Raw genomic sequence first — 133,496 nt, forward strand, 5'->3', positions numbered from 1 at the left:
TACTCACGGTATATGTATCTCTAGTTATTATTTAAAAAATAAGAAATCTTTCAGTTTTTTAAGGACTTCAAGAAAGAAGTAGAGAAATAAACTGGTGAAGTTATTAAGATTATTAGGTCTGATAGAGGGTGGCGAATATTATGACCGTTTCACTAAGATGAGATAAAAGGAAATGTCATTAGCATAGTTTCTAAAAGAGAAAGGCATTGTACCTCAGTATAACATGCTTGGTAGTGCTTACCAGAATGATGTAGCTGAAAGAAGAAACCGTACGCTTAAAAAAATGGTTCAAGTGATGTTGAATCACTCAAACCTTTCCTTGATCGTGTGGGGTGAAGCTCTTAGGACAATAATGTATATTTTGAATAAGTTTGCTACGAAGGATGTTTAAAAGACTTCTTACGAGTTATGAACTGGTAGGAAACATTCTTTATCATATATACACATATAAAAGCCTTTGATGATTGGACAATTAGTGATTTTTTCATTGGTTATCCAAAAAGATCAAAAGTCTTTGGGTTTTATTGTCCATCTCATACACCATAGATAGTGGAAACAAATAAAGCAAGATTTCTTGAAAATAATTTTATTTGGATAAATGCATCTCAAAATATTAATTTTGAGGAAATGTAGGATTCAGGTTTAATACCTGTGAAGGATAAAGACTTAGTTTTTTCTGTCATTGTCTCTTTGTATAATGTCAGGGAAAGTTCGGTCAATGAACATCAATCTCAAATAGAGCAAGTTGTTGATAAGGATGTACAACAACAGGATACAAAAGTTCATTTTGAATTATCTACAACACTTGTATGAAGGTCTACTAGGACCAGAAAAGCCACTATCCATCTAGACTATCTGGTGTATTTGCAAGAGTCTAATAATTTTATAGATATACATGATAATCCTTTCACCTTTGCAGAAGCTATTGAAAGTGAAAGATCAACTCATTGAATCAATGCAATAAAGAAGAGCTTGACTCTATGACAAAAAACCAAGTATGAGATCTTGTACCTTGACCTGTTTGTTGTAAATGGGTCTTTAAGATCAAGACAAACTTTAAAGGTCAAGTGGAGAGGTATAAGGTTAGGCTTGTTGCAAAAGGTTTCACACAGATAGAGGGCATTGATTATAATGAGATTGTTTCTCATGTCTCAACTAAGAAATCGTTGATGATAATCATGACCCTCATAGCTCATTTTGATTTATAACTACATCAAATAGATGTGAAAACTGCTTTCCTGAATGGGGATCTGGAAGATGAGGTATACATGCAACAACCTCCTGGTTTCAGTGTAAATGACTCAAATAATTTGAATAAGTCAATTAATGGACTTAAACAAGCCTCCCACCAATGGTATAAAAAGTTCAATCAAGTAATTATGAACTTTGAATTCACTAAAAATATTGTTGATCAATGCATTTACATTAAGACTAGTGGGAGTAAGTTCATAATTTTGGTTTTATATGTTAATGATATTCTTCTCACAACTAATGAATTGAGTCTACTACATAAGACAAAATATTTTTTTTCCGCTTATTTCGATATAAAGGACATGGGTGAGGTCACATATGTCCTTGGAATCGAGATTTGTCGTGACAGAACTAAGAGTGTCCTTGGCCTTTTTCAGAAATCCTATATCCTTAATGTTCTTAAAAGATATAAAACGGAAAATTATTTTCATAGTTCGGCACCCATAGTGAAATGGGATAAATTGAGCCTAAATGATTGTCCTTAGGATGATAATGAAAAGGTTCATATGACAATTGTCTCATATGCTTCAGTGGAGTTTGCAATATGTGCATACCTGCATACGACCTGATATAACATTTGTTGTGGGAATGCTTGGTAGATATCAATCAAATCTAGGTATTGCGTACTAGAAGGCAGCGAAGAAGGTCATGTGTCATTTACAAGAAATGAAGGACTACATGTTGACCTATAGAAAAGTTGACCACCTAGAAGTCATTGGATACTCTGATGCGGACTTAGGAGGATGTCTCAACAATAGAAAGTCTATAACTGGATACATCTTCTTACTAGCAGGTAATGCCGTCTCATGGAGAAGTGAAAAGCAGTCTACAACTGTTGCTCATACCATGGAGGCAGAATTTATTGCTCTATATGAGACTTCATCTCAGACCATTTGGATAAGAAACTTCATTATGAGTCTTGGGATTGCAGATTTTAGTGAGAGACCAGTAAAGATCTTTTGTGACAATGAAGTAGTTGTGTCCTCAAATAACAATAAGAGCTCAACCTTGTGTTGACACATGGAGTTAAAATATTTTGTTAAAGAAATGACTGAGAATCATCTGGTATGTATTGATACAATTGGTACGAAGAAAATGACTGTGAATCCCCTTACTAAAGAGCTAACACCAGAATTGTATTCGCAACATGTAAATGAGATGTTTTTTTTTATTCATTCTGATGTATGACAATACATTATATAATCACATTTGTGAAAATAAATTGATTATCTATAACTTTGTGTATTATTGATTTTGCATAAAGGATTTCTCATTTGGTTAGGAAGAATAACATAATAACAATATTAAATGACCAATAGAATGAGTTAGAAACCAACTTATTCATAAAGATAATCTTAACATGCTAAAACACTGAAAATGAATTGTATTGTAATATATGAAAATATAAAATTTCATAAAGAAGTGTTCATCTGACTCATATGATTCATTCTTGTGATACAAGATAGCACGTGAACCCACATGAACAATTAAGTCAAAATAATGATATAAACCTTGATTTAAAAACCTTTTAGTGTCAATGGATAAAGTGGGAGAATGTGAACATTATAGTTTTAAGTTCAACCCATAGTGTGATCCGATTTGACACTATGGAGAGGGTTAGTGGGTAGAGGTTACATGAATAAAGAGAGAGCACATTTAGTAACCACCCCCTGTCTACCATTATAAAAGAAGGGCTAGTCTGTGTGACTAGAGCAGCCAGAAACTTAGCCTATTGCCATAGAGTTAAAGGTCCTGCTCACCATCGACTTGAAAGCTTGGGCTCATCGTGAGCATCGATAGGCTGAGGAAAATGCCAAACACCTGCACGTCACATCATGGCGTCTACCGGTACATATTTACATTCTGATTTTGATTTTGCGAATACACCAACATTAGATACTTGACTGCTTAATATTGATTTTTACTATCGTAATGTGCCTAAGGATTAATTCACCCCTTATAATAAATCTTCTGATAGCAGCTTATTCTTGACAATAAATAACTTGCCTGTAAGACTACTGGATTTGGAGAAATTAGATATAAAAAGAGGCCAAAGCACATGGAGAGAATACATGCATTCCAAAACTTTTTTATGATTTGGCTACACAATCCGTGGTCCTTAAACATCATCAGATTATATGCCAGCTAAATGCATAATTCAGTGCACAACATTTGAAACTGCAATACTGAATTCTGTACGTACAGAAAGCCAACACCTCAAAAACATGAACTCGCAGCTTACATATGTAAGAATCCAGATGGGCTTGGATTGCATCACCAACATAATCCATAAGCAGGCAGTGACAAGACTTCTCTTGCCAAGAAATGGAAAATGGACGGTCAAGTGAGGGGAAGGCATGAAGATATATACCCAAAGATCCAGAAATAGTTCCCCACCTTCAAAAGAGTTTCAATCAATCCCCAGGCTGGAAAAGGGTTCAAAGGCACCCTGACAATCAAGGAAATCCAACAAGAAGCTTAGTCAGCTCAACTGAATTCTGAAATATTTGCTAAATGCAATAGAGGAATTACCAACACCACAATTTCAATAGAGGGGCAACTCCATAATGTGCATTTGGTAGAGAAAAGCCACGTGAAAAGAGTGGAGATGATGCTCACAAGAAAGGAGCCCCTCTGGAGTTATCTAATGATTCATGATTCAATCCTATCACTGGAAAATGCTACTCACAGAGTAGTCATCATGAACACGCCAAATAGTCTCGCCAAGAAGGTTTGCAACTGAAAGAATAGTCAGCTGGGGGAAATATTTTTTCTCCATCACCGGGATAGTGTTCTCAATGATAACTTCTTGAAATAATCTGCTTGATAATCTCTCAATTGCAGGACTGTCATTGCCATAAAAAAAACAGTGAGAACCATACAAATATAAAATAATAGTTGAATGGAAGAATCAGTGTAAGAATATTTCCTCCATTTACTTGGAAAATGGAAGGCCAAGACCGGTAGTGATCAACAAACATTAGATCAAGTAAAAAAGAACAGAAAATTAATTACCGGAAAATGGTTTAGAAAAGGAATTATTAACATCAGTTGACTGACAAAAATTTTAAGTTTTCCAAGCAAAAGAATCTACTGAATGGTTCAACATTTAGGGTACATTTATGCATCTTGAAAGAATCAAAGAATTATGTCTTGACCCTAGAATTGTGGTATAAGATTCCAGATATAATATTCTTCCTATTTACAGAAAAAAATGGAACCACAGTTTCTGCTTTTCTTTATTCTTAGCATCTATGTAAAATGGGAGCATTTTTAAAAGGCCAAAGTACCCATTCAGACACAGTTATGCGTATCGATGGGCCATGGGCATGAGTAAGTAGGGCCAATCAAGTGTTGGTTGTGATTCAACGAAGACCAACATTGAACCGACAAAATTTATTCATTTTCTGGATTCAGTAAAGGCTGACAATGGCCAAATTTGTCCAAGTTCTTTGAGTCTTTTAGGTTCAATATTTAGTGGGTTTGGCCAACAAGCACATGACCAAATTCATTTGAGTTTTTAACCTACATTCAGTTTTTGAATTCAGTCAATGTTGACATACCAACCTTAGCTCCCATTTTTCCAAAAATCCAAGTGTAGTATCCATCATATCCATGCCCCTGCCTGCACCCATGCCTATGTGACATGGATTGCATGTGGAATCACAAATGAACCAGTTCCCCCTTACAAATGAACAAATTTGTGTTTTTACTCAAGAAGATTAGGATTACTGTAGCAACTCCATTTTTTCCAGAGTTTTGAACAGTTTTGATGCTATAGAGTATAGACTGATAATTTCTGGTAACAATATGAAAAAGTTCTCTATCACCTAAGAATGAGCATGTCATTTTGAAAGCATCGAGTAACTTCATAATAAGATGAACCACTTTAGTTTGTGCACATCATATTGTGTATCATTCACCAAACAAAACAAGCCCAAATGAAGAGATGACTACCTAAAAATAGCATGAGTGCTGCATGCATAAACTTCCCTCGCACCCTCTTGATGTAAAAGCTCTGCACCTTTTGCTATAGTCCCCGAGGGCCTGAACCAGCAAACCAAGCACAGAAATAAACCCTAGGTAATGACAAATGAATAGTACACTGAGGAAAACTAAAATAAATTACAGCAACTTGCAACATATACATAAGGAATACTGTATCCTGCGTTTCTAGCAATATGGCACAGGCTAAAAACAAAAGCTAGCCATTATATATACCTCTAATCTTATTGTTTGGGAAAAGTTCCCAGCTGAGGGTGAGGGATGATACAACCAACTCTCACAACTCACAAGTAACCAGTAAAAAGCCAACCAAGTAGAGCAAGCACAAAGACGAATCAGGCTGTCCAAGACAGTTCCAAATGCTGGAGTCAATGACTGTTGACCTTTAGCATATCACTCACCTGCAGTATCAATCATATCTTCCACCACAACAGCTACCTTTCCCCTAACATCTCCTATCAAATTCATGACCTGCAGAATGTCGTCATATATCGTATAAGCAGTTCTCTCTTTTTTTTTCATTAGTTTGTGAAACATAAATGAGCAAGCAGTTCATAGCATCCAAGAAGGCCCATTTGCAAATGCAAATCAATGATACATAAGCACTATGTCACCTGGGTACGGGTACGGGTGCGGGTACGGGTGCGGGTGCGGGTGCAGGTGAGGGTGCGGGTGCAGGTGCAGGTGCAGGTGCAGGTGCGGGTGGAGGTGCGAGTACGGATATGGAGGGTACGACATGGCAATTCCAAAAAATACGGGTACAGGGACACAGCTAAATATATACTGAAAATATATATTATATATCTAAAATATACTGAAAATATATATTATATATCTAAAATATATAGTATATATTGAAAATATAATATATAAACAAATATAATATAGGACGCAGCAAATGCTGTGTCCAGGTAGGAGTACCCGTGTCGACACGGGTGCGGCACCCAAGGTGCACAGTTAAGACACATGTATAGATCTTGTCAACAAGTTGGTCTTCCATCCTCTCTTCCCCAATCAAAGAAAAGATCGGGCACATGGGCATGAAGATCAGTATACACTACATATGGGAAATTCGTCCAACTAGACTAATTCATAAAACACATTTGAAGCTCATCAACTGACCTATATTCCCACCTAAAAAGCTTGCATCCTATAGGCACGTGCACTTTTCTATGTGTTCCTAAGGTGGTTGCAGGCTGTATTTTGTGAATATCTGAGGCAGAAAGAAGTAGATGTGCAGAGAAGGAAGAAGGGAAATATAGATGTAAATGGATCGCATTTGGGTCGGTTTCCGACTTATCGTATATGTCCTAATTGTTGTCAGTTTTGGATTTGAAAAAAAAAACTCAAACTGAACCCAAGCCCGACTGTAAAAATAGAAACCCAATTTGATCGGAAATCCGGTGTTAAATAGGCCATTTGGGTTAGATCCATTTCTAGTTTATCAGAAAAATAATTCTGTACATTTATCAAAAGCATACAACTGCACGGGTGGCTACTCTGCCTGTTTCAAAGGGAACTCCAGCCTTATGTCTCAAGTCCAATCCTTATTGGTACTTTTTTGAACGCGTAAAAAACCTGATTGGCTTGTGTTAAGAACCCGAATCCAACTCCAAATCTGATCAAGCAAGGCGCTTAATCAGATTCAGATGTTTTTACCAAGCCCCCGACTAAATGGGTTCACGCAGCTAGATATCTGACCCAAAACCGTACAGTTGACATCCCTACACATGGCAGGTATACTAAGGAACACAAAGAATGAGATTCCACTACCTTCAACATTATTACATACATGTTCATTTGGTGATCTATAATAAATGGCAAATACATCCCCCCAATAATTGATCAAAACCCTATATCTGTACACAACATATAGAAAAAATTATGAAATTTATGTAACATGAGCACTTCAAATGCATAACAGACACATGTCAATGCTCAGACTTTTGGGTACTGGTATACAAGGTGCTGCTACATATAGGCGTATTATGTAAGGACATACTGTATATTAAAATGCATATTTTATATTGTGAATAAATTATTTTTTCCATAGTTAGCAATAGGGTTCTAAGTTGCATGGAAGCATGTTTTTTTACATGCATGTGTGTGTACAATGTACACAACCCCGCCACACCCTTGCACCCTTATTTTGAAAAGCAACCAATCTTACCAACCGTACCCATGTCATACCACATACCACAACCATACCTATGCGACAGATATGAATATACACATAAAATGGGGGGAAAAAACCCCAAAGACTCTAACACATTCCCACAAGCTGGAGAAAAGAAGTCAATCATCCCCAACTAGATGGCAATATCCAACAGCCCTTGTGAGAATATAAGCAAGTTGAAGTTGTTTTGTACATCAATAGCTTATTAGTCATGTGTCTTTTAATTTGGTAACTAGTATAAGGATAATTATGTAATTTTACTTTTGGTACTGTACTATCCTATTTAATGTCATCTTTTGATGGCATGTTTGTAATTTTAGATATTTAGATCAGAGTTATCAGAAGCTTCTTAGGTAGGTGGGAAGCACGCTTCCCAGAAACTCACTTCAAAAGTGCGATACTCCCTGTTTCCGAAACTTCATGGGAGTCTTGATTCTCCCATGCTTCTCAAACACACTGTCTATGCTTCATATATATTTTTCTCGCATTTCTTTTCGTGTTTTCCATGTATTTTCTCTCACGCTTCCACTCCCTTCCCATATGTTTTCTCTAAATTGGTAACCATAATTGTTAGATTTTAACAAAAATTTAATTCTTACACTAAAGAGTCATGAAATATAAGAATAGGCATTTTTTTAATCTTATTCCTGTATTACTTCATTTTTTATTCCTGCTTCGCTTTCAAATTGATACCTCGCTTCCAATAAATTTTAAAATGCCTCACTTCTCGCTTTTGCTTCCCGTAGCGTTTCCCGCTTCCGCTTCTTAGGCTGACAACCTTGATTTAGATTGTCTTGGGTTTCATATCACTCGGTGGCATTTCTGTAATTTGAAAAATATCTTATGATTGATCACAATTAGAGTTCATGACTTGCCCGTCACACGTCTTCTCTCACCCAAAGATGCATTGCTTCTTCATATTTCTCAATTGCAAGCAGATTATTATGTTAAAGCAGATAAATGCCTCAAAGGAACCATTGACCTGACCCATCAACCAAGAAGCTTAGAAGCCACTTGTCTTCTTATTTACAAATAAAAACTAAATTTATTATTTAAGAACTATATAAAACTTATAAATTATAATAAACCTACAACAAACCATTCATTCCCATGAATCACACTAAGCTACAATAACTTTATGCTTGAAGATATGTAAAAGAGAGCTTTGTTAGCATTTAGAAATCAGTATACAAGTCATCGACAAAGAAGATGCCCAAAACATATGTAGGCCGACAACTATGAGACAAAAATAACACAAAAAGGGTAACAATATGCAGACTTCAACCTATCATGCAATCAGAACTTATCTTCTTGTTGAATGATGAAAACTGTCAACAGCACAACTACAGTTATCTTCCATGTTCCAAAACAAACAAATCACATTTGACACTACACAATTTATAAACCTTGAAAATTCTAGAGGAACCATATCAATTTTTCCAGAATGGAGAACAACAGCCAATTTGAATGAATCTACGAGGTGAAACAGGGAATCACAATCACAATCCAAAGACATATATTCTTACCTCAGCAACATTGTGCCCATGGCACCTTTTATCAACAATTGCTAATGGTGCATCAGATAGTTTCTTTGCAAAGGCATGTGCCCGAGCAACACCTCCAACATCAGATGAGACAACAACCAAATCATTTGAAGATACAGCCTTACTAGCCAGGTAATCAAGAATCATGGGCTATGGAAATCCATAAATTTGCAAAACCAATAAGTCAACACTATCTCATTATAATTTATAGAAGAAACATGAATTTAATATTATATTATTGCTAAGATAAAATACAAGAAAAAACATATACAGAGAACTTGCTTGATTCCCAAAGATTAGCCATTCACCTGCCCATAAACATGATCCACTGGGATATCAAAGTACCCAATTGACTGATCAGAATGAAGATCACAAGCAAGAACACAATTTGCACCAGCCTCCGTGATCAAGTTGGAAGCAAGCTAAGCTGCAATTGACTCACGCCCCTGGGTCTGAAAAGTCATCACCAAAATATGAAGAAATCAAGCAAAGCATCTTGGATGAAACAATATTTTAATTTAAATTTATTTAAAATATACTCAAATGAATGGTTTCTGTTACATGTTTTTATATGTACATATGATAATTAACTACTTGTTTATGAGAAACTGTGAAGCTGTATGTTTTAAATATATAGCTTGTGTACAGATGGATGACTTTATACTAAATGCATTGATATAATGATTTGCAAATCAAATGGTGGGGATACTAAATTTGCCATCGTAACTGATACAAGATAACCAGGTCAATTTCCATCAATATAGAAGCCTCGTATAATTAGAAACATGAATAGCCCATGTCAACTTGGCAATTTAGACCACAATGCAGCTGTATTTTCTGGCTAGTTTGCATCTGCAACGGTAGACAATTGACCAGGATGAATGCACTATGAAACATGAATACACTAGTAATATTAAAAATAAACTCAGAATTTGCTAATCAATCTATGTGAATGATCTAAGACTTGACCTAGATAACTGACCAGGATGAATGCACTATGAAACATGAATACACATTAGTAATATTAAAAATAAACTCAAAATTTGTTAATCAACCTATGTGAATGATCTAAGCTCCTTCCCAAGTAAACTAGTTTTTGACATCTCGGTAGAGGTTAGCTGTGATCAGGAAGAATTTTATGCATATCAGACATGATGGAGGAATAGTTAAAAGTGAAACCGGAAGTTATAGATCCTACCCATGGTCATCATAATCACATTTTTCCCTTGGGATGTTCAAAACGAATAGAGCTTTTTAGAGATTTGAAAGGCTGTTTTTTCTCAGGAAAATTTCATCACTGCTTAAAAATAAAATCATGAAATTTACTGAAAATAAATTTCTTACAAAAACATACAAAATTTTAAGAAATCTGTCTGATGAGAACTGAATTTAGCAGAATAGTTGTATCACATTCTCTTCTATGAAATTATTTGTGAAGTCTTATGATATCCATCTTCTTTGAAATCTGCCAAACCAAAAAGTAACTTGATCTGCATTAATGGACATTATGGAGCATGTTAGGTGCGACATAAAAGAATGATTGAGCCTAACACATGAACTGCAATGAAGTCTATGATTCACCATTCCATTATCCTTCACTATGGTGGAGTAGTCGTGCACACAGTCGTGCACACAGGCAAGTATAGTTGGATATCAAATCCCAATCTAACATGTATTCCCGGATTTGGACCCTTAAGGTAAGATCCAAATGTGCAACCAGATTGGATGGGATTTGCTTAATCAGATTTTTTGGATTCAGATCAGTATTTTAGGTCAAATTTAATTCAGATTGGAAAAAAAATCCCATCCAACTGCTTTTTATCTTTACATGTAAGGAGTTCATTTTCAATCTTTTTTTACTGGATCCTCTATTACCACATATATTTGGATTTGTACTCTTGATGGGTTAGCTCAGAGTTACAAGTCGAGGAAGCGGGAGCGGGAAGCGATATGGGAAGCGAGGCACTTTCAAAAATTTAGGAAGCGGGGAAGCGGGGGACCACTTAGAAGAAAATTCTGAACCGTCTCGGAAGTGACCTAGGAAGGGAACCAGAAGCGAGGGGGAAGCAAAAAAAATGGAAAAAATGGGGAAGCGAGGGGGAAGCGCGCTTCCCAAAAAAGGGGGATGCTTCCCCTCACGCTTCGGAAGCACGACGTTTCGCGCTTCGGAAGCACGACGTTTCGCGCTTCCGAAGCGTACTTTGGGGAAGCGCTTCCCCTTTTACCTAGGCGCTTCCGGTAACTCTGGGTTAGCTCCTCTTAGTTTCAGAAGCATTTTCTTAACTCTAATCACTTGAGATGCACGCCTGTCATGCAAAATTATTGTTTCAATCTCAATCTAGATAAGAACATAATTGAATTGGTCGAAATTCAAGACAAGTCTTCAATGTTAAAAAGTGTAACTATATATAATATAATATTCTATACTTATTTATTATATTAATTTATTTATTTTATTTTTCCTTTTTGTATTTTTATTTTTGTCTAGTTCAAATTGAACTAGACCTTTAACTAGTCAAGATCCAACTAGATCTTGACTAGTCAAAGTAGTCATTGGAGCTAGTCCAACGACTACAACTAGAGCCGTTGGACTAGCTCCAACGACTCTATGGAGCTCCTCTTTCTCCTTTCATTTTGTGTATAAATAAGGGGTGATTGATCCCCCTCTCAATTGTGAGCATGTTTTCATGCATTTCATATGAATGAAATAAAGTTTATTATTTTTATCTTTTGTGTTCTTCCATTTATACCCTTTTGTGGGTTATGATTGTAGTGTCTTTCAATAAGACACCTAGTACAAGCTATGTCACATGGGTGCGGGTGCGGGTGCGGGGATTCGGCAGAGGCAAAAATGTATATATATATATATATATATATATATATATAGAGAGAGAGAGAGAGAGAGAGAGAGAGAAGGGGGTCAGGGGTGAAGACTTGTTACCCACGTTCTGCTTGTTGTGTACTTTAGCTCAACGGGACAAAATTGATGAACCGAAAGGATTGGCAATCTGATCGACCCAGCCTGCTACGTTCTGCTGACTGTCATGATTCAATCATGTATGAAACTCCCTGGTCTTCATGAAAAAAAATATAAGCGAAAGGTTTGACGTGGTTTGTTGGAGAGAGAGTCTATACAAGGCCTACGACGCCACTGCCTAGGGTTCTTCAAATTTCATTTTATATACAGTTGCACACAGATGACAGCTAAAAGAAATTTATTGGATTTGACATGTGGAAAAGAGAGGTCTACACAAGGCTACGGCTAGAGCACCTCGTCAGGAGAAAAGTAAATACTAATAGCCAGCAAGGCTCTACTCTACCACCATCATTATCATTTATTATGGAGAGAGAAAATCCTTGACGAAAAAAGATTTGGTTGGTTGAAGCATAAAGACTTCAAAAGGCTCTTGAATTTTGGTTTTAATTTTTGAGGAAGATGGATCATCATTTCCAAGTTAATAGTATGTTTTCCAACGCTGTGAATTAATTGTTTGGAGGCATGAATAGCATGGGATGCCAACAAAGCTCGTCAGATGTTGTGGACACAAGTGCCCCTTTATAAAACAAGAGCAGCAGCAGCAAGCAGCTATCCAGAATTTTTTTTTTTAAATTCTGCAACCCATTTCGTAGGGCATTTTTTTTTTAAAAAAAAATCCAAACAAAAATGGACCGAAATGATCCTGGGTGCGGTCAACGCACCCAGGATCGGGTTGACAGCACCCTCACCCGCGTCGAGTCGCGTTGACGCGGGTGCGACACCCTGCTAGCTGAATCCCTGTGACACAGAGTACAAGCATTTGTGCTTTCATGGAAGATCCTCATTTAATTACATTCTATTATAAGTTTAGGGCTTTTCAAAATAAATGTCACACAGAAATGAACATGTGGGCATCTATGTCCCATGGGTATGGGTATGGGTGCAGCTACGTAGGGTATGACATGGTGATTTAAAAAATTGCGGGTATGAGGACATGGCTATATATATATATATAAATTTTTTTTTGGCCTTTGGATCGGGTTGGACCCAATCCATCTTGTATATATATTATATATATTTTGAGGAGATTAGGGGTGTGGATGATATTTTGGGGAGATTGGGGTGTGGATGGTTTTTTTTAAAGAAATGAGGGGGCAGTTTGATATTTTTTTTTTATAAAATAAAAGGTGTGTTCTTTTTCTTTCTCTCTCTCCAGCACACTGACAAAAGAAAGAAGAAGAGGAAGGAGAAGAAGCCAAGTACACCTCTCTCTCTCTCTCTCTCTCTCTCTCTCTCTCTCTCTCTCTCTCTCTCTCTCTCTCTCTCTCTTCCTGAGAGGGGGGAGAACCAGAGAGAAGGAAATAAAGAGAAGGGAGGGGGAAAGAGAGAGAGAGGGTGGGGGGTATCGTGGTGAGGGCAGAACCATAAAAACCCTAAAAAAAACAGATTGGGTCGGGTCTGGGTTGGACCTGACTCGGATCAGTGCGGGACCAGACCTAGGGCTTACCCGCACTGAGTCCGGTACTAGTACCCATGTCTTGCTGTGTCGACACGGGTACAGCACCCCAAATGGCATGTCTATCTTACATAGTGGGGCGCCTGGACCACTAACCTAATAAACATACTTTGTCTCATAATTCAGACTGATCCTGCCAGTAGGCGTCTATGGAAAATCCTGATATCAAGTTCTACGCTTTCTGGAGGCTTACAATTTATTTATATTTTACCTTCTACTAAACTACAATTGACTCATCAAACTTCAAAAGAAATCAGCTGTTTCAATGTAGCAAACATTCTGAAAGGGCTCATGTGTAAACCCAATTTATTATTTCAAAAAGGACCACAAAGACTTTCCACAAGGTCACTCCTATCATTAACATGCTACTGAAAATAATGAACAAGAGCCATCCCCTAACAAGAAAAGAAAAGGAGAGGGAAAATATATATCTTGAACCAATAGAAATTGAAGCATGATCTTTTTGTAGTTTTTCTCTTTAAATCATATTTTGGCATAAAATCTTTGAACATCAATATTTTGGCATAAAATCTGGTTGTAAGGCATCACTTACCTTTCTATCTGCTCTAGCATATCCGAAATATGGAATGACAGCAGTGATATTTTTTGCAGATGCCCTTCGACATGCATCTATCATAATCAAAAGCTCCACAAGGTTCTCATTTGCTGGAGGGCAGGTTGGTTGGACAAGGAATACATCACACCCTTTTACACTCTCTTGCAATTGAATGTTAATCTCTCCATCAGCAAACCGCTTTATCTTTATTTTTCCAAGTTCTAGGCCCGTGTAGCATGCAATTTCCTATAGATATGATAAGATATTAATATCACGAGCAATTCCAGTCTCAAGAATGATTAGGGGAGGGAGAGAGAGAGAGAGAGTCTATTTGAAGTTAATTGAATTCATCTCATTCAATAATCAAAAATATACATATGGAGGTCCTCTACTAGGGTTACAATGAGAATAATAAGATAAAAGGTGAAAATACCCACTTTTGACATATTACAACTATGTATACAACAAATGGAAAAATTACAACTATGCTCCTGATACACATTTTCAGACCCCTTCAGACCTGGGGCATGTTTGTGTGCCATGGAAATCTCTGGTTATATGCAGAAGCGCACACAACTCCATGTTTTTCTGCGGGGCCCACCATGACAACGCAAACATGAGATGCTCTTTCCATGTGGAAAGAGGACCTCATTTTCAACAGGTCACCCCCTTTCCGCTGGTGAACAGATCAAACATAAGGTAATGAGATGATACCATCAAGGTATTCCTGACTTGCATAATGACAATCAATCTCTGTGCTTCTTGTGTTCATGAAACTCAAAGGTTCTTAAATATGCATCACACTCTGATTATCACAATGTCGAGTAGTGGGAGGGGAAGATCCACTCTCATGCAGCAGTTGAGTCATTTTTTTCCATTAAAATAAATAAGGATATCGTCCATGGTTCCAAAAGGCACCTCAGCGAGCAAGGGATTTGCTGTGCCAGAGAAAATGCGGAGCCTTGTATCGTTCTTGGGAACCAATTATTCAGGATTTTTAGAAACAAATAGGCTAGGCATGGTTTGATCATTAAGAACCGGGACTCTTGGTGTTCCATTATTAAATTGTAGCTAGTTTGCACCTCTGCATCAAGGGGGGAAAAAGGAAAGAAAGGTTAACAATTCAATCACACATAACCACAAAATCGAGCAGCTGTGATTTAGTTATGCAATTTAAGACATCAACATCAAGCTCAAAGCAACACCAAGAGGCACAGCATGGCCACAACACGAAATTACATAGTCATCAAACTTGCCCAAACTGAAAAAGCAAATTGCGGACCTCTCTCTCTCTCTCTCTCTCTCTCTCTCTCTCTCTCTCTCTCTCTCTCTCTCTCTCTCTCTCTCTCTCTCTCTTGTCAATATCAAAAAACGTCCTTGCAACTCCAGGGGATATAAAATCGATCCGCAATCGCGAAGAGTAAATCAACATGTGAAACGAGAAATGCAAAATCAACACATTGCTTCCATAAATCGTTCAACGGATTCCACATGTTACTAAAAATGACTCAACCCTTGTTCATAACACCAAAACATGAAACACCCTAGCTTCCGAGCATCTACAAGTTTTAATGTATGAATGAATTCAGTATCACTGATACAATTAACTCCGATGCAACCAAAACTCCTCGTAATCAAAGTGGGAAAAGAACCAGCTTCACCAATCAAGCGAAACCACTAGCTTCCAACAGAAGCAGAAAAAATCAACGGCTACAACAAATAAAAAACTCAAAGAAAGAAACCAAAAACAAAAAAACCCACAAAGAAAGACTTATGTGCAACAACCGACATGCGAACCCAAACATTTGCAATCCACTTTTAAAGTCCAGAATTCAACAAAAAACATATAAACATACGAGCACAAAAAGAAGCCAAAGGAACGAATCACCTCACCAATCTGCAACACGAAATGGGTTTTCCGAAATCGATATCGGATGCCCCAACGAAGCCGAAGATGCAGAAGCGAGGAGCCGACGGGATGCCGCTTCGACTACGGGGGAGGCTTTACAGGAGTGCGAACGAGAGACGAGAATGGAGTTCGAGAGTGGGAGAGAGGTCATACTCAGGAAAACATTAAAATATATCTCACTCTCCTACTCTCAGAAGAGCGCAAACGAAGAGTCGACGAATCAACCCTCTGAGTGCTCCGAGCTAGGGTTTACGTCTGGTTCAGGAGACGCAGCCGGCCAGGAGAATTCACGATAATAGCAGAAAATGAAGAACGTGATATCTTGAACTTCCAAGTGAGAGAACGGAAAGGAACAAAGCTCCGACGAAATCATGAAAATTATCGCGGTATCGAGTTCTTCGACTGTAGAAGGATGAAATGGCGGGACGTTCTGGAAATCGATTGTTTTTTTTTTTTTGAGAAAGGATTTTGCCAAAATTGGCAAACGCAAGAAATAATAAGGAATCCGCAACGAACGCCACGTTTAGTCGAGGCAACGATGTGGTTCGATCTGCCGTCTTAGCCTTTCTTCCCTGGTTTTCTTGGGCCCCACTAATGGATCGGATTTTCTCCGATATCTGACCAAATTTAATCACTTGGATATGGTTTTCACATTTTTGCTCCCAAATATTTGATGAATATCCAAATCTATTTACATGTAAAAAACCAGATTTGGTATCCATTCCGAGTTCTAAATCTTTTATCCTACATGCAATTCGCAAAATGACAAAAATATGACCATTTTTCGAAATACTCTTCCAATTATTCTTTTCATCTATAAAATCACACATACCCAACTTCACAGAGAATTTTTTAATCCTCACATGTGCAGAACTGGTGAAGTTCATATATGGCTCTACTCTTCGGTTAACACAAATTCTCACTTAAAAAGAGTTTTGCACATTTTTTAAAATTTATGTGTGAACTTTATGTTAATCTCCAACTTTAAAATATCACACATTTGTCACAAAGTTTGTGCATAATTTTATGTGAACCTAGTTTTACTCTCAAAGGTTGAAATATCACACATATGTTTCGAAGTTCGCATAAAATTATGTGCAAACTTCGTGTGTAAAAACCAGAACACTGCATCCCAGAATCTGTGAGAATTTCGTGAGCATAAATTTTTATGATTATTTGTGGTCTCTAACCAGTGGCCACTTTTTTGGCAACTATTCCAGCTTATCCGATCCAAACCATTTATATCTATACCAAAGTGAGATGCCCAAGAGATAAGCTGAGTACATCTGTTGATCAGTAATGAACAATATAAAGTGTGAGGAGGTAAGAGGGCAGCTCTCGGTAAACCAAGTTTTCCAAAAGTGAAAAACAAATATTAAAACCTGATTCATGAAAAGTTGCATCACCCAAACAAATGTCAAACCCAGCTTATGTTAAAAGCGAGGCTGGTACGTTACTTTAAATTTTTACTTAGAGAAACCGCCCCAGCTGCAGTGGCTCAGCCTGCTGTACTTACGGTCTCTGTTCATGTAGGCGTAAAATTCTGAGGGCTTGCCTCTCAACCCCAGGGAGTCACCAAGCTTAGGCTTACGCAGAGGGGTGACCGATTTGAACCTACGCTCGGTCTAGGCCCCATCCTACTAGTGCCATAGGCATTGTTTGAGAGTTGGCAATTGAGGAATTTGCGCATTTGAAAAACAGAATAATAATTCTTAGAATTGGCAGCTACCACCCTTAAGGCATGTTTGGATGACCAACAGCCTCAAGTGGACCAATAGGTGATGGTAATTTACCAATTACAGTTTCGGGTACACTCACCAGAACAAGGTGGGGATATTATCGTACCTCATTCCACAATGCAATATCCCAAATCTTAGGAAAAGTTGGTAGAACCCAAACAGAGCCTCAAATGTCTTTAACTGCAGGATCATGCCCCCTTGACCTCATTGAACAAGTTGGCTTTTCAATACGATGGCGTTTTTAGGCTTGCAAATCAAAGGGAGGTCTCATGTATAAGAAAAAATATAGGCCATTTTTTAACGATATCGTAATTTTATCACCAGATTTTCATAAGCTTATTTAACCCCCCCAAAATGCAATAACTTCAAAATGTCACTTATTTTGAAAATGCCGTGTTTTTATTGAAATATTATGTCGTTATTACTGCAATATTTATATTTTTTATGTTTTGTATGTATTTATATATTTTTTAAAGTTATATATATCAATATTTCCTCACACCGGAAAAGTTATATTATCTCGTTATTACTGGAAAAGTGCAACTGGAGTCTTGTGCAATCGTAGAATGCCATTGCAGTTGAAGGGAAAGTTTTATAGGACAACTATTAGGCCCACTTTACTATATGGTACGGAATGTTGGGCGGCCAAGAGAAATCATATTCAAAAAATGAGTGTAGCTGAGATGCGTATGCTTAGATGGATGTGTAGAAATACAATAAAAGATAAGATTCAGAACGAGGAGATACGTAAGAAGGTAGGCGTTGCACCCATTAAAAATAAGATGAGAGAGAATCGTTTACGGTGGTTTGGACATATTCGGCGAAAGACTAATGATGCTCCAACTAGAAGGATGGAGAAATGAGAAAATATATTAGTTAAAAGAAGTCGGGGTAGGCCTAGGAAGACTTGGATGGAGATGATAGGAAAGGATATGAATGCTTTGAACCTCACCAAGAACATGACATTGGATAGAAATGATTGGAGGAGAAGAATTCATGTGGAAGACCCAGAATGATTTTCTTTTTTGGTTCATATCGCCGACCCCAATTGTTTTGGGACGAAGGAGTAGTTGTTGTTGTTGTATATATATCAATATTTCCCAAGGAAAAACAAATTTTCTTTTTTAAATTTATCACAAGATTTCCTTGGACAAGAAAATCCCGATCATGAAATTTGTGACTACGGTCTCATGCATGAAGGATGTTGGAGATGCTGAACATGGGCATCTCGAAAACTAGGCCCCTGGATCTGTACAATTTTAAAACTAGGGCATGAAGTCCAAGCTTTATCCCACGAAGACTTTAGCTCTTCATAGACTACCAACTGAAATAGCAATTCAAAGTCTTCACTAATAAGTATTCTGACTTGATGATGATAGACCTCACCAAGTTCCACAAAAAAGTACAGCAGTTTCTTAACATGAAATAAGATGGTAAAAGTAACATTTTGTGGAGCTCGAGAAAGAGCTTAACAATATATGATATAACAAAAGACATTATACAGGGTCACCTCCAACACCCACAACCTCTGACGTTTGCTAAACAAACTTCAACCACCACCATGTTTGATTGGAGTATAGTGGCTAAGATCAGCCTCTCTTGCGTCCAGTCGATGGCTGAAACACAGAAAATATCACCCTAGCACTGCCATCTAGATCAGTGGTGCTTTGCCATGCTCTCAACTGAATAAGATACTGTCTTGAATCTTCAAATTAAACCCCTCCTATCCTCCATATCTGATTAGTGGAGTCACCACAAGTCAAACAGTTTGTAAAGGCCTGGCAGAGTAACCAAAGAAATTCTTCCAAAATTGAGGAAAATGAAGGGATCACCGCATTACAGATTCTTTGACAAATGATCTCCCACCTGAACTGCAACACCACAGTGTTCGTCCAACAGTCAGGAAGAAAACAGCATGAAAAATAATTTCTGTGATAAATTCAACTCACGCATATTCCAGATGAATATTTAAGAAGCGAGGGTTTTCCTTGCTCTGTGATAATGTAACAGATCCTTCAATTATCTGATCTTGCTTCACCTCTATCGGCTCATAAAAGTACAACAATGTCTGTGAAAGAATATATCATTTTAGTAGACAAGTCTTTCCCACACACAGGCGTGCACTCAATCTTCACAAGTTCAAATTTCTGTTGGAAATATATATTTTTCTCAAGGAACTACGAGAAGCAACAATGAAATTTTTTATTCAAATATGAGCAAAAAACCAAAAAAGAGACGAAGTAATAATCAATAAAACTTACTGCAGAAAAAAAGCCACGATGATAACCCAGTACTGATTTCCATTTAGTGAGACAAAAATCCAGACATGTGCATCAATTAGTGAAAGACAACTTCCAAACAGATAGAAGCACGAATATGAAACTATGCTTGAAATGGTTAGAATAACCATGTAGCACCACAGAAAGTCCAAGATGAGTAAGATAAGGATACACCATGTGGGGCCACATCCACCTCCAACAATAACATACATACACGTAACAAGATTGGGTTCAAATTAGACAAAGAGATGTTGGTCAAGGTCACAAGCTATAGGCTTTTGCCTAGAAACGTTAGGAATCTCTTAGGAACTGCAAAGCATGACTGTGACAAAGAATCAACTTTTTTTTTCCGTTAGGCCAAGGGAAAACCCCTCCATCACTGACCACGCATTGGCAGGTCTCCGGTGGGTAAAGCCCTTGCATTCCAAGACAACTTCTAAACAGATAGAAGCACGAATATGAAACTATGCTTGAAATGGTTAGAATAACCATGTAGCACCACAGAAAGTCCAAGATGAGTAAGATAAGGATACACCATGTGGGGCCACATCCACCTCCAACAATAACATACATACACGTAACAAGATTGGGTTCAAATTAGACAAAGAGATGTTGGTCAAGGTCACAAACTATAGGCTTTTGCCTAGAAACGTTAGGAATCTCTTAGGAACTGCAAAGCATGACTGTGACAAAGAATCAACTTTTTTTTCCGTTTGCCTAGGCCAAGGGAAAACCCCTCCATCACTGACCACGCATTGGCAGGCCTCCGGTGGGTAAAGCCCTTGCAGTCCCTCCCCACCACCCACCACCCCCAGCCCCAGCCCCCCACTCCCCACCAGGGAGTACACCCAGATTTGACCTTGCAGCAGGGAATGTCCCCTGTGGGTTTCGAACTTGTGACGTCCCATCAACTTCGTGACTACCATAAGTCATCCTTACCAGATGAGTGGAGCCCTTGTGGGCAAGTATCAGCTGGTTTCAACCTAGAGAAAATGCAAAATCCAATCACAAGGAATTGTTCAGCAATTTCTTGACTAGGCCCAAAGTTTGACATTCATATTGGCCAATAAGAATTTTAACTTTCAATTCATACAATTGGGTGAAAAAAAAAATCCTACAGGAGATAATATGGAACAACAACCTCTGTCACAAACATACAAGGTTTGGAAAAAGAACAAAAAAGGTGCCTCGAAGATTTCTGCTTATTGATCAGAATCTGTTTAATATCAACAGTAAGGTCAGACATCCATGACCGATAGTTCACTTCTTTACAAGATGGTCATATGATATTGTTATCATTAATCAACATCAATAATACAAGTTAAATGACTACAGTATCTAGTTCACCACTCTAACCAATGTCACCACACTTTGTAATAACCATGAATTTTATCAGATAAATAAACTTGAAATTTATGTTCTTAAGCGGGTACAAGGATATTTTTAGTCTTATTTGTTTATTCGTATTTGGATCTCGGATATCCTATTTGGATCTTCAATGTTGGATCCCTAATATCCAATTTAGATCTTCGATATTCTATTCGGATCTTAGATATCGGATCACGAACATTAAATTGGATATCTAATAATAGATTTCGATCAAATGGATCGGATATCGAGTTTTGGATCCTCAATATCATGGTCAAATTTGATATTGGATCCAGGACGAAATGAGTGAGTCAGTGAAGTTTAAATCGAATTTTTAATGGAAAATTTTTATATTAGGCCTACAATACTGTAGTGGGATTGGTATAGCCTATGCGATGTTCGGATCCATCCTAGACATCGAAGATTTAAATATGGCGATGAACCAATTAAATTTTTTATGTTTGGATCCATAATAGTGATCTAGATCCATGTATGTTAATTCGGATCCATAGTGTGAAGAAAAACTTCGGATCCTTAGATCCGTATTTCTTAAAGGGGTTTTGTGAGCACGATGGATCTTGGACCCATAATAAGTTGTTAAGATCCATAATAATGTACTTGGGTCCAAAGAAATCTAGTTTGAGTTTATATTCGAAAATTTAAATATTAATACTTTAAAAAATTTAAAAGAAGATCTAGATCCGTGGATTGATCCGAATAAGCCCGAAACTTTGGAACTCAAAAAGATAGATGGGTCGCGGGTCACGATCGATCCAAATTCGCACGTACTGGTGCGTTAAAAAAAAAACTTGGAGCTACCGCTTAGGACAAGTTAGTAGTCTAGGTCCCCTAACTCCGAGGACTGAGAACCATCGAGCCATTGCTACTCAAAGCAAGAAAACGCTTATCTTCGGAGTTGTGTACCATCTACCCTCTCCAAGGTAAGCCCAAGTCTGAGTGGGTTACTTATCTTAATAGTTACTTGACTTTTCAGGTTTTTTCCTTATCTAAACTCAATAGCTCATAGACACTGGGATTCACAAAAATTATGAATCATACCACAATAGTAATATTTTCTCAATCATTCATACCTTAAATAGGTATGTTACCAAATTTTATCCATTTAATTGTGCAATCTCACCTAGAGTGCTCCAGTACCTTTAAACTAGTCCGGCTTCACAATTTTCTTTATTTGTGCATGTGCTTTGACTTTGTTAGTTTAGGTGTACTTAGACACCTTGTTGGTGTAATTCAACACCAAGCTCAAACCTGGGCAACCCTGTATATCTTAAGATTTATCATACCAGTGCATGTCACAATCTACGAGAATATACCTAATATCGTAATGAGATGGAGGATGCAAACAGTCATTTAGTAAATGATGGTATTAAATATCAAATTTGCAGATGCTACACCACCACCATTGTCATACACACATATGCGTGTATAGGTATTAATATTAATAACACAACTTTTGTATACGATTAAGTATATTAAGATGTCAAATATTAAGATGAACTCGCATAAACAAAAATTGTCATTTTAAAGATATGTACAAAGGAGTAGTAACCAATGTCCGCACTTGTGGAGGGGTGACAACCAATTTTCCTATAACGATTGGGTTACATCAAGGATCTGCATTAAGCCCTTTCCTATTTGTTATAGTGATGATGAGCTTACGAGATCAATTAAAAAAAATGTGCCGTGGAGTATGTTGTTTGCTGATGATATTGTTTTGATTGATAAGTCTAGAGTTGAGGTTAATGCTAAGTTAGAATTATGAAGACAGACATTGGAAGCAAGAGGTTTTAAGTTGAGTAAGAGTGAGACAGAATATATGGAATATCGGTTTAGTAAGCAACGAAGTAGTGATGGGAGTGTAGTGAAGTTTGGTGAGCAAGAAATACCGATGGATGACCGTTTCAAATATTTGGGATCTATCATTCAAAAGTATGGAGAAATTGATGGAGATGTAAATCATAAGATAAAGGTTGGGTGGATGAAATGGAAAAGTGCAACTAGAGTGTTGTGCGATCGTAGAATGTCATTGCAGTTGAAGAGAAAGTTTTATAGGACGACAATTAGGCCCGCTTTACTATATGGTACGGAATGTTGGGCTGCCAAGAGACATCATATTCAAAAAATGAGTGTAGCTGAGATGCGGATGCTTAGATGGATGTGTGGAAATACAATAAAAGACAAGATTCGAAACGAGGAGATACGTAAGAAGGTAGGTGTTGCATCCATTGAAAATAAGATGAGAGAGAATCGTTTACAGTGGTTTGAACATATTCGGCGAAGGCCTAATGATGCTCGAGAAATGGGAAAATATATCAGTTAAAAGAGGTCGGGGTAGGCCTAAGAAGACTTGGATGGAGATGATAGGAAAGGATATGAATGCTTTGAACCTTACCGAGGACATGGCATTGGATAGAAATGATTGGAGGAGAAGGATTCATGTGGAAGACCCAAAATGATTTCCTTTTTTGGTTCATATCGCCGACCCCAATTGTTTTGGGATGAAGGCGTAGTTGTTGTTGTTGTTGTTGTTGTAAGTACCACAGACAATAAAATCTGTCCAAAATTAAAGACTTTGGTCCAACATAAACATTCTTTAATACTAAAAATGTGAACTAATACATTTCACTACAAGTCCAAGACAATGCTAGTAGTACCACAAAAATCAACTACTTATTCCTAAATATGCAACATAGACTAATGAAAGTACACAAATTGTTCTACCTAAATGCATCTCTTCTCTCAAATACGTACACTAAACAGACATCAGGAATTATATCTACTCAACAGAGCAATCGGCAGAGATTACAGGCATCTTTTAAAGTGTGCATGAGGTTATTTTTCACATATTCAACAGGTAAGAATAGAAGATACGAGAAAAGGCAGCATGTGGGTGAACAAGCACACATATGCACCAGCACATATATATGCAGATATGAAAGCCAAAGAATGGCGTTAGTAGCAGTATATGTTACTGGACATTAAGCTCTCTTTTCTTATCGATGGAAAGCATGCATGTGTAAGGTGAAAAAAAAAACATGAAATATGTCATTATGATGAGTAACGAATTACACAAATCTCTCAGTACACCTGGAAGAAATACAAACAACCTACATTGATGACAGATTATAAGTAACAAACAGACCAAAGGAAATGAATTTTGGAAACATTTGCAACTGTGTTCTGTGGGTTCATGGACCACCACCGGGAGGAAGGCTACATTAAAACAACTCAAGAATGCATATGGGCCATACTGTATCTAATATGTTCCAAACAGATCTGTTTTTTTTTCTCTTTAGGCATATATTGAAAATGCATAGCAGCCCCGAACATTAGAATAGAACACAGCATAAGAATCCTACTCTAACAATACACTTATACATACAGGTAAATCGTTATATATTCTTCAAAACAGTAAACAAGCGGGTCAGATAATTTTTTTTCAAACCAGATAGGTAGATAAAAAAACCCGCATATCAAGTTGTCTGCGTACACACTTCACGCAGGGCCAAAAGATTTTCGGGATTTGCACAAATTTGGTTCACGTGAATGAGTTATAGAACAAACATTGCATATTTTGGAACAAAATACACAGTAACCAAAGTGAGACTCCTACCTTTGAACTGAAAATCCCCATTTTTTTTTCGATATGAGTTTTACGGAAAAAACTTGCATGCCTGACACCAGCACATGCAAAAATCACAGTGAATCCTACTTGTGAATCGCAGATCCCCCACACTTTTATCGGTTGATTCCTTCCAGCTGTCGTGAAACCGAGCCCCTTTTTTTTCTCTGAATGTGAAGAAGGAAGATAGAAGAAGGGATAAAGGGGAGAGAGTAATGAGAGAAAGGAAGAGGAATAACAAGGTAACAAAAGAGAGGTTTTAAAGAGGTGAGGGAGAGAGAGGTGAAGGAGAAATGGGGAAAAAAATTGGGAAAACGGCGAGAGATCGTGGGGGAGAGGAGGTCGGTTACCCACCCTTCCTCATCCATTTCTGGCTGCATTAAAACATGCAGCCCCTCTCTTTCTTATCCCAAACGTGAACCCTTTTTAGGGTTTGCGTGTTCTCCTTTTAACTTTAACGTTTTTTTTACTTTCCATTTAACGCACCAGTACGTGCGAATTTGGATCGATCGTGACCCGCGACCCATCTATCTTTTTGCGTTCCAAAGTTTCGGGCTTATCCGGATCCATCCACGGATCCAGATCTTCTTTTAAAAATTTTAAAGTATTAATATTTAAATTTTCGAATATAAACCCAAACTAGATTTCTTTATACCAAAGTACATTATCATGGATCTCAACAACTGATTATGAGTCCAAGATCCATCATGCTCACAAAACCCCTTTAAGAAATACGGATCTAAGATTCGAAGTTTTTCTTCACACTATGGATCCAAATTAACATACATGGATCTAGACCACTATTATGGATCCAAACATAAAAAATTTAATTGGTTCATCGCCATATTTAAATATCCGATGTCTAGGATCCAAATGCAATATTGTGGATCCGAACATCGCATAGGCTATACCAATCTCACTAGAGTATTATAGGCCCAATATAATTTTTTTCCATTAAAAATTTGATTTAAGATTCGTGGACCCACTTAATTCATCCTGAATCCAATATCAAATCTGACCATGATATTGGGGATCCAAAACCTGAGATCCGATCAATTTGATTGAAATCTATTATTAGATATCCAATTTAATGTTCGTGATCCGATATCTAAGATCAGAATGGAATATCGAAGATCCGAACAGGATATTAGGGATCCAACATTGAAGATCCAAATAGGATATCCGAGGTCCAAATACGAATAAACAAATAAGACAATAAAAATATCCTTGTACCCGCTTAAGGACATAAATTTCAAGTTTATTTATCTGATAAAATTCACGGTTATTACATCCCTTCCCCCTTAAAAGAATTTCGTCCTCGAAATTCACATATAAGGACTACTCGAAAAGACTTTGGTACTTTTCTCGCATACTGGCCTCAGGTTTCCATGTGCTTTCGTCGATGTCATGATGTTGTCATCTAACCTTAACAAGAGGGATGGTCTTGGATCTTAGTACTCGTTCACTCCGTTCCAAAATCTTTACTGACTTTTCTTCCATCATCAGGTCTTCCCGTATATCCACGTCTTCATACTAAATGACATGGGACGGATCTTGAATATACTTCCTCAGCATAGACACGTGAAATACATTATGAATTTGGGTATACTGAGGAGGTAAAGATAACTGATAGGCTATTTCATTAACCCGTTCCAAAATCTCGAATGGTCCCACAAATCTGGGACTCGAGTTTCCTTTCTTGCCAAATTGAAAAATGCTTTTGGTTAGTGACACCTTCACGAAAACCTGATCTCCCACTTCAAAAGTGAGTTCCCTATGTCATTGGTCCGCATAACTCTTTTGTCGGCTCTGAGCTGTCAACAATCTATCTCTTATCATCTGGACCTGTTGGGTATAGTGTTGTAGTACAATTGGTGATTTTATAGCTCGTTCATCAACTTCGTCCCAATACATGGGTGATCTGTAGGGTCGTCCGTACATAGCCTCAAAAGGAGCCATGTCGATACTCGCATGATAACTGTTGTTGTAAGCGAATTCGGCGAAAACCACATGCTTATCCCATTCGCCCTTCCAATCCAGCATACATGATCGTAACATATCCTCCAGAGTCTGGATGGTCCTCTCGGATTGCCCGTCAGTTTAAGGATTGTGGACAGATCCAATACTGCACCTTGAAACCGAGGCAGAGAGAGAGAGAGATGCTGAGAGGGAGAAATCGTAGTCATCGTTTAGGGCTAATCACCTCTAGTTTAAATAGAGGTTAGCCTGAGAGAAAAATTACAAACAGGTCCCTCATTATTTGTAAAATGCTAAAGAACCATCTTTTAAGAATAAATAAATAAACTTTAAGAATAAAAGACTTAAAATAACAAATGGTCGACTAATCTTAACACTCTCCCTCAAACTGGAGCATAGATATCAATCATGCTCAGCTTGCCGCAACATTTTGAGAAACTGGGACTAGTAAAAGGCTTTGTAAACATATCTGCAACTTGATCCTCTAAGTTTAGATGCTTGGTAGAGATATGGCCAGCTTAAACCATATCTCTTACATAGTGGCAGTCAACTTCAATATATTTTGTCCTCTCATGAAACACAGGATTATTTGCTATATACGTAGTTGCCTTGTAATCACACATCATCACCATAGGAGATGAAACCTTCACTTGAAGATCATTTACCATGTGGACAGATCCAATACTGCACCTTAGAACCAAGGCAGAGAGAAAGAGAAGAGAGAGAGAGGCTGAGAGGGAGAAATCACAATCATCGTTTAGGGCTAATCACCTCTAGTTTAAATAGAGGTTAGCCTGAAAGAAAAATTACAAACGGGTCCCTCATTATTTGTAAAATGCTAAAGAACCATCTTTTAAGAATAAATAAATAAACTTTAAGAATAAAAGACTTGAAATAACAAATGGTCGACTAATCTTAACAGGGATGAAAAGTGGTAATCAGTTTTAGCTTTGTACCTAAAGCTTGTTGTAATTGTCCCCAAAACCGAGAGGTAAACCGTGGATCCTGATCGGATATAATCTCTCTGATGTACAAATCCGCTAAGCTCTCAAGAGATTGGTTGATCCGTATGGGTAAGAAGTGAGCTGATTTGGTCAACCTGTCTACTATCACCCATATGGTGTCGTGTTGTCTTCGAGTTTTAGGCAAACCCACTACGAAATCCATGGTGATTTATTCTAATTTCCACTGCGGAATCTCCATCTGCTGCAACATTCCTCCAGGTACCCCGCGCTTCATTCCATTCCACCAATACCCCTGTTGTAAGTCTTTAAACATATTTGTACTTCGCGGGTATATGATGTACTTGGACTTATATGCCTCGCCCAATAGTTCTTCCTTTAACTTAGGGTCGCTAGGGACCCAAAGTCGCTTTTGCATCCAAATATTGCCATCTTCCTTCAGTGTGAATGAGGAATCTTCTTGTTGAGTAAGCGACTTAAGCTTTTTATATTGGGGATCCTCCTTCTGACTCTCAATAATTCTTATGAGAATCTCAGGAGAGCAGATAAACTGGATAGCTTAATGATTCTCAGCTCGTCTCCGAACGGCTTTCAGTCAGTAAACTCTTCCACCAATTTCCATCCCTTTGCCACTAAACTGGACAAAGTGCAACCCACTTTGCGACTAAGAGAATCTGCTATAATATTTGTTTTTCCCGGATGATAGAAAATAGTAAAGTCATAGTCCTTTATGAACTTCAACCAATGTCGTTGTCGTATATTCAACTCTTTCTGGGAGCCCCTCCAACGGTTGTAAATATAATTGTTGGAGGGGGCTCCAACGTATATGTTGTGGGCCCCCTCATGGCCAAAATGAAAAGAAATAAAAAAAGAAAATAAAAGAAAACATAAAAAAATAAAAATAAATTACGAACATATTCTCAAAAGAAAATGTGTAAAAAGGCAGTTATACCCCTATCGTGTATTATATATATATATATATATATATATAGAAAGAGAGAGAGAGAGATATGCATATCTATATATGCATATGTATCTCTCTCTATATATATATAAATATATACAAAAGAGGCAATTACATATTACAATTTAACACCTCCCTTCAAACTTAGGGTGAAATAACCGAAAGTTTGTCAAGAAGGAAATTGAATCCAGGAGAACAGAGTGCCTTGGTGAAGAAGTCTGTCAGTTGATATTCTAATGTTACATAAGATCTATAACTTTTCTTAGATATTCTTCACGAACATAGTGACAATCCATCTCAATATGCTTCATGTGCTCATAAAATGTGTGATTTTTGGCAATGTAGATTGCGCTTTTATTATCACAACATAGCTTTATGGGCCCTTCAACTCGTATATTCATATCTTCCAGCAATCTTCGAATTCAAACAATTTTCATGATAGTACTTGCCATGGCTCTATATTCAGCTTCGGTGGATGAGAGAGATACTTTGTGTTGTTTCTTGCATCTCCAAGAAATTAAGGATTCCCCTAAAAAAATGCAAAAACCAGTGGTGGAGTGACGGTTATTTGGGTCACCTCCCCAATCAGAGTCAGTATAAGCAATTAAATTTAATTCAGAAGAAGAAGATAGAAATACCCCTTGTTTATGGTTCCCTTTATGTATCTGACAATTCGGAGAATGGCGCGTATATATATTGTACTTGGGGCATGTTGAAACTGACTAGCAACATGCACTGCATGAGAGATATCAGGTTTGATAATGCTAAGATATGTTAGTGATCCAACCAGTTGCATGTAAGGAGTGGGATCTTTCAGATGAATCCTATCATCAATCTTCATTTTTTATCCTACTATTTCAGGAGTTTCACATACCTTATCATCTGTAATTTCTGATCTGTCAATAATCTTACAAACAAGTTTAGTTTGAGATAAAAAATAACCTCTCTGAGAATAGGCAACCTCAGTACCCAAAAAATATGTCAAAAAACCTAAGTCTGACATTTCAAATTTTATAGTTAATGTAGATTTAATGCTCTTGATTCCTTTGACATCATCACGTGTCATTAACATGTCATCAACATATAATAATAATATTACAATTCCTGCATCAGATTTCTTAACAAACAAAGCAGTGTCAGTATAACACGCTGAAAATCTATTTTCTAACATTACATTGTTAAATCTATCGTACCAAGCCTTGGGAGCTTGTTTTAAACCATAAAGAGCGTTTCGTCACTGAAGAACCTTTCATTTAGGAATTTTCATACCTGGTGGAGCATCCATATAGACTTCTTCATTAAGATCTCCATTTGAAAAATATTTCATTTCTTAATTGAGGCGATAGCGATGAGACACCTATCAATGACCATGCGTGCTACTGGAGCAAATGTTTCATCGTAGTCAATTCCATATTTTTGACTATACCCTTTTTGCTACTAAGCGAACTTTATATCTTTCACGAGATCCATCACTCTTGGTTTTGACTTTAAAAAACCATCTACATCCTATAGTTTTCTTTTCGTTAAGAAGATTTTGGAATTCCCATGTGTTGACTTTCCTAAGAGCTCTAAGTTTGTTTTCCATAGCTTCTTTTCATTCAACATATTTTTGGCTTCCTCAAAGTTTCTAGGTTCGAAATATGAGCGAATGGCACTAAGACAATCTCTATATTTAGGAGAGAATGGGATACGAATCTAGAGAAAACTTTCCTAGTTCTTTTAGGATTTGTATCAAAAGAGGAGGTAAATTCCCTAGGTTCACTATATTGTTCAATTGCACTTCTAAAAGTGGCTTTATCTCTATGTGTATAAGTGATAGGATTATTAGATCTCCCTCTTTGTTGATGATGGTTGGTAGATGGATTGGAATCATTATTGTTTTCATCCATTTCATGATCACTAGTATCATTACATGATAATTCATCATCACTGATATCATCATTTCTAGATAATAGGTCAAATAAAAAAAGAATAGTCAACATTATTTTCATGTGATTTACATTTTTCGAAACCACTATCATTTTCCAAAAAGGTCACATTCCTTGAGACTGATAATGAGAATTTGGAGAAATATATGATAGCAAATAAGGAAGTTAAAAAAGTAGTTCGGAACGCGAGGGATAAGATATATAAGAAGGTTTATGACAAGTTGGATACCAAAGAGGGCGAGAAGGATATTTATAGACTTGCAAAGATGAGAGATAGGAAACCGAGGGATTTGTGTCTGGTTAGATGTATCAAAGAGACATCATATTCGAAAAATGAGTATAGCTGAGATGCGGATGCTTAGATGGATGTGTGGAAATACAATAAAAGATAAAATTCAGAACGAGAAGATACGTAAGAAGGTAGGCGTTGCACCCATTGAAAATAAGATGAGAGAGAATCGTTTACGATGGTTTGGACATATTCGACGAAGGCCTAATGATGCTCCAGTCAAAAGGATGGAGAAATGGGAAAATATATTAGTTAAAAGAGGTCGGGGTAGGCCTAGGAAGACTTGGATGGAGATGATAGGAAAGGATATGAATGCTTTGAACCTCACCGAGGACATGGCATTGGATAGAAATGATTGGAGGAAAAGGATTCATGTGGAAGACCCAAAATGATTTTCTTTTTTGGTTCATATCGCCGACCCCAATTGTTTTGGGACGAAGGCGTAGTTGTTGTTGTTGTTGTTGTTGTTGTCACATTCTTTGAGACATATAGTTTGTCATTTGAAACATCATAACATTGAAATCCTTTTTGTGTTTTGGAATATCCAAGAAATGCGCATGAAATGGCTTTTGGTGAGAGTTTATCATTTTTGTCCGTAAGTACAAAACATTTGCATTAAAAAATTCTTAACCTATTATAGTCAGGTTCTTTTTTATATAATTTTTCAAAAGAAAAAATTTTGTTTAGATTTTTGGATGGAACGTCTCGGCCCAAAAATCTTTTTGGAATGTTTTGAGATATGAGTAAGGTTCTAGTGGTTTCAATGATATGCCTATGCTTTCTTTATGCCAACCCATTTTGTTGAGGGGTCTTAAGACATGATTTTTGGTGAACAATATTGTATCTTTCAAAGTAACTCTTAAATTCATTGAAGAGATATTCACCTAAGGAGTTGGTCCTAAATATTTTTAGGTTCTCACTAAATTGATTCTTAATCATCATATGATATGATTTAAAACATGAAAATACTTCATTTTTGTGTTTAAGGAATTATATCCAACAATATCAAGAGTAATCATCCATAAAGATTACATAATATGCAAAACCGCCTTTTGATATAACGGGTGCCGGTCTCAAACATCCGAATGAACAATTTCAAAAGGTTTAGTGGTAAACATAGATCTTTGTTCAAAAGGCATACTTCTCATTTCTTCAAGAATACAATCATTACAAGAGAACAAACTTTTACAAAGATTTTTGACTAAATCTAAATAGGATAACTTGGTGATGTTTGGATGACTAAGTCTTTTGTGTCAAACATTTATATCTTTATGTTGTGTACAACAACAACAACAACTACGCCTTCAACCCAAAACAATTGGGGTCGGCGATATGAACCAACAAAGAAAATCATTATGGGTCTTCCACATGAATCCTTCTCCTCCATTCATTTTTATCCAATGCCATGTCCTCGGTGAGGTTCAAAGCATTCATATCCTTTCTTATCACCTCCATCCATGTCTTCCTAGGCCTACCCCGACCTCTTTTAACTAATATATTTTCCCATTTCTCCATCCTTCTAACTGGAGCATCATTAGGCCTTCGTCGAATATGTCCAAACCACTGTAAACGATTCTCTCTCATCTTATTTTCAATGGGTGCAACGCCTACCTTCTTACGTATCTCCTTGTTCCGAATCTTATCTTTTATTGTATTTCCACACATCCATCTCAGCATACGCATCTCAGCTACACTCATTTTTTGAATATGATGTCTCTTGGCAGCCCAACATTCCATATAATAGTAAAGCAGACCTAATAGTCGTCCTATAAAACTTTCCCTTCAACCGCAATGGCATTCTACGATCGCACAACACTCCAGTTGCATTCTTCCATTTCATCCACCCAACCTTTATCCTATGATTTACATCTCCATCAATTTCTCCATACTTTTGAATGATAGATCCTAAATATTTGAAAGAATCATCCACCGGTATTTCGTGCTCACCAAGCTTCACTACACTCCCATCACTACTTTGTTGCTTACTAAATCGACATTCCATGTATTTTGTCTTACTTTTACTCAACTTAAAACTAATTTGCTTCCAATGTCTGTCTCCATAATTCTAACTTAACATTAACCCCAGCTTTAGACTCATCAATCAAAACAATATCATCAGCAAACAACATACACCACGGCACATTTTCTTGAATTGATCTTGTAAGCTCATCTATCACTATAGCAAACAGGAAAGGGCTTAAAGTAGATCCTTGATGTAACCCAACCGTTATAGGAAAATTGGTTGTCACCCCTCCACAAGTGCGGACATTGGTTACTACTCCTTCATACATATATTTATGTTGTGTAACGTTACAAAATGTAGTTTTTGGTATTTGGAGAGAGTCCACATAATATAAATCTTCTTTCCTAGAGCCTTCCCCAAGCAACTTCCTGGACCGGCGATCCTGTATTAAGCATTTATCAGATGAGAATTTTATATCACATTCATGATCCGTGAGTTGAGAGACAGAAAGTAAATTAAATTCAATTTTGGTATAAATCTAATTTTAGAAATAAAGAAATTTTGTCTTTCAAAGTTTCTAATGCCTTTAATTTCAAGAGAAGTGCCATCCGCGGTTGAAACAAAAGAAGGTGATGTATTTTTTGAATATTCGGAAAGAGATAAAGCATTTGCAGACATGTGAAATAATGCACCTGAGTCTAAGAGCCAAAAGGTTTTCCCTGGAGGAGAAAACGTAGACACGATGGCTCCGAAAATGGCTCCCTTGAGAAGAGGTTGAAGTGCCTCCATAATTTGATTTAGAGAGAGAGCTCCATTTATGAAAGTACATGAACTTTCTTCTTTTTGCGGTTGGGATGTGGTGGCCATGGCCAACAATTTCTTCCATTTGGGACATATCGGTTTGATGTGCCCCGGTTCTATGAAAAAATGACATACAATTTTGCTATAGTCCTTTCTTCTGCCTTGTCCACTATTAGTTTCTTGATTTTGATTTTTAAAATGAGGTTTGTAGATTCTCAAATTATTTCCCGGCCTAAAAACGACATTCACTCCATTTTCTTTTTTATTTGAAGGCATTGCAAGAACACTTAAATTGTGCTTGCTTATGCCCATACGAGTTTCTTCCCCACTTAATTTTGTGATAACATCTTCAAGAGAGGGAGAAGTGAAGTTAGACAAGAGAGAAGATTTAATTTGCTCAAATTCAGGACTTAGCCCATTCAAAAAATTAAACAATCAATCTTCCTCTAATTTCTTATGACGAAGTTCTATGGCTTCGCTCTATTTTGGTTTGAACTGAAAAGACGTGTGTTTTGTTTATAATGGATCACGGGTCAAGAGATCCAGATCCGTAATCATGCCCTTTCATTAATGGCATATGTGTAATTATCTTTTATTGTAAAAGGGTATTTTTGTAAAGCCCGTGGAAAAAAAACCCGTGTCGGACACGTGTTAGACACATGCCCTGCACGTGTCAGACACGTGTCACGGTCGGTCCCCCCGTGTCGGGCCCGGATCCGAGTTGGACCCGGACCCGAGCCCGAGCTCGGACCCGGCTCCTCGAACGATCGAGAAGCCTGTGACTTTAAAAAGTCACATGGGTCTCGGGAGAGGGGCAGAACCCCTCGCCCCTTCTCTCTCATCTGCTCTGCCCCTCATCACGCCGCTGCCGCCAGCGATAGGAGGCGCCGGCGAGCGACTCCGTCCGACCGCCTCCCCTCTGAGTTCCGGCAGCCTTCCCGGCGACGCTAGCATCCCTCGCTGCCTCCCCGTCGCCGGTGATCGCAGCCATCGGCTTTTCCCCCTTTTTTGATGTCGACCTCCCCGTCGCCGGTGTCCTCAGCCGACGACGGCCTTTGAGCTCGGGCGACCATCTCCACTCCTCTCCCTCGTTTCACCGTCATCGGTGAGTGCTGCCGTCGGCGACTCGCCGCCGGCCTTGTCTGCTGTCAACCGCGCCTCCCCTCTCAGTCACCGACGACTCGCCGTCAGCCACGGACACCGTCCTGGGTGCTGCAGCCGCCGACGATCGTCGCCTCCCCCTTGGTGTCTCCTGTGTTGTCGACGCCGGCGAATCGCCGCCGGCCACCACCCTTTCTTCCTCCCTGTTGCTGCCAGCGATCCTCCCTGCGTCTTGAAGACCAACCGCCAGGAACCCCGAGCACGCCGTCAGCGCCCCTTCCACTCGGCTCCTCCCTCGTCACGGCGGTCTTCGGAGGTGAACCCTCTCCTCTTCGTTGCTTCTTTTTTTTCTTTCTTGTGTGTTGGGTGGATCCACAGGGGGGCTGAGCCCCTTGTCGTCACCGCTTGTTGGCAGGGGGCTAACCCCCCCTGCCGCCTTTTGTTGTTGGTCGACAGGGGGCTGAGCCCCCTGTCGTTGGCTCTTCTTGGCAGGGGGTTCCGCCCCCTGTCATTCCTCTCTTTTTGCTGTTGGACGACAGGGGGGCTGAGCCCCCTGTCGCCTCTTGTTTTGGCAGGGGGTTACCCCCCCCCCCCTCTGCCTTTTTCGCTCTTGGTCGACAGGGGGCTGAGCCCCCTGTCGCCTCTTGTCGGAAGGGGGTTACCCCCTGCCTTTTTGCAATAGGTCAGCAGGGGGACTGAGCCCCCCTGCTCTTTTGTTTGGTTCTCAGTAAGGAGAGGGGTCCCCCTACCTTGATGTTGCTTCTCGGCAGGGGGCTTCGCCCCCCTGTCTTCTGTTGTTTGTCGGCAGGGGGCTAGGCCCCCTGCCTTCGATTGTTTCCCCTGCAGGGGGCGGAGCCCCCCTGCACCATTCTGTTGCTCCTCGGCAGGGGGCTCTGTCCCCCTGCCTCTTGCATTGTGCAGGCAAGGGGCGAGGCCCCCCTGCTTTCTTGTTTTCAAGCAGGGGCTTGCCCCCTGCATCTCTGTTGTTCTCTGGCAAGGGGCTCTGCCCCCTTGCCTTGTTCTTGCTGCCGGCAGGGGGCTGCGCCCCTGTCTCGTGTTCTGACAGGGGGTGTTTCCCCCCTGCCTTGTTGTGGCAGGTGTGGCAGGGAGCTTCTGCTCCCTCCCCTGCCATTTTTTTTGTGCCGGGCAGACAGGGAGCTCCTGCTCCCTGTCTCTGCTGCTTTTGCCAAGCAGGGCTGAGGCCCCTGCCTCTGGCACACCTGTCTGCAGGATGCAGAGTTTCTGCATCTGCCTCCTGCAGGCAGGGAGACCTTGTTGCCTTGTTGCTTGTTTATCTTCGGCATATGCTAACGATCTAAGCTCTCCAGGTTGAACGGTGGATCCAGCTCGCCCTCTGTGGCTCGAGCTCTTGCTTGCCTACGCTGCATGCGTACGAGGACCCGCAACCCCTTAAGGTAGGGGATTCTTGCGTGAAAGGACAATGAACTGATAAATGCTAAAATAAGAAAGATAACTAAAAGATGACGATATATGTATACGTATAATATATATACGTATATCTTTACCTTCAAGGACGCGGTTTCGCGATCCTTGTCCTCTTTACTTTCCTGCACTTTCCTTTCTGTCACCGTCACGCTATATGTGCCTAGGCTTTTCTATTACTGTCTTTACATTCCATGTCTTTTAACTCAAGGACGCGGTTTCGCGATCCTTGTCCTCTTTACTTTTCCGCACTTTACTTTCCTGTTGTCCCGCGCTTTGCGCCTTGGCATTTACTTGCTCATGTCTGCTCTGTTCTCTAGGATGCAAGTCCTGGTCCTCCTTTACGTTCTTGCACTTTACTTCCTGTATTTACTTGTTGCCCCGCGCTTTATGCGCCATGGCTTTGCTTCTGCTTTACTCTTCGTATTTTACTTTCCTGTGATGACGTGCTTGCTCTTGCACTTACCTTTTGTATGTATTCGTCTTTTCCTTGTTGCTGCGCTTCGTGCATATGCCTTGTTCGTGCATGTATCCTATCTCTGTCGCATGCTCCTTTTCCTGCTTGCGCTTATTGATCTATCGAGGTGCAACCCTATGCCTCGTGAGTCGTCCTTTACACTTGCGTAGTCAGTATAGGATCTCTTACCTCACGAATCGCTTGCGTAGTTGCCTGCTTGTGCGTTACGATGATCGAGGTATGATCTCATACCTCATGTGGAGCTTTAGCGTTCTACCCTCGCGGTGCGGCTTCGCCCACCAAGTCTTGTCCCTTGTTTTGCCTTAGTATGTGCATGAGTTTGCCTCTTGTCAGCTTGCACTCCCTGAGTGCAACTTCGAGTGCATAGTGTATATCGTCTCACTTGGCTTACAAGCCACGACACACTTATGCACTTCAGTTCTCAAAAGACATCGTCATAGGTGCAAACTTATTTTCAAGATGTATAGCTTGTAAAGCAGAGGTAGCGGTCGGACCTCCCAAATTGATGTATTTGGGATAGATGTGTTACAACCATAGTTTGCCTATTCGATACGACTTAGATAACCTTATTTAGGATCCTGCGCACGAATAGGGGTGGGGATCCTAGCGAGGTACTTGCGCCATCTCTAGATCGACGTTACCTCACCTCTGATACGAGACCTAGTTTCTAGGTTTTCTGGTTCAACCATGTTTGCAGCGCCTTCCTTCCTTCGGGAAGGTATTGTTGGATCTACTACAATGTATCCATGTTCCTCCTCTTGTAGTTCTACACTTAGTCATGTACGATATGTTTTAGACTACGAAGAGCAGGACGAGAGGTCTATAAGAACCTCTAAACGTGTATTGACACATTGAGCCAATCATGTTATGTTGTTTTCGCCTAATAGGCAAATTGCTCGCGATTGTCTAAAGGACCCGAGCACGATCAGTTGGAACTGAAATGAGTTCACTGTGGGCTTCTATAAAGTAGAAGCATTGGGATTTCCTGCGAGAGATCCACAACCCTCTCATCGTGGTTGTACTTTTGAACAGGTACGTTGCGTACTACGATGAGTAGGATGAGAGGTCTATGTCTCCCTCGAACATGCAATGGCATGTGTTTGAGATCACAAGAGTGATGTTTCTACCCTCAGTGGGGATTGATCCCTTTCATCGTGATTATACATTTTGCATAGGTACGATGCGTACTGCGGTGAGTAAGATGTGAATTGTGTGCTTGCCTCGAATACGCAATGGCGCGTATAACTCACCTAAATAATAATCATGTGCCTTCACAGGCAAGATGCTCGATTGGGTTGAAAGACCAGAGCATGAGAATGGGACGGCGGTTAAGAAACCCTCCGTCGTGCCCATTCGGGGCAGTTCATCAAGAAAGAGGATGGATGGTACAAAACTCTGATGGACAGTCATTAATGACAATCTCGGGCAAAGATCCGACCTTCCCCAGTCATCGGAGGTTAGGGGAACCCTTCAGGCCACTTATGCAGAAGTTTGGATGCGCATCCATTGGGCCTTTGTTTGCCTTTGGGGATTTACTCTCTTGGTCACTGGCCGTCTCCTCAGGAAGCGGACTGAGTCAGTCATTCGAGGTATAATAAAATACATAGCATAACAGACCCCCGAATCGATCTCGGTTGTTTCTACGTTTTGCCTTGTGCGTACCCACAATGGCCTGCTCAGTAATGAGACAAGATATAACTTATACACATGATCATGAGATATGCATATTGTGACGTGCGTTTCTTGCTTGCTTGTTAGCTCGATTGTTAGGTATGCTACTCGTTGAGCTAGGTACGTCTGTCGAGGCGTTACCCTTGTTGGTTGAACTGCTTACGCAGTTCCTTGCTTGGTAATAACTAGCTTCTCATACTAGTTGATTATTTGTCCTGTGTAGCTTATGAATTGTTTGTGATACAATAGCTTGTGCCTCACGATGAATGTAATCACTTGTCGATGGATTGAGCCATCCTATGGTACTTGTATGTATTACGAGTGTTGTTATGAATACCTGTATTATGCAATTGCTTTGCTTGGCTGGTGAATAGAGTTAGTTACTCTTCACCTATTATATCTATGGGATTGCTATAGTTGTTTGTTTAGCACTCTGATCCTTCTTGCTCTTGTACGTAGCTATTTGCCTTACTAGAGCCTTGCTTACTTTACAGCACATTTGGTTAGATCTGCTAGTTTTGCTTGTTCTTGTTTTAGCTAGCGTTTATCTTACTTATTGCAACTTTTGCTCTTTCTTGTCCTTTGCACCCCTGCTAGTCTGTTGTGAGACTGACCCATTTTCATGGGCAGGTGGTGAACAGGTTGAGACAGCTTGCGATGGCATGATGACGCGATGCATTCAAGGCAATTCCCTTTCCTGACGTTGCGCTCCTGGGGATACTTTTGATGGATGTGGTATAAGGTTTCTTTGAAAGCATCTCTTTTGATTATAACTCTGTATTTCTAAAACTGTATTACCAAAATGTGGTTCTTCTTTTCATTTCAATAAAATATATATTTGAACTGCAAATCGGTTTGTAAGGGGAAATTTGTTTTTGGTTGTAATGCGCCCAAGGTCTAGGGACTTGTTGTTTTGAACCTGATCTTCCGCTGAACTTCTGTTTTAAACTCTGATAAATGATTGATTTCAAAGCTTTCAACATTTTTCATAAAAGATTTCAAGTCCACGATTTTGGGACGTTACAGCTTTTGGTATCAGAGCAACAAGGAAAGTGGTAATCCTTGATCATCTGCCATCTGCATCGCACTGTGAGTATTATTTTCTCTTAACTTATTTTGTATTTATTTTAATTAAAGAATGTGTTTTTGCTTAGATGTCGTTTCATAAACTGATCAAATCTATAGACGCATTAACCGGAGCAGTTGAGCAGCTCCAAGCGATGGTCTAGAACCTGGATCATAAGGTTGATAGGTTGGATTGCAAGAGCACCAATCTAGAGCGAGGTGTCAACCCTCATGTTTTGTCTGATCCTATGTGCCTTCGGAGCCCCGACGATTGTCATTTTTGCGGAAAGGTGGGTCATTCTGCTGAAGAATGCCACTGTAAGCAACGTCGCGACAGAAAGTCTGTCGAAGATAGTGCTGACAACAAGCGTCGACCTGCTAAAAGACAGAAACTAAGCGAAGGAAATAAGCCTCAGCGACCGTTAAACCCAAAGTGTCTGAGATGCGATCGTGTTCATCGTGGACAGGCATGTCCCCGAGCCTCGGGTGGCTGTTTTTATTGTGGCAGGATGGGCCACTTTATCCGTGATTGTCGCATAAAGAAGGTCGATGACCTCCGGCGAGTGGGCAGTACGCCCCAACCTTCTCAGCAATAGTAACAGAACACATAGAAAATCGTCGAATAGACACTTTTGTTAGTCTTAGTTTAAGGCTTTTTGTGTGTTTTGTTACGCATTTTTATCAAGTCAAAGCTTATCGATGGAATTTCGTGTGACTTTGGTGTCTTTGTGATCTTAATGATTGTGATGCTTATTAGGTGAATGATGTGTCACGCCTACAAATGATTAGTTTTTGATGATACATCACGCCTACGTAACTGTGTTGCAGGGATTCGCATTATGATTGGTTGTGTGATTTTCATCATCTTTGTATAGCATGATTGATGAGTATCATGAGTATTGGACTAAGATGTCTTGTAGATATGTGCGTATGTTTCACGCTGAATTGGTCGAATGCGATGTGCTTCGAGGTAAGAATTGTGGATGCATATGATGGTGCAAAGATTTGAATTGTCTTATTTGCACATGCAACTTGAATCCTGTGAATTTATTGAACTGCGTAGGAGTTACGTAAGATGAAGTTTAGTTGATTCATAATATATTACCTGCGAGTTTCTGTGTATAGAATTCATGCTTTGATTGCGCATACTTTGAGGTCCTATTTGAGGATACAATATTCTGGTGGCATTGATGAATTGCGTAGTTTAAATCTTCTATGTGATGTGATTGATATGCCACGTGATAAGAATTGTTGGAAGAATGTGTGATTTTGTGTTTTGTTCTGCCATGTGAAGTGATACGATGCATATCGCTGGTATATATGTTTATGCCCATATTGGTGGTTGTTGACCCCGAGTGCGGTCAATTGTTTTGATCGGTCGATTGTATTGATGCATGTATCACTGTGTATGGCGCCTGTTGAGGATCTGATCTCCAATGGATTATCTGCGAGGGGGTGTATGACTAAGATCAGGTGACCCACTAGAGTGGTAGAATTTTGTGAGGACGTGCATTGTCCAAGACCGGGTAGCCGCGAAGACGGCGAACTGTGAGGAAGTGTATGGTCCAAGACCAAGTATACCATCTAGGGCGGTAATTCCTTGTGAGGTCGTACATTGTCCCAGACCAGGTGATTCAGCGTGGATCTTGTTGATTATTTGTGGCTATCGACCCAGTGAGCGGTCATTTGTGTTGATGCATGTATCGCAGTGATTTTTCTTTGATTATGGCCTTTGTTGAGGTTTGGGTTCCCAAGGGTTTTCTGTGAGGGTTCGTATGACCAAGATCTGGTAATCCGGCTAGAGTGGTAGAATCTCTGTAAGGATATACACTGTCCAAAAGCGCGTAGCCGCGGAGACGGTGAACTGTGAGGAAGTGTACTGTCCAAGACCAGGTATACCATCTAGAGCGGTAATCCCTTATGAGGTTGTACGTTTCCCAGATCAGGAGGTCCGACGAGGAACTTGTGAGACTTTGATTGCCATGAAAGGTTATGGTGAGCTCTGTTGATGTTCTGATATTGATGAGTATTGCCCGTTGTGGATCTATAGATTTGGCTTTCTGTTTTTGCATAATTATTATGCCCAACTCAGATGTGTGAATCAGATCTTTATTGATTTTTAGATCTTGATCTTGTTTTCGACCTTCTATTGGAAGGGTGAGCTTTTATGAGTAAGTATGTCGCCTTAAGTGAGTCTTGATAGGTGACAGTTGGCCGCATAAGGCCTTGAGAGAGTATAGATTGTGGTTATTCATGACGCAGAGTTTGTTAGAAGTTGCGAGTGTGACACACGGCGTCTTGATGATGATTTAGAGACCCCGTTCAAGGAACGTAAGCTAGAGCAATGTCTCGTTTTGTCTCTTCATCCCTTATCGGGTCAAGTAGACGTTAATGATTAAACCTTTCCTATTGGTCTTCTACTAGACTCGTTTTCTTTGATGACTCGTCGTGTCTCTTCATCTTGAAGATAGCGAATAACCTTTCTTGTAGCCTTCTGCTAAACTCCCTTTCTATTCGTGGCTCTCTATGAACTCTTGTGAACTCTTGCGAAGACAAGTTTATAATGAATTCACACATACGTTGGTTCGATCAAGTTGTTGGCTTCGAACATTTCTCAGGGACGCATTATGTGTTGTCCTGATCTCTTCAGAAGCTTTTGTGTTTGGAGGCTTGCTTGCGCACGTGCGTCCTAATCTACCTAGTTTCCATAGGCTGCGGTCTAGGCAGATCACCTTCCTATGAAATTTCGAGGACAAAATTCTTTTAAAGGAGGAAGGATGTAAAGCCCGTGGAAAAAAAAATCCGTGTCGGACACGTGTCAGACACATGCCCTGCACGTGTTAGACACGTGTCACGGTCGGTCCCCCCGTGTCGGGCCCGGATCCGAGCTGGACCCGGACCCGAGCCCGAGCTCGGACCCGGCTCCTCGAACGATCGAGAAGCCTGTGACTTTAAAAAGTCACAGGCGTCTCGGGAGAGGGGCAGAACCCCTCGCCCCTTCTCTCTCATCTGCTCTGCCCCTCATCACGCCGCTGCCGCCAGCGATCGGAGGCGCCGGCGAGCGACTACGTCCGACCGCATCCCCTCTGAGTTTCGGCAGCCTTCCCGGCGACGCTAGCATCCCTCGCTGCCTCCCCGTCGCCGGTGATCGCAGCCATCGGCTTTTCCCCCTTTTTTGATGTCGACCTCCCCGTCGCCGGTGTCCTCAGCCGACGGCGGCCTTTCAGCTCGGGCGACCATCTCCACTCCTCTCCCTCGTTTCACCGTCATCGGTGAGTGCTGCCGCCGGCGACTCGCCGCCGGCCTTGTCTGCTGTCGACCGCGCCTCCCCTCTCAGTCACTGACGACTCGCCGTCAGCCACGGCCACCGTCCTGGGAGCTGCGTCTTGCCGACCAGCCGCCAGGGACCCCGAGCACGCCGTCAGCGCCCCTTCCACTCGGCTCCTCCCTCGTCACTGCGGTCTTCGGAGGTGAACCCTCTCCTCTTCGTTGCTTCTTCTTTTTTCTTTCCTGTCTGTTGGGTGGATCGACAGGGGGGCTGAGCCCCCTGTCGTCACCGCTTGTTGGCAAGGGGCTAACCCCCCCTGCCTCCTTTTGTTGTTGGTCGACAGGGGGCTGAGCCCCCTGTCGTTGGCTCCTCTTGGCAGGGGGTTCCGCCCCCTGTCATTCCTCTCTTTTTGCTGTTGGACGACAGGGGGGCCGAGCCCCCTGTCGCCTCTTGTTTTGGCAGGGGGTTAACCCCCCCCCCCCCCCCTGCCTTTTTCGCTCTTGGTCGACAGGGGACTGAGCCCCTTGTCGCCTCTTGTCGGAAGGGGGTTACCCCCCTGCCTTTTTGCAATAGGTCAACAGGGGGACTGAGCCCCCCTGCTCTTTTGTTTGGTTCTTAGTAGGGAGAGGGGTCCCCCTACCTTGATGTTGCTTCTCGGCATGGGCTTCGCCCCCCTGTCTTCTGTTGTTTGTCGGCAGGGGGCTAGGCCCCCCTGCCTTCGATTGTTTCCCCTGCAGGGGGCGGAGCCCCCCTGCACCATTCTGTTGCTCCGAGGCAGGGGGCTCTCTCCCCCTGCCTCTTGCATTGTGCAGGCAAGGGGCGAGGCGCCCCTGCCTCCTGCGTTGTGCCAGCAGGGGGCGAAGCACACCCCCTGATTTCTTGTTTTCGAGCAGGGGCTTGCCCCCTGCATCTCTGTTGTTCTCTGGCAAGGGGCTCTGCCCCCTTGCCTTGTTCTTGCTGCAGGCAGGGGGCTGCGCCCCTGTCTCGTGTTCTGACAGGGGGTGTTTCCCCCCTGCCTTGTTGTGGCAGGTGTGGCAGGGAGCTCCTGCTCCCTCCCCTGCCATTTTTTTTTTGTGCCTGGCAGACAGGGAGCTCCTGCTCCCTGTCTCTGCTGCTTTTGCCAAGCAGGGCTGAGGCCCCTGCCTCTGGCACCCCTGTCTGCAGGATGCAGAGTTTCTGCATCTGCCTCCTGCAGGCAGGGAGACCTTGTTGCATTGTTGCTTGTTTATCTTCGGCATATGCTAACGATCTAAGCTCTCCAGGTTGAACGGTGGATCCAGCTCGCCCTCTGTGGCTCAAGCTCTTGCTTGCCTACGCTGCATGCGTACGAGGACCCGCAACCCCTTAAGGTAGGGGATTCTTGCGTGAAAGGACAATGAACTGATAAATGCTAAAATAAGAAAGATAACTAAAAGATGACGATATATGTATACGTATAATATATATACGTATGTCTTTACCTTCAAGGACGCGGTTTCGCGATCCTTGTCCTCCTTACTTTCCTGCACTTTCCTTTCTGTCACTGTCGCGCTATATGCGCCTAGGCTTTTCTATTCCTGTCTTTACATTCCATGTCTTTTAACTCAAGGACGCGGTTTCGCGATCCTTGTCCTCTTTACTTTTCCGCACTTTACTTTCCTGTTGCCCCGCGCTTTGCGCCTTGGCATTTACTTGCTCATGTCTGCTCTGTTCTCTAGGATGCAAGTCCTGGTCCTCCTTTACGTTCTTGCACTTTACTTCCTGTATTTACTTGTTGCCCCGCGCTTTATGCGCCATGGCTTTGCTTCTGCTTTACTCTTCGTATTTTACTTTCCTGTGATGACGTGCTTGCTCTTGCACTTACCTTTTGTATGTATTCGTCTTTTCCTTGTTGCTGCGCTTCGTGCATATGCCTTGTTCGTGCATGTATCCTATCTCTGTCGCATGCTCCTTTTCCTGCTTGCGCTTATTGATCTATCGAGGTGCAACCCTATGCCTCGTGAGTCGTCCTTTACACTTGCGTAGTCAGTATAGGATCTCTTACCTCACGAATCGCTTGCGTAGTTGCCTGCTTGTGCGTTACGATGATCGAGGTATGATCTCATACCTCATGTGGAGCTTTAGCGTTCTACCCTCGCGGTGCGGCTTCGCCCACCAAGTCTTGTCCCTTGTTTTGCCTTAGTATGTGCATGAGTTTGCCTCTTGTCAGCTTGCACTCCCTGAGTGCAACTTCGAGTGCATAGTGTATATCGTCTCACTTGGCTTACAAGCCACGACACACTTATGCACTTCAGTTCTCAAAAGACATCGTCATAGGTGCAAACTTATTTTCAAGATGTATAGCTTGTAAAGCAGAGGTAGCGGTCGGACCTCCCAAATTGATGTATTTGGGATAGATGTGTTACAACCATAGTTTGCCTATTCGATACGACTTAGATAACCTTATTTAGGATCCTGCGCACGAATAGGGGTGGGGATCCTAGCGAGGTACTTGCGCCATCTCTAGATCGACGTTACCTCACCTCTGATACGAGACCTAGTTTCTAGGTTTTCTGGTTCAACCATGTTTGCAGCGCCTTCCTTCCTTCGGGAAGGTATTGTTGGATCTACTACAATGTATCCATGTTCCTCCTCTTGTAGTTCTACACTTAGTCATGTACGATATGTTTTAGACTACGAAGAGCAGGACGAGAGGTCTATAAGAACCTCTAAACGTGTATTGACACATTGAGCCAATCATGTTATGTTGTTTTCGCCTAATAGGCAAATTGCTCGCGATTGTCTAAAGGACCCGAGCACGATCAGTTGGAACTGAAATGAGTTCACTGTGGGCTTCTATAAAGTAGAAGCATTGGGATTTCCTGCGAGAGATCCACAACCCTCTCATCGTGGTTGTACTTTTGAACAGGTACGTTGCGTACTACGATGAGTAGGATGAGAGGTCTATGTCTCCCTCGAACATGCAATGGCATGTGTTTGAGATCACAAGAGTGATGTTTCTACCCTCAGTGGGGATTGATCCCTTTCATCGTGATTATACATTTTGCATAGGTACGATGCGTACTGCGGTGAGTAAGATGTGAATTGTGTGCTTGCCTCGAATACGCAATGGCGCGTATAACTCACCTAAATAATAATCATGTGCCTTCACAGGCAAGATGCTCGATTGGGTTGAAAGACCAGAGCATGAGAATGGGACGGCGGTTAAGAAACCCTCTGTCGTGCTCATTCGGGGCAGTTCATCAAGAGAGAGGATGGATGGTACAAAACTCCGATGGACAGTCATTAATGACAATCTCGGGCAAAGATCCGACCTTCCCCAGTCATCGGAGGTTAGGGGAACCCTTCAGGCCACTTATGCAGAAGTTTGGATGCGCATCCATTGGGCCTTTGTTTGCCTTTGGGGATTTACTCTCTTGGTCACTGGCCGTCTCCTCAGGAAGCGGACTGAGTTAGTCATTCGAGGTATAATAAAATACATAGCATAACAGACCCCCGAATCGATCTCGGTTGTTTCTACGTTTTGCCTTGTGCGTACCCACAATGGCCTGCTCAGTAATGAGACAAGATATAACTTATACACATGATCATGAGATATGCATGTTGTGACGTGCGTTTCTTGCTTGCTTGTTAGCTCGATTGTTAGGTATGCTACTCGTTGAGCTAGGTACGCCTGTCGAGGCGTTACCCTTGTTGGTTGAGCTGCTTACGCAGTTCCTTGCTTGGTAATAACTAGCTTCTCATACTAGTTGATTGTTTGTCCTGTGTAGCTTATGAATTGTTTGTGATACAATAGCTTGTGCCTCACGATGAATGTAATCACTTGTCGATGGATTGAGCCATCCTATGGTACTTGTATGTATTACGAGTGTTGTTATGAATACCTGTATTATGCAATTGCTTTGCTTGGCTGGTGAATAGAGTTAGTTACTCTTCACCTATTATATCTGTGGGATTGCTATAGTTGTTTGTTTAGCACTCTGATCCTTCTTGCTCTTGTACGTAGTTGTTTGCCTTACTAGAGCCTTGCTTACTTTACAGCACATTTGGTTAGATCTGCTAGTTTTGCTTGTTCCTGCTTTAGCTAGCGTTTATCTTACTTATTGCAGCTTTTGCTCTTTCTTGTCCTTTGTACCCCTGCTAGACTGTTGTGAGACTGACCCATTTTCATGGGAAGGTGGTGAACAGGTTGAGACAGCTTGCGATGGCATGATGACGCGATGCATTCAAGGCAATTCCCTTTCCTGACGTTGCGCTCCTGGGGATACTTTTGATGGATGTGGTATAAGGTTTCTTTGAAAGCATCTCTTTTGATTATAACTCTGTATTTCTAAAACTGTATTACCAAAATGTGGTTGTTCTTTTCATTTCAATAAAATATATATTTGAACTGCAAATCGGTTTGTAAGGGGAAATCTGCTTTTGGTTGTAATGCGCCCAAGGTCTAGGGACTTGTTGTTTTGAACCTGATCTTCCGCTGAACTTCTGTTTTAAACTCTGATAAATGATTGATTTCAAAGCTTTCAACATTTTTCATAAAAGGTTTCAAGTCCACGATTTTGGGACGTTACAATTTTAGTACCCTAAAGTTTGTATTAGTAATGTCATATAAATGAATAAGATTAGCAGCCGACTCCTGCAAGGTGGAATCGGGTTTTCTCTGCAGCTCCTCTCTCTTTGTTCCTCACCCTTCACGCATGGTAGAACTCTGGTTTACAAAATCTAACATGGTATCAGAGCCACGCTAGAGCTGGATCTGGGATTGCTTCCAAAGGTATATCTAACAAGATCTGAATTTGATCGTTCACGTCTCCCAAGTCAGAAAAAATTGATTCTCAATATTTTTCCTCCTCGATCTTGATCAGATCTGATTAAAATCAGATCTGGTCACGTTTTTCTGTCAACACCAATTCTGTCTCATCATCTTATTCCCAACATATTCCTTGGTATTTCGGCCTTGATCAGATCTGATTAAAATCAGGTCTGATCACGTTTTTCTGTCAAAACCGATTCTGTCTCATCATCTTTTTCCCAACCTATTTCTTGGTATCAACATCTTGATCAGACTTGATCAAAATCAGATCTGATCACGCTCCTCTGCTATTAATATTTTCTGCATTGTCTTCTTAGCTCTTAAGCTTGTTCTTACCTACCTTGTTGATCGGTTTTTTTTATCAGAATCTGATCTGATCAAGTAATCGGTTGTCTATTAATCTCGTTTTATCCTTCTTGATCAGATCTAATCAAATTCAGATCTGGCTTCTTTTCCCATTTGACATCTTCATTCCTTTCAATTGACAGCTTTAAATCAATATCGGATTTGAATTTTACTCATATATTTCTTTAAATTTTCGCATACAAAGATTAACTGTTTGTTTATCGCCTATTGTTCTTCACATAGCCTGATATAGTTTCCAGTTACTTTAGTCATCTGCATGACTGTCCTGTCAGCAAAAAAAAAAGAGTAAGAGGCTGCAGGAATTTCCTTGAAGTTGAAAGTTGTTTCGATATACTGATTTCTTTAACTATTATCGGGCTGTATGTTGCACACATTCTTATTATTGTGAAACATGGATTCTTTTCCTACTCAGTCTGGTCTTTCTTCAAGCTTCTTCAGTCAACTCGTCTCTGAAAAATTAAACAATTCCAATTTCCTGACATGAAAGAGGCAGATCATTCCTTTCGTTAGGAGTCAGGATCTTTCTGGACACCTGGATGGATCTGTCCCAGTCCCTCAAGAGTTTCTATTACGAGAAGAAAATGACAGTAAAGGAGCATCTACCACAATATATGTTAGAAATCCAGAATTTGTAGCTTGGATGAAAAGAGACCAGGTGCTAGTTGCTTATATTACCTCTATGTTGTCACAAGAGGTGCTTGTGGCAATTCCAGACGACTGTACTGCCATGCAACTTTGAGACAGACTAGTTGAGACATATTCACAGATTTCTCAGGCAAGGATTGTATTTCTTAAAAGGGAGTTTCAGATGTTAAGGAAGGATTCCATGACTGTCATAGAATACTTGAACAAAATGAAGATCATCACAAATCAACTAGCAGTTGTTGGGTGTGCAGTGACTGATAAAGATATGTACAACAAACTTTGAGTGGATTAGGGCCTGACTATCACATAATTGTTACTTCCTTACTATGTTTATCTGAGTTGCCCAGATTTGAAGACCTGTATGCAAAATTACTTCAATATGAGATGACCTTAAAAGGATTTTCTGAAGAATCATATATGCATACAGGGACGCAAGATGTTCTTGCCACAGGGGTAGCTTATGGACGATGACGAGGAAGTTATGATGTTAAAGGAAGGGGAGGACAAGAAGGTCGTGGACTATTACCTCCACCCAACGTATATCCCAACTTTGGCAGGATTAAATCTGAAACAGAATGAGCAAGGTATTTGGTATGTGGACTCCGGGGCAGCAACTCATGTTACTGGTAAGCTCCTAAACCTTGTTCCTTACATTGGTAGAAATAGTATACTTATTGGGGATGGATCCCACCGTTCTATCTCTCATTAAAAATTCCGTTATACCTATGTCAGAGTCCTCTCTCAGTCTTTCAAAGGTTCTTTATGTTCCTTACATCAAGAAAAACATTGTTTTTGTTTCTAAACTTGTTGATGATATCAATGTTTCAGTTGAATTTACTCCCTCTTCTGTTCTTGTCAAGGATCTCTGCACGAGAGAAACGTTCGCTAAAGGAAAACGACAATGCAATATATATGTTTTCCAAGAAGATCCTTCTGCTCGTGTTCGTCCTGTTGACCCAAACTTGAAGCTCTCCTCATCGTCGTCCTTTGTGGTTCCTAAATGTGTTTTTAGTGTCTCTGAATCCAATAAGCCAAATCTTTGGCATGGTCGTTTAGGTCATTGCAGTAGTAGTTTCATTGAGAAGCTTGTCTCAAATAACCTCATTCCCAGGTCTAGTTTAGGAATAAATGTCAATGACAACAAATGTTCTAGTTGTCTCTTATGTAAGAGTATGTTTTACTGTTTCATTCTATCAATAAAAGAGCTTCAAGACCTTTTGAAATTACCTGTTCTGATGTTTGGGGGCCTGCCCCAGTTGCTTCTATATCTGGAACTAGATATTATCTTATATTTGTTGACAGTTATTCTCGTTATACTTGATTTTTCTTCATGAAACACAAGTCTGAGACCTTCAAGTTGTTCCAAAATTTTCACTCTTTTGTCAAGAATCAATTTTCTGAAAACATTCTTTGTTTCCAATGTGACGGAGGAGGTGAATTCTCTTCAATCGACTTTACTAACTTTTTTCAAAGTAATGGAATAAGGAGAAGGGTGTCTTGCCCTCACACACTTCAGCATAATTTGATTGCTGAAAGGAAGCATCGCCATATTGTTGAGAGTGCAATGAGTATGATACATGATAGTAACCTTCTGATTACCTTCTGGACAGAAGTCTTTCATTCTGCAGTTCATGTGATAAATCGATTGCCCATGACTATTTTTTAGAACAAGTCTCCTTACTTTTCTCTATTTGAAGTTCATCCCAACTATCATGATTTGCGCGTGTTAAGTTTCAGGACAAGGCCTTGAAGTGCAGGTTTGTGGGCTATGCAAATAAGTATAAAAGATGCAGGTGCTATGATCCCATGAGCAAGTGCATCAAAATATCAAGAAATGTTATCTTCGATTAATTGAACTTTGATCCTCGATGCATTAGTTCTTCTGAATCAAATTTCAAAGTTGAGGTCTATCATCCTTGGTTAAATTTTGAACTTTTCTCTGGCACTAACGATATTTGTCCTTCAAATTGTGATAAAAAAGATAAAGAATCTATGCTTGCTGATAAGTTGATTACACAGGAAAGTATAGAGCAATCCTTGGACCCAAAAAGGTATAAAAGTCTTGTTTACACACGACGAGGAAGAGAGGCGCCCACTATTGTTAATCAGGAAATGGATACATCTTCTACATCCACTTCTACCCTTGATGTTAGAAGATCCACTCGCTCCCATCATCCGATAGAAAGATGGGTCAGTTATGAAAAAATTTCACTGGATTTTCAACTTTTTCTAAGAGCCTTGAACAAGGAAGATGAACCCACAACATTTTCTCAAGCATCAAATTCTAAAAGATGGATTGAAGCAATGAATGAAGAAATGGAGGCTCTACATGAATGTGGTACGTGGATGTTGTACCGAGACCACCTGACAGAAATGTAGTTGGGTCGAAATGGGTGTACAAAATAAAGTACAAACAGGATGGGACTATAGAACGGTACAAGGCGAGGCTTGTAGCCAAAGGATTTACACAGAAGCAAGGACAGGATTATGATGAGACCTTTAGTCCAATGGTGAAAACGGGGACAATCAGAGTCATACTCTCTTTAGCTATTGAACATCAATGGACAATTAGTCAACTTGATGTGAAAAATGTCTTTCTCCATGGAAATTTGGAGGAGGAAGTATACATGGAACAACCCACTGGCTATGCCGAAGGCGATCCTACAAAATACGTATGCAAATTGAAAAGGGCGATATACGGGTTGAAGCAGGCATCTCGTTCTTGGTTTGATAGTTTCTCTCTTGAAATACAAAAATATGGTTTTAGGCGATCTCTCATTGACCATTCCTTGTTTATATTCAAGAACCAAGACATAGTAACTCTGATGTTGATATATGTAGATCATATTATCATCACAGGTAACTCCAAAGTGCATATTAAGGAGGTTAAACATCTCTTGAATCAGAGATTCAAAATGAAGGATCTTGGTAAACTACGATACTTCCTTGGAATTGAAGTTGACAGTACTTCTGAAGAAATGACTCTCACTCAACATAAGTACACTATTGATGTCCTCAATAAGGCAGGTATAAAAGATTGCAAACCCTTGGGAACTCCTAGTGTTCTTCACCAGAAACTCAGTTATCAAGATGGAGATCTATATGAGAATCCTACAAAATATCGTAGCATAGTAGGCATGTTACAATACCTCACTTTCACTCGACCTGATATTGTTTACTCAGTAAATCAGGTATCTCAGTTTATGCATGAGCCATGTGAAGGGCATATGGAAGCAGTTAAACGGATACTTTGGTACTTGAAGGAAACTGTTGGAGATTGTCTTTTTATAAGAGAAAGACAAATAAGCAAAATGCATATGAAATTACTGTTTATACTGATGCAGATTGGGCGGGAGACCTAGATGAACGTAGATCGGTATCCGGCTATTGTGTGTTTGTTGGGATGAATTTGGTTTCCTGGAATAGTAAAAAACAAAAAGTTGTTGCTAGATCAAGTACAGAAGCCGAATATAGGTCAATGGCAGCCGCTACTGCTGAAGCTACATGGGTTAGGCACTTACTGACAAAAGTAAGAGAATCGATCTCTTCTTTTATGTGACAATCAAAGTGTCATCAATATGTGATTTAATCTCATTTATCACAGTCGCGCCAAACATATTGAAATAGATAACATTTTGTGAGACAAAAGGTAGAAGATAAGGAGATTGAGCCTGAATTTGTACGAACTACAGATCAAGTGGCTGATATATTCACAAAAGGATTGACAAAGGACAAATTTTTAATGTTAAAAGGCATGTTGTTCATGGTTCAGAACCATGCACAACTTGAGGGAGGGTGAAAAGACGTGTGTTTTGTTTATAATGGATCACGGGTGAAGGGATCCAGACCCGTAATCATGCTATTTCATTAATGGCATATGTGTAATTATCTCTTATTGTAAAAGGGTATTTTAGTACCCTAAAGTTTGTATTAGTAATGTCATATAAATGAATAAGATTAGCAGCCAACTCCTGCAAGGTGGAATCGGGTTTTCTCTGCAGCTCCTCTCTCTGTTCCTCACCCTTCACGCATGGTAGAACTCTGGTTTACAAAATCTAACACGAGCATGGCAAGCTCATCCCAAATAGAGAAGAGTTCGGCAAAATACTCTCTAATGGTCAATTCGCCTAGAAGAAGGGTCAAAGCCCTTTTTTGAAGGTAGTATTTATGGGACAAGTCCATTAAGGTATACATTTTCTCAAGGTATTCCCATGCTTTAGTTCAGAGCTTTAGTTCTCTCTTCTCCATCAAGAATCTTAATCTCTCCTTTTTCTACCAAGGAGATTTTTGGCTCCGGTTCCGGAATTGAGCCTTGCCCCAAAGCCCTTTTCCTTTGATATGGGCTTCCATATTGCTGGCCCAAACGTGATAGTTTGAGCCATTAAGTTTAAAGTCAAGAGAAAAGTGAAAATTTTTGTAACCCATTTGAGAAGAGAGAAAAGAGATAAAGATACGTACCACAATACGTTTTCAGAGCTTACTTGTTGTGGTATGCTTCTCACAAAATGGATTGCAAAGAGGTCTTCATGCCACTTACTAAGAGAAAATGAGTTGAAGACACATCTTTCGAGGCACCCGATATTGTGAAGAACCGCACGATCTTCTTTCTTTAGGCACCTAGCTCTGATACCATGAGAAAATCTGTGAAAATGTCTATAGAGAAAATATGTGCAAAAAGCACAATATTCTTGATATGAGAAGTGTGCACAAAGGCACAAGGAGAACACTCACAAGTGCACAAAGGCACGGATATACATGCACAAAGGCATAAAAAATACTTCTTTATTGAAACACCAAAGAAAGCTTTTCTAAAAGCTTGAACATCTAAAGGGGGATGACCCCTATATATACACAATGAAGGAGTCATGGGGGGCTCCAACATATACATACGGTTATAAATATAACCGTTGGAGGGGGCTCCAACGCATATGTTGTGGCCCCCCTCATGGCCAAAATGAAAAAAAAGAAAAAAGAAAATAAAAGAAAACAAAAAAAATAAAAATAAAAAAACAAATTACAAACATATTCTCAAAAGAGAATATGTATAAAAAGATAGTTATACCCCTATCGGGTATATATATATATATATATATATATATATATATATATATATATATATACATATATATATATACATATATATATACATATGTCTCTCTCTCTATCTATCTATCTATCTATCTATATATATATATATATATATATATACAAAAGAGGCAATTACACATTACAATTTAACATTTCTTTAGTTCCTCTAATTCCACTAGAGTCATACGATAAGGTGCCTTAGAGATTGGCGCCGTCTCGGGCGTCAATTCGATATGAAAGTCCACCTCATGTTGTGGAGGCAGTCCAGGCAATTCTTCCAAAAAATCACGAACTACCTCGAGTTCTTCTATAGGTGTGACCTTCGGTTCAATTAAGGATACATTCACTAGGAAAGCTTTGCATCCTTGTCTCATGTACTTCTGAGCCTTCAATACTGATATTACTCGGTTTTTCACCGCAGGTCTGAAGAGTTTGAACTTTATTTTCGGCAATTCAGGTTGGGATAACACCACTTTCCCTTGACGGCATAGAACATTGGCGTGATGTTCATATAACCAGTCCATTCCCAATAGAACATCATACTCAGTCATATCGAGTAGGATCAAGTCAGCAGGTAAATTTTGCTCGTCCAACATAATTTCTACATCCGATATATAGTTTACACATATCGAGTTATATCCAATGCATATCTAATATATGTTTTAATGGTTAAGTGTTTGCACCCAATTGTTTAGCAAAGTCTACGGATATAAACGAATGTGTGACACCGCAATAAAAAAGAACATGTATAGCGTGACCATCAACAAACATTGTACCTTGCACCAGGTTTCTTTTCTCTAGATTCTCAACAGTAGTTGCATACACACATCCCAGCACCCTCTTCAGGACGTTTTGTTGTTGTTGCTGAGGTGGTTGTTGTTGTGGCTATCCTCCTCCAGTGTTCGGCCTCTTTATGTCTGCGGTCTTCTTGTGGCATTGACAGGCATAATGACCCATCTTGTCACAGTAAAGACACGCATCAGTGTGTCTAAGGCAAGGCTGCCCATTGTGGAACCGATTGCATTTCTGGCATGCTTGGTTTTGATTCTGGTTTTGTTGAGGATGATCACCATCGTTCTGCTTCTGCTTCTTAGGAGGTGGTTGATGCTTCTTGCCACCCTGGTACTGCTGCCTGCTGGCTCAACTTTTACCAGCAGGTCTGGTTTGATCCTTCCTGGATCTTTCCCATTCTTCGCTTAGGGTAGTGGTCGCTTCTATGGCCTGGTGGAGGGTGGAGGGTAGATTGGTCATCACCCGGTATCGCAATTCGTCCTTGAGTCCACAAGCATACTTGGTCGCCCTGGCTTTGTCGTTGGCGAAGAAGTTGGGGCAATACCTTTTCAAGTTTCGAAACTTGGTGGTATAATCGACCAGGCTCATGCTTCCTTGAGTCAACTCCAGAAACTCCTGTTGTTTCCGGTCACGAGCATGCTGGGGAAAGTATGCCTCCATGAATGCCTCCTAGAAGACTCTTCACGAGATAGGATCCATCCAGACAAAATATATTGCTCGGGTGATATCCCACCATTTCCTTGCATCGCCCTTCAGGTGATAAGTGTTGAAGTTCGTTTGTTGATCATCTGTTACTGGCAGAACACAGAAAACTTGCTCTGTTTCTTCAATCCAACTCTCGGCCATCTCCGGATCAACTTTTCCAGAAAAAGTTGGCGGATCCAACTTGAGAAATTTCTCATAAGTGATTGCGCCCACAGTATGACTCGCGCTGGCGACCGCAGCTATCTCTGTCTAGTTGCGCATTTGAGTATTCATCGTCTGAGCCAAACTATTGAGGGCTTCCATCATGAAACTCCTCTGTTCCTATCAGTTATTGGCCGCGCTCGCACTGGTGTTTACTCGTCGATACATCTAGTAACAATTTCAATAAACACATATGTTTACAATCTACGAATTATAGTATTCCTATAATTATTACAAGTACATATACACATACACATACACATATATAAACTTTAAAGGAATATGCAAGTAACATAACCAATAAAATGAAATATACCCACAGAGTGCTTGTCGGGTTATTGCACAACCATGATTCAGTGTTCCCAGGCTCTGATACCATAACTATAACGCCCCAAAATTTAACCCAAATTTTGAAGATTATTTTTATAATAGCGAACATATTCAAATTAACGGGGTTAACCATTTCAGGCACTATCACAGAAATCATCAAAGCAACTAATATTCATTTCACTTCTAATAAAATTTTGAAACATAAGATCAGAGTTCGGAATAACTGAATGACATAATCAACCATAACTAAATTTAAATTTTAACATCCCGAGAACGCAATAGATCATATATCCCGATTCGCACACCATCCCGCAATCGCTCTTTATTTTTTACTCATATGAAAAATAGTAAAATAATTTGTGTCAGACTACAACCAGTCTGCGCAGAAGAATACTATGATTTTGCAGATGTACTATGTAACAAGTATGCAAGGTAATTGAATATTCATGAACAATAAAGTATGATATTAAACATGACATAATCAAACAAGTAACAAAAAAATTAATCTATTGCATATCACAAAACTAACTACCATAACATGAATAATCACATGATCAGATAAATAAACACAAGTTTAAATAATTCATCACATGCTTAACTAACTAATCATATATTGTAAATCACTAATAACAGGTTCAAATACAAAGCTTAAAACCTTTTGTCTGACTGATATACATAAGAAGTTCAATTTTATGTTTCTTTTGAATTATCTCGTGGGTACTCGCAGGTCAAGACAACCGTAACAGAAGATAACATTCGGGTGTTTATTATGCATTGGTATTTTATTAACTCGAATGTCTAACTAAAATTGAAATCCTAAGGAAGAGGGTTAAATAACCGAGAGAACCTCCCAAAGGCCAAAACAAACCGGATGCATCTCTAACTTCTGCAAAAGAAGTTAAGGATAATTCAGTTCGTTTTAGCCTTTGGGAGGTTCTCTCAGTTATTTAATTGCTTCTTTAAGATTTCGGTTTCAGTTAGACATTCGAGTTAATAAAATACCAATGCATAATAAACCTCTGAATGTTCTCTTCTATTACGGTTGTTTTGGCCTGTGAGTACCCACGAGATAATTCAAGAAAAATATTAAATTAAACTTCTTGTGTATATCAGTCAGACAAAAGGTTTTAAGCTTTGTATTTGAACCTGTTATTAGTGATTTACAACATATGATTAGTTAGTTACGCATGGGATGAATTATTTAAACCTGTGTTTATTTATCTGATCATGTGATTATTCATATTATGGTAGTTAATGAGTTAGCTTTGTGATATGCAATGGATTAATTTTCTTGTTACTTGATCGATTATGTCATGTTTAGTATCATACTTTATTGTTCATAAACTATTCAATTACCTTGCATATTTGTTACATAGTACATCTGCAAAATCATAGTATTCTCCTGCACAAAGTGGTTGTAGTCCGACACAAATTATTTTACTATTTTTTAAGAGAAAAGTAAAAGACAAAGAACGGTTGTGGGATGATGTGTGAATCAGTATATATGATCTATTGTGTTCCCGAGATGTTAAAATTTAAATTTAGTTATGGTTGATTATGTCATTCAGTTATTCCGAACTTTGATCTTGTTTTTCAAACTTTTATTAGAAGTGGAATGAATATTAGTTGTTTTGATGATTCCTCTGATGTGTCTGAAATGGTTAACCCGGTTAATTTGAATATGTCCGCTGTTATAAAAAAAAAATCCTCAAAATTTGGGTTAAATTTTGGGGCATTAAACACTTGGTTGCCAATCTTTGAAACATGGTTTAGGTTACGGCCGTATCATATGAAAAAAAGGTTAGATAAGCAAAGAATACAAGCCAAAGTAACTATATGCTTAGAAGCAGTGTATTATGTCAAAGACTCACCTGCTGCCAATGTGTTGGAGCATCCTCAGGTGCAGTTGATAGTACAAGTGTTTCGACAGATTTTGCACGTCTTTTCCTCTGATTTGAACCAGTTCCATAGATGTCAGAAGGTGACATCTCACTTCCCTGAGAAGCCTGCAAATGGTTGTTGATGAGGACTGTGGGACCAGCAAACTCCACATCAAACCAGAATGCAAATCCATGAAGTGGTGCTGCAAGCATGAAAGTAAAGCTAATTCAGATACCAAAGCACAGAAGATACTGATGGAACCAAGATGGAACATCACAAAGACAAATTAAGAACATATACATCAGTGAAATATATATGATGATCCAGAAAAAAAAAATAAGAGTATGATGCTGGGATGCTAGGCCGGTTCAAACTTGATAGGCTCATCCAACACTTTATTCCATTTAGTAAATCGGCCAAGTTCCCTTGAACTCCTAAATATCTATGCTTTAAACATCAGTATCCCCGTAAAGTGTTTGATGCAACAAACGCATGAGAAGAGATGAAGTCATAAAGCCTGTCTTAACCACCCATTATTTGAAACAACAAATTCCAGAGTTAATAGTACATCTTAAAATCTGGATGGACAGAACAGCATAGACTTAAAAGCATTCCAGGATATAAATCTGTCATGGGATACAAAATATTAGCCGATGAAGCAGTAAAAAATAGAAACACTTAATTACTAAGAAATTGTCCAATATACTAGAGCTGTTGATTTCTTCAGAATTTTAAAATGTAAAAGAACAAGAAATTGGCCTGATCAGATCAAATCCAATCAAGAAATACATAAGAAAAATATTTCGTATTTCCACTCAATATGCATACAGTTAGTCAAGAAATAAGCAGCTACAGAATCCGAGGATCTACCTTGCATCATAGAAGAAAACTTATATTTTGCTGTCACAGACTCAAGCTCCTGAATTGTGACTGTGTAGCAATCAATATGCTTTACCTGGATAACACAATTAAAAGCAAAAGTAATCATTCAGGTCATAAATAGAATAGCTATCAAGTCCTCAAATAATAAAACTAGATCACTAACAACATTACAAGGAAAACTGAAACAAAAAAAGTACAAGACACTTGTCCTTTAAAAAGGAAAACATAGAATCTATGTATTTTTAGAATTGAAGTATATTAGTATGCCTCAATTGGCATGTTCAAGTACAAAATTAAGCCATAAATGGGTTGGAAACTGGTAGTTGTGTACCTGAATTAAAGAACCAACAACTACATCCAGATTCTGAGCTCACTCAATCCCATATATCATTTATATACCCAAAGGTCAAACCCAAGTAGACACCTGAACACGATAAAAAGGGCTACAGTCCTGTATTACAATATGGACTGGGTACAATTGCTTTATAGTTTATATCTTTATCCAACCACATTATGGCTTTAATCAATTCCCATGCCACACAAATGGACTGTATACATCAACTGATAAGCCAAATATGAAAAATTTCCCTTTGACAAGTATATATATAAACTATCCAAACACTCCAATTCCACATACATAACAATGACCAAAGACCATTCATGCTAGATTGAAACAGTAGATAATCAAGTGCAACTACATCCAGATTCTGAGCTCACTCAATCCCATATATCATTTATATACCCAAAGGTCAAACCCAAGTAGACACCTGAACACGATAAATAGGGCTAGAGTCCTGTATTACAATATGGACTGGGTTCAATTGCTTTATAGTTTATATCTTTATCCAACCACATTATGGCTTTAATCAATTCCCATGCCACACAAATGGACCGTATACATCAACTGATAAGCCAAATATGAAAAATTTCCCTTTGACAAGTATATATATAAACTATCCAAACACTCCAATTCCACATACATAACAATGACCAAAGACCATTCATGCTAGATTGAAACAGTAGATAATCAAGTGCTACCAAGTGAGCCTATTAAAAACACAAAATCTAGTGCCACAAAGTGATTCATAGGCTTATTATACAGGCAAAAGAGTACACCTTCGTAATAATAAACATCTAAACCTATGTCACATGGATACGGATGTGGGAGAGGGACACGATGCGGATATGCTTAGTACAATACAATAATTTCTGGTGGAAGGATCCTTTACATTTCTCATCAAGCAATGTTGATCAAGATTGAATTTGCTAGGAACTTGATGCAACCATATGTAGATTACATGTTCAGCCTTTTAAGAAGTGGAATTTTAATGCTGCACAATACAACGGGCAGCCATTGTCCTTTCAAGGCTTTATGCATGGAAACAAGATAACATTTAAGCTGACAAAAGTAAATGATTTCATCCTATCTACAAAATAGATATCAGAAACAGTCTCCGATAGTGCCATGGACAATATATAGAGGCTACGAGTAGCCTATGATTAAAAAAATCATGAAAAAATTGCTATAAAGCCAAGACGAGATTGATAGTCTGAGACTCAAATATCATTATTCTGTCTTAGTGAGAATACTATGAGTTGACACTAAATCATAATAAACAGCAAAGAGTCCAACTAAGACAAGCTTTCAGTATCATTATCTAAGCATTTAACATGGTACATAATGGTCACGATGTATATATAGAGCTTGAAAACTGAACCTTAAGGTCATTGAAACTCATAGGGGTGAAGACATTATTTGGTCATCAACATATATGGGGATGACACTGTGTTGCCTCCAGCACTAAAAAAGCAAACCGATGGAACTTACCACAAATGGCCATGTCAAAACATTCTCCCCAGATATAATCTCCACAGATGGCTCCTCAAATGCACACTGTTTTGCCAGTGGCAACATTGCAGACACTATATCCACCAGTTAGAAAAGGCATCTCATGTTAAAAGGTCATCTAAAGTTAAGAAACTAAGACAATGCTGATCACTTAATTATGAACCAGTAATAAAGAAAACCAACTGCATTGAACATAAGCTTGCATAGATGCCATGATGATCATAGAATACACCAACCGGTGTTTGCAAAGGTCAAAAAAATAGGCAACTTAACAAAAAATAAGGACATCAATGTTGATTCATAAGCATGCGATTTTAGATTTTGTTTATGACGAGTGAAGATCCAATGAACTGAAGGACTGGACCAAATCCAATAAACAGAAGAATTTAGTTTTGAAGCCACCACATAGAAACTCCAAAACTTTGGATCAATGAACCTGTTTCTCTATTCCAATTCAATAAACATGAAACCAAAAGGCTCAAGAAGAAGAATAGATCATCAGTTCAATGTAAGTGATCAGTCAAGTACTCAACTTCATGCAGACCTTTCAAAGATGATTGTGTTGCTTGATATATAAAACTAAAAAATAATTCTAAATTCAGGCTTTCCTTGGTGATCTTTCTTGTCTTCAGCCTTCAGAGACTGGAAAAACGCCAAGAGTAAGTGCCTTTCTGGGTGCTTCAGTACTTGTGTGGTGCAAACCATAGAGGAATATGAATTGCCTTTCCATACAGTGTCTCTTTTTCTTTGGCATTTCATTTGGGCATTAACCAGTTGAGCTTGTGAGCTTGTGGAGAACTTGCTTTAGGTCAACCCAAGAAGGGCAAGCTTTTATCAAGGTTGTATCTCACTCACATTTTAAGTTACATAGGCTAGACCCAGCGAACAGACTACTCTTCTTAACAAACAAAACAACTAAAAACACCTTTTCAATCATAATGACAGATAATGACAAACATACCTCCAAGATTGGATACAATAACCAAAATAACCCCAAGACACTAAGAATCGCAACAATACCCTCTGATACCATGTAGAATGACTAAATTAGCTGCAAGGTCAGTGAAATGGCCAAAGCTTCCCCAAGTCTCACACCATGATATACATGATGGAAGAACAGATACGATGTCCTTATACAATCACAGTTCAGAGTGGCATGCAATACATGATGAAGCAGATGTCCAATTTAATGGAGCATCCAAGCATGTTAAACTTCAACTAGTTGAGGCCAGACTCATTTGACTTGCATAATTCACCTTCCTAGGCATGCCATCCACAATATGAAAGTTATGGATGTTGACAGCTGAAAGTGTATAGGCAAGGTTCAGCAAAAGCACACTTTTGTATGGTGTGATTCCCACATCAAACTTATGCACATGAATTTCAACCGATCAAGGAAAATAGTAACAGAAAATAAACAAATCATCCAAGATGACAAATGCTATTTTTCAAGTAACTTGAATTGGAAAGAACACGTAAAATAATTTAAACCGCTCCTAATGGCCCATCCTATTTCAATCTACATGATTCACTTCATGCAAGAAAATAAAATTATCATTCAAAATTTATTTACATGAAGAATTATAACTCACTGTCAATTCCATACACACTGCGCCAGAAATCTATGTTTTCACTATATCTTTCTGAATGTGTAATGGGTGCCATGTATAACTGCAACATACAACAATGTAAAGTTATCATCATATACATTCAGCCATGTGCAAATTGTGAAAACAACAAGAAACCTGAATTTATAATTTTAAGGTTATAAACTCAAGCTGCATAATAATAGCAAAATAATTTTAACGTCATAAACTTAAGATGCATGTACCACAACTACATCATTGTCGCCACTCAAATATGCAGGTATGGACATAAGGGAACGGCACCTATAAGGGTTGTTTAATAGTAGCACAGGAATTACAACATGAACATTAACAGTTTGATTTGCAGAGATGCGCTGATGGTTATAAATAATATGAATAATAAAGATCTACTTACAAGGTAATTCCAGGATACTCATTAATGCAATATAATAGTACAAATAGTTAATACTTACACACACACACAACAGAGACAAAGCTCTCCTCACTCCTTGCAAACACAGAATTCTAGCAAATATTATGAAGGACAATGGAGAACTTGAACCACTGCATATACTGTTTGTGACTGGAACTCTTCAAATTTGTACTTCCACTAGAATTAGTTTCAAACGAAAATCTAGAACTAAAGCTGCTTACTAATTAATGAATGGTACAATTACATATTGTGAGGCAGGTAAACACAGTCAATATCCAAAGAAACATTATAAAATGGTACCAATTGAAGAATTTTATGTAACAATACCGTTGCATGAGAAGGAAGTATAAGTCCCCCTGGCTTCAGCCACCGATCCCTTGCTGTAATTACACTTGACAACATGCTCTGCAACCACAATTTAGTTTGAAATGTTACTTTGGAATTACCTGAAGTACATTAGAATTAAGGAAGGGCCAGAGTATGTAAAAATAACTGTCAAAGAACAAAGTCACCTCATACAGAAGCATGTAGCCCATCCACTCTGAAATTATGACATCGATTTCCTCAACAATCTCAATATCCTGCATTTCCCAACTCTATCACAAAGTACACATTTGGAAATGATAAAATGCCTATAAATGGTCTTAAGGAACTCCAATACTTTCTATCCATCAACCATTAAATTTTTGAACTCATTCCAAGCATAGTATTCAATGGAAAGTCTAAGGAAACTAAATCCATAAATTGGTAGCTCATGTGAAAATTTTAGTTCTGGCCTGGTTAGGTTGTGCTTAGTGGCACATTCGGTATTGTTAATTTGACCATAGAACAATTCAGTCCTTTTCTAATCTTATGGCTATATAACCCTAATAAAGGGGTCGATGGGCTTGTATTGTGTCATGTTATACTGAATAACAGTACACTATATCCAACTTCTCCACACCTTTGTCTCTCTTCTCATCCTTCTTTGAAATCTATTTGAAAATGGTATTAGAGCCATTTGGAGTTTGAGAACTTATTTGAGTGCAAAGGCTGTCACTCAGCAACCGGAAACTGTTGGGGTGCCACCCTAAGGATGACATCATCATTTTTTAAACTCCCAAAATTTCATGGCTGGGTCGTGAGCTCAGGCTGTAATAACCGAAAAAAAAATAAGTTTGGATTCGGGTCGGATCCGGACCCGGACCCGACCCGAACCCGAATGGAGGCACTGCCTCCCGTGTTTTTAAGACAGGGAGGCAGAGGTTTCAAAGAGAACCCCCGCCCCCTTCTTCCTCTCTCGTTCTCTCTCTCTGATTCTCCCTCGTCTTCGGTGATTTGTCGAAGAGGACTGTTAGGCCGCCGCCGGCGACAGCACCACCGGAGCCCACCCTCGTCGGCGACAGCCTCCCCTCTGCGACCACGCCGACGCTGCCGCCACCTGCGACCTCCCACCGACGTCGTCGCTGTCGCTGCCGCCGTCGATGATTTCCAGGTACGCTCCTCTTTCGTTTTTCTTCTTCGTCTCCCCTATTTTCTCCCCCCAGCCTCTCTCTCTTTGGGTCGACTGACAGGGGGGCAGAAACCCCTGTCGTCGCCATTCGCCGGCAAGGGGCTCCGCCCCCTGTCACTTACTGTGTCGGCAGGGGGCTCCGCCCCCTGTCGCTTACTGTTTTGGCAGGGGGCTCTGCCCCCTGTCACTTGTTGATTCAGCAGGGGGCTTAGCCCCCTGTCACTTGCTATGTCGACAGGGGGCTCCGCTCCCCCTGTCCCTCTTGTTTCGCCGGCAGGGAGCGGAGCACCCTGTGTCGGCCCATCTTTTCGGCAGGGGCTTTTGCCCCCTGCCTTTTTGTGGATTTTTCAGCAGGGGCGAAGCCCCTGCCTCTTCGTGGTTCTTCCGGCAGAGGAGGGGCTCGCCCCCTCCTCTCTGTTCCCTCTGTTCGGCAGGGGAGGGGCACGACCCCTCCCTGCTTCTGTTACGGCAGGGGAGGGGTCGAGCCCCTCCTCCCTGCTCCCTACGCCTCATGACGGCAGGGGAGGTTCGAACCCTCCCTGCTACCTTTGACGGCAGGGGAGGGTTGAGCCCTCCCTGCTGCCTCTTTTGGTTAGGGGAGGGGTCGAGCCCCCTCCCTGCACCATTGTCCTCTTCTCTCCTTCTTTTCAGTCGGCAGGCTGGCAGGGACGACGCCTCCTGTCGCCTGTGTCCGACTGGTTGGCAGGGGGTGATGCCCCACCCCCCTGTCGCCTGTTGTTGATCGACTGGCAGGGGTTTGCAGCCCCTGCCCCTCACTCTCTCTCTGTTATCGTTGGCCGGTAGGGGCTGTGGCCCCTACCTAACGTCTTTTGACAGGACGACAGGGGCATTGACCCTGTCGCCTGACACTTTTGGATCGGCAGGGGCTAAAGCCCCTGCCTGTCGTTTCTGGGAGGTCGGCAGGGGCTGGAGCCCTGCCTGTCCTTCGTCGACAGGGGCGACGTCCCCTGTCGCCTGCATCTGTTCTTCGGCAGTAAGGGTCGTTGGGCCCTGCCTCGCATTTCTTCAAAGTTGGCGGGGACTGTTGCCCCCTGCACCTTTTTTGTTTTCCGGTAGGGGGTTTCGCCCCTCTGCCTTGATATTGTTGCCTTTGGTGCTCTTCTGCATTCTGCAGGAAGTTGAGCTCCCTGCCTAACCTCGTATCGGGGTCTGGTACTACTGCAGGTCTTACCGGACCCACTTCTCATTTGTATTTTAGCATGCTAACCTTTTTAGCATCACAGGTTGAACGGTGGATCTTGCTCGCTCTTCATGGCTTGAGCTCGTGCTTACCTACGCAGCTGACATACGAGGACCGTCACCTCTTAAGGTAGGGGAAGATAGCACAGAAGACTTGGACAATTGAATTGAGTTCAATTAACTAAAAAGGACAATTAAATAAATATATATGTATATATATCATATATATTTATACGAGTACGCATTTAACTCCAGGACGCGGTTTCACGATCCTTGTCCTTTACCTTGCCATCGCGCATCGCGCAAAGGTTCTGCGTTGCACCCCTGCTTACGGTCTTTACTTTGCCGTCGCGCTTTGCGCTAGGCTCTTGCTTTTGCATATGTGTTGTTACTGTCTTGCTATTGCAGATGACGCTCAGGTTCTCGCTCATTGCATACGCGTTTGAGGCATCCTCGTGGAGGATGCAAGAGACATCTATCACTCCCTCTTGCGACAAGAGTTCAGTTGGGAGCGAGCGACACATCCTCGTCTAAGGAAAGGGATACCTCGCAAGGATCCTGGCTCTTTGTGTGTGCAGTCCTGCAGAGTCGACTTGAGATTTCAGGGAGCTGCGCAAAAGCATCGAAGACTGCTCCAAATCAAAGCATTTGGAAGGATGTGACTGGCTAGTTCTGCTCGCCTTTTTAGCATATCTCGGGTGATCCCGAATTGGGCGTTCGAGCGAACTTCTTAGCGGGTGTTCTGTTGAGAAACTCGTATCCCGTCTATCGAGGCCGGTATCGAGTCATGCGAGACATGTAGATACCCCGATAGCGGATGTGATTCGAGATAATCACATGCATCATGTTGGCACAAGGTACTGTTGTTTCAAAAGATAGAGTAAAGTTGATAAACTTTACATCTTTGTGAAACACTCCTGTTGAGGCTTCTATTGACGAGTTATACCCCCTTCATCCTAGAGTACTTGTAGTCGTGCACGACACGTCTAGTACTGCGATGATCGGATGAGACGGTCGTGCGACCTCGAACAACGCTAAATGCAAACTGTTGTAATCACATAAACGGCCTCACATTCGCCATCACAGGCAAGATGCTCGAGTGGTTTAAATACCACAGCATAGAATGGGTCGTTAGTTAAGCAACCCCTAACGTACCTATTCGCTTCTTTGTGTCTGTCAAGGGAGAGGACAGAGCGGTACAAACTCCAATGGACAGGTTGTTAACAACCACCCTATGGGCAACGATCCGGCCTCCCCAGTCATTGGAGTTAGGGGAAATGGGCTACATTAGTTAGCTCAACACTTCTGCACAAGTTGGATGCGTCTGTGGCATAGCCTCCTTTGGGGAATCCTCTCTCGGCTAAAGCCGTCCCTTTGGAGCGAACTCAACTAGCTATTCGGGTTATTGAAAATACATAGAATAACAGACGCCCGAACTAGTCTCAGTTGGTTCTACGTTTTGTCTGCGCATACCCGCAGGTTCGTAATTATCGAAACATAAGGTCTGTTGAACTGTTCACACTGGTCGTTGAGTCGTGAGCTTCGTTTGCACTACTGCTTCACTTGCACTATGGATTCACTTGCACTACTGATTCGCTTGCACTACTGCTTCACTTGCACTACTGCTTCGCTTGCACTACTAATTTGCTTGCTTGCTCGATAGTTCAGTATGCTACTCGTTGAACTGTGCACGCCTGTCAAGGCGTTACTCTAGTTGGTTAAACTGCTTACGCAGTTCTTTGCGGAGTAATAAGGAGTTTCTCATACTAGTTAAATGCTTATAATAATAGCATTATACCAATTGCTACATATTAGCATGTGACTTGCTTTATCCCTTGGTCGAACTGTTTGGTGCTTATTGTAGCGTAGCACTTGTTGGCTTGCATCTCTTATGATTGATGTGATTGCATACAGCTCGTAATCTACGAACTGGTAGCAACTAGGATTGATGTGGCCGCTTGTCTTATAAGCTGCTTACATATTGTGATATAACTGTTGTCGTATGATTGCTTATGGATGGCTTGTGACGTAATGATTTATGCCTTACGATTAATTTAATTACTTGTTGATGGACTGAGCCATTTAATGGTAATTATATGTTTTACGAGCATTGTTATGAGTGCTTGTCTTATTCAGTTGTTTTGTTTGGCTGACGGGTAGAGTTAGTTACCCTTCGCCCATAGAATCAACTGAATTGCCATATTTGCGCGTTGTCATGTGTCGTTTACACATGCTTTGAGGGCCTATTTGAGGATTTCAATATTCCTTGTGACAATAACACGATGCGTAGGATTATATGCTTCTAGATGAAGTGATACGATGCATATTGCTAATATGCATGCTTGTGCCCATATTGTGGCTACCGACCCCGAGGCGGTCAATGGTTCAGAGCAGTCAATTATTGATGCATGTATCACTGAGTGGGGTGTCTGTCGAGCACTTGATCTCCAAAAGATTATCTGCGAGGGAGTGTATGATCAAGACCAGGTACTCTGCTAGAGTGATAGATTCACTGTGAGGATGTACACTGTCCACGAACAGGTAGCCGCAAAGGCGGTGAACTCCTGTGAGAAAGTGTATGGTCCAAGACCAGGTATACCATCTAGGGCAGAATTCCTTGTGAGATTATACATTTCCCAGACCAGGTAATCCGGCGTTGATCTTGTTGTTTGTATTAGTGGATATCGACCCCGAGAGCGGTCATTTGTGTTGATGCGTGTATCCCAATGATTTTCATTGGATATGGCATCTGTTGGGGACCGGTTTTCCAAAGGTTTCGCTGTGACGATCTTCTAAGATTGTTTGTGATAGCTAACTATGAATTCATAGTTTCGACTTTCTGTTTTAGCATGATTACATGCAGGACTTAGATGTGAGAATCAGATCGTTAGTGATTTGAGTTAGTGTTTATGTTTTGGACCTTCTACGGAAGGGTGGACTTTTCTAAGGAAGTATGACGCCCTAGTGCGTCATAACCGGTGACAGTTAGCCGCGTAAGACTCTGAGAGATGAGAATAGATTAAGGTTGTTCAGGACAAAGCGTTTGTTAGAAGTAGTGAGCGACAAACGATGTCCTGATGGTGATTAGATGCAGAGACCTCGTTCTAAGAACGAGAACAAGCTAGTTGCGTTGTAGTTCACAGCCTACGATCAATTGAATCGTATGCTGTGTTTGTCAGTTGCACTGCTTACTTGCTTTGAACTGCTTACTTGCTTTGCATTGTTGCCTCGTTTGCACTACTTATTCGCTTGTACTACTTACGCGTTTGCACTATTCACCTGCTTGCATTGCTTGCCTGTTTAACTGCATATCTGCTTTGAACTGCGTAACCTACTGAATTAAATGTACTTAATTCAGTTTCTTGTAGTCTCTCTTGTGCACCTACTAGTTTTTCGCGAAACTAACCCATTCTATGGGTACAAGTGATGATTAGGTACACTACGGGCGATGGCGCGATTGCAAGATGGCTTCAAGACTTCTTCCTGCTCTTAGCTCGCGTCCTGGATGCTTGGGTTTGTATCGGATTTCCCTTAGGATATCTGAATCTTGTGACTTTTGGTTCTTTTAGCTAACGTGCCCAAAGTTGTCAGCTTGCCTTATGATTTACCAAAGAAAAATCTTCCGCTGATTTCATAAACAAACTCTGAAGAAAAGAGATATATCTAGTCTATTGCCTGTTTTTCTGAAAAGGTTCGCAAGTTTGAAATTTGGGGCGTTACACAGGTATATTGTTGTTAAAGCACAGAGACAAGTTTCAGGTTATTTGGAAGTACATTTGAAGAGTTATGAGCGTAGTTGTCAAAAGCGCTAGTCGGAGCCTAGGCAGAAGACCCCTAAAATGACTAGTTGGCCTAGGTGGGGCCAAAAAAATAAAACATCAAGAAAAACAAAAATATTACAATAAATAATTAAATTTAGTAACAAACATATGATTGTAACTATGAATCAAGTGTGTAATTCAGTGTAACTGTAATAACCTCGATTTTTTACATTAATTGTTTAAATTTATCTGAAAATAATAGGTATTTTTCTAAAGTTGGGCATGGGATCCGCATTTCGGATCCAGGATCTATAAAGGATCCATATATATATATATATACATATAATAACTTATATATATATATATATTTAAGAAAAATAACTAAGGATAATACAAATAATATTAAACATAATATATACATATATATAACTTGTTAATACGCGGACCAGCAGGTGGATCCATTTGGATTCAACCTGCAGATCCACACTGCAAGACCTGCGGATCCAAACCGTGGGCAAACCGCGGATCCACGCTACATCTGGGACCCGTACCCGAAACCCATAGGGTTATGAAATGCGAATTCAGGGGTTAAAACCCTCGCATGTTTCAAACCCTTGTCGCCTCCCCTTACGCTGAGAAAGAAAACCCCTTCGAGGTTTCCTGAATCAGGCTCCCCCGAACCTTCAAGTAGTCACAAGAGGGGAGGAGGGGACCCTCACACCTGCGACTCCCTCCTTCTCACTCATCTCCCTCTTGATCTCTCTCTCTCTCCTCCTCCTTCCCTGCGTGCGATAAGGCCTCGACATCGGCTCTCTCTGGTACACCCTTCGTCTCCTCCTCTTTGACCTCTCCTCTGTGTGCGGCGGCGCTGACGACGTCGGCCTCCTCTCGCAGTGACGAAGGGAGCGCGACTGCATCCAAATCGCGACATCCACCTGCAGAACGCCGGACGAGGTAGGTGGTATTGTCTTTTTCGTTAGGGTGTAGCGTGAGTCGAGTGTGCAATGTGCATTCACGAAAAAAAAGGGGGAAAAAGGGTGTTAATTTGTTAGTTGTATGATTGCTCAACCCAATTACGTAGGTTTAATCGGTGTAAAGGTGGTTTGCACATGCATAGATTTCTGGTTCAACCAGTATTTGAAATTTGAAACCTCTGAGGTGTTAATTTGTTAGTTGTATGATCGCAAGTTAGTATTGGGAAGATATGGAGTTGCGTTGCTGCATGAATCGCTATCATCAGGACCTACATAATGCATTTAAGCTAGAGTTTCTTACTCGGACATTACTATCATTCTTTTGTTGAACTGTATTTCAGTTTAAATAGGTGAATCTTGCGATTCTTAATTATAGCTCAGCAAATTAAGAATATGTATCCAAGTGTGGTAACAGACAGGAGACTAGTTGTAGACATAACTAATCCCTTGTGCTGGATATAACTTTCATTACGAATGTTGCTCATATGAATCCTTGTTGCTGTTTGTTTTTATCTTTGAAAATTTCATAATCGGGGTTATGCACTGTATGAGTTTCTGAAAAATTCCATGACCAATGTGTCTTGAAAATAATGAGATTCAAACACATATTGTACATGATGCTCAAAGGACTATTTAGATGAATATTATCTTATATTCATGGGCGATAATATAATGACCGAATTAGTTTTATATGTTGAGAGAAACGAATCGGACATTGATCATCGAAACGCACAAGCAGGCAACAACGCATGCAACTCATGAGGTATGAGATCCTATACTGACTACGCAAGTGTGAAGAACGACTCACGAGGCATGGGGTTGCACCTCGATTAAACGATAAGCATAAGTAAATAAACATACGACGTAGATAAGAATGCATGCATGAGCAAAGCATATACACGAATAGCGACAGCAAAGTAAAGACACACACAGACAAAAGTAAGTGCGACAGCAATAGGAAAGTAAGGTACGAAGAATAAAGCAAGTAGCAAGGCCAGTAAATGCAAGAAAGCAAAGTGCATGAACGTAAAGGAGGACCAGGATTGCATCATGGAGAACAAGGCAGACATAACCAAGTAAATGCCAAGGCGCAAAGCGCGGGGCAACAGAAAAGTAAAGTGCGAGAAAGTAGAAAAGACAAGCATCACGAAACCGCGTCATTGAGTTAAAAGACATGAAATGTAAAGACAAGAATGAAAGCCTAGGCACATATAGCGCAGCGGCGACAGAAAGAAAAGTGCGAGAAAGTAAAAAGGACAAGGATCGCGAAACCGCGTCCTTGAAGGTAAAGACATACGTATATACATTATATGTATACATATATCATCCTCTTTTAGTTATCTTTTCTTATTTTAGCATTTATTAGTTCATTATCCTTTCACACAAGAATCCCCTACCTTAAGGGGTTGCGGGTACTCGTACGCATGCAGCGTAGGCAAACAAGAGCTCGATCCACAGAGGGCGAGCTGGATCCACCGTTCAACCTGAAAAGCTTAGAACGTTAATATATGCCATATTAGAAACGAGAAGCAAACGCACCAAGGTCTCCTGCCTGCAGGAGGCAGATGCAGGAACTCTGCATCCCGGAGACAAGGGTGCCAGAGGCAGGGGCCTCAGCCCTGCTTGGCAACAACAGCAGATGCAGGGAGCGAGAGCTCCCTGTCTGCCGGCACAAAGAAAGGCAGGGGAGGGAGCAGAGGCTCCCTACCACGCCTGTTGCAATAAGGTAGGGGGGGAACACCCCCTGTCAAAGCACGAGACATGGGCGCAGCCCCCTGCCGGCAGCAAGAAAAAGGCAAGGGGGCAAAGCCCCTTGCCAGAGAATCACTGAGATGCAGGGGGCAAGCCCCTGCTCGAAAACAGGAAAGCAGGGGAGCTTTGCCCCTGCTGGCACAAAGCAGGAGGCAGGGGGACAGAACCCGCTGCCGAGGAGTAACAGGAGAGCAGGGGGACTCTGCCCCCTGCCGGAGAAGCAACAAAGGGCAGGGGGAGCCTCTCCCCCTACCAGGAAGCGATAAGAGAGCAGCGGGGCTCGCCCCCTGCCGGGAAACAAAAAGAAGTCAGGGGTGCGAAGCCTCCTGCCGAAGATAATCACAAAGCCAGGGGGACCCCGCCCCCTACCGAGAAACAAGGGAAAGTGACAGGGGGTGGAACCCCCTGCCAAGAAGAGTCAATCGACAGGGGGCTCAGCCCCCCCCCCCCTGTCGATCCACCCTGCACAAAGGAGAAAGAGAGGGGAGGGTTTACCTCCGAAAATGGCAGCAACAGGGGAGTCGAAGGGGTTCTCGGGCTCGCCAGCGTCAGGAGGTCGGAGGCGAAAAATAGCAGGTTATCGACCAAGGGAACCGGGGGGGGAAGCCAGAGAATAGGTGGTCGATGGCGACGAACGGCGGCGGCTGCATCACCCTGGATGGAAGTAGAGGCTGACGGCGAGTCGTCGGCTGAGGATACCGGCTGCAAGTCGTCGGTGTCAGAGCTGGAAGGACGAGGGACATTGTCGGCTAAGGCCACCGGCGACGGGGAGGTCGGCAGCAGAAGAAGGAGATGGCCGACGATCAAAAGGTTGGGGTCAACAGCGATGACGCAGGTGCCGCCGACGAGACGAGGGCGTAAGGGGAAACGGAAGACGAACATGTGGCTGGCCTCCTGCAGCACACGGGACGAAGAGGAGGGGATCTCGCATCGTCAGGGCTGGAAGGTCGAGGGCCATCGTCGGCTGAGCTGCCTCGACAAGGGGCGGCAACGACGATGGCTAGCAAGGCTCGAAGGTTGCCGGCGCTCGGGGTCCTTGGCACAGCCAGACAGGGAGGGTTGAAGAGGTGGTCAGCCACAGGTGGTGTGCTCGCGTCGTCGGGAGGTCTGTCGGATCGTCGAAGGCCGCCGTCGATGCCTGAGCAGTCGAGACAAGGGTGGTGGCCGGCGGCGAGTCGCCGACGTCCTGCGACACAGGAGACAGCAAGGGGGTGCCGACAAGGAGGATCGCCGGAACTCAGAGGGGAGGCGGCCGGACGGAATCGCTCGTCGGCGTCTCTGATCGCTGACGGCAGCGCGAAGGGGGGCGGAGCTAAGTTGAGAGAAAGAGGTGCAAGGGTTTTGAACCCTCGCCCGAGACGCCTGCGTCTTTTTAAAAGACGCAGGTTCTCGAGGGTTCGAGAAACCGGGTCCGGGTCCAGCTCGGATCTGGTTCCGACAAAGCTGCCCAGACCCCCGACAGGTGTCTGACACGTGCAGGGCACGTGTCTGACACGAGTCGAACACGATTTTTTTTTTCACGGGTGTTACATCCTACCTCCCTTAAAAGAATTTCGTCCTCGAAATTTCATAGGAAGCTGATCAGCCTAGACCGCAGCCTAAGGGAACTAGGTATAGATCAGGATGCACGAGCGCACACGAACCCAGACACATAAGCTTCTGAAGGGATAAGGACAACACATAATGAATCCCAGAGAAAGGTTCGAAGCCAACAACTTGACCAAACAAATCGTATGTGTGAATTCATTAATAAACTTGTCTTCGCAAGAGTTCATATGGAGAGCCATAAAAGGAAAGGGAGTTTAACAGAAGGCTATAAGAATGCTTATTCGCTATTTTCAAGGATGAAAAAACACAACGAGTCATCAAGGAAAAGGGATCTAGTAGAAGACCATAGGAAAGGTTTAATCATTAACTTCTACTTGATCTGATAAGGGATAAAGAGACAAAATGAGACATTGCTCTAGTTTACGTTCCTTGAACGGGGTCTCTAAATCATTATCAAAACGTTGTGTCATAGCCGCAATTTCTAACAAAATCTGCATCATGAAAAAACATGATCTATTCTCGCTCAAGGCCTTATGCGGCCAACTGCCACCTATCATGACTCACTTAAGGCGTCATACTTTCTCATAAAAGCCCACCCTTCCACAGAAGGTCTAAAACATGATCAAGATCTAAAAATCAATAAAGATCTGATTCACATCTGAGCTGGGCATATAATCATGCTAAAACAAAAGGCCACATCTATAGATTCACAACTGGCTATACTCGTCAATCAATATCATAAGATCAATACTGCTCACCATAACTTTTCATGGAAATCAAAATCCACAAGTTCCCCGCTGGACCTCCTGATCTGGGAAGTGTACGACCTCACAAAGAATCACCGCCCTAGATGGTATATCTGGTCTTGGACAATACACTTCCTCACGGTTCACCGTTTTCGCGGCTATTCGCTCTTGGACAGTGTATATCCTCACAAAGATTCTACCACTCTAGCTGGGTTATCAGATCTTGGCCATACGTACCTTCACAAAAAATCCTTTGGGAACCCAATCCTCAACAAAGGCCATAATCAAAGAAAATCACTGCGATATACGCATCAGTACAAATGACCGCTCACAGGGTCGATAGCCACTAATAATCAACAAGATCCACGCCGGATCACCTGGTTTAGGAAATGTACGACCTCATAAGGAGTTACCGCCCTAGATGGTATACTTGGTCTTGGACCATACACTTCCTCACAGTTCACCGTCTTTACGGCTACCCGGGTCTTGGATAGTGCACATCCTCACAGAAATTTACCACTCTAGTCGGGTCACCTGGTCTTGGTCATACACCCCCTCGCAGATAATCCTTTAAAGATCAGATCATCAACCGATACCATACACAGTGATACATGCATCAATACAATCGACTGCTCAAAACAATTGACCGCACTCAGGGTCAGAAGTCACCAATATGGGCACAAACATATATGCCAGCAATATGCATCGTATCACTTCTCATAGCAAAACAAAACACAAAATCACACGTTCTTCCAACAAGGTTCCCAGAACCATAACCATACATCGAAAATAAACATTCACTGCATACTCTCAACAATTCTATCCAGGTGGCATGACAATCACATCATACTGAAGCTAACATTGCCACAGGGAACATTATATCATCAGATAGGTCCTCAAAGCATGCACAATCAAAGCATGAATTCTATACACAGAAACACGCAAATAATATATATATGAATCAACTATACATCAACATGCGTAACTCATACGTAATCCAATAAATTCACAGGATTCAAGTTATATGTGCAAATAAGACACTTCAAATCATTTCACCATCATATGCATTCACAATTATTACCTCGAAGCACATCGCATTCGACCACTTCAGCGTGAAACACACGCATATATCTACAAGAAAATTTTAGTGCAATATTCATGATATTCATTAATCATGTTATACAAAGATGATATGATCACATAATCAATCATAATGCGAAACCCTCTGCAACACAGTTATGTAGGTGTGATATATCATCAAAAACTAATCGTTTGTGGTCATGAGGTGTCATATATCTAAATGATCTAAACAAATGATTTGTAGGCGTAATAGGTCAACCACCTAAAAACTAATCAGTTGTAGGCGTGACATGTCATTCACCTAATAAGCATCATAATCATTAAGATCACAAAGACACCAAAGGCATACGTACTTTCATCGATAAGCTTTTACTTGACAAAAATATGTAACAAAACACACAAAAAGTCTTAAATTAAGACTATCAAAGGGGTCTATTTGATGTCTTCTATGTGTTCTGTCATAGGAGAGTAGACATGGGTTACTATCAGAGTAGTTCATGTTGCTATTGCTAAGGAGGTTGGGGTGTACTGCCTAGGGGTGGCAAAACCTGACACGACCCACCAACCCGCCTCTTAGGCGGGTTCGGGTTGGGCTTAAGCCAACCCGTTTAATAAACGGGTCGACCCGCGTAACCTGTTTATTAAACAGGTCGGGTTCGGGTTGGGGGTATGCCAACCCGCCAACCCGGCTGACCCGTTTAATAAACGGGTTAGGCGGGTGGGTCAACCCGCCAACCCGACCTGTCAACCCGCCAACCCGTCTGCCAACCCGCCAACCCGACCCGTCAACCTGCAAACCCGACCCGCCAACCCGTCAACCCGTAAACCTGACCCGCCAACCTGAGAACTCGTTTACCCGACCCAACCCATTTATTAAATGGGTTGGCGGGTCGTGTCAGGTTACCCGTTTATTAAACGGGTCGGGTTCGTGTTTGCCACAGCCGACCCGTTTAATAAACGGGTCGGGTTCGGGTTGAGGTATGTTGACCCGCCAACCCGACACGATTGTCACCCCTAATACTGCCCACTCGCTGGAAATCATCGACCTTCTTAATGTGACAATCACGAATAAAGTGGCCCACTTTGCCATAATAAAAGCAGCCACCAGAGTCTCGGGGACATGCATGTCCACGATAAACACGATTGCATCTCACACATTTTGGGTTTAACAGTCGTTGAGGCTCATTTTCTCCACCTAGTTTTTGTCTTTTAGTAGGTCGACGCTTGTTGTCAGCACTATCCTCTGCAGACTTTTTATCGCGATGTTGTTTAAAGTGGCATTCTTCAGCAAAATGACCCACCTTTCCGCAAAAATTACAACCATCGGAGTTCCGAAGGCACATAGGATCGGACAAAACATGAGGGCTGACACTCCGCCCTAGGTTGATGATCTCGCAACCCAACCCATCCACCTTATGATCCAGGTTCTGGACCATCGCTTGTAGCTGCTCAACTGCTCCGGTTAATGTGTCTATAGATTTGATCAATTCATTGAACAACATCTAAGCAAAAACACATTCTTTAATTAAAATAAATGCAAAATAATTTAAGAGAAATAGTACTCACAGTGCGATGTAGATGACGGATGATCAAGGATTACCACTTTCCCTGTTGCTCTGATACCAAAAGTTGTAACGCCCCAAAATCGTGGACTTGAAACCTTTTATGGAAAAGGTTGGAAGCTTTGAAATCAATCATTTATCAGAGTTTAAAACAGAAGTTCAACAGAAGATCAGGTTCAAAACAGCAAGTCCCTAGACCTTGGGCACATTACAACATAATTGCAGACTTCTCCTTACAAACCGATTTGCAATTCAAGTATTCAGTCTTTTTGAAATGAAAAGAAGAACCACGTCTTAATAATATGATTTTAGAAATTCAGAGTTTTAATCAAAAGAGATGCTTTCAAAAAACTTCATACCACATCTATCAAAAGTATTCTCAAGAACGCAACGTCAGGAAAGGGCCTTGCCTTGAACACATCGCGTCATCGTGCCATCACAAGCTGTATAACATGTTCACCACCTGTCCATGAAATGGGTCAGTCTACAACAGACTAGTAGGGGTGCAAAAGACAAGAAAGAACAAAGGCTACAATAAGCAAGATAATTATTATATCAAGCAGGAAAAGCATAACTAGCAGATCTAACAAAAGTAATGTGAAGTAAGCAAAGTTTTAATAAGGCCAACAACTACATACAAGAGCAATAAGGATCATAGTGCTAAACAAGCAACTATAGCAATCTCACAGATATAATAGGCGAAGAGTAACTAACTTTATTCACCAGTCAAGCAAAGCAATTGCATAAGACAAGTATTCATAGCAACACTTGTAATACATACAAGTACCATTATATGGTTCAGTCTATCGACAAATAGCTACATTAATTGTAAGGCACAAGCTATTGCATCACAAGCAATACATGAGCTACACAGGATAAGCAATCAACTAGTAAGCAGAACTGCGCAAGCAGTTTAACCAACAAGGGTAACGCCTCGACAAGCATACCTAGCTCAAAGAGTAGCATACCGAACTACCGAGTTAACAAGTAAGCAAGCAATGCTTGTCACAACACGCATATCTCATGATCATGTGTATAAGTTATATCTTGTCTCATTATTGAGCAGGCCGTTGTGGGTACGCACAAGGCAAAACGTAGAAACAGTCGAGATCGATTCGGGGGTCTGTTATGCTATGTATTTTATTATACCTCGAATGACTGACTCAGTCCGCTTCCTGAGGAGACGGCCAGTGACCAAGAGAGTAAATCCCCAAAGGCCCAATGGATGCGCATCCAAACTTCTGCATAAGTGGCCTGAAGGGTTCCCCTAACCTCCGATGACTGGGGAAGGTCGGATCTTTGCCCGAGATTGTCATTAATGACTGTCCATCGGAGTTTTGTACCATCCATCCTCTCTCTTGATGAACCGTCCCGAATGAGCACGACGGAGGGTTTCTTAACCGCCGTCCCATTCTACATGCTCTGGTCTTTCAACCCAATCGAGCATCTTGCCGGTGAAGGCGCATAATTATTATTTATGTGAATTATACGCATCATTGCGCGTTTGAGGCAACCACACACCTTTCATCTTACTTACTGCAGTACGCAACGTACCTATGCGAATATACAACCATGATGTGAGGGGCCAACCCGTAGTGAGGGTAAAAACATCACTCTTGTGATCTCAAACACATGTCATTGCATGTTCGAGGCAAACATAGACCTCTCATCCTGTTTATCGTAGTATGCAACGTACCTAGGGATGGCAGTGGGGCGGGGCGGGGCGGGGCGGGGGACAAGGTTTCCACCCTCGCCCCGCCTCAAGATTTTATCCTCCACCCCCGCCCCGCCTCCCTGGCGGGGATGGATTTTATCCTCATCCTCCACCCCCGCCTTCATCCCTGTTTCATGTCCTCCATCCCCGGTTCAAACAGGGATGAGGCAGGGCGGGGCGGGGATATTGCGGGGAAAAGTGGTCGGGGCGGGGATATGGCAGGGATGAGGCGGAGATCGTGGCGGGGACGGGGCTGGGTGGGGAAAAGTGCACGTCCATCCCCGCCTCCACCCCCGGACGGGGATGGATTTTAACCTTCGTCCCCGCCTCCATCCCCGTTTCATACCCTTCATCCTTGTTTCATACCCTTCATCCCCGGTCCAAACGGGGCGAAGCGGGGCCCCGCTTTCCCCCGGTCCACTGCCATCCCTAAACATACCTGTTCAAAAGTACAACCACGATGAGAGGGGCACGGATCTCTCGCAGGAAATCCCAATACTTCTGCTTTACAGAAACTCACAGAGAACGCATTCAAGTTCCAACTTATCGTGCTTGGGTCATTTAGACAATCGCAAGCATTCTGCCTATTAGGCGAAACATAACAGGATTAGCTTAATGTGTCAATACACGCTTAAAGGTTACTACAGACCTTTCGTCCTACACTTCGTAGTCCAAGAATATAGTACGTGACTAAAAGTACAACTACAAGAGGAACATGGATTCCTCGCAAGTAATCCGACAATACCTTCACGAAAGAAGGAAGGCGCTACTATCTAGGTCTTACCAGAAAGCCTAGAACTAGGAGATATACCTCGATCATCGAAACGCACAAGCAGGCAACAACGCATGCAACTCATGAGGTATGAGATCCTATACTGACTACGCAAGTGTGAAGGACGACTCACGAGGCATGGGGTTGCACCTCGATTAAACGATAAGCATAAGTAAAAAAACATACGACGTAGATAAGAATGCAAGCATGAGCAAAGCATATACACGAAGAGCGACAGCAAAGTAAAGACACACACAGACAAAAGTAAGTGCGACAGCAATAGGAAAGTAAGGTACGAAGAGTAAAGCAATTAGCAAGGCCATGGCGCATAAAGCGCGGGACAACAAGTAAATGCAAGAAAGCAAAGTGCATGAACGTAAAGAAGGACCAGGATTGCATAGCATTGCATCCTGGAGAACAAGGCAGACATAAGAAAGTAAATGCCAAGGCGCAAAGCGCGGGGCAGCAGAAAAGTAAAGTGCGAGAAAGTAGAAAGGACAAGGATCGCGAAACCACGTCCTTGAGTTAAAAGACATGAAATGTAAAGACAGGAATGAAAGCCTAGGCACATATAGCGCGGCGGCGACAGAAAGGAAAGTGCGAGAAAGTAAAGAGGACAAGGATCGCGAAACCGCGTCCTTGAAAGTAAAGACATACGTATACATATATCATCCTCTTTTAGTTATCTTTTCTTATTTTAGCATTTATTAGTTCATTGTACTTTCACGCAAGAATCCCCTACCTTAAGGGGTTGCAGGTCCTCGTACGCATGCAGCGTAGGCAAACAAGAGCTCGAACCACAGAGGGTGAGCTGGATCCACCGTTCAACCTGGAAAGCTTAGAACGTTAGTATATGCCATATTAGAAACGAGAAGCAAACGCAACAAGGTCTCATGCCTGCAGGAGGCAGATGTAGGAACTCTGCATCCCGGAGACAAGGGTGTCAGAGGCAGGGGCCTCAGCCCTGCTTGACAACAACAGCAGATGCAGGGAGCGAGAGCTCCCTGTCTGCTGGCACAAAGAAAGGCAGGGGAGGGAGCAGAGGCTCCCTACCACGCCTGCTGCAACAAGGTAGGCGGGGAACACCCCCTGTCAAAGCACGAGACAGGGGCGCAGCCCCCTGCCGGCAGCAAGAAAAAGGCAAGGGGGCAAAGCCCCTTGCCAGAGAATCACTAAGATGCAGGGGGCAAGCCCCTGCTCGAAAACAGGAAAGCAAGGGGGCTTCGCCCCCTGCTGGCACAATGCAGGAGGCAGGGGGACAGAACCCCCTGTCGAGGAGTAACAGGAGAGCAGGGGGACTCTACACCCTGCCGGAGAAGCAACAAAGGGCAGGGGGAGCCTCTCCCCCTACCAGGAAGCGATAAGAGAGCAGCGGGGCTCGCCCCCTGCCGGGAAACAAAAAGAAGGTAGGGGTGCGAAGCCTCCTGCCGAAGATAATCACAAAGGCAGGGGGACCCCGCCCCCTACCGAGAAACAAGGGAAAGTGACAGGGGGTGGAACCCCCTGCCAAGAAGAGTCAATCGACAGGGGGCTCAGCCCCCCCCCTGTCGATCCACCCTGCACAAAGGAGAAAGAGAGGGGAGGGTTTACCTCCGAAAATGGCAGCAACAGGGGAGTCGAAGGGGTTCTCGGGCTCGCCAGCGTCAGGAGATCGGAGGCGAAAAATAGCAGGTTATCGACCAGGGGAACCGGGGGGGGGGAAGCCAGAGAATAGGTGGTCGATGGCGACGAACGACGGCGGATGCAGCACCCTGGATGGAAGCAGAGGCCGACGGCGAGTCGTCGACTGAGGATATCGGCTGCGAGTCGCCGGTGTCAGAGCTGGAAGGACGAGGGCCACTGTCGGCTAAGGCCACCGACGACGGGGAGGTCGGCAGCAGAAGAAGGAGATGGCCGACGATCGAAAGGTTGAGGTCAACAGCGATGATGCAGGTGCCGCCGAGGAGACGAGGGCGTAAGGGAAAACGGAAGACGAACAGGTGGCTGGCCTCCTGCAGCACACGGGACGAAGAGGAGGGGATCTCGCATCGTTGGGGCTGGAAGGTCGAGGGCCACCGTCGGCTGAGCTGCCTCGACAAGGGGCGGCAACGACGATGGCCGGCAAGGCTCGAAGGTTGCCGGCGCTCAGGGTCCTTGGCACAGCCGACAACCAGACAGGGAGGGTTGAAGAGGTGGTCGGCCACAGATGGTGTGCTCGCGTCGTCGGGAGGTCTACCGGACCGTCGAAGGTCGTCGTCGATGCCTGCAGTAGCCGAGATAAGGGTGGTGGCCGGCGGTGAGTCGTCGGCGTCCTGCGACACAGGAGACAGCAAGGGGGGGGGGGGGGGCGGAACTCAGAGGGGAGGCGGCCGGACGGAATCGCTCGTCGGGGTCTCCGATCGCCGACGGTAGCGCGAAGGGGAGCGGAGCTGAGGAGAGAAAAAGAGGGGCGAGGGTTTTGAACCCTCGCCCGAGACGCCTGCGTCTTTTTAAAAGACGCAGGTTCTCGAGGGTTTGAGAACCCGGGTCCGGGTTTGGGCTCGGGTCCAGGTCCAGCTCGGATTCGGGTCCGACAAAGCTGCCCAGACCCCCGACACGTGTCCGGCACGTGTCCGACACGTGCAGGGCACGTGTCTGACACGAGTCAGACACGATTTTTTTTTCACGGGTGTTACACCCCATGTCCAAAATTTTTGAAATTATGCCGCACCCGTGTCACACCCGAACCCATGTGACATAGATTCACGGCAACATATGAGAGAAATTTTGTTGTACACAAACTGGTGAAGAATAGCCGCCCCAAATCATTGACCAGCAGTTATGTATGAAAATCAAATCACATATTCATGTATGTGAACTTTAGGGGGAGCCACTGACTTTCCCTACCTAACTTGTTCCAGACATAACAATCAGTGATTTCCTATGAAAATAAATTTCATATGATTTTTCTATAATATAAATACAAACCATTGAGAGATTCTTCTCTTTTGGCATATGAAACAAATGGTCACTAGAAGTTGATCGTAGAATGCCATTGCGATTGAAGGGAAAGTTTTATAGGACGACTATTAGACCTGCTTTACTATATGGTACAGAAGGTTGGGCTGCCAAGAGACATCATATTCAAAAAATGAGTGTAGTTGAGATGCGGATGCTTAGATGGATGTCTGGAAATACAATAAAAGATAAGATTCGGAACGAGGAGATACGTAAGAAGGTAGGTGTTGCACCCATTGAAAATAAGATGCGAGAGAATCGTTTACGGTGGTTTGGACATATTCGGCGAAGGCCTAATGATGCTCCAGTTAGAAGGTTGGAGAAATGGGAAAATATATTAGTTAAAAGAGGTCGGGGTAGGCCTAGGAAGACTTGGATGGAGATGATAGGAAAGGATATGAATGCTTTGAACCTCACCGAGGACATGGCATTGGATAGAAATGATTGGAGGAAAAGGATTCATGTGGAAGACCCAAAATGAATTTCTTTTTTGGTTCATATCGCTGACCCCAATTGTTTTGGGATGAAGGCGTAGTTGTTGTTTGTTGTATTTTCTAGCACTCATGAAAAGCCCATCTTTCGATCTATGATGCATCTGATCAATAAATGGCACATGAATTTTGACAAATTATAGGTATTTGCAAGAACGGGCCAAATTTTGAGGACAGTACCGTCATTTTCTGTTTTTTATTTTCTTGTATCATATTGCATTTTAACAATAGGATATTTTAGTCACTTTTCTATTCCCTAAAGAAGTGGTCGATGGGCTTGTATTATATCATATTATGCTGAATAATAGTGTAATCCATTGGGCCTCCACACCTTTGTCTCTCTTCCTGTCCTCCTTTTGAATTCATTTAAAGAGCTCAGAGAGAGATTACAGTTAGAACTTCTTAATGGAATCTTTCTACAATGAAACCCCATAAAGCAATCTAAAAGGCATAAGCAAAGATGCCTTTAGCTAGAGATCCCAATACAGCCACAAGAATAAAACCAGAGAAACTGACAATGCTAACCTTATACAGAGCAGCAGCGATTAGTCATAGAAAGCAAATTATTAGCCATACACTTGCAATGCAAGTCAAATTTCAGTAAGAGAAACAGTTATGGTCAAATAAAAAACAGTTGCATCGAAATGGCACCTCATGCATGAACTAGCAAGCGGTCAAAACCCCACTAGAACAGATAAGGATAAAAAATTGACAAGTGATAATCTAGACCTCTCTCTCTCTCTCTCTCTCTCTCTCTCTCTCTCTCTCTCTCTCTCTCTCTCTCTCTCTCTCTCTCTCTCTCTCTCACACACACACACACGCAGGCATGCACATACACATATATAATGTCACAGATAATGGTGATATTTTGAAAATATCATGTTAATATTGTGATATAATTGAAAAACAATTAAAAAGAGAGGAAATCACTCCCTGTGTTTTTTTAGTTTAAAAGTTTACCTCAACTCTTCCATGGAAAACGTCAATCTTCTCAGACAAATTGTTGGCTTTGACAACTTCACTTGCCTGATAATATGGAATACGGAAGTTATTCTTCTATCGAATAGAAGCTTGCTTCCAATGAAAAGAAACATCAAAATCACAACAAAGTGCACCTCTATCCACTGTTGAAGTACATAAGACTTCATTTAAAGGGCAACATTCTGCCATGAAACTGAGAGATAGAACTAGAAAGAACATACCATGAAACCAATAACAGTATTCAGGATGCAAAAATCAGTTGTATTGATGAAGAAATTCCATCATTGAGTGGCAAAAGCTTAGGTCATACTTCATTAGAAAACTATATGATATCAAAGACTGGTGCCTATCCTCAAACTGAGTAGTGCTGTTTCATCATTGTGCCAAAACAGGAAACAGAAAATTGCTGGCTGTGACTCTGAAGAAATAAATTCAGAGAAATTCTTTAGGAAATTAGTACAAAGGAAATACAAGCTGGGAAAGAGGAAGTATTTGATGTGGTTGTGGTAAAAACGTTCCAAGCTTACATCATGCTGGCAAGGTGAATGAGGCTAATAACACAATCTTTTGGTGGAAATAACAAATTGTATATGCAAAACATGCAGAAGAAGAAATTATAGAGAAACAGAAGGGTATGAAGTGCACTAGTGATGGTGCAAACAGAATGTTGTTCTACATTGATGAGAAACAAACATGCACAATAAAAAAATGCAGACAAGGGTTGTACTAATGCATCTACGGGGAAATCATTATGCTTTCACCAAGAAACTAAATTGAAAATATATGACCATATAACTAGAAACAGAGGTATGGTTTCATCGTTTATACTTTAAGCAAGATGGGCCTTCTCACCAGGTCATTCATTTTGAGGTCTTAAAGCTATGTCGCATGGGTATGGGTACGGAGGGTACGACATGGCAATTTCAAAAAATGCGGGTACAGGAACATGACTATGTATAAGAGAGAGAGAGAGAGAGAGAGAAAAGAGTTTGGGTCTGGATCAGGGTTACCGGAAGCGCCTAGCTAAAAGGGGAAGCGCGCTTCCCCGAAGCGCGCTTCGGAAGCGCGAAACGTCGCGCTTTCGAAGCGTGGGGGGAAGTGTCCCCCTTTTTTGGGAAGCGCGCTTCCCTTTAATGGGGGACGTGTTTCCCTTTAATGGGGGACGCGCTTCCCTTTAATGGGAAGCGCGCTTCCCATCACGCTTCCCCCTCGCTTCCCCTGTTTTTTCAATTTTTTTGTATTTTTTATTTTTATTTTTTTCGCTTCCCCCTCGCTTCCGAGACGCTTCCTAGGTCGCTTCCGAGACACTTCCCGAATCGGTCCTAAGTGGTCCCCCGCTTTCTAAAATTTTGAAAGTGCCTCGCTTCCCGCTCCCGCTTCCTCAACTGGCAACCATGGTCTGGATCCACATACGATCCAGACCCAAACTCTTTCCTCTCTAGATAAGCACTGAAATCCACATTCACTAAATGGGAAATTCTAGCTTGAGAATGTGAGGACTGCAACTAGCGCTCACTTTGTTAAATAAACGGGTGCATCTGTAGCTAGGAGGCACCATTTAGTGAATGTGGATTTCGGTGCTTATCTAGGATTGGGTCTGGATCCACATATGATCGAGACCCAAACTCTTTCCTCTCTCTATATATATAAAAGGGGAAAATAAAAGGAGAAGGTGCATTGCCTTTTTTTTGCTCTCTCTCTCTCTCTCTCTCTCTCTCTCTCTCTCTCTCTCTCTCTCTCTCTCTCTCTCTCTGGCAGATTGGAAGAAGGAGGTTGAAGAGAGTTTGCTGTTCCTCTTCCTCTTCCTCTTCCTCTTCCTCTTTCTTTTTCCTTTCCTTATCCTCTTCTTCTTCTTATTCTTCTTCTTCATTTCCTCTTCTTCTGCTTCCTCCTTTTTATTCTTCCTCCCTGCACCGACATAAAAAAAAAAAGAATTGGTTTGGCTAAGGGTTGGACCTGACCCGATCCGGACCAGCACGTACCCATGTCAAGCTATGTCGACACGGGTACGGCTGCCTGGTTGTCGTGTCTATGTGACAGTTTTAAAGTCACATTTTACTTCAAAGTTAAGTTTTGTTTTTTTCCTCTAACTTCAGTTAAAAATTAAAACAAAGCTCATGTTGAAATGACGGAAGATTTATCTCATTAATCACCAAGATTTACACACACACATGCACATACACATACACAAAGAGACCAACACTAGTACAGATCCTATGCAATGCACAAGGTGTGAGTGTGTGTGTGTGTGAGAGAGAGAGAGAGAAGTTTGTTGTAGATTAAGTCAGACTTTGGCTGAACCCATGGAGATCCAAGTCTGAAGCCATTGTATCAGACTTTGACTAGATCTAGGCCTCAATCCATCTGAATCTGACTGTAGATCTAATTTCTTGATTTTTATGTGAATCATGATAAAGTTAAATCTCATTATTAAAATATCTTGGTTCTTTATATACATTCTTTATCCAATTAGTCAGAAAATAATAAACCAAAGCAGAAATTGGAACTTACGGAAGGCATTAAGAACATTTTAATTGAACAAGTTAGTGAGGCATTCAAAATATGTAAATCATAAATATCAAAGCTTCACAAAAAATAGTAACAAACAAATCCCAATTAACCGATACCCTATGTTACCTAGACACTCCATTTTTCCCTCTGTGTCAACATGTGTCGACACTTGGACACACCATTTTACCCCCGTACATACAAGTTTGAATTCAATTTATAATTTATAATTATATTTTCAGTATATAAAATATATTTTAGATATAGTATATATATTTAGATTACATTCAGTTTATTTTGTATTTATGTGATATTTAATATATTTATATATTTATATATACATATATATATATAGTTGTGTCCCCGTACCCACTTTCTTTGGAATTGCCATGTCGTACCCTCTGTACCCATACCCGTACCCGCACCCGCATAAATACCGGTACCCAGGTGACAGCTGACATCCTATCAAAAGTCTGGCCGTCAAATTTGGCTCAGCTGTGTTCTAGGTTTAGATGTATTTTTCAAAAGGTTGGATTCAGTTCTGAATCAACCATGATACAGCTCGAGTCCTAACCTTCTAACCCACAAAGATGAGAGAGAGAGAGAGAGAATTCTATTAAATGTTGTTGAACTATGAATACAAAAGAAAAATATAAACATGATCAAAGGCATGGCACAACTAATGAGATTAGTTAAAAGAAAGTGCAGCATTATTTGAAAACAAATATCAACAAATTAATGCAAGCCGGGTATTACCTGTATTGCAATCTCACTAGCATCTACTGCATAAACCTGCAGCCCAAAAATGTAAAGTGAGATTTATTCCAAGTTTGAGAAAATCCAGCATTATCGGAAGAAGAAACGCAGCAAGGCAGAAGAATGTACATCAAAGGGACACAATGCTTAACCTTCGTATCACGTCATCACAACCAGATAAGCATACCAGGACACAACACCTTGTGACTGGTAACCAGTGCAGCCAATAGTGTCCAACATTGTGATTGTAGTTTAGACCAAGTCCATCCCATTTTACGTGGATGTCACACTTTAATCAATCTACTTTACTCATGCATTTTTAGGTATTGGTTAAGCTCATTATGCTAAAAAAAAAACTGCCCAAGGTATGATTTTTTCTTCATAATTCAATATTAGGAACTAACAGTTTGGTTAAAAGTTGCTTATTGCTTTTAGGTAAAAACATTATTTTTCCACAGCCAAACCCTGTTATAGAAAATCTTTTGGAAATTGGAACTGTTTGGATGACACAGCTCCCAAAATGGCATCTTCAAGATGCAATATATATATATATATATATATATATATAATCAGATGCCACTAAGGACATACAAATGCACCAAGGCAAAGAGAGTATGAGAGTGAGAGAGCACCAACATAAAAAATATAAATTTTATTAATAATAATGTTTACAAAAAGCACATACAACTATTGAAAGTTTATGCAATATAGTGTATCTTAAAGGTACGTAAAGTAACCTATTAGACTAATATGTACATACCCTATAAAGAAGGGGTATACTAGACTTTTTAGCTCTTTTCCTTTTGAGGTCTCAAGGGGGTCGATCCCTTTATTTGTAAGTGACTCACATTCACGACATGTATTCAATGGAATACAAGTTCTCTCCTTTTGTGTTGAGCCTCCTCTAACCCTAACCTTTATTCCTCCTATTTCTGTGCATTTCTAACATGGAATCAGAGCTAGAGGGTGCAGGGAGGAGTTTTTGCTAAATCTGAAAGGAAGAGGAGGAGCTTGAAGTTGGTACTCAGGGGACGTCAGCTGACATCATCCCTCTTGGAACGGTACTTTTTTCCAACTTTTTGTTAAAATGCATCCCCAAAAACCATTGTTGTAAGTATAAATATATATAGTTATGTCCATAGAGATACATATACATATATATATTATATGTATCTCTATTTATATAAGTATATATATTTATATATATATATATATATATATTTTTTTTACTTTTTACCCGAAAAGGGTATTCTTGTAATTTCCTATCTTGTGCATATTCCATTTGGAAGATGTATTGTTTTCCTTCTTTTTATTTTTGCATTTTCTTTTTATTTTTTATTTTATGTAAAGGTGCATTGGGGGTCCCCCAATAGAGACCGTTGGAGGCTCCCCAACGACTCCTTTGGGAGCCCCCCCCCCCCCTTTGCACCTTTTTGCTCTTGTATAAATAGGGGTGCTCCCCCTTGTTATTTGATAAGCTTGAGAGTCTCAAGCATTTGCTCTTTTCTATAAAATACATGCCTTAGTGCATGTTTGCTACTTTTACGCTTTTTGCGTATTTTGTTCAAGTGTTGTAAGTGTGCCTTCGTGCAAAGTATTTGTGCTTATATGCGTATTGTCTCTTTGTAGACATTTTCACATGGTATCAAAGCAAGGTTGGTGATAGATGATCGTGGGATTCTCCTCTTTTCGAGTGCCTCGAAAAACGTGCCTTTGGATTTTTGGAAGTTGAAGTAGTGGATCTTGCCTCTCAAATATTTTAGAAGAATCTTGTGCAAGCTAGAACTTGAAATATTGTGTTGGTACACCTTTTCTCTTTTCTTCTTTACTCCTTAATGCGCGAAAATGAGTCTCATTTTGCTCTTGGCTTCAAATTAAATGGGTCCAACTATCATGTTTGGGTCGGGAACATGGAGGCTCACATAAAAGGAAAAGGGCTATGGGGTTATGTGCAAGGCACAATTCCGGAACCGGAACCCAAAATAACCGTGGTAAACGGAAGTGAAATCAAGATTTTTGAGGGAGAAGAAAGGATCAAAGCTCTTGAAGAATATTCTAAAAAGCACGATGAATGGGAAATAAAGAATTTCAAGATTCTTTCTTGGTTTTTTTCATCCGTTGAAACTAAGATTAATGCCAACATTATCAAATTCAAAAAGGCATCGGAAGCTTGGCATTATCTTGAGAAAATGTATACATCAAGGGATCTATCTCATAAGTATTACCTTCAAAAGAAGGCCCTCTCTCTTACTCAAGGTGAAATGACTATTAGGGAATATTTTGCCGATCTTTCCTCCATTTGAGACGAGTTTTCCATGCTTGAACCAAAATGGAGTAGAGAGGCAATTGAACTCCGTCACAAGCAACTTGAAGAAGATCGGTTCTTCAACTTTTTGAATGGGTTAAGGCCCGAATTTGAGCAAATAAGGTCATCTCTTCTATCCTCGTTTACTCCTCCCTCTCTTGAAGATGTTCTCACCAAATTAAGTGGTGAGGAGACTCGTATGAGTTTATGTAAACAAGGATCAAATGTTCTTGCGGTTCCTTGTAATTATGAAGAAAACAATGAGGTCAATGCCGTATCAGGACCCGGAAACAATGTAAAAACCTATCGTCCTCCTCACTTTAAACCACAAAATCAAGGTGAAAATGGTGGACAAAGAGGAAAAAGGGACTATAGCAAGATTATTTGTCATTTCTGTAAAGAGCCGGGGCATATCAAACCCATATGTCATAAATGGAAGAAGCTTCTCGCAATGGCTACCACCGGTGTACCACAAAAGGAGGAGGCATCTTCAAGTGGGTCACTCTCTATAAATCAAATAGTGGAAGCCCTTCAACCTCTCCTCAAGGGAGCTACCTCCGGTGCTGCTGTATCCACTTCTTCATCTCCAGGTAAAGTCTCTTGGCTTTTGGACTCCGGTGCATCTTTTCATATGTCCCCAAACATTTTTTCGCTTTCCGATTACTCAAAAAATGTTTCTCCATCTTTTGTTTCCACTGCGGATGAAACCTCTCTTGAAATTAAAGGAATAGGTAATTTTGAAACTCAAGATTTTTTTATCCCAAAAATTAGATTTATACATAAACTAAACTTAAACCTTCTCTCTGTTTCTCAACTCTCGGACCATAGTTGCGATATTAAATTTTCGTGTGATAAATGTTTAATACAGGATCGTCGGTCCGGGAAATTGATTGGGGAAGGCTTTAGAAAGGGAGACTTATACTATATGGAATCTCTTCAAGTTCCAAAATTTTTTTGTAATGCTGCCCGACACAAAGACATAAATGTGTGGCACAAAAGACTTGGTCATCCTAATATCACCAAGTTATCTTATTTACACTTTGCAAAAGACCTATGTAAAAGCTCATTTTCTTGTAATGACTGTATTCTCGGAAAAATGCAAAGTTTACCTTTTGAGCAAAGAACTATGTTCTTTTCTAAAACTTTCGAAATTGTTCATTTAGATGTTTGGAGACCTGCACTTGTTGCTTCAAAAGGAGGTTTTTCTTATTATGTAATTTTTGTGGATGATTTTTCCAGATATTCATGGATATATTTTCTTAAGTTCAAACATGAAGTTTTTTCGTGTTTCAAAACTTTTCATTCAATGATCAAGAATCAATTCAACAGTAACATAAAGATATTTAGAAGTGATTCTGGAGGAGAATATCTCTCCAATCAATTTAAGGTGTACCTTGAGGATCACGGAATTGTTCACCAAAGGTATTGTCTTAAAACTCCTCAACAGAATGGGTTGGCAAAAAGAAAACATAGGCACATCATTGAGACCACTAGAACCCTTCTTATATCCCAAAACATTCCTAAAAACTTTTGGGCTGAAGCAGTTCTTACTTCTGTGTATCTAATAAATCGCTTACCATCTAAGATATTAGGGAAAATATCTCCTTTTGAGGTATTACATAAGCTTGAACCTGATTATAATAGGTTACGGGTCTTTGGGTGTAAGTGTTTTATACTTGCAGATAAGAATGACAAGCTCTCTCTCAAGGCTATTCCTTGTGCCTTTCTTGGATATTCCGAAACTCAAAAAGAGTTTCGTTGTTATGACCTTCGAGATGATAAGCTATATGTCTCTAGAAATGTAACATTTCTAGAAAATGAAAGTGGCTTTGAAAAAAATGTTTCTCAACAAGAAAATTTTGATTACTCCTTCCTATTTGACGTATTGTCTAGTAATGATGATATATCCAATGATGATGATACCTCATCAAACCATGATGAGGAAAATGATGGTGATGTTGGTGAACATAACCCTCTCAATGAACAAGTAGAATTTCAAGTGATCCAATAACCTACTCTCGTAGAAACCAAAACACATTTAGAAGTGCTATTGACCAATATAGTGAGTTGGTTCCTACTCTCGATCATAGAAGATCTGAAAGGAATAGGAGACCTCCAACTCATTTTGTCTCTTTTGATTCTTTTTCACCCCGATATAGGGCTTGTCTTAGTGCCATTCACTCTTATTTTGAACCAAGAAATTTTGAAGAAGCCAAAAAATGTATAGAATGGCAAGAAACTATGCAAAATGAACTTAATGTTCTTAAGAAGGCTGAAACCTGGGATTTCCAAACTCTACCCATAGGAAAGAAAATTATAGGTTGTCGATGGGTTTTTAAGGTTAAAACTAAGAGCGACGGATCTCTGGAAAGGTATAAAGCTCGCTTAGTCGCAAAAGGGTATGGGCAAGAGTATGGAATTGATTATGAAGAAACTTTTGCTCTTGTAGATGTCTTATTACTATTGCATCTATTAAAAATTGGAACATTTTTCAAATGGATGTGAAATTTTTTTTTTAAATGGTGATCTTAACGAAGAAGTGTATATGGATGCCCCACCAGGCATGAAGATTCCTAAAGATAAAGTTCTTCGTCTTCGGAAGGCCCTCTATGGTTTGAAACAGGCCCCCAAAGCCTGGTATGACAGATTTACTAGTGTAATGCTGGAAAATGGTTTTTCCTCGTGTTATACTGATGTTGCCTTATTTACTAGAAAATCTAATGCAGGGATTATGATACTATTACTTTACGTTGATGACATGCTAATTACAGGTGATGATGTTCAAGGAGTCAGGGTATTAAGTCCGTCTTGACTTCAAAATTTGAGATGTCAGACTTGGGTTTTCTGACATATTTTCTTGGAATTGAGGAAATATACATATTATACATTTTATATTTACTAAATATACATATGTATATACATAAATAGTATTTACATGCATATATAGTATATATACATATATAGTATATATACATATACAAATATGTATATATACAACTATATTTAACATATATATATAGAGAGAGAGAAAGAGAGAATTGATGCCTAGGTGTATTTAATTGATACTTCTCTTCGATGTCTTCGTTAGAATTTTTATAAAGATATCTATTATAATTATGAAGTATATCCATTATATATAATTATATATTATCATTATAAGTATATTATACCCTAAGTTATTAGAATATGGGTGCAAAGAATGTAGATCTAAACTAAATAATTAGAAGTGTACCTATTCATCTTTTTTTTTTCAGGAAATATATGTATGAGAATCTTATTATTCTTATTCCTCCCTTATGTTTCTAAAAAAAATTCTTCTCAAGGATTCGTTATAATTTGATCCAAAGGGGATTCATATTAAAAATGTAAGACTCTCAAAGGGGATTCATATTAAAAATGTAAGATTCTCAAAGGGGATTCATATTAAAAATGTAAGATTCTAGGGAGATATAGAAGTATTTCATATTTCTATATCTTAGCTAGGTTAGAGCATTTGATATGTAACAAAAGGGGCTTCTTTGGATTTCCCTAATTTTGATTTCTCCAAAGGAAAAAGACACTATTTTGATCCTTCACTGTTGCTAAAGGTTCCCTAAGCGTGTATGTATGTGTGTGTGTATGTATGTGCCTTCAGAACTCTTAGCATACAACCGTGCAGAATTCAAGGTTATTGCACAACCAAGATGCTGAGCTTTGTAGGCAGGCATAAAAATAACTGAAATATTAATGACGAACAATATGGCTTCACCTTCTTTGCACCAGCAAGAGCACAGAAAATAGATAGAATGCCTGTCCCACAACCTACATCCATTACAACCTGTAAATAGAATTTGTTTCAAAAGCTAATGATTTATATCCAAAAAAAATCAAGACTATGATAAGCTTCATCTCAAACAAGAGCAAAAAAATTTGCCAAAGAATGGGAGAAATCAATATTACCTTGCCTTCAATACTACTTTGATGCTGCAATATTGCAGCCTTGTAAGTTTCAGTCCGCACATGATCCTGCAGCATATCCCACTATTTAGCAATTAATGACACAAAACAACAACTATTTCAGAAAAAAAATGACACAAAATAGCAACAAGAATAGGTAATGTTATGTGATTTAATTTTTAAACCAACATGAATCACTATAATTTTCTAAAAGAAAAAATTATTATATAACAAAACTCCAGCTAGTGCATGCATGCCAAATGAAACTGGAGAAAATAATATTAAGAAATACAAAATGCAATTACAGGTAGAGTTAGAAGAAAAAAAATTCAGAATCCAGAGCACTGCTATAAAGAAAAGGGAAACTACACTTAGGAGGCCATTTAACTATCCGCCCAATAGGAGTTTGATGGGATTGAAGGGAATTAGCAGAAAAACTAATTACTGCTGAGCATTCACATATAAGTTGCAGACAGTGAAAACCCCACAGAATACAGAAGCAACTAATCTTTTTATGACCTAGAATGTTAGTGATGCAGTTAAAGTCCCAATAGTTGCTGTCTTGGCATTAACATAAATCTGACCGAAATTAGTTTGGAGCACCAACTCAAACAGCAGACTTACAGAAAGGAAGTGGCAATGTTCTGGATTGACATTTGCTGTAAAGGTTGCATGTATTTTCTGTAGAAGCAAAGAGTCGCTCACACTATTAATGTGCAGAAGCATCTTTTTCATCTGATTGGTTCACATGCCATATGAGTCAAACGTAGGGATTTGTATATCAAGGTTCCAAGTTTCAACCATAGTCAACAGAGTTACAGAACAGGTTGCAAGATGCTAGGTGACACTTCTATGCTGGGTAAGTTCGTTAGAACTCTGGAGGTGCCCAATTTGCCAAGTCACCAGTTTCCACACTGCCAACCATATGCGATATCCAAAATAAACCAGCCGTGCTAATCGAAGTCCAGGTGTGTGGGTGTCTGTAGTGCATATATGGAGAATCATATATGGCTACGCTGGATAGTAACATACTCTCTAGCAGAAAATCATTGGTGTGAGCATTTTATGTACATTTGTGCTGCTAGCACTAATAATATTCAACCATCAAGAAGAATCATGAAAGGAACTTAAACCTGCCTAGGTTTTTACGTTGTTAATCCAGAAATTAAATGCTTAGCAGATGTAAAGAAAAATGGTTACTCCTAGGTAATGCACAAATCCTCACCCTGCTCCCCCTGAGTACCAACTTTCTGAATAGTGATGTGGAACCTATATTTACAAATTACAACCCAAAAGTCAAGTACCATCAGGTCATGCTGCCAGTTGTACAACATAAGGAAAAATTTTGGGTTTAACAAAAAGGTGAACATGATTTTCAGTAGTAACTTTAATAAAGGTATAGGTGGCAGCAACCAACTTTCAGGGTTTAATTTTTCAAACTCATGACTGTGCAAGGGAGTAACTTCTTACTAATATAGGAAATCTGTTACCCACAATGTTTTTTACAATGGGGATATTTCTTTTTATGATTACTGGTGTTTCCATCCAATGATTTTGATGGAAGTGATTTCATAGCTTTGTTTTGCTAGTGTGGGTTTTCTAAAAAATTTCAATCACACAAGCTTTATAAACACAAACTTATACACTTTAGGATCACTTTGGTCCCTAAAATCCTTGAAACTTGATCACTATCATCATAAAGATTTGTTGCTTTCCAGACCTTCTAAAAGCAAGAGGAATTGTGGTGACCCTTAATTGTATTTTCATCTTTGAAACCTGATTAATGTCATCATAGAAATTTGTTGTTTTATAGATCTTCTAGAAGCAAGAGGAATTGTGCCCATTGCATAAACAAAGTTGACCTTTGGCATGCTTATCTTGGTTTCTCAATTTGATAAATCAACAACTTTATCTCATTTTAAGTTCTCATCATATGTCAATCGACAAAGTAAATATTGGGTGGTTTAGCATTCTAGTAGATGGCTAACAAGATGAAGATTTGTTCTATACTCTTTCATGGGTAGATATTTCAGCAAACCTTTGCACTAGGTAAGGACTGAAAATTCAGAACTTCAGTATCAGCAGACCCATTAGCTAAGTGCTCCATCGGTCACAGACTCACAGCACACAAACCACTTAAGACTTGTCATCAAGAAGAAGCAACAAAACTGACATGATGATGTAACAAGGATCAAAGCAGTTCCAATCACCTGCCTCTGAAACACAGGAACAGGTATTGACATTACTAAGCATGAGTTTTATTGTGGGTATCTTGAATTATGGACCTGTTCCGATTCATGACCTAATCTGGAAAATGTTTTGGTGATCGTACAATGGGAATTTTCAATGAAGTTTGTGGTGGTGGTAGTGGAGGGATCGGGCTGTTAGGTCTGAGACTGCAGTCACCACGAACCTCTCTGAGGGTTCAGGGGCAAAGCCCCCATGGTATAGACCTGTCTAGTTTTGTAATTTTCTCTTTTGTACCAGATAGGGTTTTATGACCTTCATCATATATATAGCTGCCTAATTTGTGAGTACGGTATGAGAGTTTTCAGGTGTATTGGGGATTAGGGTTTTGAGAGCTCTGTATTTCGCCATTGTATTTCCTTATCTTGCAAGTAGATTTTTGCTCCTCCTTCGCCCGTGGACGTAAGCCTGAGTGTTGTACCACGTAAATCTCGTGTCTTCTTTTGTTCTTTTCTTCTCTTTATCTTGTGGTTTGCTTCATTTATATTGTGGTTAGCATAACAAGTTTGTTAGAGATCAGATGAGGTCGCTTCAGCTCCTTAGTATCTCAGGCCAAATTTTAAGTAGTGTTGCTTCTCCGTCCTTTCTTGAACAATGTTGCTCTGTCGATTATACAAGAACAACAGCCACTGGTCAAGGATAGATGATGCAGGTTCTGGTCCATATTCAAGCCAAAATCAAACATCCCAAATAACATATTGTCATAGCTGACATTTCTCAACCACTAGTAGGGAAAATTACATCTCAAACATTTTCTTCTTTTTCACTTCTAAGTGCCCTTGAGTACATGCAATTATTGAAAATAGACATTCATCAGTTCAAAGAAGAGATGTCCATCAATTCAGAGATTCTAGAGATTTGGCTTACATCACATCTCTCTTTAGTTCTTCAGTGCAACCAATGCTCATACATCATAACAACTTCAGCGCTAAATTAATTGGTTGCACTCGAAGATTTCATTGCCACATTCATCTGCTATTGCTCACATAAGTTAACTGTTGGATCACACATATAACCAGTGTATCGAGTCCCTTCTCATTTTTACCGTAATGGGCAGTTGCCCATAAGCGTAGTGTTAGTTGTTTAATTTGTGAGAGTGAACCCAGCGTCTTGTTTTCCACTCTTAATTATAAGATTAACGATCAAAAGTAGAGGTTGCTTCTGTCCGTGGCATTTGAAGCTAGTGCCGGACCTAACTTATAGCATCATTGCACAGGCCATGATTTTTAACATATATTAAAGACCCACTCTTCACCGCCGTAAAGAGCGTTAACTATTAACATGATGCATCAAATAATCCCCAAAGAGTAGCAAAAAACGCAACAAGAATTAAAGGTTTAATCAATGCATGGCATCACCATTAACCGGACTTTCCTGTTTCTCACTAGGACCTTCTCAAACATCAATGATAAGAACGGAACCGAAAAGGTTCGTACATAAATACCCACTAATCGTCCTATCAATAAACGAATAAAAAAGAGTGTATGTGAGCCAATATCATAAAGGTTAACCACAAATAGGCACAAAAACTTTTATGGGTATCAAAGAAAAGGCTAAAAATAGCAAAAACAAAACAGAAACCATAGGTCTTGAGATAGGCCGGATGCAGTTTTACGCAGTGTTTCTTCAGGTGGGTGGACGTACCTTGATCATCTCTTCATGGACACCAAGGTGGGAATAGGAGTGGAAGTAGGCGGCGTCGTAAGGAGTGGCGGCGTGAACGGGGACAGCCTCTCGTCCGGGAGGCCTGTGCCTGAGATCTCTACCGAGTTGGCCGTGCTTGCGGAGTCTGTCCCTGTGGGCGAAACCCGACCTCCTTTCGGACGGGCCGTGTTTCAGGTGGCCGTTGCTAGAGCCACTCGAACTCGGAAGCATTGGGGGTGAGCGGGTGGAGAATGGAGAGATGGTAAAGAAGAAGATTTTCTGCTCTCCTCCCCCCCGTTCTTTCTTTTGAATTCAGTCAGGACTCTGATGCCAAACAAGGGTTTGTGGAGACTTCTTTTCTCTCAAGAGTCAAGACAGGGCCTCTCTGGTGCCAAACAAGGGCTTGTCAAGAGTCAAGACGTCCCCCCTCTCTCTCTTGCCAAACAAGGGTTTGTCAAGACTCAAAACGTCCCTCTCTCATTGTGGGACCCTAAACGAAGGTTTCGAGCACTCAACTTGAAGATTTGGAATTAGTGCGCAAAATATAGCATTAATGGCAATGTAATCTTTATGAGAAAATGAAGCAATGTGTTAAACAGTGTAACTTAAGATACGATACGATGTACCGTCACACCATGCAATGCGGCGCTGCAATACAGACAACAAACCATATTATGTCAACAAATAGTATATTCTATCGGCCCCAAAAGGGTTTGGCCTAGTGGCATGGGGTCTAGGTTCAAATCTCATGGGCATCATTCCTAGTACAAGCCTAAGTGTGGTGATTCCTTGGGGGCAAAGGGTGCAATCTCACGGAGATAGTGATTGTAAGTACGGCAAACAAAGCCCATGTAGCTAGGTCTTTAATCTTGGAGCTGTTTTTTTTTGTGTAAATAAAAAAAAAATAATGTATTCTTTTGTATTGTGAGAGTGACCCTATTTGCCTGCCATAAGCTTTTCAAAATATTGAAAGCTTATGAAGCAACTCACTTTGGAATCACGAAAACGACACAATGCTTTCACACTTCTAATACTTTTTGGGAAACACGTTCCTTTTGAATAAAAAACTTGCTATTTCAATATGAAATGAAGCTGCCTTGACATTAGAAATGCATTTTTCATGTTAGAGTGACTGCACTTTCGTTTGAAAATTTATGATTTTGTTATAAAACTTGCACATATTACGAGTATTTTTGGTAAAAAATCTTAAAAGATGTATCCAAGGCACAAGTTTCATCTACTATTTTTGTTGATTGGTACTTGCTGCTGTTGTCACTCTTATTTGCTTTCCTTATGTCATGGGCTTCATGCTTTAGGCATCAGGGCATTTTTTGAACACTCGCTTTAAGTTTCATGGATCACTAGATCAACGGCCCATCCTCACGGACGGGGGTAATGAACAAAAACAATCCTCAATCAATCAAGAGAGTGAGACGGTGATCACAAAATTTTTAATACATATACAAGTTAAGGAGAAGAAAATAATACCTACCTAACCTTATAGAGAGAGAGTGCGACTCTTCTACTCTAAGTAGCTCTAATTAGGTAACTTCCAATTAATTTTGGCAACTCTCTCTCTCTCTCTCTCTCTTATGTTCCTCTCTCATCCAATATTCGGTTGGATGTATTTTGGTAATGTTGAATGATAAATGTTCTTCTCTCTCTCTCTCTCTCTCTCTCTCTCTCTCTCTATATATATATATATATATATATATATATATATATATATATATATATATATATATATATAATCTCTCTTTATTTGGTAATGTAACCTTCCCTCTCTCCAACGTATCCTCTCTCTCTCTCTCTCTCTGTTGTGCGTGACAGGGTAATATAACACAATATGTTTAAAATCTAAAAAAGACATTGACCCAATAAAACTTTTATGTATTTTTAAAAAAGTTTATAAAGCCAATTATTTGTCCACTGCATCTCGTGACCTATCTCCATTTTATTCTCCGTTCTCATCACCATTTCCATCTCCCAAAACCTGGCTTCCAAGTTTCAAACACCAATTGAAGTAAGTGGGGTAGTCTCCATCTCCCATTCCCAAACAAAGCCTCAAGTGTTTTAACCAAAACACTTAAACAATCCAACCAGTCATTCACTTTATTTTTTTGGAGTGAATGACTGATTGGACTTTTAAGGCATGTTTGCAATGATTGTGACTGTTGGATTTTCTCAAGATTTTGTGATTGTAAATCGCTATCACAGCACTTCGTTGAGATTAGTAAAATATATGATAAGTATTGTGATTGTCAAATGTGATTGTTCTTAACTTGAATCTTGTGAAGGTTAGTCACAAGATTGACCTTGCTACCAACAATCACAACTACTTTCTCAGTTTTGATTGTTAATCCCCACTTACGAGTTGTGACCAAAGCAAACATTGTTCATTTCCATGTGTGACTAAAGCTAACATGCCCTTTAGTCATCCACTTGGTTTATGAAAGATGCTGCTTATTTTCTTACATTTGTTGTTCCATTTATGCTTCTATTATAATGATTATCAAACATTTTGAATTGCATATATTTTTCTGTTTTTACTCCTTTGAAGGATCGACTTGATAAACCCATATAATTGAGAGAAGGATAGAGAAGAATACTCAAGCATCATACAGTTATTTCGAGTATGCCACAAGGCTCATTGTATTTGCGAACTTCCAAAGTATTGAAGTAGAGGGGATCCATGAATCTCTTAACTGATTCCTTATTTTCTTCCTGATTTCATTCCATGGGCCACATAGCATTAGAATGCAGGCCCACTCAAAATGCTGCGATCATACAAGGTTCAGTTAAGAGATCCCAAGTTGTATTCAACAGTATAAAAAACAAGGACAACAAACAAGCATATAACATTGTGAAAGCCTATATGCATCCAATCATGCACACATATACACCTACCAAAGCCCAAATCAGGGACAATCATATTGCACACTTTAATGTACTTATACACCTTATTTGTCCTATATCTTTTGTTGGGCCTCACAACTGACAGGTTGTAACACAGAGATGGAGGGTTATCAAGTACAGCGACACGCTCAAGTTGCTGAAATAGGGTGCACTCTCTGGTGGGCAAGGTGGACATGAGGGTTCTGCACTAACACTGCAAGCAGGGCATGGGTCAACTGGTTATACTTTCTCAGGTTATTTAAAACGCACACACACGTCCAGGTTTGTGTACTAACACTGCAAACAGGGTGCACATTCTCCTTCACCCCATTGGGGCCGCAAACCGTCACTCCCACGTCATTTGTTCCTTTATACTGTGCTAATATTTCTACAACCAAAAGTTCATAAGAGAGAGAATAGGGCTGGTCAACAAGCAGAACAAACCAAGCAAAGAGCACGTGTACAAGCATGGCTCGTTTTCATGGCGAGCTGAGCCTGAGCTGGCTTGTTTATAATTTTTTTTTTTTAAATCTGAGAATAATATAATCTAGACTCGAAACTTATTGAGCAAAGCAAAACAAATACAATGTTTCAAAACTATACTTAATAGTTTTGAAAAATGACCGTATTGTACATAAAAAATGATGCATTTTCGAAAAACTCTACAGCCCATGTCCAAAATTATAACTTTTCGCTATAAAAAGATATTTTTACCCTTCACACATGCGAACTTTCCTCTCAAATATCCAAATATGTGAATTTCCTCATGTATGTGAATCTTCTTCGAAATATGTGAATTTTCTCGTAAACATTTGTGAACGTCCTCATGCATGCTTCCACATTTGCAAATGTCCATAACCTTTGCATGTGAATGTCCTTTTGCTTGTGTCCCTCATGCAATTTTTAGTAAAATGAGTTTTTTGAAAAAAATGACAATTAAAAAGCATGATGATCCTTTAGCAACACTTTAAAATCACCTCTAAAGCCTTTAGCGATGTTTCAAAAGTATGATAGCCTTCAATGACACTTCAAAAGCATCACTAAAGCCTTTAGTGACACTTCAAAAGCACATATTTGAAAAAAAAATTGCAAAATGCATTATGGCATTCACATATTTTGAGAGAAAAATCACATATTTGGGATGACATTCTCATATTATCATATTTTGAGAGAAAATTCGCAAATGTGTGGGAGAAAATTCCCAAATAAATGAGAAAATTCAGGTATTTGATATTTGAGAGAGAAGTTTGCATATCTTGAAAAAATTCACATGCGTGAAGAGTGAAAAGGTCTTTTTACAACCAAAAAGTTATAATTTTGGACATCAAAGGAAAAATGCAAATTGTAGGGTTTTTTAATGCATCATTTTTGTTGTACATTATGGCCATTTTGAGTAATAGTTTTCTTATAAAAAAACTACAATCAATATGATTTTAACTCTATATATTGCTTACAAGCAAGCACTTCAACATCTATATTTTGTGATATATGCAAAATATATTTATTCAGAACGAGGAGATACGTAAGAAGGTAGGCGTTGCACCTATTGAAAATAAGATGAGAATCATTTACGGTGGTTTAGACATATTCGGTGAAGGCCTAATGATGCTCCAGTTAGAAGGATGAAAAAATGGAGAAATATATTAGTTAAAAGAGGTCGGGGTAGGCCTAGGAAGACTTGGATGGAGATGATAGGAAAGGATATGAATGCTTTGAACCTCACCGAGGACATGGCATTGGATAGAAATGATTGGAGGAGAAGGATTCACGTGGAAGATCGAGAATGATTTTCTTTTTTGGTTCATATCGCCGACCCCAATTGTTTTGGGATGAAGGTGTAGTTGTTGTATGCAAAATATATTTATTACTAATTAACAAGCCTATGTCTTGTACCATAGTGCACCTTTGTATTTCAAACAAGAGAATGATGAGGCAAGCTCTCAAACTCTCCATCTGCATTATATAACAATGGGTCTATCCCTATTAGGGTCCGCATCTCCAAGTTCAAAATCTTTCCATCATTGTCATCTTTCCTTTTAATCCAAACATTAGCAGCAATACTAACAAACAACAATGCTCGTAAACATGAAGAACATCATGAAAAGTCACTACAAGAAAAATGTTAAATAGCGACGGAAATTTGCGATGGGTTAGAGAAAACTAGTTGTCGCAAATTAGCGACGGAAAACTTATGTCGCAAAATTCATCGTAAATTAGCGACGGAGTAGCAACGAAAACAAGAGAAGCTCCTCTATCGTACCGTCAATGGCGGAAACCCTAGGGGAGGAGGAATCCCTTCCCGATCTCTTCCTCGACGCCATTGACGATCCAGGGTCGTTTGATATTTCCTCAAAAATTTACGATATCACAAAAATCCAAGGTAGTTTTGGCAATTTTCGGATAATAAGATAAAGAGAAGAAGGGTATATGAAGAGGAACAATCCTCTCCATTCTTAAACGGGACCTTCTTCTCTTGCTACAGGAGTGGACGACGAAGGGTAAGTTCTCAAGGAGAGAAGGCAGGTTAGCTAACCGAAACCCCAAGAAGAAAAAGAAGAAACCCTAGGAAAACCAGATGCCCTTCGCTTTGTTATGACAATGAAGCCGTACATGATACTTCAAGTACAAGGTTTTGATGATGAGCAAGTGAAATCAACTGCATTTCAGCTAAGGCTATGAAGAACAATGACAAGCATTGAAGAATTCGATGAAGAATCTTTGAAGACTAGTGTGCAAATGTAAAATTTATTTAAAGTCTTAGATTCTTGTAAGAGCCTTACTTAGAGTGCATATTTAGGTTGCATTTCACTTAAAAAAATCTTTAGAAAAACTTTTCTAAAAGAACCCTTTATGAAAATCTTTTTAGAAAACTCTTTTCTTAAATTTTCGTGTTTATTAGTCGACCAATAGACTCACCAGTCGACTAATCCGTTCGCGCCATATTTTCTAAAAAGTCATTTTTGTCAAATTAGTCGACTAATGATTTTATCAGTCGACTGGACAGAACATGTGTTTTCTGAAAATTTAGCAGCAGTCGACTAATGCTTTTATCAGTCGACCGGACAGAATGTATGTTTTTCAGAAGATTTTAGCAGCAGTCGACTGAAAGGTTTTTCAGTCTACTGATGATATTATCAGTCGACTAATTTTATCTCTAGTCGACTAAGTTTCAAAACTTCAGATTTTCAAACGGCTAGATTAACAGATCAGTCGACCGACGATAACTGTCAGTCTACTAATAACTAATTATTAGTCGACTAACTACTGTTCCAGTCGACTAATTTTGTCATTTTTCCTGAAACGTTAAAAAGGCGTGTCTTTTCATTTTTCAAATGTTTTGATCGTTCAAAATGGACTGTTTTGACACCCTTTCATACCCTCAACGTATGGAATCTTTCAACTATAAATATGAGTGCATTCCACACTCAAAAGCACTGCAATTCAATCAATTTGAATCAATTACTCTTTGCTTTTCACTCATATTCATTTTCTCACTCACGTGATATTTTTCACTTCAGTTTTTCACTCAAATTCCTTTAAGAGATAGTGAATTCGTGAGTAGAGTATTTCAACAACCTCAAAAGCCAATTGCATCTCATTTGCATTCATAAGAAGGGCTCGTAGGTTGTTTTGTTAAGTTGTTACTTATTTCAATTTTCTGTAAAAGGAAGGACTTCTTGCTTTAGAGGAGTTGTTTGCTTTCAGTAGGTGTGTTACTGAAAGTGGGACCGGATTTGGTCTGTATGATCTTGTAGTTACACAAGATTGATAGTGGAAATCTCAAGCGGGTTTTGCTTGAGGACTGGATGTAGGTCGGGAAAGACCAAACCAGGATAAATTATTGTGTTCTTTGTGTGATTGCTTTGCGAATTGCAAAATCTGTCAAAATTCCGCAGACAATTTTTTAAAAGCACTATTCACCCCCTCTATTGCTCGTTGCCTCGATCCTACTGCACTTTCATGCTTAAGAGGAAATCAGGCAATTTCAACGACGGTGTGAGGGAGAAACTCGCCATGGATGAAGAAGTTGTCGTCGACGTCTACCGCCCTTTGGAATTCGACGTTTTGACGCCTCTGGAGCCAGCTGAGGATGAAAATGGCTTCTTTGATTCAGGTTTCTGGCCTTTCGAAGGCGCCGACTTGGAGGAGCTCATTCTGTCACCTCTTTGCGAAGTTCGGGACGCGGCCGTCGACGACGCACCACTGGATGTGGAAATGGCCGTCGTTGATGTGGTTGAGGTGGTGGAGGATGGTGGCATCCCGGAGTCGAGCCGAAGCGGGAGCGGGAAACAGAAGAGGGGGAAGAAAGTGGCGAGGGCTCAGCCGAAGGTCCAAGCGAAGAAGAACGAGGAGGTCTTATTGTATGATGCATACACGCCAACATGGGAGCCAATTCCCATAAACAAGAGGTCTTATTTGGTAACTTTTGTTAGGAAAATAAATTTAGGAAAAGTTTTGATTTACTACTGTTTAATGGGTTGGATGTATTTGATTGATTTTTTTTTTCATTTTAGTGATCAAAAAATATGGAGGAAAACTTTTGATTTATTACTGCTTAATGGGTTGGGATATATTTGATTGAATTTATTTTCCAATTTATTAATTGATTCATTTGCTATGTTTGTGGTTTCTTGCTTTTTTGGTTTTCTACTTATTTTCCACATCTTTGGGGCTCAGGTATGGTATTGAGTAGGAATACACCCTCCTTCAGAAGGATGTTCACTGGCCCCTCTGATGGCCCATTGGTGGTTTCCCTGGTCCTCAGGTATATCTCTCTCGAACTTCGTTCCAGTTCTTACCTTCATCAATTCCACGACCACCACCACCACCATCATCATAACAAGTTTAAATTCCACCTTCACCACCACTACCACCATCATCACCACCACCGCTAGCATCATCATCCTCATGACCCCTACCATACATCTTCACTACCAACATCATCATCATCATCATGACCAATGAGTGTTTTAATGTCAAATATGCTTGTACATGTGTCCAAAGACTAATTTGAGGAGATTAGATCAGAAATATGTTAGCTAAGCTTTACCAAATTTCATTTTTTGTGTTTTTGTTTAGTTTCCTACAATATGTAGATTTGTTACAGTGAAAAGCAGTATCCAAATTCGCCCTATGACTTTGTTATTTACTGCTTTCCTTGTCAAACTTGAAGTGTGTGATAAGGGATGAAGTCCATCATAGGAACTCCTGTATAAATGATATCATTACTATAACAAATGTAAGCAAAATGGATGTTGGATATTGACCAATCATATCTATAGACATTGTGTTCATCAGTGAATTCATTCTCCTCTCACAATTTTTGGTCTCTGTATACTTGAGGTAGATCCCAATACATTGTGGTTCATCCTACTCGATGACATTTCATTAGAAGTTATCTGTACTGCTAATATGATTTGATTAGTTATGCTTCTGGAGTATTAAATTGTGTAAATGTAATGTCCACGAGCCTGTATCATCTTAGACATTGCAAAAAAGAAAAGTTATGTACAGGTTTAGATCAGTTTTCTTTAATAATTCCTTTCAATTGTTTTGCAAGCACAAAATTATTGTTTCTGACACAAATTGAGGACCAAGATCCAAGGTGCTTGTTGCAAGTTTTCCCGTCTCTCTTTGCCAGCATTTGTTCGGTTTGTCAGTTGGTGGTTGAAATAATAAACAATGCTAAACTGTAGACTGAGTTGCTGGTAAATGAATGCTTGTTGGCTCTGCATCCTGATCCATCATCATCACAATCATCTTTGTATGCTAGGTATCTATATGAGAAATCTGTATTGCCATTAGCCATTTCACGTAGTGAATGATTACTGTTACATTTTTTTTGCATTGATCACTTTACTGTATATTCTGTAGGTTACTGTTCCATCTTTGGCCTCTGTTTACAATGAATATGCATTGAAGAGCCAATTTGACACTAGTATCTACCTTCAGATATTCACATGTTCTGGCTTCTGAAAACCAAATTGTTTGAAGTAAACTGGGTTTATGTCATTTGGATGGTTAAATGTGATCATTTTGTCATTGTAGAGAATGATTGTCTTGCTTCATTAATGGATACTAACTTCGGTAGTTCTTGAAAACTTTTACATATTTCTGGCATAGTTTGCCTCGTCTTTTCCACTACAAGAGATAATTCTTCCTATCATCTCTAGGTATTATGTAATTGAGCTCCATGACAAGTACGTGGACTATGTTAACAACTGCTTCGAGAACCATAACCTTTTCCATAAGCTTAGCTTGATCAATACGCTGATTTGTGTAATGTCAAATGTTATGTCACCTTCTGAGTGTGTCTCTTACTGCGATAGGCACTCAAAGAAGCTTTTGAGGTCTTCTGCAACAAGGGTGTTGCAGGCATTTCTAGTGCAGAGTTACAGGCATAATAGGCTTCAAGAAGCATTGGATTGTTTAAAAGCAAAGGAGAAAAATCCCAGTGTTCTGCAACTAGAGTCACAGATTTTTTATCGTTTAGGGAGAATGGATGCTTGTGTACAGAGCTATGATAAGCTTCAGAAGTTTAAAGTTGACTTTTGAGATTTATATGTAAATATTGTTGCTGCTCTAATATCAGCAGAAAGGGCTTTGGAAGTCCCCAGCACAACAATATGCGAGATCTCTTTGCTCAAAGAGATGCAGCATGGGAATATAAGCAGGTTCTAATGCTGCCTCTGTTTTGGTGTAATTTATATGTTGCCTTTTTTTGTCTTTGTTGATTATAAGTTAGTAGAATTTCATGCTAGACATTGATTATGTTTCTTGTTGGGAATTTTTCATTCCAGTCCTATGAGCTGGGTCCGTACTCACTATTACTTGGGAAATGGTTTTTGTTGCAAATGTTGTGATGTGGAAGGTCAAGACTTATTGTCTATCATCAAATGTAGTAAACAAATGCTTTCATAGGCAAAGAGCAATTGAATGGTTTAGTTACAAGAACTCGGTTTATTTAGTTACTTTAGTTGCCTATTTTGTACAAAGTTGGCTTTGGATTGCTGAAGTTTGCTTTTGCAACTGCTATGCTGTAAATTGGCCTTGTGCTTGACTTAGAAATTTTCTTCTCCCTGATGAACTTACTCGATGGTTGTTGCAGATCCAGCTTCTTCTGTTTCAGTAAAATACATTTAGAGTTATTCCATCTATTAATCTGAATGCCTTTAATATGTGATTCATGTCTTGACTTATTTATGTCATGTTGATATCTGTACTTATATTCATTGTTTGAGGTGTATGTAGACAGATAAAATGCTTGTCAGCCTTCACTGATGATAGGGTTATTGTGAATTGCAGATTGCAAGATGTTGTACATAGTGAAAAGCACTTGTACTTAGTTTTTGAGTATCTTAACCTAGACCTCAAGAAGCACATGGATTCTTGCCCAGAACCCAGAACTATAACATTTCTTCCTGTGTCTCCTATAAGAACAAAACTATTCATGATTCATTTTTTAGTATGAACTTGAATGAATTGCAGGCAATCTGGCATGGCTTAATACTACTTTGTTCTATCTTTAATCATGTTTGCTTTGTCCACTTTCAACTGTGTTAACTTTATTTTCATTTAAATATACTTCAGGCATTCTTAGTCTTTTCTTTTCTTTTTTTCATTTTGGGTAAGAATGGCATTTTTTCCCAAGTGTTAACTTTATTATACTATTTAGTAGTATCATATATTTTCCTTATTAAAGGGGGGTCTGGGGGTTCCCCCTGGCGCGGGTCCCGCTGCACGGTCAGCGGGCGGGGGTCAAATGGATCATACCTGATTTTTTCTTGAGCTTATGTTTGAGACCCGGTTTCTTATAGATCATACCTGATTTTTTACTAGCAGCTTAGTTAAAACTGTGTAAAAAACCATAATTTTTGGTCAAATGAGGACTTTGACCCTCATTTGATTAAAAAATTCAAGGCGTGTATGCCTTGGCTTGAGGCGCGCCTCGCCTCGAGGCGTGCACCTCAAGGCATATGAGGCGCACACCTCAGGCTCTTTTTAATTTTTTTTTAAATTTTGCGATGGCTTAGCGACGGATAATATCCATCGCTAATATTGAGTGATGAATTTTTGATGGTTTGTGACAGATTATATTTTGTCGTTAATTTCATTGCTATTTTAGCGACGGAGTTAATGATGAAATATAATCCGTCGCAAACCCAAATCAGTGCTTATTTAGCGACGGACTCGCGATGGATCATGTCCATCGCTAATCCATCACAAATTAGCGACAGAAGTAATGACAGATCAGTTCTGTCGCTAATTAGCGATCAGGATTATGCGACAGACGTTATCCATCGTTGATCCATTGCGATTCCATCATGAAACTGTTTAGCGATGAATTTTGCGATGAATTACTGACAGATAGCGTCCATCGCTAATACACATTTTTCTTGTAGTGAGTGCCCTCAACCAAGTTGGATTCATATAGTTAGGGTTCTGTTTTGGGTAAATATAAAATCTTGTGAATACTCCTACCCGGACAAGAACAACACTAGGGATGTCAACTGGTCGGGTTTACTTGGACCAAACCTTATAGAGTTTGGGTATGGTGATAAATAATAAGACCTGATCAAGACCTAGGTTCGGACTGAAGGTCCGATTAATACATGGATCTGGGTATAGTTTGTGAAATTTTATCCAAACTCGGGCCCGACCCTAGTTCCAATTAGGGCCTGCAATTTTTCAATATAAAAATGATAAAAAAAAGTATTATTTTATCGGGTATGGTACGGGTCTGGGTATGGTTTATCTTATAGTGGACCCTATTCGGATCTGATACCATACCCAAAAATCGAGCCCAAGTCTGGTTACCTGGGTCGGAACCAAACCTGAAGTTGTTACTTCCCAAGGCCCAAGAAAGGGGTGCATCACTTGGGTTGGGCTTGAACCATATGGTTTGCATTTGAATTTGAAGTGGGGCTTCTTCTTTTTCTCTAGTGACTAGGCTTTTAGTTGGAGATGCTCCTTTTCCTGCAGTTTTTGCTATTCCATTTATGCTTCTATTATTAATGGCTATCAAACATTTTGTCTTGCATATACCTTTCTGTATTTATTATTTTTTTTTTGCTCCTAATAGACAAATGTACAAGCAGTACACATGAATCGGCTTCACAAACCTGATTCATCTAAAGAATGTTTGCCTTCTCTATCTTCAAGTCATATAAAAGACTCGATCATCATATAAACCATTTTGGATAAGCCATAAAGATAATTCTTGTATTTGCAAACTTTTCAAGGTATATTGAACAGTGTAGAAAGCTAAGGGCAACAAACATGTACACAACAATGGTAGAAGTTTATAGGAATACAAACATGTGCACATACATATATACACCCGCTGAAGCTGGGTGTACTAAGGAGGACATGAGGGTTTAATGGTGACAAATACTACAAACAAGGCATGGGTCAAGCGATTGTACTTTCAGCAGATAGAAAATCACCGGTTCTTCTCCCGATATCCAAAAACCACACACATTTTTACATGGGTAACCACCAATTTTTCACCAATCAAAGTTGACAGAATGGAAATGCAGATTGTTCTCCACGGCAGATGAGCAAATTGCTGCAACATCCTCCCTCATTCCACTGGGGCCGCAAACCATCACTCCCACATCACTTGCTCCTTTATACTGTGCTAATATTTCTGCATCCAAAAGAACATAATTGAGAGGGAGAGAGGAGGCATGGGACCCCCTCTTAAAGGAAGGGGGCAACCAGTACGTGGAAGGCTGGATCGTGGGAGGATCAGGTGTAATTGCACACTTTTAGTGCGCTGCTGCACCTGATCAGACATCATCTTTGGGATACACCCTGTCAGCTGTGGGGGCTCAACAGCAGATGGTGGGTGATCAGAGGTGCAGCAGCGAACTTATATAATCACATTTCACGTGATCTCAATTCCACTGGATCTGCTCAAGAGAGAGAGAGAGAGAGAGAGAGAGAGAGAGAGAGAGAGAGAGAGAGAGAGCTCACTTTCAAACTCTGGTCGTGTACCATAGTGCACCTTGGTATTTTCAGTAAGAGATTGGCGAGGCAAGCTCTCCAATTCTTTCTCTGCATTAAAAAACAAAGGATTTGGCGTCCCTGTTGGGGTCTGCATCTCCAAGTTCTGAACCTGTCCTTCCTTGGCTTCTTTCCTCTTGACCCAAACAGTGGCAGCCGTACTAACAACAACAATGCTCATAAACATGAAAAAGAATATAAAAAGTGCCCTCAACCAAGTTGGGTACATATATTTGGAATTGTGCTCTTTTGGATAAGTATAAAATCGTGTGAACACACCCACTAGGACCAAGAACAACACAAAAGAAGCTGATATAACTGCACCCATCCAAAGCCAGTTGTTCCTTCCCAAGGCCCAAGAAAGGGGCGCATCACTTGGGCTGGGCTTGAACCATATGGTCTGCATTTCAGTTTGATGTGGGGTTTCTTCTTTTTCTCTGGTGATGTAGGCTTCTAGTTGGAGCTGTAGGGAGGAAACATTGGCAGCAGTAGGGGAGATGGGGAGTAGGAGATCAAGCATAGAAAGGTCAGCTGAATTCTTGAATGCACAAACGAGCAGCAATCTTGGTGCGTTTGTTTTCTGAGCAATGAGATGACGGATTATGGAAAAGAATGGAGTTATGCCAATTCCACCGCTAATCATCACCAATGCATCATGCCTGAAAATTTTATGTTAAAGTTTATAATCAGTTAAAGCTTCTTACAATGTTTGGATGAACCAAGCACGCTTATAATTCATTTGAGAAGTTGAGGAAAAATCCCGTGATATTTTAAGAAATGTGGTCAATATTGACATATATTAAAATATAAAATACATGCCAAATACATAACATACAAGCTCAAATATAAAAGATAATGCAAAAGGGTGCTTCTTGTTGGGTTGATGCGATAAAAACACGATTTTTTCAATTGAAAATATAATGTTTTTCAATATTGTATCAGTTTTGAAAATATATTTTCGAAATTGCAGTGATTTGGCAATGTCTGTGACATATATAGGTCGAAACTACGAAATTCTTGGCATCAACACAAGCAGGGCTGTCAATGAGCTAGTAATGTTTGTCTCACTGTACTGGACCCGACCTGAACACTGATATCTGGCTATCGGCATAAAAATACCAACCCAAATGTAATCCAGGTGTGCCTGGACCCGATCCAAGCAAGGTGTGGTCAGATTTGAGTTATGATTTTTCTGGATATCCAACCCAATCCGCTGATCCAAATAATTTCTTATATATTTTTATGTAAAAAGTATATCCTAAATACCCTCTAAATTATGTGGATCAGGTCACCAGCATAATCCAAACCTGAACCCAACTGACTGTTATTTGGATGGGCTTGGGTGTAACCTGATGGGTCGGATACCCAAGCCCGTTGACAGCCCTTTACCAAGGCATGCCCATAAGTTCAGTGTTCATATCCAGATCATGATTTCTTGTTCTTCTTGATGATGAGGAACCATCGCCGAGAACCCGGTCACTTAATGGATCTGCCTGGGGCAAAGGCGCTGAATCCAACCCAGGTTCGACTCTCACCGGGTGTGTGGGTGCCTTTGTCTGGTGGGCTCCGTTAGAGATTGGGTGTCGGTAACCACAAAACCTTCTACATAGTTTATAGTAGCAGGTCACAAACCTCAGATAGTCAGTGGATGGAGGTCCATACGGTCCTTCAACTGCAGCCTCGAGTCGATCAATGGCACCAGTTTTGCAAGAGAGCTGTTGGTAGAGAGCTTCTGACCAACTTCCTTCGGAACTAATGACAACAGTCAGTTCGTCTTTCTCCAGACTGCTATCTGATGTCACCGAGAATGGATGCCATTGTAAGGCAGAAATGGTTGGGATATTGATGAACACTGTGCTCATCGGATTATAATTCAGACCTGAACAGAATTAAGAAGGAGAAAATTGGTGAAAGATGATTTCTTTCTTTTCTTTTCTTGTTTCCAGTTAAAGAGAACGTAGACCAGGATATGCCTTATAGTGATTTTTTTCGGAGACAACTTTCACAGGCGCCTGATTTTTCCCTGCGACAACTTACACATCGCCTAATTTTTTCATGTAATAACTTAGACAAGTAGTTTGACCAAGGCGTCTAACTTTTTAGGCAACAGAGGAGTAAAGTTATCAAGAAAAAAATCAAGTGGCCAGATTTGATATATTTTGAATAGTGAATTGACCGTGTGTGCCAAAAGTGAGTGTCATCTGCATCATTTTCAGTATAAGTTGTAAATGGAGGTCCCCGTTGTCTGCCCCAGCTTCAACCTTGTGATATGGGATGCCCTCTCCCATGTCAGGTGACAAACTAAGATTACCCCTATCCAGGAAGGTGGAGCCCTTGTAGGCAGAAATATCATATTATTGTCACTGTATTTGATCACTTTTCCAAAGTTTGTATATTATATATATGTTTTATATTTTTGTATGCACCATTATTTTGTTAAGAAAACTAGACTTTTTTCAAAATATTGTGAGATTTTCATTGTTCCAAAGAAGGAAATTAATTTTACATACATAGAATAAATGTCACTTCTTTGTTGATGTTTGTGTGGAACATTTTACTGGATTCACTCCCTAAATTCCCTAAACAAATTCACTCTCAAACCATGCATGCTTGTGAATCTATATGAGCGTGCATGCAAGCCAACATCACATGGATACAATTATAGACACTGGTGAGCAGCATCTTTAATGGAAAAGAAGCCACATGCAAGAGAGATGACATCGGCAACAATACCTGCCAATCACGACAGTTAAAGATAACAATTTAATTCTAGTTTCATTTAATGTGAACCATGGTTCTCAACCAAACCAGGAAGAGGACCAAATGTCAGAATTACCCCTAGGATTTCATAAACTTCCAAGTATGCACCCGGAAGTCTTAGAAGCGGATTTGGACCCGAAACATGGCCAGATCCGATCAGTTGCACTAAAACATAGGAGAAGGCACCGAATCATGGGAAAAGAAAATAAAGGGGTCCCTCAAGGCTATACATCGTATTTCAAGGAAAAACACAATGGCCCAACAAGATGTATCGAAGGATTCAAGCAACATGGATAGAAAGAGTTGCGCGATTCAACAAATGTGGAAAGGTATGTGGCTGATGAAGGTGGGGAAACCCTCCTTCCATGAAGGAAACAGTCAAGAGAATCTGAAACATGAGGAGGGAACCTTAAGGTCGATCTGTCAGAAATACAAAATCCTCAAGTCACCACTCATGAAGTTGATGTAATGGAATGCTAGAGGCATGGGAAGGAGGTGGGCCCGCAAGCATGTAGCGAGAATCATGAAAGAGAATGAAGTGGGTAGAACATTTTGTGCAATTTTGTTAGGGCATACATTAGCTATAGTTATTGTAAAGCTTAAGTTCTGATTAAAAACTCAACACAAGCAACGAAAACCAGAATGACCAAGACTTGGAAAAATCACCCCCAGATTGGCACCCATTGAAAGAAGGGTAAATTTTGTATACAATTTCAACCATCATTATTTGATCAATGAACTGGTAGGGGTCTGCATAACCTCCGCTTGCCTTTCAAAAAAAAAATGTATAGACATGGGTGCAATTATGCGTATTTGAGACATGAATACTTGATTTTTGTGAAAAGTAGGACATGATCAAGGGAGCACATTTTTTAGTTTCTTATGTATATAAAAATATGATTTTAATTGATGTAATATGTAAAATTGCATTTATTAATAATAAAATATTATTAATTAAAATACATTGAACATATTACAAATCTGTCATGACATACCCTAAAGTGTGTCCCTGGAATGTAGTATTTCATAAATCATGGATATTTTTTTTGAAAACTTGGGAAAACCACATCACTCACTTTGCAAAGCCATTAGATAAAAACCGTGAGCAGATCCAGTGATCGACGCAGAACACTTATAAAGTGTTCAGCCCCAATCCTTGGGGGCCAATTCAGTGGCTGCCCCTAGTAAAAAGGGTCCCCCACGCCTCCCCTCCCTGTTAAAAGGGGGCAACACTCTGTAATTGTTCACCCCTGATCACCTAGCCACAACCAAGGAGTACACCCAGCTTAGGCCTCGCTCCAAGGGACATGCACCAGTGGATTTTGAACTCATGATGTCTCTTCAGCTTGGTGAGGTTCATAAGTCGCTCAACCAGATGAGTGAAACTCTTTTTAATTTATAACCCGAAGAAACCACACCCGGTAGGAAGACCTGGCTCAGCCTACCATGCTTATGGTCCTTATTCCAGCAGCCTAAAACTCTGAGACTAGGACCCCTGCCCCTGGGGCCTATCTTATGCATTGGCTTGGGCAGAGAGGAGACGCCCATAAGAATAAAACTTTGACTGTCCGTTTAGCGGTCAAGGTGCTAGCCCCCTACGCCAACCCCTCTTGGGTCAGATGAGAGGAACTCATGGAGGCAGAAAATGGGAAACACTCGATGCTTCTTACCTAGCCTTTTAGAAAAGGTTAGCTCCACCACCCGACATGGTAAAACGCGCGCGCACATGAGCCTAACTGGCTGTCGAGATTGCAGGAACCGAAGGAAGCGATCGACAAAGAAGAGATAGAGTCCAGGGAGAAACATGTATAAGTGGCTCGCACCAACATGGAAAAAGTAGAAGATGACGAAGAGAACGTAGAGTTGGTGAGCATAAAAGAAGAGCTCAAACATCTTCCTCCTAATGTAAGGCAGCGTGGTCACCCACATGCACAGTCCAGACAACCAGGCCAATTCACCAGCCAAGTTTGATGTCCCCATCCTCACCCATGTCAGCATCTGCATGTCATATATATGATGATGATTACCATGACCATATGGACCATTCTTGATGATGATTTGAAGGACCAGAACTTGGGCATGCATGGTAGATATGTACCTCGTGTAGTTTGTTGCCAGAAGCCCATATAATGACATAACACAGGCCATGAATGGTGAAGACGACCATGGCTGTGTGCCCCAACCATATGTGATATCTTATGCTTTCCTCAAAAGAGAGACCTGCTACCTTGAGTATCACTGATCCTCTAGATACTGGGATAAAGAGAAACGCGGTGCACAATACCCCAACAAACGACAGCCATATGGAAATGCTCCACAACTTGGATTGCCATCTGTGAAATCAACAATTAATATGTTGCAAATTAATAGTGTTGGTACGTTGGTCATTTCAATCGGTTGAACGCGGATAATATAGAGAAACAATACTCTTATATATGAGGGGTTTCTTTGGTGGCATTTCCTATCAAAGAGACTTTCATAGGAAAGCAGGTCACTTTTTTATGGGGTGGTGAAACAAAACAGATCTATAGAAACGGAGGCATGGTCGAGTGTTTGGGTGCGAAGCTACGAGAAATACGCAGTAGGGTCCACATAATTCCATATCCCCATGAAACCAACAGACCATCAAGAGGCGTTCGTTTTATCACAAAACATGGAAAAGAATTGCTCATTTCCATGCAAAAGAGGACCTCTTTCCCGAAGACACACCCGTAAGATTCAAGCTATATGGGACCCATCTTTTTCATATGAAACCCTGTTTCATAAACATTTTCCCACGCAAGATGTGTTTCACACTGAACCCCTTTTTTGCAGGGCAGCATGTAACAAATGCGCCATCAAGGATGTCCTTGTGTAGTTGGGATAATGCTTGATGGTGATGATCAAGGTCCCAGGGATTTCAAACGTTGTACTTGTAAACATTATATCAACATTTTAAGATTTTTTTCTTTTTTTTATAAAGTGAATGAGGAAATCATGCTTCCCATGGGCTGATATGGCGGCGTTTGATTGCGCGAACGGTGGTGTGCACCATCTGCTCCACACATGGGGCCTATGCATGACGCACATCCACACAAACACGGGACTTACGGATGGGCGGGACAATTTTGAAAAAGCGTCCCTCTAAGATGCTTTTTTGTGATCAGAAGAGTTCTGCCCTCCCCTTAGAACGAGGGGGCAGGACAAAACAGATACTTTTGAAAAACAAACAAACAATTCAGTGGTGTCCACCAGGGCTGCCCATGGATGCAAAAAGCATGAAATACTCTAAACCCACAAAAGTGGAAATGGGTAATGGGGATATGGAACTCACAGTTCTTGGTCGGACATACGCGCCTTTGCCATGGTTATCTTGGGGAGACCAACAACAAGGAAGGTTGAGAACAACCAGATCAGCAGAGCCACAAACATGAGTGTGAACGCCAACTCCGCTGCACTAACAATGCCCAGAGGCCCCCTCACGATCACGGGCCGACTCCACCATGACCACTGTCCAGCCTTTCCACCTTTTCTGCAATTAAAAGTAGGGAAACCAAGTAGCTCACGACGACTAAATGGAAGCTCTAACATCTCCAAGTTGAAAAGACATCATGAGTTCAAAACCCACGGCATGTGTCCCCTGCCGCAAGGCTAAAGTTAGGTGCACTCCGTTGCAGGCAAGGGAGACCTAGGGTTTCCTCAGCTATAAAAAAGAGAAAAAACCAAGTTGATTTCTTTAAGCATAGGCCCTTGGGGCAGGCGTCATAGGCTCGGAGTTTTAAGATGCTAGCACGATGACCGTAGGTATGGCAGGCTGAGCCAGCACCGGGTGTGGTTTCTTCGGGTTATAAATAAAAAAGAAAAAAGTTGATTTCTTTACATCTAGCTAGAGATGTAAATGGTTCAGATTCACATAAGATGTGGGTGCCAATACCACATTCCACTTATAGGATCTTCCCTAAATGGATTCCGATTCTGCTGGTGAAAAGTTCATATCAAGTTGTTTTCTTTACATCATACCACTTACCGCTCTGAAGTCTGTCTCTCCAAAAGGTGGACATAGATGCAGCCTAAAACGGCCATTAGCATAACAGGAAAAGTGTATAGTAGCATGTTGGCACCTGCAGAAAAGTATTAGACCCTTAAATTAATGAAGAACCACCTTTCAGATGATGCTTCAAAGGAAGCAGGGACAACACTTAACCGTATGTTCCAAAATATGTAGAATCTGTGTGTGCTCTCAAACGGACTTTCCAGTGCTGGCTCCAACGACTCGTGGGCATAAAAACCCATATCATTATCCATCCCATGAACACGATACTAATGCAAGCTTTCAAGATTGATGCCGCATTCATCTTCATTTTGGGTTTCCTTCCCTGCAACAATTGGTGCTATTTTATGCATATATAAGCCCACATATATATAGGCACTAAGTTGACAAATATGGAGGTCAGATCACGTCATATTATACATGACCGTACATCGAATATATTCAATCCCCACCGCACATCTCTTTCTCGGAAACTGTACATCGAAATTTGGGACAATTCACATCTCTGTCAAATGAGATGTGCGGTTGACATTGAACACACCTGTTGCATCAGTTGATGTCAATGTTATTAAAATCGGTTCATCAGAATATCAGATCGTCTGGGAAGCAGATCAGGTCATTCTGAACATGAGCGTTTTTGCTCATGCCTACATCGTGGCCGTCTGTTTGCATTTTGGATGAATGCCACGTGGTTTTGTTGACTTTTGAGTTTTTTTTTTTTTTTTTAAATGCAAATCGGATGGCCACAATGTCGGCATGAGCAAAAACGCTCATGTTGAGAATGACCTGATCTGCTTCCGATCGTCTGATATGAGTTGGCGTGGGGGTGGTACTCCTGTGACAGGAGCCCCACGTCAAAGATCCCACCCTCTATTGAAGGACGGTTCACTTTTTATGCTAAATCAAGCACATGTAACCACGGACAGGTCTGATATCGGATCCAGATTCAAGTTTAATCGGACCTACCATAAGAGAAACCATACTTGGACCCAATAAAAACAACATGAACCAGACCCGAGCCCTAGCTCGTAAAACAATATTTTTTTCATTGAAAATTTGTGCATCTTAATCAGATCTTGTGTTGGGCCCGGGTCTGATATAAAATTTCACAAACTATACCCAGCTCCATGTAGACCTTTGGGTCCAGACTCGGGTCTTAATTGAGTTTTCTTATTTATTACCGTACCCGGACCTTATAGGGTTTGGTACGAGTTATGTCCGGGTAAACCTGACCCGTTGACACCCCTAGTGCATATTGGATGGCGTTTTTCATGCCGGCCTACTCTGTGTGCGTAATGCATGGCATCAATGGCATTTTTTTATGCCAGCTTACCCATTAGTTTTTTTTTTCACGAAAAATATCGTGAACAAAATACAATGACTCAGTCACTATTTTAAAGTGCCTTCGTGATATTTAAAAAAATATCATGATACTATTATTTTTCTGAGAATTTCTCCATTTTGCTTTATGTCTCAATAAAAAAGGGCTATTTTGTTTTTATGAGTTTTTTATATATTTTCTTTCTACATTTTGTTCCCAGCGTTTAAATTATTATTTTTTTACGGTATTTTATCCGTACATAAAAAGGAAGACATAAAAATTGAAATTCTCGCGAGAATTTTAGCTGACGTTATTTTTCCGTTTTAAACTAGTTGTCCCATGCGCCTGTCTATGCCATGGATGATGGCACTTTGCTTGTGCTCCCTTAAGAAATAAAGTCTTTTTTTGGAATCCAGAAAGTCCTTTTCTTGTTAAATGGAAAATAAAAGTCAATGTTCTTACGTACATTTGAGAGAGATTGTGTCATGTTCCCTTGAGAGTCAACACGCCTTCTTATGAATTTGGAGCATTTTGGGCCCTCTTTGGTTCTAAGGCATGTTTCATGCAACCAGGGATGGTAGCGGACAGGGGCAGGGGCCGAGGATCTCCACCCCCGCCCCGTTTCAAAATCCTGCCCTCCATCCCCGCACAGGTTTTGATTTTAATCTCCATTCCCGCCTTCATCCTATTTCATGTCTTTCATTCTCCGACCAAAAGGGGGGTGGGGCGAGGCGGGGCGGAGCCCTGTTTCTCCTCGGACCATTACCATCCCTAAAGAAAGATTGGGGACAGGGTAGAGCAGGCCAAGGCAGGGATTGAGACGGGGACAGGGGAAAGCGTAAGTCTATCCCCACATGGGTTTTGATTTTAACCTCCATCCTCGTTTCATGTCCTCCATCCCAAAGTCCAAACAAGGCGAGGGAGGGCGGGGCCCCGTTTTCCCCCTATCCACTGTCATCCCTATCATCCATCCATTCCCATTTAACTAAAAAGTTCAATTTAGTTGTGTACAACACCGTTTTACTTGATCCACTCTCAATTGAATCGAACTAGGAAAATATCTTAGGGAATTAATTCTCATAAATGTTTTAGTTGCTTGCTAACGATCCACGCTATTTGGAAATTTTTACCAAGGAAATCCTCAAACTTCATCGAGGAATGAGGATGAATTTGGAGGTCTGTATTAGTTTTTGGTTACATAAGATTTGTGAGAGGTTCTTTTTGTAATTTGCCCTATGGGGATCAATTCACAAAGTTGGTTCATTGCAAGCATAACATCTGCTTGATTTCTAAGAGCATTACATGATAAGTGCAAATAGAAAAACTTTTTTTTTCTTTTTCTATTTTTTTTTAACCAACGTGGTCTCCGCTTGTCTAGCAGGAGATAGTTAGTGCAAGTTTGGAATCTAGAAAAACTTGTATAGGAAAAAAAAATTGCCTGAAAGTTTTGATATGATATATTTTTTTAAATGAAAATTTCTCATTTCTTTGGATAGCCTATGAAAAATAAAATGAAAAATCTTAAAAAAATGAGAGAGAACAGGAGGGTGGTGGTGATTCTTCGGCGTGGTTTTTTAAGGTGGGTGAGATGGATGGTGAAACTTCTCTGGTGCGCTTTTGTGGATGGTAGTGGTGACGGTGAGATGGATGATGATGGTGGTGGTGATAGTGAGATGGATGGCAGTAGTGGTGGGTGGTGAGATGGAGAGAGGACCCACAAAATTTTCCTTAAAACATTTCTCCACCTTCTTCATCGAGAAATATTTTCAATCAAAAAATGTATTTTTTAGAAAAATTCTCCCTGCCAAAATGTCTCTCTCGTTTGAAAGGGTCAAAAAACAGTATGGATTTTCTACTTTGTATCACTTTTCTTACTTCCCACTTGTGTTTGGGAAGTTGCAAGTTCAAAACCCAATTGTACAGTTGTATAAATGGTACGGGTCAGCCTAACTCCAGCTTGCCAACTAAAAAAAAACTTTCGATTTTTAGCTTGACCAAGGGAAACCCAATATAATTGAAGAGTACACCTAACTTTGACCTTAAGATAAGGGACAGGCCCGGTGAGTTTTGAAGTGTTAATATTCCATCAACTTGGTGACATTCACAAGTCTTTCCAACCAGATGAGCAGAGTATGAGAATGTAATATATGTATACAAATATATAGTTAAGATTGCACATCATATGAAAACTGTAGCTTATGATGAAGTTGATGCAATTACATTTCTATATCATAAAAGATAAAAAAGAGTTTTTAGTAAAGAAAAAAAAGTTGGGGACATCAATCACGTTTCCAAACCACGGAAGGTGAAGAAGAACTAAGGATAATTGGTTGACTAACATGATTGTTTGATAAGGAGATGTATATAATTAGGGGTGGCAAAATTTGACCCGACCCGTCAACCCGCTTCTTAACTGGGTTAGGGTTTGGCTTAAACGGGTTCGTATCGTAAACGGGTTGACCCGCCTAACTCGTTTATTAAACGGGTCGTGTTCGTGTTAGGGGTATGCCAACCCGTTTAATAAACGGGTTAGACGGGCGGGTCAACCCGTTTACACGAACCCATCAACCCGCAACCCATTTATATATATATATATATTAACTTATCGTGTCTATGTTATCGGGTCGACCCGTTTACCCGTTTATTAAACGGGTTAACCATGTCGTGTCGGGTTACCTGTTTAATAAATGGGTCATGTTCATTTTTGCCACATCCGACCCGTATAATAAACGGTTCGTGTTCGTGTTGAGGTATTATGACCCGCCAATTCCTGCCAACCCGGCCCGATTGCCACCCCTATATATGATATGAGCAAGTAGACCTCAGCCCATTTGAAACCCTTATAAGTTAATTGAGAATACATATATGTTTGCGGAGATAATTATACATGTTTTAAAAACTAATGCTTACCGAATCAGGTGACACTGCATTTTACATGAAAATACTGTGTTTGTGGCATATTCTGCAGCAAGGCGAGGCAACACATTTTTTTTAGTCTTTCTGTGAAATGTGATATCACAACAAACCCTTTACTAAATCACATCCTACCATTCATATGAGCAAGGAGAAGCTGCTCATAAAGTCAAATAGTTTTAAAGATATGGATACGGAAGGAAATATAATTAGGCTCATGCGTCATTTAAAAAGTTATTGTTGTTTTTTGCGTGTGAAGGGGATGAATGAGGTGATATCGAGTTTTACAGAAAGCGTGACGGCAGAGCAGGATATAACGCCACTTTTAAATGGTCTATGGTACATTCCGTGGTTCCCACAGAGACATTGCACAGCAAAAGTGAGGCATCATGTTTTTTTCGTAAAACGAGATATCTCCAGATGCCGTGTACCAAATTCACGAATCAAAATAAAAGTACGTTGTGTACTACACAGTACAACTAGCATGCCAATATAAAACTTCAACATGTATTACACGGCATAGTTGCGTGTTGTGTTGGAGGAGTATGACCTTGATATAAAAATCTCAAATTTTTTTTTGTTAGATTCAACTTTTGGGTTGTAATGTTCGTCAGGCAGGGGTGCTAGTGCCGAGGTGGATTTTTTGAAAGGTATTTTTATAATTTTATTTTAAAGTCTTTATTGTATCCAACACTAGTATACTTTTTATTTTTATTTTTATTTTTTTCCTTCGATGGAAAGAGCTGAGGTTAGGCAGACCCCTACCAGTTATACAACCATACCATTGGAGACAAGCGGAACCCTCGTTGTCCTTTCAAACACATTCAAATTATATAATTACCTTACATTATGATCAAGTCCCAAAGAGATCTGACCATATCTTAGTTTTGGATTTATCCAAATAATCATAGTAGTCATGTTTGGGTAGAAACCTAAACCCAACCTATTTCAAAATCAATAGGTGTAACTTGTTTTCAATGGATCTTGTACAGTAGGTTCTCATTTTTGAAACGGATAATGAACTTTATTGTAAGAAATGAGTTGGATCTAAATCTAAAAGAAAAACCAGACTTCAAAATTGTACATGACCCATATTTTGTACTAGATAGCATTTGTATGAAATTAAGTTGGATTAAACAGCAAATATATTTTGGTTTATTAGGATCTAGATTCAAATCACTAAGGGTTATAGCCGGTTTGGGTAAAAAATCGAGTTTAATCCAACTGTTATTTTTCGAAATGAATGGGCTTAACTCGTTTCAACAGACCCGATATCACAAAGGTGGCATTTTGTAAACAAATTTGGATTTTTATTGTAAGATCCAAGTAGGATTGGATATGCACTATAGATGGATTTGGGACCAGATATCCACAATCATGCATGCTTCAAAGAAGGAAAGGGGAAGGCAGTGGAGACCTCAGGAAAAGATGGGACCTATGAAAATGGAGGAAGAGCAGTGGAGACCTCAGGACTGTAAGTAACCTAGGAACAATTTAGACAACAGAACATGGAGATTAGGAGGAAAGAAAGTAGGCTTACACAAAAGGAAAAGAGAATAGAACCAACGAAGGACACTTTCGACATTTTAGGATGCTTAGCTCAGGTTAAGTGTCTGAGTTTAGGGCTAGGTTATGGCAGGTCCCTGTTTGACCATTGTCAGGTAAAGTTGGGTACATATAAGAAATTTCACAAAAGTTGATACCGTAAATGAAATATCAGGCAAAATGTATGTCTGGATCACGAAATTACCTAAGGAAAAATTCTCCCAAAAAAGACATCGCATTCTTAATTTTCTGATATATGCCTCTATTTTCTGAAAAGTCAAACAGAGACCTACTCTTACCATTAACTCAAGTTAAATCTCAGTTTAATTGAGTCAAATGATGATAATACCCTTAATTGGCTTAATACTTACCCTTCTCTTTTCTATGAGTCTAAAGAAGTAGTTTTAAATTCTAAAAGGGCAATATACAAATTTCAAAAGAATCACATTTTCTAAAATGTTAACCGTTTTCAGGAAACATGCGGTACAAATAAAAAATATTTATAAAAAGTGTGTACGAGTTTTGAAATTAGGGCAATAGAATGCACCATACGGAGATTTTCCTAAAAATAAAACCCCTTGAAAGTATTAAGACCTACAATGGGAAAATGACATGGTTCAAGATATGAATCCAAACTGTCAAATATCGCCGATCTTTTGATCGTGTTAAATTATCCTGAAAAAACATGATATCTTCAAGTATCGCGTGCTTTGAAAAATATTGTATTTTAACCTGATAGTGTACAATTTATATCTATATTTATATATTATATGATTTTACATATTATATGCACTGATAATTTTATTGAAGAAACTCATTTTTTCAAAATATCACAAAATTTTCCAGAGAACGAGAGTGGTGAGTATGTATGAAGCCATCTTCGAATAGGGTTGCAAACGGGTCGGAGTCAGGAACCCAAATTTGCAAATTTTGGCTATTCCGGATCCGACTTCTTAATGCATTTTGGGATCCAAAATCCTATCCGTTTGCATCCCTATCTTCGAACTAACAATGAACATCCATAATGGTTCATTCCTTTTATTACTTATTATCACGCATAGAATATATCTCTGTTAAAAAATGATCATGATATTAAGGCCATATTGACAATGCCGGGAAAACAAATTTTGAACCAGTCGTAAGGAAACAAGTTATGCTCGGAGTCTCTCTCTCTCTCTAAAAAAAAAGGTTATGAATGCTAATGGAATGTACACTGCCAGGTGCAATTTTATCTCACCAAAATATCTCGAAATTGGTTTAGAATGATTTCGAAATTGATTCAATTACTTTAAAATGATTTCGAAATATCTTTCAAAATTTACTTGGAAAATGCTTTGAAGTGATTTCAGAATTGATTAGAAGGTACTTTGAAAATATTTGAAATTTGGATTGAAATGATTTCGAAATTACTTTGAAAATATTTCAAAAATCACTTGATTTTTTTTTTGAAATTGAAAAATGTTTTGAAAAATTCAAAATTGTGAAAACTTCTTGGAAAAGGAGATGATTATTTTGGATTTTGCCTTTGAGAATGTTGTGAAGTTGAAAACGGAAATTATTTTCATAGGTTTTCTTACAAATCTAATCCTGTAGATGCGTTCGGTGTGGTTCATTTGATTGGAATTGACTATTAGATCATCGTAATCGGATCAAGAAATGTAATTTTGTATGATTGAATATTTATGAAAATTCTAAGCGGTTGATTTTCAAGCCTTAAAAGATCCATCTTATTCAGATTATCTAAGAGTATGTTCCTATAAAACTAAGCATCTAGATCACATTGGTATTGTATAATTTTAGAAAAAATAATAATAAAGAAACCTATGAAATTCTCGGTGCATACTAATTTACATATCGGGCAGGTTTGCATATTTCAGTAGATGGACGGTAGCTTGGTGCAAAATTACCTTTGTAACGCATGATGCACATCCTATTTGTACCCAAACAATGGCTTTAATTAGTGGCGCTCAACACTCGCCACTAAATCCTTGGTGGTCTTTAGGGGGGCGTGTGCAACCACTGCTAAAGATAAAAAAAAAACATTATTTTTGCGTGCACTGTTGATTGCACGTGCGCGTCCGATTGGTATTGAACAAGAAGAGTGTTAGATGATACACACACATGTAAATGGAAACTACATATCCGAAACCTTTACAAAATCAGTAAAGCAAATATGTGTATATAAATATATAGTTAAGATTGAACATCATATAATGAAAACTGTTGCTTATGTGGAAGTTGATGGAATCAAATTTCTATATCATAAAAGATAAAAATTGTTTTTTTTTTTGGAGTAAAGATAAAAAGAGTTGGGGACATCACTTAGAGAGCTAACGGACATGCATGTAGACTAAGGGTATCATTTGATATATAAGAGCAAGTAGAAACCGTCCATTCAAAATTTTTATGACAACAATTAAAAAATATGTATATGTAATATTTTGCAACATAAAAAACTGTTGTTTATGTGGGAGTTGATTCAATCACGTTTCCAAACCACGGAGGGTGAAGAAGAACTAAGGATAATTGGTTCACTAACATGATTGATTGATAAGGAGATGTATATGATATGAGCAAGTAGACCTCAGCCCATTTGAAACCCTTATAAGTTAATTGCGAATATATATATATATATATATATATATATATATATATATATATATATATATATATATATATATATATATATATATATATATATATATATATATATATATATATATATATATATGTTTGCGGAGATAATTATACATGTTTTAAAAACTAATGCTTACAGAATCAGGTGACACTGCATTTTACATGAAAATACTGTGTTTGTGGCATATTCTGCAGCAAGGTGAGGAAACACCTTTTTTTTAGTCTTTCTGTGAAATGTGATGATATCACAACAAACCCTTTACTAAATCACATCTTACCATTCATAAGAGCAAGGAGAAGCTGCTCATAAAGTCAAATAGTATTAACGATATGCGTATGGAAGGAAATATAATTAGGTTCATGCGTCATTTAAAAAGGTATTGCTTTTGTGCGTGTGATGGGGATGAGGTGATACCGAGTTTTACACAAAGCGTGAAGGCAGAGCTTGGTGACTCTTTGGGGGTCAAGAGATAAATCCTTGGAATAGGAATGGCAGTGGATCGGGTCCGGGGACAAGGTCTTCACCCCTGCCCCATCTCAAAATCCTACCCTCCATCCCCCACACTGGTTTTGATTTTAACCTCCATTCCTGTTTCATGTCGTTGATCCTCAGTCCAAATGGGGCGAGGCGGGGTGGGGCCATGTTTCTCCAAGGTGGGGATTGAGGACGGTGACGGGGGAAAGCGTAAGTCCATCCCTGCACGGGTTTTGATTTTGGAGTCATGTTTTGGAGTCTTGGTCAGATTGGGTGTACCCATGACACAGTAATCTAGGGCGTTTGATTCACAAACAGGGAAGGACAAGGACACCATGTCCTGTCCTATCTGCAAACAGCGATGGACAAGGACAGGAGTGACACTTTTTTTTTCAAAGTTGCCATATCCGGTCCTGTTTCAGCGGAGAGGACAGAACACTTTGGGATGGCAAAACGTGTCGCAAATAGTTGCACAGGACATGCTGTCCTGCCCGTCCATGCACCCCACTTTTGCGTGGGTGTCCGGGCAGGTGGAGTCACTCTTGGCTGGATTGCTGACCTCTTAGAAGGGTCTCACAATTTTTTTCAGGACCATTGATGGTTTGCACGAACGGGATGTAGAGGATGAAAAAATAGAGGTTCCAAAAACCATAGGTTGTGGGATGCCATTCATCACATGGATGAACGACCCCAGAGGGACCCTTTACAGTAATATCCAGTCCTGATTCGCACGCAAACTTTTTGGGTCTGTCACCACGTGTGAAACTCAAGCGTCATATTTCTTTTTTGATCCAAACCAGTTAGAGTTCTGGTACAGGTCCAAACTGTACCAGACCAAAATTGTCCGTCCTGAATACTATACATCGTAATATGATTTGGATCCTGAACAAACTATGCTGGTTCTTTGCCAAGTATGTTTCTGTAAATGACCCCAAAAGTTATTAGGTAGTTCAACTTGTGTAGGTTTACAGTTCATCTAAGACCAATTTGCGTTGATCTAAACCCTCACAGCACTACAACCTTGACCAAAGCATAGGTTGGTTTGGATCCAAACAGTGCGCGTTTAGATCCCAACCCGGTTCCAGAGTTCTGGTATAGGGTGGTTTTCAATCAACTTCATTATGAATTGGCGTATTTGTAACCTAGATCCAACCCGGTTCCAGCTGGAATTTGAAAATTGAGGCTTAAGTTGGATTTGGCTATAGTGCACTTAAGTCTTATCCAAACATGACTTAGATACAAATTCTGCCCCAGTTAAAAAAAAAAAGTTTCCATTTTGAAATCGCTGAAACTTTGATTTAATGTAAAATTCATTTCAGATTTTAATTTCACTATATACTTAGGCCGTGTAACAAGATTATGGAAGCTTAAGTAATGCATGCACCAAAAAAAAAGAAAAGGTTGACTCGTTGTTCAAATACCTAGAGAACAGAGAAGATAGGGTTTGACTTGACCAAGTGGGTGAGCCAACTGAGTCAAACAAGACCTCGGATAGCATTCCCTCTTGTTGTGAGTTGCCGACTCCACTCATCTGGTAGGGGCGACTCATGGATGTCACAGACATAGTGACAAATATCGTGAGATTTATGAAAATGAAAGTTTAAAACAGCAATTTCTCGTGAGATTTATGAAAAACATAAATACCGCAATTTAAACTCGATATTTATGTTTTAAACGGATATTTATCAGGAAAAACCATGTATTTTTATTTTTAAATAATTTTTATTAATATTTTCTTATAAAAATATTTTTTAATTTATTTTTTATTGCTGAGATTTTGCCCAAAAAATGCAAGATTTATGAAATTTTTTCAATTTCTCGTGAGTTTTTTGAAAAACAAGATTTTGTCGAAAAAAACATTTGTCTCTGTGGTCACGGAAGCTGGAAGGATGTCATGGGTTCGAACGTGCTGGTGCCCATCCCTTGCGGTTAGGCACTGTAGTTGGGTGCACTTCCTGGTAGGCAAGGTGGACCTGCGTTTTTTTTACATCAATAAGCTCGTGATTGAGTGAGGTGGTTTTCGCTGGTCATGTATTAGATGTTTTTATTGGCAATATCAACAATATGGTAATACTTGGGGTTGAAAATGAAAACCTAAAATTCTGACCTTACAGATGTGTTCCACCGCTCTCCCTCTCTTTCTTGCGACATCCACCGCTCTCCCTTCTTCCGTTGTGGGTTGTTGAGTTGCGTTTACAGGTCCACAATCAAGTGCAATACCAACAACAGGCTGCTACGAGTGCCTCGGCATCTTTTACTGTGGAGGATGCGCATCCATGGGATTCCTTTCAATTTGGGTTGAGGATTTTGTAGGGTTTTAGTTTTTCCTCCTAAAATTCTATTTTCCCTTTTGTTGGTGTTGTTTTGGTTGGAATTTGAGGGTTTCTTTTATGGTTTTCCTCCTAATACCCGACCTGCTCGCCAACCCGTTTACCCGAACCCGACCCACCAACCGGCCCGCCAACACGTTTACCCGACCTGACCTATTTATTAAACGGGTTAACCGTGTCGTGCCGGGTTACCCGTTTAATAAATGGGTCGGGTTCATGTTTGCCACATCTGATCTGTTTAATAAACGGGTCGAGTTCGTGTTTAGGTGTGCTGACCCGCCAACCTGCCGACACGACCTGCCAACTCGCCAACCCAACCCGATTGCCACCCCTAACTGGTGGGGGTCTGCCTAACCCCAGCTCGCCTTTAAAAAAAAAAGGTTTTCATTTTCCATACTGGGGGTATTACAAAGCTCTGTCTCAAAAATTAACTTATCCTCATAATTTTTTTTTGTAAATGCTTATAACCATGACCCAGACTCAGCAAGCCCAACCAATGTTGAGGTAAGTATAGGCGTGGCAAAATCTGACACGACCCGCCATCCCGCTTCTTAGTTGGGTTCGGGTTTGGCTTAAACGGGTTTGTGTCATCCGCCTCCGCCTAACTCGTTTATTAAACGGGTCAGGTTTGTCTCAGGGGTATGCCAACCCGTCTGACCCATTTAATAAACGGGTTAGGTGGGTGGGTCAACCTGTTTAACCGAGCCCAACCCGCCAACCCGTTTACCCGACCCAACCCAGATATTAAACGGGTTAATAATGTCGTGTTGGGTTGGTGTTGAGGTATGCTGACCCGCCAACCCGCCGTCACGGCCTGCCAACCCTCCAACCCGACCCGATTGCCACCCCTAGGTATGTATGCGCCTGTTGTAACTGTTGTAAATGGGGGCTCCGGTTGTTTGGTAGAAACAGCTAGTGCATTTCACCTTGTGTTGGGATGTTAGCAAGTTCGAATCTCAATGGTATCGTTGCATAACTGGAAGGGGTTCTGCCTAACCCCAGCTTGCCTTTAAAAAAAAAAGGTATGGGCCTGTTGAAGTCTTTAAAAGGTCTAATTCGACTGAAATTTGGAGCCCCATTTAGTAAAAAATCCATAGTTAGGCCTGCCTTAGGCCCTAGCCAAAACTGAATGCGGATCCGACTTGCTTTAAATCTGACATTTAGATGTACTCAGGTTCATATATTAGTCGCGTTCAGATTTTTCTTGAATTCGGAATCAAATTCGTAGTTGGATGGGGATCGATCACAATCGAATAAGGGCCCAACCTAATTAAAATCCAACATTTGCATGTATTCGGATTTGGATTTTTTTTTTTAATTCGGTTTCAAAGCTCGATACCAAATTCTGATGCGATTATTAATTGGATCCGAGTTCGGCTACCAAATCTAACTAAATGAATTCAGATTTGTTTGGATATCGGACTTGAATACAAAGGCAGGCTGTGGCAGCCACATGGGTACAGCATACGTACGTTTGCTGTCCAAGGTACTTTGGATGCCGTCCATCATCAAGACGATGGCACAAAAACAAAAACCAGTAAAGAAAGTGGTCCCCGCACATATGGCCCCACCAAAAATTTTTGACACCATTCACGTGGCAAATGAGCCACATCAGTGGCTGAAAAAATGGACGGCTGAAATTCGACTTGTGGGCTTTAGTCTCAGGCCATGTGGCAAACACATGGTAAGCATTAGCTTCCACTCTAAGCCATGTGGCAGCCATATGAGAGAGAGTGGGTTCCTATGGCAGACCACGTGGCAAACTCGCAGGACTGCAATGTTGTCAGTATCGGTACCGTCCCTGAGTCGTGGGGCCACCGATTCAGCTGTATTCGCCTATACCGATACTCAAGTGAATAGTTCTGTGTCGGCTCAAAAAGTAATAAAAAATTATTACGTGTCAATTACAACGTGACACATGTTAAAACATTAAAATAATTGTAAAAATTATTTTTTTGGTAATTTTATATTTATTAAAAAATTACCGATTCGGTCTTGGACAGTATCGATTTTTTTCCGATACGATGATACTGATAAGACGTTGGACAAGAGCGTGAGAGTCAAACACAAGCCATGTGGCAGCCACTTGGAGCAGGGTGGGATCCACCTCCACGACACGTGGCGGTAAGCAGAAGGTTCAGCGATTCAGCAGCCAGCTACCACTCGGGATAGAATATTGGGTCTACTTTCCCCACCCCCCTAGCTAAGTATTGTCGCATGTAGGAAAATGAAATCATAAACCAATTCCATGGGAGAATGATTTTGTGGGCCGTGTTTTGTCAGATATTAGCCCATTTCCCATGCACTCAAGGTACTCTGAATCGATCTTTTAGGGAATCGGATGATTCCGTTTCTGAACCGAATCCCTTAATTTTTAGCCAGCAGATGACACGTGTTACAAAGATATTAAAATAATATTAAAATTATAAAAAAATTTATTTTATCAACGTTGATGAGGATGAATCACATGATTTGACAAAAGGCAAACTTTTCGTGTTTTGAAATCACCACCATTCATGGTGCCAAACAGTGCTGATGGCTAATGTCATCATTTCACTTCACAACGAATGGTCGCGATTGAAGCCAAGTTGTTTTGATCAAATGCAGACAGATTCATACTACACATTTTTTTTCTATTTGATCATTTGATGCAAGTTGTTTTGATCAAATCAGACCCTGCAGGCAGATTCATGCTACACACGTCTTTTTTTTTTTTTTTATGCTTTAGTGGAAACTTGAGATGGGGTATGATAAGAGTGATGACATAGGAGATGACTAAAATTAAATCACCAAAAATGTTAATTTCTACCCATGAGGGCTCTGCTTGTTTGGTAGGAGCTGTTAGTGCACGCCAGGGGTGTCAATGGGTCGGGTTAACCCAGACTCAACCTGTAACAAACCCTATAAGGTCAAAGTTTGGTGATAAGTATAAGAAGGCTCAATTAGAGTCTGGGATTAATATATGGAAGCCAGGTATGGTTTGTGAATTTTCATACCTGACGAACCTGACCCGAGTTACGATTAAGATTCGTATTTTTTCAATGTAAAAACAATAATTAAAATATTATTTCATCAGGTATGGTTCGGGTCTGGTTCATGTAATCCACCTCAATACCATCATCTCAAATCAGGTTTGACACCCTAGTGCAGGTCACCTGTTGGGGGAGGCTGCAAGTTCAAAATCCAATGGTACCTTGTATAACGGGTGGGGGCCTAACCCCAGCTTGACCATAAAAAAGAAAAAGAAACTAATTTCTGATGCGCTTTGTTTTTGTAAAAGATTGCTAAATTTGTCTCGTAAATTGTTGGCAAAACCCTTTATTCGAAAGTAACACATATAATATACACTTTTGAAAGGCAGATTGGGGATAAATCTTGATACCTACATTAACCATGCGAGGGTGGTGTATGTTCTCCCCTGATGATTCACTGAATCCCACGTCTGTGTTTGGCGGTTCGAATGAGCGGTTCGAATGAGCGCCACTTATGTAAGTACATGGGGCTCATATTCCCGTGTATGTTAACATCACTTAGCATCGGAGTCTGGTGCGGTTGCAAAGACTTAAGTACCCTTTCTTGCTATTTTTGTCATAAAACGATGGTTTGAGAAATTGACAAAAATGTCTTTCATTCAAAACAACAGAAACAAATGGTTAAAAAAAGGACAAACATGTCCTCCATCCAGAAAGTCGAGGATGATGTTGACTCTTCAAAGTCTACACAACGAAACGAACCTTAGCCGATCCGATGGTGATCTGCGAAACGATGGTGAGCCGACGATCCGATGGTGAGCCGACAATCCGATGGTGATCCAGCGAAACCAATCTGAGCCATCAAAAATGTCTGTTTGAACTTTTCGTCGTCATCTTCTTCTTCTTCATTTTCCGTAAAACACTGTAAAACCCTCTCTCTCTCTCTATAGAGAAGAAATCAAGGGAGGCAAAGAGCCGGCAATCCCATGGTGATCGTCATTCTCTTTCTACTAGCATTGGCCAGAATGCTGCTCTCGTCCAACGGGCAACCGACTGCGGCGGCTCCTCCTCCGCCTTTGAGGGACACCTACAACGGAGTACAACCTCCGTCTTCCCCATAATGAACCTCAAGACTGCCATCAGGCACTACAACAAACCTGTGGATTAGCGATGACCTAAATCTGTCGCCAATTCGACGCTAATCCGTCGCTAAACGGTTTAGCGACGGATTAGCGTCGGATTAGCGATGAATAACTTTCATCGCGAATTTTTCGACGCTAAGTAGTGACAGAACTTATCCGTCGCTACTGTCGTCGCTAATTTGCGACGGACATGATCCATCGCGAGTCCTTCACTATTTTAAATTAGCGATGGATAATATCCGTCGCTAATCCATCGTTAAATTTTAAAAAAAAATTGCTCTCTGCCGGCGCGTTCTCTGGCAGGAAGCAAATTTTTTTGCACAGGCGGGTTCCGGCGTCGGGACGATCTTCCGCAGCGAGCCAATCATGGCGGACATCCTCAGGCGAAGAAGAAGCAGGACGGGCGGTGGAGACCGGCGAGGGACACCGCCGGGAGGAGGAGGATGGCGCGGGGGAGAGGTAGCGTGAGGAGGAGGAGACCGGCGAGGGGCACCACCGATAGGAAGAGGACGACGCGGGGGAGAGGTAGCGGGAGGAGGAGGACGGTCCGGGGGCTGACGCCAATCACGTTCGGAAGGCCTCAGGCGAGGGAGAGGCAGGACGGGCGGTGGCGACTGGCGAGGGGCACCGCCGGGAGGAGGAGGATGGCACGCGGAGGAGAGGTAGCGGGAGAAGGACGGTCCGGGGGCCGACACCAGTCACGCTCGGAGAGCCTCAGGCGAGGGAGAGGTAGGACGGGCGGTGGAGATCGGCGAGGGGCACCGCCGGGAGGAGGAGGACGGCGCGGGGGAGAGGTAGCGGGAGGAGGAGGACGCTCAGAGGGCCGCTACGCGTCGTCAGAGGAAGGGCGGTTTAAATCAAACGGGGGGGGGGGGGGGGGAAACGGAGGGAGGGAAAATTTTGCGCCTCAGGCGGGATGGTTTAAATCGAAAATTAGCGACGGACTTAGCAAGGGATTTTTTCCGTCGCTAATCCGTCGCCAAATAGCGACGGAAAAATTCCCTCGCTAATTCCGTCGCTAATTAGTATTTTTTTTAGTGTTTTGGCGACGGAAAAATTTTGTCGCTAATTCATCGCTAATTAGCGACAAATTTAGCGAGGGAAATATTTCCGTCGCTACTTTTGCAAATATTTCGAATGTTAGCGACAAATATTTTTCTCCCGCTAATCCGTCGCAACTTTGCGACAGAAAAAATCCGTCGCAAATTAGCATTTTTCTTGTAGTGGGGATGGTTGACGACTATAGCCTAATCATAACGAAGATTGTGCTCAAGGGAGCGGTGTTCGGCATCACGATTTATGAAAATCGCATTGCACAAAAAAAATGGCAAATCGCAAAGTCGAGTAGCGATTTATGAAAATCACATAGCAAAAAAATTAATAAATGGCGAATCGCTTTGTGATTTTCGTAAATCGCTATATCGAGTAACGATTTACGAAAATCACGTAGCAAAAAAAAAATGGTAAATCATTATGTGATTTTCGTAAATTGCTATATCGAGTAGCGATTTACGAAAATCACGTAGCGAAAAAAATGGCAAATCGCAAAATCGAGTAGCGATTTATGAAAATCGCATAGAAAAAAAAATAAATAAATGGC

The 133,496-nt window shown here is 40.5% G+C and overlaps 2 protein-coding genes and 1 pseudogene across 2 annotated transcripts; all 3 read right to left on the reverse strand.

Annotated features, from left to right (window-relative positions):
- Positions 1–3,919: 3,919 nt before the first annotated feature.
- Positions 3,920–15,078, reverse strand: LOC149818053 (ribose-phosphate pyrophosphokinase 1-like; annotated as a pseudogene).
- A 3,949-nt stretch (positions 15,079–19,027) lies between these two features.
- On the reverse strand, positions 19,028–97,099 carry LOC149818054 (putative protein arginine N-methyltransferase 6). The gene is made up of 14 exons (XM_089986138.1): positions 96,869–97,099; positions 92,981–93,046; positions 92,790–92,858; positions 86,737–86,772; positions 83,452–83,517; positions 62,936–63,004; positions 62,751–62,828; positions 61,997–62,075; positions 60,384–60,478; positions 58,544–58,628; positions 57,664–57,875; positions 19,623–19,741; positions 19,506–19,544; positions 19,028–19,409 (listed from the first exon to the last, which is right to left on the reverse strand). The coding sequence occupies exons 1-14, from the start codon at positions 97,097–97,099 to the stop codon at positions 19,397–19,399; spliced, it is 1,257 nt and encodes a 418-aa protein (XP_089842264.1). The 3' UTR covers positions 19,028–19,396.
- An 11,892-nt stretch (positions 97,100–108,991) lies between these two features.
- Positions 108,992–114,858, reverse strand: LOC149818055 (ferric reduction oxidase 2-like). The gene is made up of 5 exons (XM_089984628.1): positions 114,630–114,858; positions 114,202–114,529; positions 111,404–111,650; positions 109,742–110,430; positions 108,992–109,412 (listed from the first exon to the last, which is right to left on the reverse strand). The coding sequence occupies exons 1-5, from the start codon at positions 114,696–114,698 to the stop codon at positions 109,270–109,272; spliced, it is 1,476 nt and encodes a 491-aa protein (XP_089840754.1). The 5' UTR covers positions 114,699–114,858; the 3' UTR covers positions 108,992–109,269.
- Between the last annotated feature and the right edge of the window lie 18,638 nt (positions 114,859–133,496).

Source organism: Nuphar pumila, chromosome 13 (genome assembly GCF_984573655.1).
Source record: "Nuphar pumila chromosome 13, dmNupPumi1.hap1.1, whole genome shotgun sequence".
NCBI lineage: Eukaryota > Viridiplantae > Streptophyta > Magnoliopsida > Nymphaeales > Nymphaeaceae > Nuphar > Nuphar pumila.

Coding starts and splice junctions, on each gene's coding strand:
- LOC149818055 (XM_089984628.1), bottom strand. CDS start 114,698: ATGGTCGTCTTCACCATTCATGGCCTGTGTTATGTCATTATATGGGCT. Junction 110,431..111,403: donor CCATCCACTGACTATCTGAG/GTTTGTGACCTG, acceptor TAAAATTTTCAG/GCATGATGCATTGGTGATGA. Junction 109,413..109,741: donor TACACGACCAGAGTTTGAAA/GTGAGCTCTCTC, acceptor TTTTGGATGCAG/AAATATTAGCACAGTATAAA.
- LOC149818054 (XM_089986138.1), bottom strand. CDS start 97,099: ATGCTTCCGAGTTCGAGTGGCTCTAGCAACGGCCACCTGAAACACGGC. Junction 83,518..86,736: donor CTAGTGAGATTGCAATACAG/GTAATACCCGGC, acceptor CCATATTATCAG/GCAAGTGAAGTTGTCAAAGC. Junction 62,076..62,750: donor TACTTCCTTCTCATGCAACG/GTATTGTTACAT, acceptor TGTATGTTGCAG/TTATACATGGCACCCATTAC.